A 144179-nucleotide genomic window follows, 5' to 3' on the forward strand; every position below is an offset into this window, starting at 1 on the left:
GAAAGGATGTGGTGAGGAAAGGAGACCCAGGATAGAGTCCTAGGGGACGTTCATTTTAAGATGATGGATATGCCTTTCCTGATTTCCCCCCATTAATGCTTTCCTCCTTATCATCAAATCATGTGATCTAGAAAAGGAGACTGCCAAGCAGTGAGGAGGGTAGGAGGAGAACCAGGAGAGAGCAGTGCTCCAGAAACCAAATAAGGAAAGAATATCTGGGAGAATGCTCTAAATTATAGATCCTTTCAGCTGTGATAGCTGAGGTTCTAAGTGTAGGAGCTACTAAAAATGTACTTCAGCTTCAAAGACAAGTCAGAGAAGAGAAGGGTTAGGAAGACAAAGCTGAAAAAGAGATGTGACATGATGCCTCATCTTTCTCTTTAATTTGATCATTAGTTATCTAGTTAGTGTTATCGTTTTCTAGCTTCTTAGTACTGCATAGCGCAATGGAACATCTTGTGGTTTAGATGGCACAAGTTCTGGGTTCAAAGTACAATTCTGTTGTTAACTTTTCCGAGGCCTTCTTTCCAAAAGCCAGTTTAGTCTACGCAAGTATCCTGAGGTTTCTTATGGTTCATGTTGTTTTATATTTGTTTCCATTTTGCGGGAGCCTGATGACCACTAGATGTCAATGTGATTGAATTTGGGCTTCAGGCTTTAAGGCCATCTGTCCTGTGGTGTCATTTGCCAAAATTTCTGTTTGTGGGAAGAAATAAGCAAAGGTAGTTAGAATGATAAACAGATTCCACAGCAGTCCTTTACATTGGGAGATTCAGAGAAATCTGTTAAGGAATAACATAAAGCAGCAGCTGCACTACCATTTTCACAATTTATTTGTTATATTTTATTTATTTAGGGTTGAGGACCTTTGTCTCTTATAGCAACAGCAACCATTCCTTTAGCACTTGCAAATGATAAGATTTAAAGGCCTGCCTTTAAAATTAGGAACCTTATTCAAAAAGTGGCAGAAAGCCCATCCTTTATATACATTTCCTCTTTTGACCCTCATTGTTAACATCCCCATTTTATAGGTTAAGACATATAAGGTTTAGAATTGTTAAGTAACTTTGGTCACATGGTTAGAAACTCCCAGAGAGAGGATTTCAACCCAGGTTTTCCTTCCTCTGGATATAATGCCAGGCTGTGCCAGAAGAGTGAGTCAGGTAGCCTTGTTTCTATTCCTGATTCTGCCACTAACTTGTTGTATTATCCTGAAAAAAGTCACTTCACTTGGCCCAGGCCGTAAATATAAGTCCTATATCATCATAAACAGCCAGTCTACTCTCTAGTACCTTTTCTGATCTTCCCTCTCCTCCCTTGCCTCCTGATTTCCCTTGTTCCAATCTAATGGGAGGAGAGGAAAGGAAGTGTTAAATTGGGGGGAAGGAAGAGATATGAAATAAGCAACGTCCCCTCTCTGAAAACCTTTTCTAAATGTTCCTGCCCTCCATTTCTGTTTCACAAAGAAACAGAAAAATTGTTGCATAGAGACATGAGTACTGGATTAGAATCAGAAGACCTAGGTTCAACTGATTAGCTATGATGACTTTGGGCATGTTGTTTAGCCTCTGTGTAGTGATTGGAAAATCTCTTCATTCACGTGAAAGCCCCAAAGAGCTGCATTAGGTTTGAAATATTGTATGAGTTATTCATGTGAAACCACTGCTCATAAGCCATCACCAATGTGTTTGCTAGCCAGCATGAAGACAAAAGTAGTCTAAAGCAAAGACATTTCTAAATTAGCTTAGTAAGAAAAATAGCAATAGACCATTTCTCTGCTTACTACCACATCCACCCTCATCCTTCCCCAAATCCTCACCCTCATAAATATATATACCATCAAAAAGAAAAATAAATTCACATAGAAATCACACATGGAGATTACACATAGGTAACATTTGTCTAGGCCACATGTATAAAGGGACTAGACGTGTCTAGGGCACACAGGTGGAAGAATGATTCTCTCTAATGTTGTAGGGCCACTAATGTCTTCTGGTAATGTCTTTATATTGCTGTCTCTGCATAAGTAGTTGCATCTATCAGCAAAGGCTAGCCTATCCTCCAAAGGCCAAACTCTTTTGGAGCACACTATAGCCAGCCAGCTACTTAGAGTCAGAAAGCTGTTTTTTTTTTTAACTCATTTCATCTTCCTTGCAGGATCAACCTCTCTGCTGATCCCAGTTCTGTATCCGACTTAAGGTTAGAAAGTCCCCTTTAGCTCCCATAAGTTCCTGATTGCCAAACTGCATTCCCTTTCAAATATTTTAGGAGCTACCTTCCAGCAATCTGAAAAGAACTGTCTGGGTTTGAAGCACTATAGTTTTTCTCACTGCCACCATACCTTCCCCAAATCCTTTGGGTCTTGCCATGCAAATAAATATGAGCTAGCATGAAAGCTAAGCTGAGAGGGCAAAATTATTATCTTCTTCCCAGCCGACATTCTTGCCTTTATTATTTATCTGTGTCCAGCAACAAGCCTCCAAGGCTTTGAGACACAATACAAATCAGACCCTCATTTCCTCATGTATTAATGTTGCAGGGAAAATGTTCTGTAAATCCTTGAGCTCTAAAGAAATCTGTCTTGTTATTTTCATAATAGAGTTTTAAGCATTCTGTCTTCCTCCAGCTGATAGGAAGTTGTGCTAGTTAGGATGGCTAAGACTCTTAAAAACCAAGCTTCCTTTTCAGACCCTGGGGCGTTTTTCCTAACACTGAGCTCTCTAGTTCCTAGGTCTCTGTGCATGGCTCTGAGCCCAATAGCTCTGTTCTCAGGTTTTCAAAGACCTTTAAATCCAGAAACCCTCGGGGATTGGGGTGGGGAGAGAGCCTCAAAACAGATTGAACAGGCCCTTCCAGATCTAGGCAATTTTCAAGAATGCTTAAACAGAACATAACGAGGTTTATAGAGACTATTTGTATGACCAGGCACTAATTTCTTTGTTCTATCAAGAAAACCAGAGTAGGGTTTCCACTTCAGATAGGTTTGGACCAGATGCTCTCTGAGATCTCTTCCAAGTCTGACACTCTGTGATTCAGAGGCAGCAAAAGGGAAATTGACCATCACATTTGTCTCTTAGACCCTCATAGGAAAGAAAATGTTTCAATGATGCATTTTTTTAACATAAAAAAACAACAATTTAACATCCTGTATGTTTGTAGGAAACTTGATTCCAAGAATCCTTTTAGGTCACATTCACCTTCAAAGAGATTGTTTAACTACTGTACTATCCCTTTGGTTAAAATTTATCCTAACCAGTAGAAGAGTAATATTCTCTATTTTCATATTATTAACTTCCAGGTTTGTATCCAAACTCTGGGAAATGACTCTCTAAAATTAAACTTGTTATTTTCTTCTCTGCTATCAAACAAGATTCATTCAACAAAATTATTAAACACCTACTGTATACAGAGCAGTAGGCTCAGCCAGGGGGCAATAAAAATTTAGGTAAGAGTTGGTTTCTGCCCTGATGGAACATATAGTATAGTAGAGAGATAATGTACAAACACAGAGAGTTATTACATGTGTAAAAATCAGCAGGACCATGGAACAATAAGGGGACCTAGTTCTGATCTCATTCAGCTAGGTAGCACAGTAGATGCTGGGCCTGGAGATAGGAAGACCTGAGTTCAAATACAGCCTCAGACACTTATTATTTGTGTGTCCCTAGGCAAGTCACTTAACTTCTGTCTGCCTCAGTTTCCTCAACAGTAAAGTGGAGTAGTGATCACACCTACCTCCCAGGGTTGTTGTGAGCATAAAATGAGTTACTATTTATAAATCACTTAGCACAGGATCTGGCACAGAGTCAGCATTATATAACTGTCTGTATCCTTCCTTCATGATGACTAGGCTCAATCCTGCCTGTGTGGTTGCTCAGTCACGTCTGACTTTTTTTGGCCCCATTTAGGGTTTTCTTAGCAAAGCAATGGTTTGTCATTTCCTTCTCTGCTCATTTACAGATGAGGAACTAAGGCAAACAGGGTTAAGGGACTTGCCTAGGGTCACACAGCTAGTAAGTATCTGAGACCAGATTTGAACTCATGAAGATGAATCTACCTGACTCCAGGCTTATCCACTGTAAGCTTCAATCCTAGGAGGAAGCCTGGTGTTTTTTGTGCTCTGTGTTTCATTATACCCTCACCCTATATACCAAGAGAAGTATTAGTAATGTTTTAAAAGTATCAATAAAGCTTTTTTTAAAAAATAAAGAAAAAAGTCATTATGGTAGGATTTGGTAATGGGCTTTTGCCACAGACAATAATAATAGTGATGAATCAAAAAATACCCTCAGCCCTGGATAATGGAGCTGCTCTCCATGTGGTGTGCCAGCTGGGTCACCCTACCTGTCTGACTACTCCTCGTTCTCCTTTGCTGGCTCATCATCCTTCTTTTCTCCCTCTATACTAATTCTCCCTTGGTAACTTTATCCGTTCCCATGGCTTTAACTATGGGGATGACTTCCAGGTCGATGTACCCAGTTCCAGTCTCTTCTCTGAACTTCTCCTGAAAACTACCTATTGGATATTTCACACTGGATGGCCTGGAGACATCTTAAACTCAACCTATCCAAAATCTAATTCATTATCTTTTCTCCTAAACCCTCTTTTCTTCCAAACTTCCTTATTTGTGGAAATAAATAATCTTTCCCATTTCCCAGGTTCATAACTGAAGCATTATCCTTGACTCCTCACTCTTCCTCACCCCATATATCCAACCAATTGCTAAATCTTTCCATTTTTACTTTCAAAACATCTCCTGCATCTGACTCCTTCTCTCTTTTCACACAGCTATCACCTTAGTTCAGGCCTTCATGACCTCTCACTCAGATTACTGCAAAGGCTTCCTAAACCTCCCTTCTTCTGGGCTAACTCTACTCTAATCCATCCTCCAAGGTACTGCCAGTATGATTTCCCTGAATCATGTGACTCCCCTACTCAATCAACTCCAGGAGCTTCCAATGACCCAAGGAGCAAAAAAAAGTCTTCTGTTTAGCTTTTAAAGCCTGTATAACCTGGCCCCACCTATCTTTCTAGTCATACTGGATAGCTCTTTCAAGCTGTGCAATCATAGGATCTTCACACCCAACATTTACTTCATCTTTCATCTCCCTGCCTTTGCATTTCCTTCCTTACCCCACCCCCCAGAATCCTTCTCTTCCTTTAAGTAGAGTTCAAGCATCATCTTCTGCATGAAAACTTTTCTGACTTCCCCAGCCTCTAGGACTCTCCTCCCAACTATCTTGTATTTAATTACTTTGTACATATTTATATTAACTCACATTATGTTTGTGCTATATATGAGTATGTGTGTGTGTCTATAAATTTATAGTCTGTTATTGTTTTGTAATTTTAGTCATGTCCAACTCTTCATAACCCCATTTGGTATTTTCTTGGCTAAGGTACTAGAGAGATTTGCTGTTTTCTTCTCCAGCTCATTTTACAGATGAGGAAACTGAGGCAAACGGGGTTAAGTGATTTGCCCAAAGTCACACAACTAGTAAGTGTCTTAACTCAGATCTTTCTGACTCCAGGTCTGGTGCTCTATCCACTGTGCCACCTTGCTGCCCTAAAAATATACAATATGCACCACTTATTAGAAATAGGATCCTTATTAGCAGGAATTATTTCTTTATTTGTACTTGCCTCTTCCACATCTAGCCCCATAGTTGGCATTTAATACATGCTTATTGATTGATTGATTGATTGATGCATGGTCAGTTCAGATTTTCATTGTTGTCAGGAGTGGTGCCCAGGGTCATGGCCTGATGGATTATGAGGGTCCTCAGATTGGTGGTCACAATAGTTAAAAGCCATTGCCATTCCCCTTCTTTTTCTGATGTGCAGAGACACAGAATTGAGCCTGTTAAGCACATAGAGGGTAGAACTAGTCTCGTGGAAATTCCTTCTCTTTCACTAAGAATAGGAGAGATAGGCAGCTGTCTTAGCTTTGCTCAGACGTGCTGAGCAGGCCTAGCTGATCTCTTGTGGTTTTTCTAAGATCCAGTTTTGTTTACTTTTATTGAAAATCATTCTTTAAAACATTCTTGACTGCTTAATACACTGTCAGACTGCTGTCCTGACTGAGGCTGAAACCTCATAGTACATTAGAGTCCCACATATCCTGTGGGTACAACAGAACAAAAGAGAACAGTTGAGATTAACATGAGATCAGAGTGAGAAAAGGGATTTGTTTCTTTCTGAAATGCATTTAGGATTCACTCCTCAGAAAGCTCTGTGGCTTCCAGACAGAGAAAAGGCCAGTGTCAAAATTGGCTTTTTTGTAGCAACGAGGTTTTCTGTGTGCTTATTTCTAAGATGATGTAGTAATTGCCTTGGGGGAAGGGATTCTCAGAACTAGAGTTTTTCTTAAAGACCATTAGAGATGAAGGGGCTACTTTTTAACTTGACAAAGAGGATCTTTGTCAGCTACTGAGTAAGCTGCCAAAGCCAAGGGACACCTTTCTGCTCATCAACTGAGAAACCAGGGAAGGCCTCTGAGATTGCTTTTCCTTCCAGGGAAGGAGGTGGCCATTCCCTGGCAGCAGATTATAAAGCCACTGGAAGTGGTCTTTCTTCATCTGTTCTTTTATATCACTTACTATTCATCACGTTCACCTGTCATATCTTTTAATTTGTATCATATTTAAATGTTTATGTTTTATCTAGGAGGCATCAAGGTGGTTCAGTGGATAGAGTGCTGGAACTGAAGTCAGGAAGACTTGAGTTCAAATCCAGCCTCAAGACACTTAGTAGCTATGTGACCCTGGACAAGTCACTTCACCTCTGTTTGCCTTACTCCACTGGAAAAGGAAATGACAAACCACTCTGGTATCTTTGCCAAGAAAACCCCATTGACAGTATTGGCTTGATATGATCCCCAGAGTCAAAAAGGGTTGGACATGCCTGAACAATTGAATAACAACATGTTTTATCTGGTCAAGCAGGGCAAAGTGGATAGAGTGTGGGCCTAAACAATCAGGAAGACTCATTTTCTTGAGTTCACATCTGGCCTCAGATACTTACTAGCTGTGTGACCCTGGGCAAGTCACTTAACCATTTGCCTTGGTTCCTTATCTGGAAAATGAACTAGAGAGGAAATGGCAAACCTCTCCACTATCTTTGCCAAGAAAACCCCAAATGGGGTCGCAAAGTCAGACATGACTCAACAACGATAACAACGATTTTATCTCCCTACTAGACTAGAAGCTCCATGAAAGCAGAGATTTGTCTTGGTTATATTTATATTTCTTCCAGTGCTCTGACATAGTGCTCTACATCCTACAAACACTAAAAGTCTATAGGACATTTAATAAATGTTTATTAAATGTTGAACACTGAGGCTCAGATGATTCCCACCTTTCCAGTCCTCACTAGGTCTTGTTTTCTCCAGGGTAAAAATACACAATTCCTTCAAATGACCCTCATATAATATAATCTGAAGATCCTTTGCCGTCATGTTTGCCTAATCTAGGACAATCTCTGGATTATCGATGTCCCTCATGATATAGAATACCTAGACCATAACACAGTATCCCTGAATAAAATAACCATAGGATTGTCGCCTCCCTCATTCTGGACACTGACTCCTTCCATAAAACCTTAGAGCACCCTAGTTGTTTGGCACCATATCATACTGTTGACTCATCTTGAGTTTCCATGTCAAAGAACTCTGAACCTGTTCTTTCTGATCATAATCTTGCATAGTGCCATCTCTACCTATACCTTACTACTACTAAACATATTCTTCATCCTCACTATGACCTCCAAACCCTCCACCCTTCAGTTCCTTTCCAGGTCATCACCCTTGCTCTCACTAAACTCTCCTCCCTTTCCAACCTTGACTCCTTAGTGAAACAGTTCAGCTCTACGCCATCTTCCATTTTTGAATCCTGTTGCCATTTATTCCTTGCCAAACATTGAAGATTGGAGAAGGGATTTCATGATAAGGCATATAAGATTGTTTTTTGTCCTGGAAAGAGCACAAGACAGGGAGGCAGAAAACTTGGGTTCAAATCTTGTCTCTGGCAATTACTGTGTTTGTTTCTGGCATTTACTTTGTAGCCTTGGAAAAGGAAGTAGTTAAACTGCCTTCTGGGTTAATGATTGCCTAGGGTAAAGCTTTTTGGCTTTGAAGCAACCCATCTGTAAACAAGGATGTAAGTCATTCAACTATCACCCTTCCCAACATTCAAGTTTATAGTTAACAGATATCCAGGCTACTGCTTATACAATACACAGTATTGCATTAAGGAACACAGAGAGAGGAGATGGGGATTTGGCTCCAGAAATGATTTCTGAGTTTTATATCTATGTACATTTGGAAACTTTTATGCATTGTGGTAGAAAGAACCTCTTTGAATGGAAGGTCTTTAGTTTAGTTTCTTAGTCTAAGGGAGGGATTCCAATACATACATAAGGCAATATCTAGTTACACAAATATATTGAGCCACTTATTGATTTTCCAGTTTAGTTAGGTGGAATAGAGAGAGCTACGGTTCTGGAAATAGAGAGCTGGGTTCTAATCCCACCTCTGATCTTTACTACCTATATGTCCTTGAGCAATTTGCTTAACTTCCCCAGCTCTTGATTTCTTCATCAATAAAATGTGGGAGTTAGAAAAGGTTTCTGAGGTCCAATGAGCTCCAATTCTTGATTTCATAAAATGACCAGCCCCTAAATCAAGTCACCAATTGAAAGAATGCCCAGTTCAATCAGTGTTGCCAACTTGAGGGGTACCAGCCAGTTACAATGAACTTTGATTGTTCATAGAATAACACAGAGTTGGAAGGGTTTCCAGGGGACATTTCATCCAACCTATTTGGGGATAGGAATCCCCTCTATAGTAGCCTTCAGAAGTAGTCATCCATTCTTGACTTGACAGTTCACTACCTATGAATTGCTAAGCTCTAATCACCAGTGTCTTAGTGTATAGATAAGTCCTTTAGCAAGTGTAGCAGAGATGAGTGCCAAACCAACTACTTTTTGAGCTGAACCTCTGTCTAGCCACGAAGTTTGTTTTCAGTATTTATCCAAGTACTGGAGATCATACGTCCCACAGCTGATATCCCTCCTCAGATAATATGAACAGAGCCTTCTGTTGAACACAGATGTAGTCATCTGTAGCTTTACTCAGGAGTCATATTCCATGATCGATGGTTTCAATTACATCCCATCTTCCTCTTGGTTAGCCACCATGACTAGTATGTACCATTTTTATTGCCGGCCCCCAAATAAAAAAATAAATTCATGAAATAACAGAAAGAAGAAACTGAAAGTAACCAGGCATCGCCCTCACATCTGTCAGTTTCACCTGAGACTATTTTCAATTCAATTCATCAAAATTTGTTGAGCAACAAGTCTTTGAAGACTTGTTGTTTTTATGGCTTTTTTTTTTTGCTTAATTACTTATGAACATAAACTTTGCAAAATCTAATTCTTTCCCCTTTGACCCAGCTATCACAGTACTGACCTTGTGCAACAAAGTCAGAGACAGAAAGAAAAGGTCCATATACAACAAAGTATTCATAGCAGTATTATTTGTGCTGGTACACACACACATACATACACACACACACACACACACACACACACACACACACAAAATGGGAACAAAATGAATATATGTTTTCTTTTAAAAGTCTGTTTGTTGGCTGGGCCAGAGCCGCGGCATAGGCTGTGGGGATGGCAAGGCCAATCCAAGGTTGGCTTGGGGCAAGGGGAGAGCCCCATAAAGTGGAGTGGAACTGGTCCTGGGAGGATACAACCTCCTCCCACCCCCTTTCACCCTCATCCCAAGGATTCCAGTGGTCCCTTTAAACAATATGAAGAGGAGAAAGTAGACTTTTAAGGAAACTGGCCTCCATAAAGAATGGCCTTCTTGGATAACCCAATGATCATTCTGGCTCATATCTGACAATCCCATATGACCAGTGATGACACAGGGATGTGTGAGATGGTCCTGACTGATCATGTTATAGATCTGGAAAAGTTTCAGCGAGCTTTGGTGCCTGGAGACAATGGCTCAGAAATGCCAAGAAACAATGTTGAAACTCAGGGCTATGTCTATGTCCAATCTGTTGACATTACCTCAAGTCAGGACTTTGGCACCAGAAGACACTCAAACACAGCTCAAAGATTAGAGTGACTTTGAAAAGAGAGACAAAACCAGATGGAATGCAAGAATGTCCCATGGAAAGAAAGAAATGCTTCTCATTCAGAGGAGCTCAGCTCATTGTTTGAAAAAAAGAACTTCAAAGTCAAGTCTTCAAATGTGGAGAGGCCAGTTGTTCCTCCCCTTGTGCCTAGAGCAGTGCCTGCTCCAGCTGAATAATCCTTTTAATGAGTATTCCAAATTTGATGGGAAGGGTCATACCACAGCAACCAAAAAAAATTGGTATCTACTTCCCACTGTACACAAGCCAAGACAGACTGCTACCAACGACAGTTGTGACCATAGCACATGCCAAGGTGCATGACCTAATCAGCCTAATCTGCTGGCAGTATACAAGTGAAAGACGAGAACCCAATCTCAATGACAACGTTAGTGCTTATTGTCGCCATATTGCTTAGGACGTTGGTGAGGTTGACGCAGACTTCCCTCCCTGGATTCCAATGAGCCTATTCATAAATTTGGCTTTACCACTTTGGCCTTGGTTGAGAAATATTCATCTCCTGGTCTGGCAGCCAAACAGTTACTCTTTGTTCTTAAATAAATGCTGCTCATGGATTCTCCCTTATTCAGGTGGACAGTATGAAGATCATCATGAAGGACATCTTACAGAAGGCACTGAAGGGGAGGAAGGGCTCTCACGGGGGTCAGGTCCTCAGTATCGTCTGAAGAAACAGGGTGGAGCCCAACTCCACCAGCCCCCTGGACTTAGAATGCACCCTTTAGTGCTAAGATGTAGCATTTAAAGAGCACCTAAAGAGCCAGAGCACTTCGAAGTTCTGCCTTGTGCAAAAGAACAGTTCCGGGGAGAAGGGTTTTCAGAGGAGGATCCTCAGACTGACATAGCCACAGTCCAAGACATGTTGTACAGTCACCAAATCTTTCAAAGTCATCATGATTCAATGATGATTCAACTCAGATTCATGATGAATGTACAGCTAGATATCTCTGGAGACAAAGTCACTAAAAGGCCAGCACAAAGTTCTGGATTAAGCAGAAACCCACTTCAACTGATTCTGACCTGCTATGTGCCTGCCACGTTGCTGAAGAAAAAAGCCCAAGTCACGCGATGTTTAAACTTGCCTATCTAACCATCTCTATCTACAAACATCTCTACTTTGAGTCAGATGCTGCTACTATCAATGAGACTGTGCTGAAGGTGAACTATATCCTGAAATCCTGAGCAAGCACTGCCTGGGCTGATTACTTTGCTCAAAAACAATGGAAACTGAGGATGAGAACAAGCTTTAGTTTCCAGAAGGAGAAGAAGTCAGAACAGCAGTTATGGCTTTAACAAAAACACTGATGTGCCACCCTTCACAGCAACAGCTCCCCACAGTCTTGGTGGGCACCAGCAAGGGAAGGCCCTAAGTTCTGGACAGTTTCTCATGGTTGAAAGATCCTGACCACCATGTTGGGGATAGAATGGAACCCAGAATTTGGTGGGCTGCCCTATGCCCTTTGACTGGAGCCTCTTCAGCTAGAGCTAAGACTCAAATGAAGATGGCAAATATTTGGATTAGAAGCCAGAAAAGATCACATGCTGGGTGAACTCCATTATGTGGCATATACAATCACAAAAAAAGAATGACTTCTACTTTTTTTTCACTGCCTGATTACAAAAGAAAGAGGTCACTTAGATCAAATGTCTTCAAGTGAATACCAAACAAAATGTATACTTTTTTTCCTTGTAATAAACTGGAATAATCTTTATCAAGGCAAAAAAAAAGTTTATTTGTTTTAATCAGTCAACAAAAAGTCTATTTGTTTTAATCAGTCAACAAGCACTTATAGAACAAGAAAAATGTTTTAGGCACTGAAACAGTACCTTAGCACTGGGGATACAAAAAAAGGGAAGGAAAAAAAAAGCAGTCCCTGCTCTCAAGGACTCACAGTACAATGAGGGATACAACGTGCCAAAAAAAATGGTATAAACAAGATAAATACAGGACAAATTGAAAATAATAAACAGGGAGAAGGCATTAGCATTAAAGGAGATGGAGAAAGGCTTCTTGCAGAAAGTGTGATTTAACTGGGACTTGAGGGAAGCTAGGAGGTAAAGATGAGGAGGGAGAACATTCCAGGCATGGAACACAGCCAGTATAAATTTCTAGAGTGAGGAGATAGAATGTCTTGCACAAGGAACAGATGAAGGAGGCCAGTGTCACTGAAGTGCAGAGTACATGGCTGGAGTGAGATATAGTTAAGACTGGTCTAGTAGGAGAGGACCAAGTTAGGAAGAGCTTTCAAAGCCAAACAGAGGGTTTTAAATTTGATCCTGAAGGTAAGGGAGTCACTGGAGTTGATTGAATAGGAAGGTGACATGGTCAAACTTGTACTTTAGGAAGATAGATGAACAGCTGAGTGGGGAATGGACTAGAGTAGGGAGAGATTTGAGGCAGGAAAACTAACCAACAGGCTATTGCAAGTTATCCAAGTGTGAGGAGATGAGGGTTTGTGCTAGGGTGGTGGCAGTGTCAGAGGACATAAGGGAATGTAAACAAGAACTTTTATGAAGGTAAAATTGACAGCTTTTAGCAATAGGTAGGATAGGGGGATAAGAAAGTAAGGAGTTGAGGATATGATAGAGCGTGAGTCTGGGTTACTAAGAGGAGGCCGGTATCCTCAATAGTAATAGGGAAGTTAGGAAGAGGAAACAGTTTGGGGTGAAAGGCTCTCCTCCAACAGGGTATCTCCCATCCACATATCAACATTAATCAGGATTCCTTGAACGATATAATGGCATATAACTTTGTTGCTCTAGTCACTAAAATTAGATGAGGAATAAAACAGGGTGATGTGTGCTTGTCAAAGATGTGTGCTACTGTCATGAAGAAGACCCAGGGCAGAGTCCATGTTGAAAAGAAATTCTGTATAGACTCTGGGATCTTCCAGAGACTCCTATTTGTGAAGGATATTGTTTAGGTTGCATAAAGCACTGGAAGATAGCAGTGCCTTCAAAATGAAATTCATAAACACTCCAAAGAATCTGACAATCATTCATAAGTGGACAAAAACATCTCTTGTCCAGATTATGACATCCCATTGGTTGGACAACCTATAGAGCTTATTCATAAATGTATATATAGACATACATATGCACATATATGGATATGTGTGTACATATTCATATATTCATACATATATTCATATATACCTATACCTATCTCTAAAGATACATATATACATACACATACATACATACATACATACATACATACATACATACATACATAAAATAGACACTGCCAATGGACAAGTTCAAACTAGAACTGAACAGATGGAGAAGAGAATGAATTGCTTTTGGAAATTGCAAAGTTCCTTTAGTAGTATATCAATGTAATAGAATAGAATAGAATGTCATTATAATATGAGAAAGGGTAAGCTTGAGGAAATCTGAGAAACATTCATATGAACTGATGGAACAGTGACCTTGGTGAGAAAACTACCTCTAGTAATGCTGTTCAGCATCTTTTCTGAAACTTATAAAGAGTTGCCTAGAGCACTGAGAGATTTTCCTAGGGTCCACAGCTAGTCTGTGTCAGAGTCAGGACATGAACCGAGATATTCCTGGCTCCAAGTCCAACTTCATCCACTTTTCAACATCGCCTCTCATCAACTGATACAGAGCTGAAATAAGAAACAATCAAGAGAATATAAAAAATTACTACAGCGATGTTATGGAAAACAACACTGAAAAGCAGCTCAAATTAAATTCAATGACTGATTTTGGTTCCAAAGACAATTGATGAAATATCTCCTCTTTGGATGATGTAGATGTATGCATTTTGCACACTCTGATAGACTCATTTGATGTGTTGGTGAGTTGGGATTTGGCAGAGGAGGGGGTATTACAAGAGAACATAGTATGAGTAGGGAAATAATTGGTATAGAAACAAAATGTATCAAAAAGACTTAAAAAATCTGATGCTCTGCACATCATAGAAATGAGATTTTTATTCCTATGTGTCATACAATGCTATAACAAGGTTGAGTCAGTTAATCAATAAGCATTTATTAAAGCACTTACTTTGGCCAAGCACTATGCTAAGTGCCAGAGTTACAAAAATGAGCAAAAAACAGTACCTGCACTCAAGGAGCGCACATTCTAATGCAGACCAGCACAACTTGGCAGTAGGTAGGGGCCAAAATTAAAATAGGATAAACTTCTTTGGGCTGCAGATGTTTTTAGCACCTCACTTTTCAAGTAAAGGTATAATTAATGATTAAACTATTTTGCAAAAGAAAAAAACATATTAAAAAGGGAAATTTCAACTAATATCAATTAATTATGCTTATTACTTAAGATTTTTATTTATCATGAAATCGTATGAATGTTAAAAAATTATTTTGCTAAGTGGTATGTTTTAATACATTTTCAGGTTTTCTTACTGTTTACATTTACTTAATGGGACATATTACACTTCTTGTCAGCAATTAGTATATCACACTCTGGAATCATGTTTGAAATTAATTTCTTTAGAAATGTGATTTAGTAGCCACCTCATTTTTTGAGTTTACTTTCTTGAAAAATCATTGTTCCTCACTGAGATTTTTCAACAATTTGGATGCTTTTAATTTGCTTTTCGTTGGTGTCCAATTTGCTTAAGCCAGGATGTTTTGATTCGAAATGTTGACAAAGATTATATTCCTTCTGAATGGCTATTATTTCTTGGCAAACAAGGCACAATATTTTGTCTCTCGTGTAAGTAAACAAGTATCTATTTGTCCACTCTGGATTAAACACTCTATGTTCTTATATGACCTTCCATTTTTTTATCACCCATTTTACAGTCACCCCCAAAACTTTAATGTTAGAACCAAAAAATCTCCACAGCAACTGCTCACATACAAAGAAATACTGAAGTGAGTGTCAGACCTTGGACAGAGCACTGGACACTCTCGTAACTCGGAGGGCGGCCGGCAGCAAGGCTGGGGGGTTGTAGCTGCTCATCTCTTAGTGGGCGTCAGCTGTGTTGGCGTGTGGCTACACTCTGTCTCTGTTCAACGCCAGTAAGGACTGAAAACATAGCAAAAAGATATGACTCTCACTCCTCACGGACTAGAGACAGACCGACGATTATGGTTGGTTGCCACAGGTCACGTGACAATCAGGAGCGCGTGCGCCATGGCAACCCACCTGTCAAGTTACATGAGGCAGGTTAAGCAGGGCACGGACAAAGAACTCATTACATCTTTACTTTTTTTTATATTCTCTACATTTTTTTGCAGGCTGCCCAAAATCCTTTGGTGGACCACAGGCGGCCAGCGGGCCATATGTTGTGGAGGAGTCCCTAATGGTTAGCCATGAATCTAGATGTGTCTGACAGGTGGTACACCTGCTCATGCCATGGTTCACCAGAGCAGGGGCAAGGCAGTCAAATGGAAGAAGCACTGGATTTGGAATTAGAGGACTTGGACTCATACCCAACTCTGCTCTTTACTATCGATGTGATCTTCAGGCAAGTCAATTAATCTTTATGGGCCTCAGTGTCCTCTTCTTCAAATGGGGCCATAGACATCCAAGGCAAAAAAGTATGGCCACACCATATTTCATCCACTTAATAGTTGTTTTTTACTGTGAACAAATGGATAACTTCTACTGTTAAAATTTCTTCCACTTAATGTCTTCCATAGCATTCAGATTTATTGTTTTTCTCCCTCTCCCTCCATTTTCAGTTTAAAGCTCTCTTGATTAGTTAGATTGGTAAATATCAAACCAAGCATGTCATTTCTGATCCTCATGAGATGCCAAGATCTCATCAATTTTATATCAAGCTGTAGCCTAAAAAGGCTGAATCCTGTTTTTCCCATCCTACACCATAGACAAGAATTCACTTCCCAAATCTTCCCATCTCTTCTAAAGTCTGACCTTTCGGCTGGAAGAAGTGATTTTTTTATTTTTTTTCCATTGTCTCTACTTTTCTTTTTTTTTTTAATATAAATTTATTTATTTATAGCTTTCAACATTTACTTCTACAAGATTTTGAATTCCAAATTTTCACTCCATCTTGCCCCTCACCCCACCCCAAGATGGCATGCATTCTGAATACCCCTTCCCCTAGTCTGCCCTCCCTTCTATCTCTCCCCCCACTTCTCTTATCCCCTTCCCCTTCTATTTTCCTGTAGGGCAGGATAGATTTCTGTACCTCATTTCCTGTATTTCTTATTTCCCAGTTGCATGTGGAAACATTTTTTTTAAACATGTGTTTTTAAAACTTTGGGTTCCAAATTTTCTCCCTTCCTCCCACCCCAACCACACTCATTGAAAAGGCAAGCAAGTCAATACAGGCCATACCTGTGCAGTTATGCGAAACACTTCCATAGTAGACAGGTTGTGAAAAACTAACTCTATTTCCCTTAATCCTATCCTGCCCCCCCCATTTATTCTATTATTTTTGACCCTGTCCCTCCTCAGAAGTACTTCCTTCTGATTACCCCTTCCCAATCTGCCCTTCTCTCTATCATCCCCCTGCTCTCTTGTCCCCTTCCTCCCCTATTTTCCTGTAGGGTAAGACAGATTTCCATACCCATTTGAGTGTGTATGTTATTCCCTCCTTAAGCCAAATCCTATGAGAATAAGATTCCCTCATTTCCTTTCACCTTCCCTGTTTCCCATCCACTGTAAGAACCTTTTTTTGTCTGTTTTGTGCGAGATAATGTACCCCATTCTACGTCTTCCTTTCTCCTTCTCCTAGTATAATCCTCTCTCACCCCTTAATTTTATTCTCTAGATATCACCCCTTCATCTTCAACTCACCCTGTGCCCTCTATCTATCTATCTATCTATCTATCTATCTATCTATCTATCTATCTATACATAGATACATATAATTTTTTCCCCTTCTACTACCCTAATACTGACAAAGGTCTCATGAGTTATAAATACCATCTTTCCATGCAGGAATGCAAACAGTTCAACATTAATAAGTCTCTTATGATTTCTCTTTCCTGTTTATCTCTTCATGTTCCACTTGAGCCTTGTATTTGAAAGTCAAATTTTCTATTCAGCTCTGGTCTTTTCATCAAGAATGCTTGAAAAGTCCTCTATTTCACTGAATGACCATTTTTTCCCCTGAAGGATTATACTCAGTTTTGCTGGGTAGGTGATTCTTGGTTGTAATCCTATGTCCTTTGCCCTCCGGAATATATCTTCCATGCCCTGCGGTCCCTTAATGTAGAAGCTACTAAATCTTGTGTTATCCTGATTGTGTTTCCACAGTACTTGAATTGTTTCTTTCTGGCTGCTTGTAATATTTTCTCCTTGACCTGGGAACTCTGGAATTTGGCTACAATATTCCTAGGAGTTTTCCTTTGGGGATCTCTTTCAGGGGGAGATCGGTGGATTCTTTCAATTTCTATTTTGCCCTCTGGTTCTACTATATCAGGGCAGTTTTCCTTGATAATTTCTTGAAAGATGATATCTAGGCTCTTCTTTTGATCATGGCTTTCAGATAGTCCAATAATTTTTAAATTCTCTCTTCTGGATCTATTTTCCAGGTCAGTTGTTTTTCCAGTGAGATATTTCACATTGTTTTCTAAGTTTTCATTCTTTTGGATTTGTTCTACTGTGTCGTGATTTCTCATAAAGTCACTATCTTCCAATTGCTCTATTCCTAACTTCCCTATTACTGTTAAGGGTACTACTATCTTCCCAGAAACCCAGGCCTGCAACCTCAGTGTCATCCTAGACTCCTCACTCTCTCTCACCCCCATATCCAACGTCTGTCAATTTTTCCTTTGTAACTCCTCTTGCATATATGTATTCCCTTCTGTCCTCTGGCACTGCTGCTACCCACTGTCACCTCACACCTGGAGCCATTTGGTTGATCTCCCTGATACAAGTCACTCTTCAGTCTATCCTTTACTCATCTGCTAAAGTGATCCCTTTTTTTTTAAGCTAGGCAGTGGAGTTAAGTGACTTGCCCATGGTCACATAGGTAGTGAGTGTTATGTGTCTGAGGCTGGATTTGAACTCAGGTCCTCCTGAATCTGGGGCTGGTGCTCTATCCACTGTGCCACCTAGCTACTCCTAAAGTGATCCTTTAAAAGTGAAGGTCGAACCTTCACTTTCCAAACTCCAGTGGTTCCCTATTGCCTCCAGGATCAAATATAAAATCTTCTGTTTGGTGTTCAAAGCCCTTCCTAACTTGTCCCTCCACCTTTCCAACTTTCTGATACCTTATACCCCTCTATATACTCCAAGATCATTAATGCTGAACTTCTTACTGTTTCTTATACAAGACACTCTGACAACCAGCTCAGAGCATTTTTACTGAATATCATCCATGTTTGGGATGGTCTTCTTCCTCATCTCTGCCTCCTGCCTTTCTTGGCTTCCTTCAAGCTCTGTTGAAATACCATGTTCTATGGAAAGCCTTTCCCAATTGCCATAAATTCTCATACTTTCCACTCTTCCAACTATCTCCAATTTATCCTGTATATAGATTGTTTGTATACAGTTGCTTGCATGTTATCTCCCCGTTAGATTAACTTCCATGAGATCACGGCCTTTCTTTGTATCCCCAGGGGTTAGTATCATGCCTGGCACATAGTAGATACTCCATAAACATTTATTGAATAACTTTCTTTGTAGACAAGATGAAGAAATGTAGGATAGATAACTGTATCTTTAGAGCAATTCAGAACTGGTTAAATTACTGGACTTCAAAAATTAATGACTTTACTTCAGCTCAGAAGAAGCCCTCTATTGATATGATCTGTTCTTGGTATTTATGCTGCTTAACATTTTTCTCAATTGCTCAGATAAAGATATTGTTCAATCATAACCAACTTTTCTGACCCCATGGTTGCATAGCAGGCCCTTCTATCCTCCACTACTCCAGAAGTCTGTCCAAGCTAATGTTGTATGCTTCTATGACACCATCTATCCATCTCATCCTCTACCATCCCTTTCTCCTTTTGTTTTCAATCTTTCCCAACATCAGGGTCTTTTCCAATGAATCCTGTCTTCTCATTATGTGGCTAAAGTATTTAAGCTTCATAGGTCTTACATTTCAGGTTCAGATAAAAGTATTGATAGCATGTTCATGAAATGTGCAGATGACACAAAGCTGAGAGAGATGTCTAACATTGGATAACAGAGTCAAGATCCAAAAATATCTCAGTGGGCTAGAAGATTAGGCCAACTAAAATGAGATGAAATTTAATAATCATTAATTGTCTTATGAAATGAAATTTTAAGAAAGATAATATAAAGTTCTCCACTTGTGTAGTAGGAGCTCTAGTAGGCTCCTGAGGCTATTGCTGCTATTAAGGGCACAGCATCTTTTGCTCATCTATACCTGGTGCTTTGCCAGCCTAATGGTTTGAATAATAGAAAGACTGGCCTAGGCACAAAGAAGGCTGTCAGAAATATTTTCCTCAACTGGAAATGCCCTTGAGCACTTCTTTCAGTTCCTGACTAGAAGCAGGGAGCAGTATTTTGTGTCTTTTTAATTCCTATATCTTTATACTTTGTATTTTTTCAGTTTTAATTGATATTTATCATTTATTTATTTTTAACATTCTTTTCTTTTGAAATTTTGAGTTCCAGATTCTCTCCCTCCCAATCCTTCCCCACCCACTGAGAAGGCAAACACTATGATATCAATTATACATGTGAAATCATGCAAAATATATTTCTTTTTTAGCCATATTGCAAAAGACAGGGGAAAAGGAAGGAAAGAAATAAAGAAAAAAAGAAGAAAGAAAGAAAGAAAGAAAGAAAGAAAGAAAGAGAGAGAGAGAGAGAGAGAGAAAGAAAGAAAGAAAGAAAGAAAGAAAGAAAGAAAGAAAGAAAGAAAGAAAGAAAGAAAGAAAGAAAGAAAGAAAGAGGGAAGGAAGGAAGAAAGAAAGAAAGAAAGAAAGAGGGAAGGAAGGAAGGAAGGAAAGGAGGAAGAGAATGAAGGAAGGGAAAAAGGGGAAAAAAAGGAAAATATTTGTACTCAGAGTTCATCTGTTCTCTCTCTGGAAGTAGATATTTTTTCATCATGAGTTCTTTGGAATTGTCTTGGTTCACTGTACTAATCAGAGTAGCCAAGTCTACATTTTTTTATTGTTAAACTTCAATTAATAAAGTAATTTAAATTAGACTTTATGTTTCATAAGTGCCTATTGCATAGCCAAAAGAAACAAGAATCCCTAAACCTCTTGAACCTGTTAGTTTAAGCCAAACTCAGGCTTAGGCTACAAAAACTTGGATTCAAAAATCAACTTCATTAAATATGAGATTGGGGGGAAAATCTAGGAATTTTCATGTATAATATAAATGAACAGTGTAATATGGCAGCCAAAAAATTCTAACTTAAGTTGTATTGAGAAGCATACTGTCCAGAGTGAAGGAGATCGTCGTACCATTGCACTATGACTTGATTAGACCACAGCTGACAGTACTGTGCTCTTTTCTGGGTGCCATGCTTCAGGAAGGACATTGGAAAAGCTGGGAATATTGTAGAGGATTCTCATTCAAATATGGGATGGACAGAATGGTCTCTGAGGTCCCCTTCATCTGTGTATCTTTGAGTTTATGAATTTATGGTTGTTCTAGGCTAGCCTGAATCTTCTCCTGCCTTAGTCTGGCAGACCCAGTGTCTGTGATTTCTGCTGTGAGTTCACACTGGTGTGCTTATTTTTAGAAGCCCAGTTTCAGACTGGACAGAATGGTGCATACTTTTACCAAGGCATGTTAAGCTGCCTGACAAATGTGTCAGAAGTGTCCAAGCAGGTCAGGGAGGGCAGATGATGGAAGATAATAGAAATTATTGACTGAGTAATTTACTGGTCAGACTGACTTTTTCCCAGCCTAACTTGCTCCTGATTTACCAGCCCTAAGAGATAAGGGTATTGTATAAGTCATGCAAATAAGCCAATTTCCTGATTCCAGAATCAACTTGGTCACTGCTCTGTGTTTTGGCACAGTCAGAAGTGGGGTAAAAGTCTGAAATATCGTTTGTCCTCAAAACATTTAGCGTTCTCAGTGTAGCACCCCCTCAGGGCTGCTTTCCCCAACTCGCACATTAGCATGTTGGATACTCAGAGAACAACTGACTACTCCTCTCCTTATGGTTCTAGGAGTAACCCTGAGGGCTTGGGATTGATTTCTAAGACTATTGCTCACAAGAACAGCCCCTGATTTCATATCTATGCCCCCTATACCAATTAGGGATGGTTCTCATTCTTAAAATTTTTGAATCAGTTTCTTACACATAACATGGCCTTACAGGAATAGTAGTGTTTATTTGATTACTTTTCCCAGAGCTAGAAGTGGAAAGTCAGAAGTGGTAGGGAGGAAATATGTGTTCAGTGGCATGGCACAAAGATGTCCAGGAAGCAGGTTTGGCGGTGTGAGTCAGGCTAGATATGGTGAACTTTACCTTTGAGAAGCCCAAGGCCTCAGAGCAGGAATCAGAGTGGAGGTGAAGGCTGGAGTGCAGGAGAGTGGCAAAAAGACTGAGGAACAGTGTGGGCTTTTTGAAGAAAGAAACACTTAAGCTAAGCCTTGAAGAGGAAGAGAGAATTTCAACAGAATACAAGTGAAGAGAGAGAGCATTCCAGCCATGGCGGATTGCTTTGCAAAGTCATGGAGTAAGGCAATGGTATGAAATGAATGAGACATAGCAAGCAGACCAGTTTGGTGTGTGAAAAGTATGAGTCACAATCATCTGAATCATTTACTCTGGCCCCAGAGAACCTCACCAGCCTGGTTCAGTTATTCTCCAGGACCTTCTCAACCATGGAGCTCTGATCTTGAGTCAGCCAGTGCTACTCAGGGTCCCTTATTAGATAAGGTATATACTGACCATGTAACACATATATAGTATGTCTAAACATATGGACAAGTGATATCAAGAGATATCTCTGGAAGCCTCTCCCCCTGGAAAATATTGTTCTTGCCTTGAGGGGAAGAAAAGAGACCACTAGCCTGGCCCTCTGTTCTCCTTTGAGAAATAGGATTCAATATTTCTGGACTTGGAGCACAACTTTTAAGTTCAAATGTCACTTATTCCTCTGGTCACTATCCCTTAAAAGGGAAGAGTAAAACAGACTTATACTCACTAGTCTGGCTCTTTCCATCAAATGCTACTTACACATAACAGCATTGCAGATAGTAAATAGTAAGTAAACTTATTTACCCAAGCAATGGTGAACAGAAATCAGAGAAGTTCCGTAGACTAGAATATACCAGAAAATATACAAGAGTGAATGAACTCTTTATATGGGAGTGAAATGAAATCTTGGTTTAATCAAGAGAGAGGCCTCAATTTTAACCAAAGAGAAGTTCATCAAAGTTTATAGGGAAGCAAGCTGGAAATTAGGGACATGTTAAAAAGCCAACTTTGCCTATGTATCTACAAAAATGTGTCTCTCTCTTTCTCTCTCCTCTTGTCTCACATCAGTCCCCAAGAAAATCTGAAACACTCATCTCCTCTCTCAAAGCAGCCATGAAGAATGTCTCTCCTCTCCAAAAATACTGCACCAGCTCCACCCCTTACACAGTCACAGGGCTGCGTTCCCATGTTCTCCACCAATCCAAAATCATGTTCTACAGGCAGTTTGCAACACAGAGTTTTCTCTCCCCCACTCAACTTCATTGAGAGATAAGATAAGAACATTAGTTCATGTTCTTAAAACCCAGACCTGAACAAGTTCCTAGCCTTCCTGAACATTTTGCTTCTATTTCAAAGACTCCATATCCTCTACCAACTATAATAATTCCCCTTTCTATGGGACTTTACAGTGCTTCCTTGCAAAAAAAAAAGGGGGGGGGCTTTGAAGTAGATAATACAAGGATTAACTTCCTTTTACAAATGAAGAAAAAGAAACTGAGAGATTAAGCTACTTGCTCATGGTCACCCAGCTAGTAAATGTTGGTGTCACAATTTAAACTCAGATCTTTCCTGACTCATAACCAGAACTTTTTTAAAAAAATTTTTCCATATGCTTTTGAGTTGAAAATTTTTCTCCCTTTTCCTCCCCCCCACCCTCCCCAAGACAGTGCACAATCTGATATAGGCTTTACAATTACATACCCATTAAACATATTTTCACATCAGTGAAGTTGTAAGTACAAATTAAAACCAATAGGAGGAACCATCAGAAAGATGAAACAAAATTCAACAGAAGGTAAAAATAAGTGATAGTGATTCGACTTCCATAGTTCTTTCTTTGGATGTGAACAGCATTTTCCATCCTGAGGCCTCTGGAGATGTCTTAGATCCTCGTAATGCTGAGAAGGGTTCAGTTTAACAATCTTAGTCATTGCATAATATGGCTGTTATTGTGTACAAAGTCCTCTTGAATCTGCTCACTTCACTCAGCATCAGACCATATAAGTCTTTCCAGGTTTTTCTGAAGTCAGCCTGTTCATCATTTCTTAAACCAGAACTCTTTATAACATGATGTGGAGCCTTTGAAGGCAATTTTCCTTGCCTATATTTTTTCTACCATCCCCTCTTTGATCCTGTAAACCAGCTAATAAATGCCCCTTGAAGAAGGTAGCATGAGACAGTGGGAAGTGAAAAGATCTAGCTCTGAGTCATGGCTCCATTACTTCCAGCCTATGTGATTTAGGCAAGCCATTTAATTCTCTGGGCCCCAGTTTCCTCATCTACAAAATTAAGGTGTGGGACTATACAATCTCAAAAGTCCCTTTTATGATTTGCATCTCACTCCCACTTTAAAAAGTTCATTTCTTCACAGTTTTATCAGCCATTTAATAATACAACCAAACCATTCTGTTTAATTATTAACATTACTACCCTCTATGATCTGGAAGGCAGAAGTCCAAAGTCTTTAACAGTGCTAGGAAAGAGCATTGGTGCATCTCCATGGGTTCCAATACATCACCAGAGAAGTTCTACACATGACATACCCTCCTTTATAGGTCAGATCTTTGTAGAACTCAGTCTCAGGGCCTTGTGATATTTGAAGAGTAAGTTGCTGTCCCCAAAAAGGTTTTCTAAATTTGCCAAAGGCTCAGATAATTGGCAGATATCCCTCTGATCCTTTGTTCTTGTTTCCTGGTGAGCAACTTCTATTAAAATACACTTAGGGCTCTGTGATTGTGCTTATCCCTACCTTATATCTCTTATATCACAAACACTTCAAGTCCTTGCTCTGAGACGTCAGGAGCTATATTCAACCTTTTAAAAAAAAATTTTGAAAAGGTAAAATCTGGATTTTGTCTCCTACCAAATTGGTTCTCAATTTACCCAAATAAACAAATTGGTTCCTGCTCAGAAAAGGGCTTACTTACCTATGTTGACCAAGAGTCTGTTCTTATAAGAGTTTGCCTACTTCCCTCAGATCTTTGCCTACTTTTAAAGATTCACTAGTCCCTGGGGCCATACTCACAGCAACCTCGGTCCAAGCCCAAGTGCCCTATATTCCAGGTCTCTCTTCTTTATTTTTTTTAAGAATTCCTTTTTTTATTAATTTATTTTGATTTATCAACAATCACCTCCATAAGCTTTTGAGTTTTAAATTTTTCTCCCCCTCCCTCCCCACTTCCCTCCCCAAGGCAGCTCGCAATCTGATATAGGCTATATATATATATACATTCCTATTAAACATATTTTCACATTAGTGATGTTGTAAGGAAGAATTAGAACCAATAGGAGGAACCACAAAAAAGAGAAAACAAAACAAAACAGAAGAAAAAAATAGCAAGTAGTATGCTTCCATCTGCATTCAAACTCCATAGTTCTTTCTTTGGATGTGAATAGCATTTTCCATCCTGAGACCTTTGGAGATGTCTTAGATCCTTGCATTGCTGAGAAGGGCTAAGTCTATCAATGTTAGTTATCACACAATGTGGCTGTTACTGTGTACAATGTTCTCCTGGTTCTGCTCACTTCACTAAGCATCAGTCCATACAAGTCCTTCCAGGTTCTTCTGAAGTCTGCCTGCTCATTTCTTATAGCACAATAGTATTCCATTACATTCATATACCACAGCTTGTTCAGCCATTCCCCAGTTAATGAGCATCCTCTCAATTTCCAATTCTTTGCCACCATAAAAAGAGCTGCCATAAATATTTTTGTACATGTGGGTCCTTATCCCATTTGTATGATCTCTTTGGGATACAGCCCTAGAAGTGCTATTGCTGGGTCAAAGGCTATGCACATTTTTATAGCCCTTTGGGCATAGTTCCAAATTGCTCTCCAAAATGGTTGAATCATTTCACAACTCCACCAACAATTCACCAGTGTTCCAATTTTCCCACATCTTCTCCAACATGTATCATTTTCCTGTTTTGTCATGTTGGCCAATCTGATAGGTGTGATGGAGTATGTCAGAGTTGTTTTCATTTGCATTTCTCTAATCAAGTGATTTAGAGCTTTTTTCATAGGACTATAGATGACTTTAGTTTCTTCATATGAAAACTGCCTACTCATATCCTTTGACCATTTATCAATTGGGGAATGACTTGTATTCTTATAAATTTGACTTAATTCTCTCTATATTTTAGAAATGAGGCCCTTATCAGAGACCCTGTTGTAAAAATTCCCATTTTTCTACTTTCCTTCTAATCTTGGTTGCATTGGCTTTGTTTGTGCCAAAACTTTTCAATGTAATCAAAATTATCCATTTTGCATGTCATAGTTCTCTATATCCTGTTTAGTCATGAATTCTTCTATTCTCCATAAATCTATAGGTAAACTATTCTTTGCTCTTCCAGTTTGCTTATAGTATCAGCCTTTATATCCAAATCATGAACCCATTTTGACTTTATTTTCAGTATATGGTGTGAAATTTTGGTCTATGCCTAGTTTCTGTCATACTCTTTTCCAGTTTTCCCAGCAGTTTTTGTCAAATAGTGAGTTGTTATCCCAGAAGCTGGGATCTTTGGGTTTATTATAGGTCTCTCTTCTAAATGATCATCTAACCACTAGTTCCTTATGTGCCCCTAAGTCTTCTTAGGCATTGTGGAAGGAATCACTACTAATAGAATTGTTCTAAAATGAGTTGTATAACTTAGAAACTCAAATTCTAAGACTTTTTGGCCTCTAGAACTGAGGAGGACTTTAGGAGTCATCTTACGTAACCATATCATTGTACAGATGAGTAAAATGAGACACCCCTGTGGGAAAGGGACTTACCCAAAGTCACACAGTGGCAGAGATTGGCCTCTCAATGAGTGGAGAACAGCAGTGAAGAAGGAGATTTACTGTACTGTTTTTCTTCTTTAAAAAAAAAATAAAGCTATACAAAATTGTCTGTCAAAACCCTGAAGCAATGACTTGGAACCCAAAAATAACCAAAAGGACTATCTCAGATACTTGGGCAATAAGGACAGTGTAACTGGAGGTCAAGCTTGCTTCCTTCAATTTAGTTTCTTACCTGTGCCTGGGCAATTTCTTCTCTTGAATATGCATGTTCCAGTATGCTAGCGTATTAAATAAGTACTGTGATGATAGTGGTGGTGATGACATTAACTGGCATTTGTACAGTGTTTTATACGTGTTATCTCATTGATCTTCATAACTCTGTTCTGTGAGGGCCACAAGTACCATAATCTCCATTTTACAGAAGAACCAGGCTAAATGAAGTTAAGTGAACTTATCCAGGGTTATACATTTTATTAAGTGACTTTGGAGAGGGAGGCTAACTTAGACCTTCTTGATTCTAGGTCTATGGCTATAGCCAGTAAACTATAGGGGCTTTACATTTTAGCTGCCCACATATCCAATCTATCCATTTTAATTGGTCTCCCTGTCTCAACTCTCTCTCCATTCTAATCTATCCTCCATTTAGCTGCCAAGGTGATTTTTCTAAAATGTAAGTCTAATCATATCACACCTGTCTTCAACGAGTTCCTATAGCTCCTCATTATTTCTACAAAGAAAAATTTCTCTGTTTAGCATTTCAAACTCTTCATAATCTGGCCCCTTTCTACTTTTCCAGTTTCTCTTTAAAAAAAATATATTATAAATATATAGATACACGCATATGCAATTAATAAGCTTTATTTTTTTCTCCCTCCCACCTTCTCTCTTGGATAAACAGGAGGAAATCCCTTTTAACAAATATCCAGAAATAAGCAAAATAAGTGCCACTTTGGCAATATCCAAAAATGTATGTCACATTATGCATGTTGAGTCCATCCCTTCTGTGCCAGGAGTTGGGTGGCATGTTTCATCATAAGTCCTCTAGAATCATGGTTGATCATTGCATTGATCAGAGTTCTTATATCTTTCAAAATTCGTACTCCCCTTCATAGTCTTGCAGGTCATCAAACACAGTACTTCATCTCTGTCTTGATGCCTTTGCACTGGCTTTCCTCCATGCTAAGAATGCTCTACCCTCACACCTTACCTCTTTTTTTTTTTCTGGTGAGGCAATTGGGGTTAAGTGACTTGCCCAGAGTCACACAGCTGGTAATGTGTCTGAGGCCGTATCTGAACGCAGGTCCTCCTTACTCCAGGGCCTGGGCTCTATCCACTGCCCCACCTAGCTGCCCCAATGCCTTACTTCTTATCTCTCAGTTCCTCTAGATTCCTTCAAGATTCCATTCAAATCCCACCTTCTGCAAAGGGCCTTTTCCTCAGTCCAACCAGCTGCCAGCACTTTCTTCGTCTACTCTGTACGTATCCTGCATGTATCTAGTCATTTTCATGTTATCTCTCCCATTACCACATAAGCTCCTGGAAGTCAGGTACTGTTTTTGCCTTTCTCTGTATTCCCGGTGCTTAGTACAATGCCTGGCACATAACAGATGCTTAATAAATGCTTGGTAGCTAGGCCTCAGTTTCCTCAACTGTAAATTGGGGATAATAATAGCACCTACCCCCCAGGGTTGTTGTGAGGATCCAGTGAAATATTTAACAAAACTCTTAACACAGTGCCTGAACAAAATAGGTACTTAGTTTCCTTCCCTTCCTTTCTTCTAAAAAAAAAAAGTAATGCCTGAATGCCTAGCACTGAGGATAAACATCTCCTACACACTACTGTGCACAAAAGACGGTGATGGGAAGAGGGAGAGAGAGAAGATGGTGGGAAGAGGAAAAGGAAAGAAATGTGGTTCCCAAATGTGTGTGGCTAGGTATGTACCTACACACACTCTTTGGGGATCTCAAAGCACTATAATTTCCTTATATTCTGTGTTTTAAGGGTCTGTGATCTTGTCATCGTTGGTATTCCCTCAAAGATGCAGATCACAATACCTTTGAACTTAGCTGATGTGGCATTTGCAGCAGCAGAGAAATGTGCCACTGTAGAGCCAATCTGACAAGAAGCTTCTACATGTTTGGGGCTGGTCCTCAGAAAGCAGACACACAATCCCTCACTGACATACTCCACAGAACCTTCCATCTCCACAGAACCTTCTGAGCACATGCTCTGCTGGTATGACTTTCAAGAACTCAGGGTCAAGTCCACACCACAATGGGGCATGGGAGGGGGACTTTATTAGAGGATCATCCCTTTAATATCAGAATTTCATTAATTTCATCTTTTAACTTATTTCACAAAACATCCATGAGGCAAGAAGCTAGATTAACTCCCTCTGCTTTACAAAAAAGAGATTGGGTGCAGGCAGAATAAGTGCTTTGCCCAAAGCCACACAGCACATCTGTCACTGAAGGAAACAAAACAGAATCCTCTGAGGCCTTGGTTTGTGCATTTCATGCTCTTTCCCCCATCTACCTAAGGGATTTTGGTTTTTGTTTCTGTTGTTTTTTATTTAAATTTTTTTTCCAATTAATTTGCAGCAAGTTCCTCTAAGAATATGTTGCTGATCAGGCCTCCTGACCAGCCTTCCAGACACATCTTCTGAGCACAGACACAGGGGCTGACTGATCAAGTCTGACAGCCCACAATGGATTCTATGTGACTACATGCATGACATAGCCAGAAGCCTAGAATGCCAGAGTGGAAAGAACACTAGTGGGGCATATCATATAACCCCCATCAGAAGTAGGAATTAGTCCTTTTCTTCAATGGCCTCCCTGAGAAGGGGTCACCCGGGTCTTGAGGTAGATAGCAAGTTAATCATTCAGGAAATGTTTATCAAGCCCCTACTATGTGATAGGCACTGTGGCAAGCAGTGGGAATACAAAGAAAAACAAAAGACAGTCTCTGACTTCAAAGAGCTTATAATCTAATGGGGAAGTGGTAGGAAGAAACCCTTGAGCCAGGTGGGAGATTATGGGATGCAAGCCCTGAACCCATTCCTTAAATGATGGATCTGGGAGGGGCTCTCTGATGCCTGTTCTCTACTCTCTCCAATCAGGTAGGCAGGGATGTGCTGATAAATGCTTAACAATCTGCTCTCTGAGAAAAAAAATAATAAAGGACATGTTTAAATTTAATTTGCATTATTACCATTTCCATTGCTTTCTTAAGTTTAAACAACCAAGAAAACAATAAATCAAGCCTGATTTGTAGCATTGGCCAATTTCTGAGGCATAACTTCACACTGGAAAAAAAAATTTTAGAGGTTTATTAAATGTTAAATATATTACATTGTATATTGACACTTTTATACAAATACACCATCTTCATGACTTCAGGATATTCACAAAATACTCTGCAAAATACCAGATGTGACTAGAGTCTGAGTTCTTCCCCTCAGTTAAGATGATTTACTTCATTTTTTTAAATTTATGGAATAAAATAACCATTTCCTGCTCACTCTCAAGCTGGTTGTTAAATCCCCAGTGAAAAGAAATTCACACTGGAAATTTAACAATCAGCCAGTAGGAGCCATCTCCTATATAGGAAATCTTGGATCATTACTGTAAGCACTCTTGCTTCCCTGGTTATGGAGAGGTGATGAGGAACAAGACCGAGAAACAACATAGGGAATCTCCCTTCAAGAAGAAATTCACTCTTTTAAGGAGGGAATCTTTGCAAAGAAACTGAGAAAGGATTGACCCATCCTCTCTGCATCTTCCTCCAAATCCTATCAGTCCCATATCTTTACCTTCCTCTTAACCACAGCATGAGAATTTGAAGGAATCTTCAAGTCCAGCCTCATCATTTTACAGATGAAGAAATTCATGTGAGGTTAGATGACTCGTCTAACATTGCACAAGTAATAAATGGCAAAGCTAAGGTTCAAGCCCAGGTACTCCAACTCTCAATTAAGGGCTCTTTCTACTATGCCACATTCCTTCGCATTCTCCTCTTTCTCCCACCACCCCCTTTCCATTCCTCTATTCATCATCCTCTTCTTCCTCTTTTCCCTTTCTCATCTTCTCTCGGTGCCATAATCATCCTCCTCATCACTATCTCTAAACCTACTCTTCATTCTCCTTTTCCTCTTTGTCCTCTCTCTCTCTCTCTCTCTCTCTCTTCTCTCTCTCTCTCTCTTCTCTCTCTCTCTCTCACTATCTCTCTGTCTCTCTCTCTCTCTTTCTCTCTCTCATCCTTCCTCTCGCCATCTCTGCACCATCTTTATGTTAGCATAATTCCCTCCTCATTCTCTTTTTTCCTCCTCCCCTCCTCTTTCTTGCCACCTGGTGCCACCTTCCCCCAATAAAGTCCACTTTCCCAACCACATTCACAAAGACAAACAGCCAGCTAGTGTAGAAGTCAGTTTAATAGGAAGCCAAAAGCTTTACTTCCATAAGACAATTTCTAGGAGCGTCTTATAACCTTCTGAACAAAGGTCAGCTTTTATGGGTCATCTTAAAGCTTTGGGCAGAGGGTTGATGCGGAAAATTTTATTGACAACATAATCAAAGACTGAAACAGGAAAATAGGAAAATAAGCAGATCCACAGGTAGGAAAATATCCCTGCTGTGTACAAGGCAGATGGGTTCTTGCACAGGATGCCATGCAGTACATCTGTGAATAAGGGGGAGAAATCTGGGGGAGACTTGCTGAAGTTCTGGAGTAACCCCCAAGTCGAAGACCGGAGGTAGTCTTGGCCATAATCGTCTAGCACATCAGGAGACGTATTCTCCAAGACATCCTTCTCTTGCTTCACCCACATTTCATTTGTGCCTCCTATGTCTGTGGCAACAGAAAAGAGAGATGTTAGGACTAGGGACAGGAATAATGAATGGGTTGGCAGCTGGAAAAACGCTGAGTAAATGTGTCAGTCCAGGTCCCTGTGTGATTCTATTGGAAAGGCTAGTAAAATCTCCAAGAAAGATTAGATCCCTACTGTGATATCCTGACAACCTCTTAAAAACGCAGAGATGTAATTTGCTCATTGGATCATAGATTTAGAACTGGAAGAGACTTTATAAGATAACTGGTCCTACCCCCTCATTTTGTATATAAGGAAATTGAGGCCCAGAGAGGTTAAGTGACTTTCCGAAGTCATGTAACTAATAAGTAGCAGAGCAGGGATTTGAAACTTCAAATCCAAATCTAGCCTTTTTTTCTTTTTTAATTTCTTTTTCTAATTCAATTTTATTTTCAGTTTTAAATTTTTTCCCTCTCACTTCCCCCTCCCCCACCTATTGAGAAAGCAAAAAACCCAAAACTCGTTACAAATATGTAGTCAACCAAAACAAATGAGTTATGTCTCCTCACCATGTGTATGTATATATGTGTGTGTGTGTGTGTGTGTGTGTGTGTGTGTGCGTGCATCCATACATAAGGATCCCTGTAGACGGCATACTGACTTAGTTTTAAAATGTAATGTTATCTATGTTTTGTTGCATTTTTATTTATTTTATTAAATATTTCCCAATTATATTTTAATCTGGTTTGGGCCATACTCAGGAGTATTGTGGGCTGCATGTTTGACTCTCTGATATAAACATTCTCCTGGTTCTGTTCATTTCACTTTGCATTAGTTCATACAGATCTTCCTGGGTTTTTCTAAAACCATTTTTTTCATCATTTTTAATAGAATAACAACCTTCTATCACATACCATAACTTGTTCAGTTATTCACCAACTGATGAGTCCTCCTTCAGTTTCCAATTCTTTGCCACCATAAAAAGAGCTGCTATAAATATTTTTGTGCATATAGGTCCTTTTCCTCTTTCTTTAATCTAATTGGGATATAGACCCAGTAGCAGTGATGTTGGGTCAAAGGGCATGCAAAATGTAATAGCTCTAAGTTACTTTATAGAATGCCTGGAGTTTACAGCTTTACCAGTGCATTTATTTAGTGCATTAGTGAAAGTGCTTTCTCATAGCCCCTCCAGCATTCATCATTTTCCTTTTTTGTCCTCTTTGCCAATGTCTATGAGGTGGTACTTCAGAGTTGTTTTAATTTGCATTTCTCTAATTATTGGCAATTTAAAACCTTTTTTTCATAGTGATTGATAGCTTAGGTTTCTTTCTCTGAAAACTACCTATACATATCATTTAACTACTTATTAATTGGGGAGTGGCTCTTACAAATTTGAATCAGTTTGTCATATATCTTAGAAAGAAGACATTTATCAAATAAACTTGTTGCAAAGATTTTTTCTCAATTTTCTGGATTTTTTCCCTAATTTTTAGCTTTGTGCAAAAACTTTTTATTTTTGTATAATCAAAATTATCTCTTTTACCTCTTATAAACATCTCTTTCTCTTCTTTGGTCATGAACTCTTCATCTATCGATAGCTCTAACAAGTAATTTCTTCATTGTTCCTCTAATTTGTTTATGATGTTCCTTTATCTAAATCATGTATAGATTTGGAGCTTGCCATAGTATACAGTGGGAGATGTTGGTCTATACCTCATTTCTGTAAAACTGCTTTCAAGTTTTTCCAACAGTTTTTGTCAGATAGTGAGTTCTTGTCCCAATAGCTGGGATCTTTGGGTTTATCAAACACCAGGCTACTGTTTTAGTTTGCTTCTATATATTGTGTATAGAATCTGTTCCATTGATTAGCCTCTTTATTTCTTACCCAGTTGTTATAATTTAGTCATTTTCAATTGCATCCAACTCTTCATGACCCTTTTTTGGGTTTTCTTGGCAAAGGTACCAGAGTGGGGGTGAGGGTGGATCAAGATGGCAGAGAAAAAGCAGGGTCTCATCTGAGCTCTCCCCAAAACTCCTCTGAACATCTTTAAGTAATGCCTCAAAACAAATTCTGGAGCAGTAGAATACAGAAAAGTATGGGGTGAAACAATTTTCCAGCCAAAGACAACTTAGAAGGTCAAGAAGAAAGGCCTGTCTCACCAGGGTGAGAGTGCAGCATAGTCCAACCCAGGCCATAGCAGCACAGATCAGGCCCCAACAAACCAGGAGTAGACCTTGGCAGTGACTGAATCAACAGCCACAGCAGCTGCTTCCAGAACTCTCAGCCCACAGATGTAAGGGGGTAAAACAAATGGTCAGAAGAAGATTACAGGAGGCTTTTTGGTGGCAATGGAGAGAGCACTCTGTAGCTTTGCCCATACTTGAATCTGGGTCTTAGTCCTAGGTGGCAGTCCCGGGGTGAGGAGGAGCTTATGGCCATAGTGAAGCATGAATCCTCCTGACAGTTCCAGGGCAGAAAAGAGTTCTTGTGGTCACTCACAGATCAGAGCACAGGTCAGGAGAGAAGTAAACATATCTCCTTAGATCATACCACCTTGGAAGAACTGAAAACTTATAGGTCCCTAGAAGTACCTCTGAAAATAATTGCACAAAACCTGTGAAACTTGGGACAGTGTGCCCTCCATGCTGGAAGCAGAGCCCCATTTTAGCAAAGAGGTAAAAGTCAAGAAATAGGCTGGGAAAATGAGCAAACAAAAGAAAAAAATCTGACTACAGGAAGTTCCTATGATGACAAGGAAAAGCAAAACACATTCAGAAGAAAACATAGTCAAAACTCCTACATCAAAGAAAAATATGAATTCAGCACATGGAAGAGACCAAAAAGGATTTTAAAAATCAAGTAAGAAAGGAAAAATTGGGAAGAGAAATAAGAGTAATGCAAAAAAAATCATAAAAAATGTAATCGACAGCTTGGTAAAAGAAGCACAAAAAATACTGAATAAAATAACACCTTAAAAACTGAATAGGGCAAATGGTAAAAGAAGTACAAAAATCCAATGAAGATAGGAATGCCTCAAAATGCAGAATTGGCCAAATGGAAAAGGGGTACAAAAGCTCACTGAAGAAAATAATTTCTTAAAAATTAGAATTGAGCAAGTGGAAGCTAATGACTTTATGAGACATCAAGAAACAATGAAACAAAACCAAAAGAATGAAAAATAGAAGACAATGTGAAATATCTCATTAGAAAAACAACTGACCTGAAAAAAAGATCCAGGAGAGATAATTTTAAAGTTATTGGACTGCCTGAAAGCCATGGTCAAAAAAAGAGCCTAGATATCATCTTTCAAGAAATTATCAAGGAAAATTGTCCTGATATTCTGGAACCAGACAGTTAAATAGAAATGGAAAGAATCCACCAATCACCTCCTGAAAGAGATCCCAAAATGAAAACTCCCAAGAATGTTATAGCAAAATTCCAGAACACCCAGTCAAGGAGAAAATATTGCAAGCAGCCAGAAAGAAACAATTCAAGTATTGTGGAGTCACAGTGAGCATAATATAAGATTTAGCAGCTTCTACATTAGAGGATTGGAAGACTTTGAATATGATATTATGGAGGGCAAAGGAGCATTACAATGAAGAATCACCTATCTAGCAAAACTGAGTATGATCCCTTCAGGAGAAAAAGCAGAAATTCAATAAAATAGAGGACATTAGAGCATTCCTGATGAAAAGACCAGAGTTGAATAGAAAATTTGACTTTCAAGTACAAGACTCAAGAGAAGCATAAAAAGGTAAACAGGAAAGGAAAATCATAAGGGACTTAATAAGGTTAAACTCTTTTCAAGACTCAAGAGAAGTATGCAAAGGTAAACAGAAAAGAGATATGATAAGGGACTTATTAAAGTTGAACTGCTTACACTCGTATATGGAAAGATGATATTTGTAACTCATGAGACCTTTGCAAGTATTAGGGTAGTTGCAGGGGAAAATATATGGATGGACAGATAGATAGATAGATAGATAGATAGATAGATAGATAGATAGATAGAGATAGATGGATGGATGGATGACACAGGGTGAGTTGAAGATGAAGGTGTGATATCTAAAAAATAAAATTAAGGGATGAGAGAGGATTATATTGAGAGGAGAAAGGGAGAGGTAAATCATCTGATATAAAACAGACAAGAAAAAGCTTTTACAATGGAGGGGAAGTGGGGGAAGGTGAGAGGTAATGAGTGAATTTTATTCTCATCAGATTTGGCTTAAGGAGGAAATAACATACACACTCAATTAGGTACAGAAATCTATCTTACCCTACAGGAAAACAGGGGAGGAAGGGGACAAGAGAGCAGGGGGATGATAGAGAGAAGGGCAGATTGGGAAAGAGTGTAATCACAAGTAAATACTTCTGAGGAGGAACAGGGTCAAAAGAAAGAATAGAATAAATGGGAGGGCAGAATAGGATTAAGGGAAATAGAGATAGTTTTTCACAACATGACTACTATGGAGTTGTTTTGCATGACTACACATGTATAACCTGTATTGATTTGCTTGCCATCTCAATGAGGGTGGGTGGGGAGGGAGGAAGGGAGAGAATTTGGAAACAAAAGCTTTAAAAACAAATGTTTAAAATTGTTTTCATATGCAACTGGGGAATAAGATATATAGGCAATGGGGTACAGAAATCTATGTTGCCCTACAGGAAAAGAGAATGGGAAGGGGGTAAGAGAAGGTGGGGGTTATAGAAGGGAAGGGATTATGGGAAGGGGTTTTCAGAATGCACACCATCTTGGGATGAAGGGGGGGACAAGATGGGGGAAAAATTCAGAACTCAAAATCTTGTGGAAATGAATGTTGAAAACTCAAAATTAGTTAATTAATTAATTAATTTTTAAAAAGAAAATTTTATGCCCTGATGGCAGTTTTTGTGAAGGTTTACAAAGCACAGTTCAAAAATAGGCACACTCCTTTCTGTTCCCATTAAATATTCACCAGAGGTGTCTCATATCTAAATTTTCTAAAATTCTTTTCAGCTTTTTTTTGTTAAATTTATCTAGGTTTGATAGGGGTAAATTGAGGTCACTCACTGTTATAAATTTACTACCCATTTCTCCTTATGACACATTTAATTTTTCCTTGAAGAAGTCAGATGAAAAAAAAAAAGAAGTCAGACGCTATGTGATTTGGTTCCTATATGTTTAGTGTTGCTGTTAATTCATTGTCTACAGTTTCTTTTGCCAAATATAGTTCCTGTTTGTCTCTTTTAATTAGGTCTATTTTTGCTGTCCCTTTGTTTGAGATCATGAATGCCACCCCTCTCTTTTTTACTTTAGTTGAAGTATAATACATACTGCTCCATGCATTTATTCCAATTCTGTGTGTATTTTTCTTTTTCAAGTGTGTTTCTTGTAAACAACATAATGTTGGATTCTGGTTTCTAATCCATTCCATAATCTTTTTTTCCATTTTATAAGTGAATTCATTCCATTCACATTCACAGTTGTGATTGCTAACCATATTTTCCTCCATCCTATTATCTTATACTTTTCCTTCTCTATTTTCCCACTACTTCTTTAAGAGAGTATTTTGTTTTGATTAATCTTTTACTGACCATAATACAATAAAAATTATGTTCAATAAAGGGTCTTCGAAACAAATTAAAATGAAGTGGAAACTAATTTAATTCTAAAGAATGGGTAGAGTAAAGGACAAATAATAGAAAATATCATTAATTTCATCAAAAAATAATGACAACCAGGAAGCATACCAAAACTTGTGGGATGCATAATTAAGGGAAATTTCTATCTAAACAATTTCATCAATAAAAAAGAGAAGTATATAAATGAATTGGCCTTGCAATTAACAAAACTAAAAAATCAACAAGTTAAAAACCCTCAATTAAAAGCAAACTGGAAATCTTGAACATCAAAAGAGAGAATAACAATTTTTTTTAAAAACTACCACTGAATTAGTAAATAAAACTATGAGTTTTTTTAAATAGATATTAGCTAACAATTTTTAAAAATGAAGAAAACCACATTAACAGTTTCAAAAATGAAAAAGATGAATTCACAACTAATGATGAAGTAAAACAATTTTATTAAGAGGTATTTAATCCAACTATATGTCAATAAAATTGACAATCTAAATGAGATAGAGGAATATTTATAAAAACACAAATTGCCCAGATTAGCAGAAGAGGAAATAGGAAAAGAATTTGGACAAACTATAAATGAGCTCCCTAAAAAACTAATCCCTAGGACCAGATGGATTTACAAAATATTGTACCAAATATTTAAATAACAATTTCAATACTACATAAATTGTTTTTAAAAATAGGAAAATAAAATGTCCTACCAAATTCCTCATATGATACAAATATGATCTTGATACTTAAACTAGGGAGAGTCAAAATAAAGCTATAAACCAATACCCATAATGAATATTGATGCAAAATTTTTAAAGAAAATATTAGCAAGAAGACTTCAGCAATATATCACAAAGATAATACACTATCAGCAGGTGGGATTTATACCAGTAATGTGATTCTGATTTGATATTAGGAAAATTATAAATGTAATAGAACATATTAATAGCAAAAACCACACAAATATATGATTATATCAATAGATGCAGAAAAAACCCATTCCTGTTTAAAAAAAAAACATTAGAAAGCATAGGAATGAATGAAGTGTTCCTTAAAATGATAAATTACATATAAAACAAAGAACAAGCATCAGCTGTAAGAGGGAGAAGCTAGAAGGAGCCTTTCCAGTAAGATCAAGAGTGAAGCAGAGATGTCCATTATCACTATTACTCTTCAATATAGTGCTGTAAATGCTAGCTATAGTAATAAGACAAGAAAAAAGAAATTGAAGGCAAAAGTATAGGCAAAGAGAAAACAAAATATTACTCTTTGTAGATGATATGATTTACTTACAGGACCCTAAAGAGTCAACTAAAAACTAATTAGAACAATTAGCAACTTTAGTAAAGTTATAGGATATCAATCTGTCTATCAATAAACATTTATTAAATACCTGTTATGTACCAGGCACTGTGCTAAGACGCTGGGGATAAAAATTAATGTCCATTCCATTTATGTGAGATAATTTTCCTTATTCTTCATCTCTCTTGTCCTCACCCTCTACTCCAGTATATCCCTCTTCCCCACCTTTTCCATTCTTTTTTAAAGATCATCAAAATATAACCAAGTCACTCAGAGGCCCTCTGTCAAACTGAACTCCCTCTATGATTCCTCTTGATGATAGAGCTCAGAGGAGTTACATGTATCATAACTCTCCATATAAGAATGTAAATGGCCAAACGTTATTTAGTCCTTTATGATTACTTGCTCATGTTTACCTTTGTATGCTTCTCTTAATTCCTGTTTGTATATCAAATTTTCTACTCAACTCTGGTATTTCATCATGAATGTTTAGAAGTTCTCTATTTCATTAAAGCTCCTCTTTCCCCAGTAGGATTACACTCGGGTTTTCTGGATAAGTTATGCTTGATTGTAGGTCTATAATTTTTGTCTTTTGTAAGCTCTCTGATTCTTTACTGTGGTGACTGTCAAATCTTATGTGATCCTGACTGTGGCGACTTATTTGAATTCTTTCTTTCTGTCTGACTGAAGTATTTTTTAATTTGACCTGGAAGCCCTGGATTTTGCCTATAATATTCCTAGGAACTTTCATTTTGGGGTTTCTATCAGGAGGTAACTGGTGGATTCTTTCTCTTTCTACTTTACTCGTAATAAGAGATGTGGGTAGTTTTATAATTTCTTGAAACATGATGACTAGGTTCTTTTTCTTTTGGCTTTCATGTAGTCCAATGATTCTCAAATTATTTCTCCTCAATCTGTTTCCCATTATTTTAAATTGTGAGATACTTCATATTTTCTTCTATTTTTTTAGACTTTTGACTTTGTTTCATTATTTTTTATGCCTCATGGAGTTATTAGCTTCTACTTGCTCAATTCTAATTTTCATAGAATTATTTTCTTGGGTAAGGTTTTATACTTCTCGTTCCAAGCTGTTAATTTTACTTTCATATCTTTCTTCCATATCTTCTCATTTTATTTTAAAAATAACTTTGGCTCTTTTTTAACTGTTGCTTTAAGTTTTTCAGGAATTCTGTTTGGACTTTGTCAGAGTTCCATTTTTCTTTAAGGTATTGCTTGCAGACATTTTCAAGTCATTCTCTTCTTCTGGGTTTACATCTTGTTTCCCTGTTGCCATAAAGGTTCTTTATGTGGGATTCTTTTGCATGTGTGTGCTCATTCTTGCAACCTGTTTCTTGACTTTGGACTTTATGTTAGTTCTGGCCTTTGTGTACTTCTGGGGGGAGTGTCTGACCTGTGCTTCTCTACTCTTATGTCCTTCTGCTGCTTCCATGATGCTGGACTGGAGTCTGTAAGCTTTCAATGCTCCCAAAGTGATGGGATCCTGAATAAAGTCTGTTCACTGCCCTAAGATAAGAGCTCTGCAAGTTCCTGACCCAAGTTTGGGTCTGTTGTGTTATCCTTGGTTGGAAATTTAAGTATAATATTGCTGAACCTGAATCCATCACTGTTAGTCTGTTGGGAGGTTCTGCAGTTCTGAATGACTAAACTGTAGGCTCCCCTTTGGTCTGGGACTTCTATTCTGGCTATTCCATTCCAGGCTTTCACCCTGGGCTATAGGCTGGAAATGAGTTCTTGCTCTGTTTCAGTGATCAGAGCCAAATAGCTATTGTTTGCTTCAGATGTTTTTCTTTGCTCAATTACACAGTTAGGGCCTCAGTAGCTACTGATCCTCTGAGACTATTCCTCTTTGTACTAAATCTGTGACCTAGAACTTGGCAGTAAGCAACAAACTGCCTTGTAGTACCTGATCCTGTACCCTCCCCCTGTACAGGAATCTCCTAAGATCACTTCCTTTCCCAGTGCCCAGTCTCAGGTCAATTTCAGTCCATGGCACTGGAATGTCCCATATGGGTACGCCTCTGACCAGACTGATCCCTAGTATCTGCAAGCCTTTCTGTCTCACTAAGCCTCTCTGGGCTAGAAAAATGACTCACTTCTTCTTAGATTCCCCAATTAGAATTTAGTCTGGTGCACTTTCTAGATCTTTGTGGAAGAAGCTTGGTAGATGAACTAAACCATACCTCTTCCTCTTATTCCATTATCTCAAATTTACCTTGGCCCAGACATTTCATTTTTCTACAAAACCAATTTTTCCATTATACTGATTTTCTCCATTATTCTGCTTCTGCCTACTGTGTGTGTTATATGTTTATATATACACACACACATAAATACACACAAAACATATATGTATATATATGCACGTAAATACACATATATACATATATGTACATATACTTCTGCTATACCACATTACCTCAGTTCAAAACTGGTCTTGAAAAGAGGCAGACACTTCCATGTGTCAAAGCTGTCCTAGAGCATACTATTAAGAAAATAAGATAGTGGCCTCTAAATTCAGGCTAACAAGTTTATAAAAAGAAAAAAAAAGGTGACCCAACAGAATTAGGAATAGTGAGAAAGGCATAAGGACAATCAATAGGAGACTTGAACTCTCTCTTTCAAATGGTCTTTTTTCAGCTCTTTTCTGGAAAGTGGAACAACAGCCAGCTGTTGCTCTTCCCCTTTCTCTGCTTTCTGGGAAGGTGAATCAGTCACTCCCTGAAATTCCAAATCAGTGTTGGTCACATTCTCCATTCTCCCATGCTTAAAAACTTTGAGTTATAGGATCATAGATTTAACTGAAAGGATACTTAGAGATTATCTAATCCAACCCCTTCATTTTACAAGTCAGTAACTGAGGTCCAGAGCAGTGCAGTGATTTGTCCAAGGTCACAAAGGTAGTAATTGGCCAAACCAGAACTGAAATCCAGGTCCTTGGACCCCAATCCAGCACATCAATACCTCACTTTGACTCTCTTATTTAGTAAACTCCAATAGCTCACTATTATTTTTATGGTCAAATGAAAACTTCTCTGTTTACCGTAACAACAACAGCAGTAGCTAACATTTATATAGGGCTTGTAGGTTTGCAGAGCACTTTACAAATGATATTTCATTTGACCCTCAGAACAACGTTGATCCTCTATCCACTGGGCCTCATAGCTACCTCAAGGCCACATAAGGCCATTTACACCCTAGCCACCTTTCCAGCCTTATTAAGCTACTCCCCTTAACATAATTTATAATTCAATCAAACTGACCTTTTTATTGTTCTAAATTTATCATATCCTAATTCCCATCTCCATGTTTCTGCACTCAACTCAAACACTACCTTTTACATGATACTCAAGCTGAGTTCTGAAGGAAATTAAGGATTCTAAGAGATGGAAAATAAAGAAGGAGGGAATTCCTTCCTGACATGGAGGATGGCCAGTACAAAAGGAGAAAGGAAATGGAGCACTGTTTCTCATATAAACAGTGAGATGTCCAATTTGACTGAAGCATAAAAGTACATAAGAGGAAATAATATGTGAAAAGGACTGAAAAGGTAAGTTGTGGTCAGTTTATGAAGGACTTTAAATGAGAAACAAAGAAGTTTATATTTACTGACTATTGGAAGTTCATGGTCAATCAGTTTGGCAGCTTAGTGGAGGATAGACTGAACAGGGGACAGACTTAAGATAGGGAAACCAGTTCATAGATTATGGCAATAGTAATTCCAGCAAGATGTGATTAGAGTTTGAACTAGGGCAGTGGCTATGTGGATAGAGAGAAGGGGGCAGATGTGAGAGGTATGGTGGAGATGGAAATAAGATTTAGCAACCAAATAGATGTGATACGAGGGAGAGGGAAGCTAGGAAAGACATTGAGGTTGCTAAGCTGAAATATTTGAATGGAGGTAGTGCCCTTGACAGAAATAGAGATGTTTGGAAGAGGTTTGAAACTGGTGGAAAATATATAGATAATTAGTTCTGTTTTAGATATGTAGAGTTTGAGGTGCCTATGAGACATCCAGTTTAGAATGTCCAAGGGGCAGGTGTTGATATGAGACTGGAATTCAGGAGAGACTAGACCTGAATGCATCTAGATATATAGGTGCAGGAGCCATTGGCCCAGTGTTGATGATTAAACCTATGGGATCTGATCGGTTCATCAAATGAGAGATTGTAAGGAGATAAATAAAGGAGCCCAGGACACAGCCTTGAGGCATCCATACAGTGGGTAGGATATGGAGGTAAATTCATGGTAGAGAAAGAACATATTCTCCATGTTGTCAATTTGGTTTTTTTTTTAACTGATCTAATAAACATGACCCTTGGTAACTGGTAAAATCTCAAATCAAAATTTAGGAAATAACTGTTGCAGCTGTCTTGGACTAATCAAAATTGTGTCTTGTGCTCCCATTCCACAGACCACTCAATGCCAAAAGACAATAAGTTGCCATGGAAATGATAATGGCCTGTAAGGAAGGTGACCTTTCTTGGCCACTAACTAGTTGTGTGGCAGCATGAAGTCTCTTTTTCTCTCTGAGCTTTACTTGTGCATCCTATAAAATGAGGCAATTGTACAAGAGGACTTCTTTACTTTAATATATTAGGATTCTAATAGAGATGGAGACTTTGATTTCGTTGATTATAGGGAATTCTTGAATGAAGAAAATGCCTTTACAAGACAGATTGCCACCCTTCTTGCAAACCTATGTTCTTAGAGTTATCTAGAGCACTGTGAAAGGTTTGATGACTTGCTTGCCTAGGGTTAAACAGCTACTCTGTGTCACAAGCAGGACTTGAACCCACATCTTCCTAACTCTAAGGCCAGTTCTTTATCCATTAAATCATCCTTACCCACCATATGTCAAAAACCTACTTGTTTTGAATGCTGCAGGATGAATTAATGCCACTTTAATGCCCCATTTTTTAAGTTCCAGTCTCATGACTCCAGAAAACATGGTCAGAGCTGCCTTGGATGAGGAATATGCAACAAACTGTTTCAAGGGAATGATTCCTGTAAAGAAACAAGAGAAAGAGATCATAGGATTTGGGACATAGTGAGGACCATAGATATTATCTAATCCAATAGTTATCCAATAATCATTATCTAACCCAATCCCCTCATTTTATAGATGAGGAAACTAACCGAAGCCCAGAACAGTAATATGACTTACACAACATCACACAAGTAGTAAGTCACAAATCCTGGATTTGAACCCAAATCTGATTTCCACATCTAGTACTTTTTCTATTTCTCTATTTTGTAGAAGTTAAGAAATGGAAGTAGAATATGTGGTAAATGTTTAACAACCAGTAATCTGGTGGGGAGACTTGTAGGCATGACACACTTTTTAAACAGATAATTACACTTTATTTTAACATTCATTTTTAAAAATTTTAAGTTCCCAATTCTCTTCCTTCTCCAACCCCTCCCTCACCCATTCAGAAAATAAATAATACAGTATAAATCATGCATATTAAGCCATGCAAAACATATTTCGATATTAGCCACATTGCAAAAAATTAAATGGAAAAAATATGCTTCAATATGAATTCAGAATTCTTCAGTTCTTTCTCTGAAGGTAGATAACATTTTTCATTATGAGTGCTTTAGAATTATCTTGGATTATTGTAGTGATTACAGTAGCTAAGTCCTTTACTGTTGATCATCATTATACTACACTGTCCTGGTTCTGCTCATTTTACTTTGTATCAGTTCATATAATCTTTCTAGGTTTTTCTGAAACTATTTCCCTCATCATTTCTTACAGCACAATAGCATTCCATCACAATCATACAACTTGTTCAGCAATTCCCCAGTTGATGGGCATCTCCTCAGTTTCCAATTCTTTGCCACCACTAAAAGAGCTGCTAGAAATATTTTTGTACATATAGGTCCTTTTCCTTTTTGTTTGATCTCTTTGGGATATAGATCTAGTTGTGGTATTGTTGTGTCAAAGGATATGCACAATTTCATAGCCCTTTGGGCATAGTTCCAAATTGTTCTCCGGAATGATTGGACCAATTCACAACCAATTCACAATTCCACCAATAGTGCATTAGTGTATCTATTTTCTCACATTCCTTCCAGCATTTGTCATTTCCTTTTGCTGTTATGTTAGCCTTTCTGATAGGTGTGAGGTAATACCTCAGAGCTGTTTTAATTTTCATTTCTCTAATCAATAATTTAGAGCATTTTCATATGACTATTGATAGCTTTGATTTCTTCCTCTGAAAACTGCCTAGTCATATCCTTTGACCATTTATCAACTGAGGAATTGCTCTCATTTTTATAAATTTGGCTCCATTCCCTATATATTTGAGAAATGAAGCCTATGTTACAGAAATTGCCTCTAAATTTTCCCCTAGTTTTCTGTTTTTCTTCTAATTTTGGCTTCATTGGTTTTATCTGTGCAATTTTTTTTTAAATTTCATGAAATTAAAATTATCCATTTTATTTCCTGTGATTCTCTCTGTCTCTTGTTTGGTCATAAACTTTTCCCTTATCCATAGATCTGACAGGTACATTTTTCCATGCTCCCCTAATTTGCTTATGATATCATCCTTTATGTCTAAATCATGTACCTGTTTTGACCTTATCTTAGTTTATCATGTGAGATCTTGGTCACAAGTTTATGCCAAACTACTTTCCAGTGTTCCCAGAAAATTATGTCAAATATTGAGTTCCTGCCCCAAAATCTTGCCCCTTTGGGTTTATCAAACACTAGAATACTATGATCATTTACTAGTGTATATTGTGTACCTACCTTATTCTACTGTTCCACCACTCTATTTCTTAGCCCATACTAGATTGTCTTGATGACAACCATTTTTAAATACAGTCTGAAGTATGGTACTGCTAGGCTTCCTTCCTTCACATTTATTTTTCCTTGATTTCCTTGATATGACCTTTTGTCCTTCCAGATGAATTTTGTTGTTATTTTTTCCAGCTCTACAATTCTTTGATCATTTTATTGGTATGGCACAGAACAAGTAAATTAATTTAGATGGAATTGTCATTTATATTATATTGTTTTGCCCTACTCATGAGCAATTAATATTTCTCCAATTGTTTAGCTCCATCTTTATTTGTCTGAAGAATGTGTTGTAGTTATGTTCATATAGTTCCTGGGTTTGTCTTGGCAGATAAACTCCTAAGTATTTTATATTGCCTCAAGTTATTTTAAATGGAATTTCTCTTTCTATCCCTTTCTGCTAGGTTTTGTGGTAACATATTGAAATGCTCATGATTTATATGAGTCTATATTATATTCTACAACTTTGCTTAATTGTTTCAACTAGAGTTCTCTAGAGTTCTATAAGTATACCATCGTATCATCTGCAAAGAGTGATAGAATTATTTCCTTATTGCTCATTCTTATTCTTTCAATTTCTTTTTCTTGTCTCACTACTATAGCTAGCATTTCTAGTGCAATGTTGAATAATAATGATAATAGGCATCCTTGCTTCACCCCTGATCTTACTGGGAAGACTTCAAGTTTATCTCCATTACAGATCATGTTTGCTGATTATCTTAGATACTATTTACCATTTTAAGGAGGGCTCGACTTATTCCTGTGCTCTAGGAATGGGTGTTATATTTTGGCAAAAGCTTTTTCTGCATCTTTTGAGATAATCTTATGATTTCTGTTGGTTTTGTTATTAACATGCTCAATTATGCTGATAGTTTTCCTAATATTGAACCAGCCCTGCATTCCTAGTATAAATCCCACCTTGTCATATTGTATGATCTTTGTGATATGTTGCTATAATCTATATTAGTATTAGATAGTATTTTATTTAAATTTTTTGCATCAATATTCATTAGGGAAGTTAGACTACAGTTTTCTTTTTCAATTTTTGCTCTCCTTGGGTTCAGGTATCTTTTCTTCTTTACTTCATATTTTAAATTTTCTTTTTACTATGAACTTATCACCAAATACAAACATTTCAATATATAAAGAACAAAATATTTTCACACAAATTGTTGTCTAGCCACATTTCTTCCATATTGATTAATCTTATTAACTTTAACTCCAAATGTTGGATTTTGACATTTATCCCTATTAAACTTCATTATTATCATCCACTACAAATGTTGTGGCATAACAGCTAGGTGGCACAGTGGATAAAGCACCAGGCCTAGAGTCAGGAAGATTTGAATTCGAGTCTAGCCTTAGACACTTACTAGCTGTGTTTCCATGGGCAAGTCACTCAATCTGTTTGCCTCAATTTCCTCATCCGTAAAACAGCAACAGTACCTATGTCCCAAAATTGTTGTGAGGATAAATGAGATAATCTTTGTAAAAGTGCCTAGAATATTGACATCAAAAAAAGATAGGCCTTTGTCTCCAGGATCATATGAGATAATATTTGTAAAATGGTTAGCACACAGTGGGTGCAAATGCTAGTTATAATAATAATAATTGTTATTGTTGTTGACAGAATCCTAGGCTTAGAGTCAGAAAGAACTGGGATCAACTTCCACCTCTGATGCTTGCCAGCTAAGTGATCACTTAGCAAGTCACTCAATTTCTGTGTCCTTCAGGCAATTCTCTAGGTCTTAGCTACTACGTCTTTGAGGGTTATAACCTACAATAGTGGAAGGAGTTCTCCTAGGACAAGATCCTTGTATTGAAGCAATCATAGATCCTTCACATAGTTATATAAACTGTATCTTATTAACATCAAATGATTGTTTTGTTGTCCAATGTGTTGGCTATCCTAGATCTGTGTTATTTGCACACTTAATAAGCATACTATCTATGCCCTCATCCAAGTCACTGATAAAAATGAGGAGTAACACTGAAACCTAAAACTCCAAGACATTCTGCTAAAGACCTCTTCTAGGCTGAAAATGATTAATGATTACTTTATGTGCCTGGTCATTCAACCATTTATGAATCCATCTGACTATCATCTAACTCACATTTATCTATCTTGTTCTCAAGAGGCTCAACTGCCTTTCTGAAACCCAGATATACTGTCAATGGTATATCAGGTCTAGAAACCCTGCCATTAAAGGAAATGAGGCTAGCATGATTAGTTGCTGGTGAATCCATGATTGATGAATCAATGATTACTACTTCCATCTTTGAATGTTCGTGAATTATCCCCTTCATTGGAGTCAAGATCACCAGCCAACAGTTTGAATTCCATTTTCCAATTTCTAGTCACATTTCACCTTTCCATTCTCTATATATTTCAGAGATTGCCTTCAAGATCTAGACAATCACATCCATCAGTTCTTTGTTTTCCTCCTTGTACCTCATCCTTTCCGTTACTGTATCAAAAAAAAATAGAGTGAGTAAAACAAAAACTAAAGTTTAGGGGTCAAATTAGTTCTTTTGTTTTGAATCATATATTCTGTTAGACTTGAAACCCATAGCCTTGATCCCTAGAGTATTAGCATTTAAGACCTTGGGGTCAATGGTTCTGACAACCTTAAGGCTGACAGTGATAATTGTGGGGCCAGGATGTTTGGTAGCAACTTTGGGATCAGTGCATTTGGTGATGGTCTTGAGTCTGGTACATCATGGTACAGTTTTGGGGTCTGTGATTTTGATGATTTTGTTTCTAAGGGTCTAAGTTCTGGGAAACTTTGTGCTGAGGGCTTTGATGGCCTCTTCCTGGCTGCTGATGGCTTTGGTGTTATTGGCCAGCATTTTCTTCAGAACTTTACTGGCATTCTTAGCACAGCTTGTGTCTTCCTCAGAAATTGGGTCTAATTTATTTCAGAGACTCCTATTTCTGTGACTGGGTTTCTTGATGCCATTTATGTGTCATTTGCAGGACTAGCTGGAGGTGGTGTGGCTCTTAGACTCAACCATTACACAGCCATCTCTACCACCAGTGGACGACTAGGCAGCTTAATGGACATAGTGCCACACCTGGAGTCGGGAAAACTCATCTTCTTTAGTTCAAATCTGGCCTCAGACACTTTATTAGCTGTGAGCTAGCAAACCCTGTTTGCCTCAGTTTCTTCATCTGTAAAATGATCTGGAGAAGGAAATGGTGAACCACTCCAATATCTCTGCCAAGAAAACCCCAAATGGGATTACAAAGAGTCAGATACAATTGAAAAACAATTGAACAACAAGTATGCCACCAGAGATCGCAAGGCCTAGAAAAGATCCATAAGCTCTTTCAATAGTCTGAAATATAGTTCATTTGAGCCTGCTAAAATGAAATCGTGAAAGGTATCTTATCTTCTTGAGCCAACCATCTTTTCACTTATCATATAATTCAGTTTCCTGGTAGCCATTCTTGTTCTGTTCTTCCCTACATTATCTGAGAAAACCAGGAACTCTTGAGGAATTGAGGTTGCCCCTCTAAGCAGGTCCATCCTAGAATCACCTACGATGGACATATGCTTTAAACTAGCATGTGCTCCATAGTTTACAATTTCTGCTGGAGGAGAGGAAAGGGCAGTCTTTCCCCCATCCTTCTTCCCCTTCCCCAGTTGCATGATGATACTCAGAAGGTCAAAGGAAGACAGCTGATTTAGGCATCACCACCATATTTGTGTCATAGAATTTGTTAGGACATCTTCTTTACCTATTTTTAAAAATAGTTTGTATGGTATTGGAATAAAATTTTTCTTTAAATGTTTGGTAGAATTCGCTTGCAAATCCATCTGGTCTTGAGGATTTTTTCTTAGGGACTTCATTTATGGCTTGTTAATTTCTTTTTCTGAGATAGGATTATTTAAGTATTCTATTTCCTCTTCTGTCAATCTAGACAGTTTATATTTTTGTAAATATTCATCCATTTCACTTAGATTTTCAGTTTATGGATATGTAATTGAGCAAAATAGCCCCAAATAGTTGTTTTGATTTCATCTTCTTTGGTGGTACATTCATGGTTTTCATTTTTGATACTGGTAATTTGGTTTTCTTCTTCTTTTTTGTAATCAAAATAACCAATAGTTTAACTATGTTATTTTTTTCTTTCACAAAACCAGATCCTAGTTTTATTAGTTCAATGGGTTTTTAATTTCAATTTTATTAATCTCTCCTTTGATTTTCAGGATTTCTATTTTGGCATTTAATTAGGGATTTTTTAATTTTTATTTTTCTAGTTTTTTTTAGTTGCATAACCAATTCATTGATCTGTGATTTCTCTTTTTCTTTTATGTAAACACTCAGAGATACAAATTTTCCCCTAATATTCCTTTGATTTAAAAAAATTTTTTTAAAATTTTATTAATTTATTTTGATTTATCAACAATCACTTCCATATGCTTTTTTTTTTCTTTTTGGGCTAGGCAGTGGGGTAAAGTGACTTGCCCAGGTCACACAGCTAGTAAGTGTTACGTGTCTGAGGCTGGATTTGAACTCAGGTCCTCCTGAATCCAGGGCCAGTGCTCTATCCACTGTGCCACCTAGCTGCCCCTTCCATATGCTTTTGAGTTGAAAATTTTTCTCCCCCTTCCTCCCCCCCACCCTCCCCAAGACGGCACACAATCTGATATAGGCTTTACATTTACATTCCTGTTAAACATATTTTCACATTAGTGAAATTGTAAGTAAAAATTAAAACCAATAGGAGGAACCATCAGAAAGATGAAACAAAACTCAACAGAAGGTAAAAATAAGTGATAGCAATTTGACTTCCATAGTTCTTTCTTTGGATGTGGATAACATTTTCCATCCCGAGGCCTCTGGAGATGTCTTAGATCTTTGTAATGCTGAGAAGGGTTCAGTTTAACAATATTAGTCATCACATAATGTGGCTGTTATTGTGTACAAAGTCCTGTTGGTTCTGCTCACTTCACTCAGCATCAGACCATACAAGTCTTTCCAGGTTTTTCTGAAGTCAGCCTGTTCATCATTTCTTATAGCACAATAGTATTTCATTACATTCATATACCACAACTTGCTCAGCCATTCCCCAATTGATGGGCATCCTCTCAATTTCCAATTCTTTGCCACCACAAAAAGAGCTGCTATGAATATTTTTGTTCATGTGGGTCCTTTTCCCATTTGTTTGATCTCTTTGGGACATTTTTGTAGCCCTTTGGGCATAGTTCCAAATTGTTCTCCAAAATGGTTGGATCATTCTAACTGATTTTTAATCTATGCTTAGACAACACTTTATTGCATAGAACTTTATTGCACTATGGTACAAAAAGGATGTATTTAATATTTCTTCTTTTCTGTAGTTATTTGTGAAGCTTTTATGGTTGAATATATGGTCAGTTTTTGTGAAGGCGACATGTACATAGAAAAAGGTATACTTCTTTTCCCATTCAATTTTCTCCAGAGGTCTAGTATAGCTAACTTTATGAAAATTGTATTCATCTCCTTAACTTCTTTCTTATTTATTTTATGGTTAGATTTTTCTAGCTCTGAGATGGGAAAGTTGAGGTCCCCCACTAGTATAATTTTACTGTTTATTTTCTTCTATAATTCATTTAACTTTTTCTTTAAGAATTTGGATGCTATGCCACTTGATGCATGTGTGTTTAGTATTGATATTTCTTCATTGTCTACGGTCTTTTAGCAAGACATAGTTTCTCCAATTATCTCTTTTAATTAGGTCTATTTTTGCTTTTGCTTTGTCTGAGATCATGATTGCTGCTCTTGCCTTTTTTACTTCAGTTAAAACACAACATATTCTGCTCCAAGCCTTCATTTTAATTCTGTGTGTCTTTTTGTTTCAGGTGTGTTTCTTGTAAACAACATATTGCTGGATTGTTTTCTAATCTATCCCACTATCTGCTTGCATTTTATAGATGAGTCCATCCCATTTTCATTCATAGCTATGAATACTAACTGTGTATTTCCCTCCATCCTATTTTCTTCTATTTCTCTTTTTACTCTGTCCCTCCTCAAAAGTCTATTTTGCTTTTGACCACTACCTCCCTTAACCTTCCTTCCTTCTTATTGCTGTTCACTTTTCTCTTATCCCTTCCCTCATCCTGCTTCCCTATTGGGTAGGATAGATTTCTATACCCAATTGAGTGTGTATATATGTTCTTATTTTTTTGAACCAGTTCAGATGAGAATGAGGCTCAAATGTTGCCCACTGTAAAAGTTCTTCCTTTTCTGACTCTTTTATATGAGATAATTTCTCCCATTCTTTTTGTCCTTTCCCCCTTATCCCCATGCATCCCTCTTTCTCACCTCTCCATTTTTTTAGATCATTCCAACATAATTGACTTGTACCTGTGCCCTCCTTCCAACATCCTAATAATGATAAAGTTCTTAGTAGTTACATGTATCATCTTCCCATGCAGAAATTCAAACAGTTTAATTTATTTAGTCCCTTATAATTTCTCTCTAATGTTTGTCTTTTTGTGCTTCTCTTGAGTCTTGTATTTGAATGTGGAATTTTCTATTCAGCTCTGGCCTTTTCATCAAGAATGCTTAAAACTGGGCAGCTAGGTGGCATAGTAGATAAAGCACTGGCCCTGGAGTCAGGAGGACCTGAGTTCAAATCTGGCCTCAGACACATGATACTTACTAGCTGTATGACCCCAGGCAAGTCACTTAACCCCGATTGCCTCACTGGAAAGAGAGAGACAGAGACAGAGAGACAGAGACAGAGACAGAGAGAATGCTTAAAAGTCCTCTATTTCATTAAATATCCACCTGTCCCCCTCAAAAAAAATTGTACTCAGTTTTATTGAATAGGTTAGTCTTGGATGTATTCCTATCTCCTTTGCCTTCTGGAATATCATATTCCAAGCCCTCTGCTTCTTTAATGTGGTAGCTGCTAAATCTTGTGTGATCCTTACTGTGGTACCATTTTATCTGAATCATTGTTTTCTGGCTGCTTTCTTTCCCTGATTTGGGAGCTCTGTAATTTGGCTATAACATTCCTTGGAGTTTTCATTTTGTTTGTTTGTTTGTTTGGTTTGGTTTGGTTTTTGCTAGGCAATGGGGTTAAGTGACTTGCCCGGGGTCACACAGCTGGTAAGTGTCAAGTGTTGAGGTTGGATTTGAACTCAGGTCCATCCTGACTCCAGAGCCACTGCTTTATCCACGACACCACCTAACTGCACCTGGAATTTTCATTTTGGAATCTCTTTAAGGAAATGATCAGCAGGAAGGGGGTGGGAGGTATGTGAAAAGGATAGGTGTGAACTTTACTGTCATCAGATTTGGCTTAAGAAGGGAATAACATACATACCCAATTGGGTATGGAAATATATCTTACCCTATAGGAAAGTAAGGGGGAAGAGGATGAGAGGTAGGAGTGATAGAAGGGAGGGGGAGGTAATTAGGGGAAGGTGTAATCAGAAGCAAACACTTTTGAGGAGAAACAGGGACAAAGGAGAAAATAGAATAAATGGGGGGTGGGATAGGATGGAGGGAAATATAGTTAGTCTTTCACAACATGACTATTATGGAAATGTTTTGCATGACTGCACATGTATAGCCTATGTCGAATTGCTTGCCTTGTCAATGAGGGTGGGTGGGGAGGGAACAGGGAGAGAATTTGGGACTCAAAGTTTTAGAAACAAATGTTAGAAATTGTTTCTGCATGCAACTGGGAAATAAGATACACAGGCAAAGCAGTATAGAAATCTATCTATAGAAGGGGAAGGGGATAAGAGAAGAGGGGGTAATAGAAGGGAGAACAAATTGGGTGAAGGGAGAATCAGAATGCAGGCCATCATTGATGGGGGGGGAAGGGGAGGGATAGGGAAAAAATTTTGAACTCAAAATCTTGTGGAAGTAAATGTTGGAAACTAAAAATAAAGAAATAAATTGGAAGAAAGGAAGTGATCAGCAGATTACTTTAATGTCTATGTTACTCTCTGGTTCTAAGATATTGGAGCAGTTTTCCTTTATAATTCTTAAAATATGATGTGTAAGCTCTTTTTTATCATGGCTGTCAAGTAGTCCAATAATTCTTAAATTATCTCTTCTCAATCTATTTTCCAGTTCAGTTGTTTTTCCAGTGAGATAGTTCACATTTTCTTGTATTTTTTCATTCTTTTAACTTTGTTTTATTGTTTCTTGATTTCTCAAGAAGTCATTATTTTCCCCTTTCCCAGTTATAATTTTTAAGGAATTATTTTATTCAGTGAACTTTTATGCCTCTTTTTCTATTTGACCAATTTTGCTTTAAAAGGAGTTATTTTTATCAGTGAAGTTTTGTACCTCTTTTACCAAGGAGTTCTTTCCTTCAGTAAGGTTTTGTGCCTCCCTTACCATTTAGGTATCATTTTCTTCAGTATTTTTGAGCTTCTTTTGCCAAGCTATTATTATTACACTTTCTTGTGGCACTCTCATTTCTTTTCCCAATTTTTCCTCTACCACTGTTATTTGATTTTTCAAATTGCTTTGTTGCTCTTTCTTTAGCTCATCCGGGAATTCTTTTTGGCCCTCTGTCCAGTTTGCATTTTTCTTTGAGGCCTTGTTTTTAGCTGTTTTCAGGTCATTGTCTTCTGAGTTTGTGTCTTGATCTTCCCTGTCACCATAGTAGATTTGTATGGTTAGGTTCTTTTTTGTTTGTTCATTTTTCTTGCTTATTTCTTGACTTTGAACTTTATGTTAAATTTGGGTTCTGCTCACCTGTGAGTTGGGGGGGGAAGGGGCGGGCACTGTCTCAAACTTCAGACTTTTTGGCATCATTTTTTTCACAGCTAGTTCTAGGGGTTTGTAATTTTCAGTGTTTCCAATGTGGTGCGATCTGAGGAAGGGTGTGGTCACTGCACTCCTGATATGAGCTCTAGTCCTTACCTAGGAAGGGCCACTATTCCCTCATGACTACAACTGCTATTGCTCTTCAGGGTTGCTGCTCCTTTGCAGCTACAAGCACTATTGTTTCACAGGACCCCTACTCCCTTGTGACCAAAACTATTCCTCTCTGCCCTGGAACTGCTACTCAGAAGTAAGTGTGGGCAATGGGGTTGCCAAATAGTGCCTGGTCCTGTGCCCGGTTCTAGCACGAGAGTCCCCTGTAATCCCTTTCTGATCAGGTGTCCTATCCTTTTAACACTGCTAGGCTGAGAGTTCCCAAAGCTGCTGCTGTACTCTGGGCCAGCTCCACCCCCTGTGTCACAGACCACTCCTGCTGACTTCCCAGGTTATCCTGGACTGGAGAAATATCTCACCCAAATCTTGTATTGGCTCTGCCACTCTAGAATTCAGTTTGGTGCTTAATTTTAAAGTGGTCTGGAGGGAAATAATGGGAAAGCTGGGCTGAGTGCTTCCTCTGCCAACTTGGCTCTGCCTCCCAGATGTTTCAAATGACACACTTTGAAATTTAATCTACATTATTAACATTTTCTCCATCACTTTTTTAAGTCTAGACAACCAACCAAACAATAAATCAAGCCCTGATTTGTAATGTTTGCTGATTTCCAAAGTGTAAATGCTTACACTAAAAATGTAACAAAAATTCCCACTTGTATGAGCCAGTTCTAGAACACCACTGGATGGAAGTGACCTTAGGAAAGACAGGATCATAGCTCTGTAAGGCACTTCAGAGACCACTGTAGCCCAACCCACTTATTTTACAGATGAGGAAACTGAAACTTTCAGAGGTTGGGTGATTTGCCCAAAGTCACACAGGAAGCAAACATCAGAGGTAAGATTTGAACCTAGAGCCTCTGACTCCAGACAGTCTACTACTCTTCCATTTTACCATGCTGCCTCCCAATAATCTGATCCTCTCATTTTATAAATGGGGAAACTGAGGCCTCTTCACTAATTATTCCTATAACTTTGAGCCAGTCATTTAACTTGTTCACTAATAAATTATCAGAAGTGGGATTAGAAGTCATCTTGACTATGAGTCCAGCAATTTACAAACCTTGAAGTGCTACATAAAAGTTACCTAGATTAGCTAAACACAGCTAGTTTATACAAAAAAAAATAGACTGGCAAATTTTTTTAAATTGAATTATGAGATTATAATCATACAATTAAAGAAGTCTAGAGTTGAAAAAAACCTCAAAGGTCATATAGTCCAACCTGTTCCAGAGTAGAACTCCCCCTTACAGGAGCCATGGTACATAGCCATCATCCTTCACTTGAACCAAGTCACAGACAGGGCTTTAAGGGAGTCTAGTCCTGTTGGACAGTTCTAATACTTAGGTAGCTCTTCCTTAGATTGGTCCAAATCTGCATCCCTGTAACTTCTGCCCATTACCTCTATCTCTTTAAGGACCAAACAGAACAAATCTAATACCTCTTCTACCTTAAAAGTCCTTTAAATTCTTAGACAGCTGTCACTCCCCAACCACCCTAACCTCTCCCACCCACCAAACCTCCTTTTTCTAGGATAAACTCCCCCAGGCACTTCAACCTCCTATTAACTGGGTTTCTTTTTGTTTGTTTGTTTGTTTTACTGTTTATTCCATTTTGTGCTGAGGGAGTTCATTTTTTTTAAAAACTGATGGTTAAAATTTCAGCTTTATTAAATTTTGTCCATAATGCATTGAACCTCAGATGTCAATGCCAGAGCCAACTACAAATATTGTATCAAAGCAATCAAACCATGATCTGGAGGAAATTCATGGCTTTATCTCAAGCATTTGTTTGTCTGGAGACATTATTCCTGACAGTTGATACAAATAAGTACATTTATCATGCTACTAAGTTTGGGAAAGACTTTTAGGGTCTCTTAGGGCTCCAAAGCCCATGATTTAATCAGTGCCTTGTGTCTGCTACCTGTAGAGATCAATTATTCCAAAAGGGCTAATCCGTAGATCCTGCTTCTTAGGATCAGGCAGAAAAGCAAAGTAGTCAGTTAACATCTGCCCTAAGACCTGAAAGTGTAAAGGGTGGATTAGCTGTCAAGGACAACCAAGTTTATTGATAAACAACAGGGGTTTCTCCTCAGATGACTGCAACTATTGTTTCCTGGTATAATGTAACTAGACCAGCAGGATGTAAGGAGCAAACTCCAATCCATCCTCTACATGAATGTTAAACTGATATTCTTAAATCACATAGATGACCATGTTATTTGGATACTCAAGCAGCTTCAGTGACTTCTTATTGCCTCTAGAATAAGATATCAACTTTTCTGTCTGGCATTTAAAGTCCTTCTCAGTCTATCTATAAGATATCTGAGCTATCTATAAGTGGAATGGACTGCTACCTTAATAGTGAGTTGCCCATTTCCAGAGGTTTCCAAGTGGACAATGAATGAATACTTGTTGGGGATGCTACAGAGATGATGTCTGTTCAGGTGGAAATTAGACTGGGCATCCTCTAAGATCCCCTCCATCTGTGAGCTTCTATCATTCTACAATTTTGAGATTTTGAAACCATGATTATATGATTATGAGATTCTATGATTATTATCCTGAGATTCTGAGATTATGTTTGTGATTCCAAGATTCTGAGTTCTGGTGCTGGCTGCCTTGATGTTTGTCATCACCTGTTTTCGTGGAGACCCCCTTATTGGGGAGTAGCAGGACAAAAGGGTATTGTTGCCCACCCCCAAAGCTTGACCTTGGCTATAGCCAGTCTCCCTCCCTGAGTTCCCATGCTACTCACTTTTTCTAATCTCCTATGCTATAGGGCTTTTTCATATGTTTAGTGCTAGCCCTAATCATCCCCACATATTTGACTGACAGACCTGTTTCCTATTACTCCTATCTACTCAGGCAGCCCTATGTGTCTTCTGAAATAAGTGTGAGCAACACTTGCCCTTTTTTGAGGGGAGTATAGATGTGGGATTTAAATTGTAATTAATTGGGATACCTTCTGGTTTAGCCCAAAATACATTTTATTGTTCAGTCATTTCCAACTCTTCATGAACTTATTTGGAGTTTTCTTAGCAAATATACTGGAGCAGATTGTCATTTCCTTCTCTATCTCATTTTACAGATGAGGAAACTGAGGCAAACAGAATTAAGTGACTTCCCCAGAGCCACACAGCTAGTAACTGTCTGAGGCCAGTTTTGAACTCAGATATTCCTGACTCTAGGCCCAGGACTCTATCCACTACACCACCTAGCTTCCCCTTAAATCCATTATTCAAGTGTTTATTAAGAATTTATACTATGTTCCAGGCACTCTACTAGGTGCTGGGGATAAAAATACAAAATATAGTACCTGTACTCAAGGAGCACACATTCTACAAAGGGAAAAATAGATGCAAGAAGCTCACAGATAAGTAAATATAGAATATGTCAAAAGCACAAAGTGATTGGGAGAGAAGGCACTAACAACTGGGAAATTAAGAAAGGGTCCTCTTGAAGGAGCACATGAGCTGAATGAGGGGTACAGGAAGCACATATGAGGAAGAAGAGCATTTCAGCCTTGGGGGACACGGCCAATGCAAAGGCCCAGTGATGGGAGGTAGCATATTGTGAATGGGGAGCAACGATCAAGACAGCTTGGCTACAGGACAGTGCAGGAGGAGAAATGTGTCATTCTTTCCAAGATAAACTTTTCCAAGACAATTCAAAAGGACCCATAATGATAAATACTTTTTGCCTCCCAAAAGAGAACTGATGAACTCTGAGTGCAAAGTAAGCATCCTATTTTTTACTATCTTCTACTTTACTTTTATATTTCTTGGGTTTTGTTGTGTGTGTTTCCTTTTGCGATATAGCTAACGTGGAAATGTTTTGCATGATTTTACATGTATAATCAAAATGGTGATGATTGCCTCTCAAGGGAGGGGCAGGGAGGAGAAAAGGTATTTGGAATTCAAATTTTTTTTAAATGAATGTTAAAAATGTTTACATGTAATTGGGAAACATTTAATGAAATAAAGCAGAATGTATTATGAAAAAGTAAGAGATAAGCTTTTGGGTCTTCCTTGAACTGAACACAATACTCCAGATACAATCTGATTAGAATTATCTCTTTTAACTGCCAGATTATTATTAACAGTTGACTCAAGATGGATTTGCAATGCACTAAAATGCTCAGATCTTTTTATTTTTGACACTCTTTAAATGAAAAAATTTATGATCTTGATCTCTCCTTCTTGCCTTTGTACAAAGCCAGAAGAGAAACATTAGCTACTTTTAGAACTTTGAAGGGGACTCCAGGACTGTCACCAACAGCATGGCCCTTCCGACCAAAGCCAGCCTCTAACACTTCATCATTTTCCTCAATAAAGTTCAAGCAGCCATCATCTGGAACAAAGGCTTTGATTTTCTTGCCATTCTTGATCAGGTGGACTCTCACACACTTCGTGATGGCACAATTAGGCTGCTTGGCTTCCACACCCACTTTCTCCAGAACAATGCCCTTGGTGTATGAAGCTCAGGTTGGCCTTGAGTGCCATGCCCAGGCGGGCCTTCTTGTACTGCTTATCGTGCCACTTCTGGTTCCAATAGTGGCTGCACAGCTTCCGGGCAAGTGGAGTCCAAAGCACTTGCCCATCTCGCCTCTGCCCAGATCTTCTTTTAGACTAACTTCTGTCTACCTGTATCTTCTCCATCTGTGACTTAGGAAATTGATTTGAAATAATAATAATAATAATAATAATAATACTTTACCTGAACCAGGGCTCAGACAGGTTTGGGGGTAAAGAACAGTCCAAGGTCAATGAAATACTAGGCCATTTGTCACATCCCCTTATTTTTTTATTTTTGTTTTTGTTTTTTTGTTGTTTTGTTTTGTTTTGTTTTTTGTGAGGCAATTGGGATTAAGTGACTTGCCCAGGGTCACACAACTAGTAAGTGTCTAAGGCCAGAATTGAACACAGGAAGATGAGTCTTCCTGACTCCAGGCCCAGCACTCTATTCACTGTACTACCTAGCTGCCCCCAAGTTAGTCCTTAATAATGGTTGGTTGTTGTCCTTCATGCTCTAAGAGGACCAAAATGACATCACTGTCAAGGTCAAGGTATAGTGGGTCTGATAACAGCTGATCAGGCCAATATGAGTTCAGAAGGCTCTATCGCAGGGCCACTATAAATAGTCCACATGAACATTTGGAGTGCAGATGTCTCTAAATTTGCATATCTCATGTTTCTTTTAAGTTACTGCAATTTTGCTATGCCTATAGAGCACAGCACCTTCTTTGATGTGGCCCTGTGCCAGTGTCTACCATGTCTCACAATCAATTCCAAAGCTCTTCAGAGACACCTTGAGAGTTTCCTTGTATCACTTCTTCTGGCCTCTGTGCAAGCACTTGCCTTGTGTGAGTTCTTGATAAAATATCTTTTAGGCAAATATACTTTTGGCATTCAAACACTGTGGTCAGCCTGGTGGAGTTATGCTTACTGCAGTAGTTTCAATGCTTGGCAGTTCAGCTTAAGAAAGGATCTCAGTGTCTGGTACCTTATCTTGCCAGGTGACCTTCAGGATCTTCCTAAGACAACTTAGATGGAAGCCATTCATTTTCCTGGCATGGTATACTGTCCTGGAATATTGTCCAGGGTTCACGGGCATACAACAATGAGGTCAGCATAATGGCTCTGTAGACCTGATAGATAGACTTCTCTCCCACACTTTCCTTCTGACCCTCCCAAACACTGAACTAGTTCTGCCAATGCATGCATCAACCTCATCATCTAGTGTACCTTCCTGGAAAGTATACTGCCAAGGTAAGAGAATTTATCCACAGCATGCAAAATCTCTCTATTTGCTGTAATTGATGGTTCCATGTATGGATGGTGTGATGCTGACTGGTGGAGAACCTCTGTTTTCTTGGTGTTATCAAGCCAAAATTAGCACAAGTGGCAGAGAACTGATCCATTCTTCATTGCATCTCTGCTTCAGAGCCTACATTGAGTGCATAATCATCTACAAACCAAACATCACGCACCAACTCTCCCTCCATTTTAGTCTTAGCTTGCAGCCTTTTCAAGTTAAATAATTTACTGTCAGCACAGCGTCTGCCTTAATGCCATTTTTGTCCTCATAAAAGGCATCCAACAATATCACTGAAAACATCATGCCAAAAATCACAGCAGCAAGCACACAGCCCTGGCTACTCCATTGGTGACTGAGAAATCCACGTACCATCCATTACCCAGAACCCGAGTAAGCATGCCAATTGTGGAAATAAGAGTGTAATACTGATGAACTTCTCCAGGCAATCAGATTTGCCATGATCTTCCAGAAGCCTTCATGACTGACAGTATCAAAGGCCTTGGTCAATGAACATTGTGTACAGACCTCTGTCCTATGCCTGGTATTTCTCTTGGGGTTTTGAGGCAACAGACACCATATTGACTGTTCCTCAGCCCTTTTTGAAGCCACATCGGCTCTCAGACAGATGACCATCTTCCAGGTAAAGGATCAGCCTGTTAAGGAGGACCCTGGCAAGAAATTTGCTGGCACTGACTAAGAGAGAGACACACACCCCCCATTGTCACAACCTGATTGATTGATGAGGGATAAAGCAGACAGCAAGGAGCAACTAGACTTTTGTTCTTGGGGCATTCTAAACCACCTCTGATCCAGCTCAGGAGTTAAGGAATTCTGAGCCATCCGGACCCTGCTCCATCACCTCCCAATACCATCTGGAAATTCTCCTGCACTGAAGATTACAAAACTGTCATAAAAGATCCAAACTCCCCCACATACTCAACCGACAAACCTTTTTTCCCATTACTCCACTCTCCTCACATTGCCCCATGTGTCTCCTGAATAAGCAGAAACACCACCTGCCTCTTATGGAAGGGGCAGAGGAGAGTGGGCTCTAAATGATAATTAACTGAGATACCTCTGGTTTAACCCAACTCACACCATGCCTCTCTGGGCAGATTGGTGCTTGACTTGGAATCAGAAAAGACTTGGGTTCAAATCCTAACACTAGCCCTATGGCCATGAACAAATCACTTTACGTCTGAGCCTCAGTTTCCTCTTCCTTATGGTGGGGTTAATATTAGCTGCACAACCTATCTTACTGATTTATTTTTATAAGGAAAGCATTTATTCAAATTCAAGCCCTATAAAACTGTGAATCATTATTATTAGCTCCATAAGTGCAAGGGTCACATCTTATTCTTCCTACTTACTACTATAGAGCTTTGCAAAAGTTAGGCACTGACGAAATACTGATTGATGTATATGAGGCATCTGGAAGACTAATAAAACTTTACATTTCAATAGTGTTTCAAGACAGTAGTCTCCACAAGGGGGGCCAGAGGTCCCTAGTCTGACATCAAGAGATAGGATTAATAATGAGGAAAACCAGTTTTGGAGGGTTTTTTATGCCAATATCTCTCTGTGAATCCATTCATTTCCTCAGGCCCTACTTTTTCAAGGACAGGCAGTTTCTGAATGGGGTAACAATAAGGTAATCATTTTCAGTCCCCAAGGCATCTGCTCCTTATTTAGTTGGGTTAAGGGAGTACTTCAGTTTACCCCTTTAACAGAAGCCAGTTTGAGGTAAGGCCCTCCCCAGGAGATGACTCATGTGTACTTGCTTTTCCTTTACCAAAGTTTGGGGTGACCTAGTCTACAGATGAGAGACCAAGCCAGTGAAAACTTGATTGAGCTGGAGGCAGCTGTCTCTCATGAATCAATTGGCATTCCTTGAGTGTCAGAGAGTGGAGTGATCAGCTACACCTGAAAGCTAACCCATCTACCAATAAGGGTTGCCTTATGGTTGCCAGGGGAGGTACGGATGATGTATAGTCAGGTCAATCAGAAGGAAGACACACCTGGATTCAGAGGGCCCTATGACTCTTAGATGGGGTCTTTAGTAACCAAGAGACCAATGACTTCAATTTATTGGTTATTGCTAGCCTAACCATAAATTGATTAAATCATGCTTGGAACTTTGTCTCCAGGAATTCTATTCCACCCAGTAAAAATAATAGCATTTCTATAGTGCCTCCTGTGTGCCAGGCACAACAACCCAATTGCACAAGCATTTTTGAGGCAGCTAAGTGGTACAGTGGATATATCGATCATTGAACCTGGCTGGAGTCCAGCCTGAGACACTAACTAGCCGTGTGATCCTGGACAAGTCTCAACCTCTATCTACTTCAGTTTCCTCATCTGTAAAATGGATTTAATAATAGCACCTTCCTCCCAGGGTTGTCATGAGGATCAAATCAGATAATAATTGTAAAGCACTTAGCACAGTGCTTGGCACATAGTAAGCATTATATAAATGTTAGCTATTGTTATTATATGAGGAAACTGAGACCCAGAGAGAAGTGACTTGCCTCAGATCACACAGCAAATGATGGGCAACATTGGGATTTACATCCAGTTCTCCTAATTCTCAGTCTATGCCCTTTATCCACTGTACCACATTCCTCCATGAATGAAAGGAAATGGAAAAAATCAAATGAATACAGAAAGTGCCTCAAAAAAGACATATAAAGCTAAGCAGTGCTGGAAATCAGAAGCATACAGAAGGGCATGGTCATTTTTCCACACAATTAACAGAAAAACCCAGCTCTAAGTTGAGTTTACAGAAGGTGGAATCTGTAGACAATTAGAAGGAAGTATCTTTCAGCCTTAAGAATTACTGGTCTTCCTGCAAGGCTGGCAGTTGGAGAAAGGGCATTTGGCACTAGCCTGGGCCAAGCACAAAAGATCAGGCATGGCGTAACTTGAGTGACACTAGAGGAAAGCAAACAGATGCTTGGCAAAATAACAAGGCCAAAGGAGGTGATTGGCAATACCCCAGAGTACAAGTGGGTTCCACCCTTTTCTCCCCTTTGCTCCTAATTTCCTTTACAAACATGTGAGAACCCACCTTCTCTGAGGGGAATTTTCCAGATAAATGTTCTTGATCAACTACCAGTAAGTCACAGATCAAAGCTTCCTAATTGTTATCTCCCACCTCCTTATCCAAGATCAAAGTCTCTGTCAGAGCCAGTAATATGAGAGGCCTGCCACAGTCAATGATTTGGGCGATTAACAGATGCAGAGGGTCAGGAATGAGGAAGGTAACAATTCTTTCACCCTCTGCCCTGCTCAGTCCCTGTCTGGGGTGCTGAATTCTGGCTACACAGCGCTTGGTATGGTTCCTGGCCCAGAGTAGGAGCTTAATAAATGTTTATTGATTGATTGATTACTGCATTCAAAAAGAGAACACTAATAAGATTGAGGACAGCCGGGATGGTGAAGAGATTGGTGACTATACCACCGAACAATCAACTGAAAGAACCAGGATTGCTTAATAGAAAGTCGAGAAAGCTAAAGGTCCTCTAAAGTCACCTTGTACAAACACTCCCAAAGCAGAAACTGTCTTCCACAGCATCCCCTTAGTGATCTAGCTTCAGCTCAGAATCCAGTCTATCCCACTGAATAGCTTTAAATGCTGAACAGCCTTTCCTTACACCAAGCTGAAATCTACTTCTCTGATACTTGGGCTCAGTGCTGATAATTCTGCCCTCTGGGCCCTCCACAAAGTAACTCAATTTCTCTTCTGTATGACAGCCCTTCAAATATTCAAGGGCACATCCCATGGGTCCCCTGAATCTTCTTTCCTTTGAACTAAAAAGCCATATCTTCGTACGGCACTGTCACCTTCAAGATCTTTGACCATTCTTATTCTCCTCCTGCAGATACATCCTAACTTGGCACTGTCCTTCATTTGATGTGGTCTATAAAACTGAACATGGTACTCCTGAAGCAATATGCCCTGGGCAGAGGACTTTCCCTCCCTCATTCTAGACACTATGCCACTCTATTTTTCTATTATTTCTTTTTTTTAATTTATGGAATAAAATAAGCATTTCTGTAACATAGTACAATAAAAAGATGATTGTACATGAAACTGCAAATCTACTATGCATAACTTGCTATTCCTTTCAAATATACAACAAAATTATCATGTAAATTTCTTTTTATTTCTTTTTTTCTTCCCTCCCCTTCCCTTCACCCTAGAGATGGCTACCATTGGATACAAATAGGTAAACATATGTAAAATTATTCTGCATATACTTCTATTTATCAGTTCTTTCTCTGCATGCAGATAGTGTCTTTTTTCATATATCCATTGTAGTTAATTTGGATATTCATAATAGTCAAAATGACTTATTCACTCAAAGTTGCTCTTAAAACAATATTGCTATTACTATTGTATTACTATATTTCTGTATACAGTGTTCTCTTGGTTCTGCTTATTTCACTCTTCATTATTTTGTGCAAGTTTTTCCATGTTTTTCTAAAATCATTATACTCATCATTTCTTATAGCACAATAGTATTCCATCACAATCATATACCACAATTTGTTCAGCCATTCCCCAATCAATGGGCATCCTCTCAGTTTCCAGTTCTTTGCCACCACAAAAAGAGCTTCTATAAACATTCTAGAACATATATAGATTCTAACACTGCTTCTGATCACTCCAGCCTTGTCACATGCTGCATTGACACATATTAAGATTGCAGTCCACTAAAAGTCCCAGATCTTTATAATGATGATGACAGCCAGCATTTATATAAAATTTTAAGGTTTGCAAAGCATTTTACATGTGTTATCCCATTTGAGTTGCGCAACAGTCCTATGCTGTTATTATCCCCATTTTATAGATGAGGAAGCTGAGGCTGAGAGAAGTCAAATGACTCATTCAGGGTCATACAGATACAAGGCAGGACTTAAACTCAGTTCCTCTTGACTCTAATTAGGAACTATTTTCTAAACATACTTCATCCAGTACATGCATAGCTGATTTTTTTTTCTTTTTAACACAAGTGTAGGATATTCCATTTACTGGCAGCTAGTTGGTGAAGTGGGTAGAACACTGGCCCAGGAGTTGGAACAAATTGAGGTCAAATGCAGCCTCAGACCCTTACTACTTCTGTGACCCTGAACAAGTTATTTTACCTCTGTTTTCCTTAGTTTCTTCATCTATAAAATGTGGATAACAACAGCACCTGCCTCCCAGGGTTGTTGTGAAAATCAAATGAAATCATAATTGGAAAGCGCAGAGGTGGCTAGGTGGCATGATGCATAGAGCACTGGCCCTGGAGTCAGGAGGACCTGAGTTAGAATCTGGCCTCAGACACTTCACACATACTAGCTGTGTGACCCTGGTCAAGTCATTTAACCCCAACTGCCTCACCCCCCCCAAAAAAAATAATAATAATTGTAAAGCATGTAGCACACTGTCAGGCACACAGTAAGCCCTATGTAGATGTCAGCTATTATTAAGCATTATTATGTTACTAAATATCATCTTATTAGATTCAGTCCATCATTGTAGGCTGTCAGGGTATTTTTGAATACTAATTCTGCTGTCCAGTGCATTAGCCATGTCTCACAGATTTATTTTATTTGAAAATCTGATGAGTATGTCAGCTAACCTTCACCAAAGCAATTGATAAAAATGTTGAACACCTTCTTTGCCAGGCTTTGACCATGACTCAACCACCTTCTCTCTGTAGCTCTCTAGCTCCTGTCTCCCATCAGTGAGTTCTTCCAGCAGCTTTCATTTTGAGGAAGAGCCCCAGAGCCAGGGGTGGAGAACCTTCGGCCTTGAGGCCACATATGGCCCTCTAGGTCCTCAAGTATGGCCTGTGATCAAATCCAAACTTCACAGAAGAAAGCCTTTTAATAAAAGGATTTGTTCTGTGCAACTTGGACTCATTCAAAAGGCCGCACCCAAGGACCTAGGAGGCCACAGATTCCCCACCCCTGGACCATGAATCTTTTATTCTCCTGAGTTCACCACCATGTCCCCTGCATAGGTACCTTCTCCTCCCCCTTCCCTTTTTCAGTTCCTTTTTATGTTTTGTCTTCCTTCATTATAATGTAAGCTCCTTGTGGGTAGGAACTCGCTTTCTTTTTTTCCTTTAATTTGTATCTGCATTTGCTCTTAATACAGTGCCAGACATATAGTAAGTGCTTGTTGACTTGACCTGACAAAACCAAGGATAGGTCTCTTGCATATTCCTCCAAGTTTAAATTGAACTATTAATGATTTGATTCATTAATTCCAAATCCACCTATTAGTAGTGTCATCTAGCCCATGTCTATCATGTCCATAAAGGTAGAATGGCAAATTTTTGTCAAATTTGTTGCTGATATCCAGGTATTGTATATGCACAGCATTCTCCTGCTCATCCTGTCATGAAAAGAGGAGAGGGGAAAGTGAAGTTAGCCTGGCACTACCTGTTCAAATGTACTTGGAGAAATGACCTTCTTCCTTTATTCAGAATTATGGTTGCCTCTCTGCAACTATACCTACTGCGCCTGTATCTGCTGCCTCTCAAATCATCTAATTTTAGACCAAATAGTGAATATTTTGTAATTATCCACTGTTTAGAATTATCTGTATTACCTTCCCCCTCTATCAACATGGCCATTTTCCTCCAAGTGTAATATCTTTAATTGTAATGACATAAAATCTGAAAATAGGCTTAAATCATTTTAAAAAGTAGACATGAGTTGTAATATTATACCTGTAGAGTGATGAATTCCATTCATTGTCATTAGAAAATAGTCATTGCCAACACTCAGCATTCACTTATTTTTTTTTAGGTTATACATGTTACTATCATGTTAAATATATTTCCACATTAGTCATATTGTGAAAGAAGAATCATAAGAAAAGGGAAAGATGAAAAGAAAGAAAACAAAAAACAAATAAGTGAAAAGAGTATGCATTCAGACTCCATAGCTCTTTCTCTGGATGTGTCTAGCATTTTCCATCATGAATCTTTTGGAATTGTCTGGGATCATTGTATTGCTGAGAAGAACTAAGTCTATCACAGGTAATCATCGAATGATGTTATTGTTACCATGTACAATGTTCTCCTGGTTCTGCTGTCTTCACTCAGCATCAGTTCATGGATATCTTTCCAGCTTTTTCTGAAATCTGTCTGCTCGGCATTTCTTATAGCACAATAATATTCCATTACATTCACATACCACAACTTATTCAGCCATTCCCCAGTTGATGGGCATCCCCTCAATTTCCAATTCTTTGCCACCACAAAAAGAGCTGCCATGAATATTTTTGTACATGTGGGTCCTTTTCCATTTTTTATGGTCTCTTTGTGATACAAACCTGGTAGGGATATTGCTGGATCAAAGGGTATGTATGCACAGTTTGGTTGTCCTTTAGGCATAGTTCCAAATTGCTCTCCAGAATGGCTGAATCAGTTCACCACTCCACCAACAATCAGCATTCACTTATAAGAACAATCTCACTGGTGCCCAAAGGATAGGACATGATAATGGCATTTCCTGTCTGTCCTGCTCACTATGCCTGGCACACCCAGAGCTGAACGGCTCTAATCAAATATTCCTGGGACTAGAAGTCTAAAGACTAGAACTATATCTTAAGCTCTACTCATAAGAAAAATGTCCATCCTTAAGGAACTCTCCAGGCAAATTGGTATGTTTGCTTAGTTTAAAGAAGGGGAAAGTTAGAAGGAATATGATAGCTGTCTCCAAGTATTTGGAGGACTATCATGAAAAAGACTTGTTCTCCTTGACCCTAAAGGGGACTTGCAGAGAGGCAGATTCCAGCTTAATGTGAAGACAAATTTCCAAATAATTACAAGTCTTCTAAGAAGCTATTTGAAGAAGTAGTAGAAAGCTCCCTATCAGTGGAAACATTAAAGTGAAGACTAGATGAGGAGCTGTAGAAAGGATGCAGGAGCTCAGGTATGGATTGTACTAGAGGTCCCTTCTATGGGCAGCTAAGTGGTACAGTGGATAGAGTGATGGGCTTGGAGTCATGGAAGACTCATCTTCCTGAGATCAAATCTGGCTTCAGATACTGGTTGTGTGATCTTGGGCAAGTCACTTAACTCTGTTTCAGTTTTCTCATCTGTAAAATGAGCTGGAGAAGGAAATGGCAAACTACTCCAGTATCTTGCCAAGAAAATCTCAAAATGGGGTCACAACAAGTTGGAAACAATTGATATGACTGAACAACAACAAGAAAAGAAATCCCTTCTAGCCCTAGTGCTCTAGGACTTCCTGCCTCCCTCCCTATGGCTATCTAAATGGTTCCCCAGTTAAAGTGTTCTTTCTCACTCTGGGCTGCACTACCCAACCACATTAAAATCATCCTGGACTTTTCAATTGGAGGAATACAGTGTGGGTATAGTGGGAAGATTATTTATTAGATCTGGTTTGAAATATTGACTTTGGAACTTACTTTTTGTGTGACCTTGAGTAAGTAACTTGCCAAGTCATTTGCCTCTTTAGGTCTCCATTTCCTCATCTATAAAATGAAGGGGTTAGATTCGATGAAGTCTAAACCTCTTTCAGATCTAAATTTATGATCCACAGAATCCCAGAACATCAAGATAGAAAGAAGCAGAGCAATTATCTAGTACATGGTAACGCAAATAAAGTGAATGAAACAATCCCTACTCACAAGAAGCTCCCATCATAATTAAATGTCACATATGGACATCTAGGTGGTACTGTTTAACTTTTTATTGACTAGTTATATTTTTGAATAGATAGATTTTTCCACAAGTTATCAAGAAAATACAACTTGTCAATTGCATAAGAGTTCAGAAAAAAAATTGCCACTCTCCTTGATCTTCACTGGTTGTTGATAAAAGAATTAAAATATTTTTATAATAATGTGATATAATAAATTCCTATTATCTGTTTTTTAAAATTATCTAGTATAACTCCCATTTTGCAGATGTGGAAACTCAGGTAAGCCTATGACAGTAGTCTGATCCCTTTCTCCTTACCTGAGGCAATGTGGAAAAGCTGATCAAGTGCTGGACTTGGAATAAGAATGACCTGCTCAAAGCCCAATGCTAATACTTACTACCAGGGACAAGTCATTTAACAGCTCTAAGCCTCAGTTTCCTATCATAAAATGGGGTGATACTTGAATTAGCTTCTTCAAAGGGTTGTAAAGGTTAGCATCATTATTTCTAGGGAAGGACCATCCATTGCTGGGTTGATGTCACATGATTGTTTGTATGATAGAGATATGTATGTGTTAAGAGGAGGAGATGCCCCTGGGAGGTCCCATGCACTCATATTCCACCCTATAGCACATTGCTGATGGGAGGTGGTGTGAGACCATTCCATCCCAAATGGCTGGCACTTTTTTATAAGATGTTTCTGGGAGTAATTGGTTCTCTGGGTCCTGGGTTTGACCTTGATTTGAGAAGTAGCCTGAAATCATCTAAGGATTGGCATAAGAGGAATTTGGCCCAAGGACACTCAGAAAACTGATCCTTGATGCTCTTTTCTGCTCAGGTTAAGCAGAAAAGGAGAGGCCAGGTCAGGTTCACAGCTGGATCCCCAAACTCCAGGTACCAGGGCCTAAGCTTCTAAAAATAGCTGCAAATATGAGGATCACATTGAGAGGAAGGGATAGTTCTAAGGGAGGTTGAGTGGGCAGGAGGCAGTCAGTCAGTCAACAAATATTAAGTGCTTACTACGGGCGAGACACTACACTAAGCTGGTGATACAAAGAAAGGCAAAAAAGTTCCCTCCCCCAAGGACCTTACATTCTGATGTTGGGGAGCAACATGAAAACAATTATGCACATAAGAAGCAAGAGAACATTGTACACAATAACAGCCATGTTGTGCGATGACTAATATTGATAAACTTAACCCTTCCCAGCAATACAAGGATCTAAGACATCTCCAGAGGCCTTGGGATGGAAAATGCTATCCACATCCAAAGAAAGAACTACGGAAGTTGAATTGCTATTTTTTTTTCTCTTCTGTTGAGTTTTGTTTCCTCTTTCTGATGGTTCCTCCTATTGGTTTTAATTCTTACTTACAACATCACTAATGTGAAAAATTGTTTAATAAGGAATGTAAATATATAGCCTATATCAGATTGTGTGCCATCTTGGGGAGGGTGGTGGGGAGGAAGGGAAGAAAAATTTTAAACTCAAAAGCATATAGAAGTGATTATTGATAAATCAAAACAAATTAATAAAATTCAAAAAAAAAAGAAAAAAATTATGCACATAGACACAATGTAAATGGAAGTTGATCTCAGGAAGAAAAAGTGATTGTCGATAGGGGAGACCAGGAAAGGTGTACTGTAGAAAGCAGGTTTGAGCTGAATTTGAAGGAAATCAGGCAAGCCATGAGGTAGAGGAAAAGAGAGAGAGAGAGTATTCCAGGCATGAGGTCAGCCAGTAGTGATTGACCCTCTCAAAGGTACCCCTTCAAGGTACTACCAAAGGTAATTCTGAGTTCATTAGCCTGGAAATGATTACATGATGGGATCAGCTTTGTGTGTCATGTATCCCCAGCACCTGGAATAATGCTTGGCACATAGTAGGCACTTAAAATTACTTGCTGATTGTTGATTCTTTAGGACTAACATTCTGCTGCTCATTTAATCTCTATTAATGAGTATCGAGAGGGTACCCTAACCCCAGCCCAGTACTCAGGCACACTGCTGGCAAGTCAGAGAAGGTGATTGATTACTCAACCTCAGTCTTCAAGAAGCTTACATTAGAGCTGGAAAGACAGATACAGAAGTAGAGGAGACAAGGTAAGGAGGTGGCCTAGGGTGCCTGGCATGAAGGGCACTTAAAATTTTTTCTTGTCATAAATGCACATTATTGCAAGTGCTGAAGAATCTGACTTTCTAGGGTCATATTAGGTAGGTTTCTGTAAAGGCTTTTGCCAATAACACAGAGTACAGGATTGTCAAATCTTATGCAAATTACATATACCCCGTGGACATGTGCAAAGATAAATATTGACACATAGGCAGAACACACTCAGCTAACAAAAGTTAGGTAGAGTCCCTCCAGACTGAGGTTAAGACTTTTCTTCTTAACCAGGTGCCATTGACCATGCCTATACCCTTCCAAGTTAGATTGATCTCACACATCAGAGTTCTCTGTGGTCTGCACCTGCCACAGAAGTTCAAGGGCCCTATATTCCAGGGTTATAATTGGCTATGAGGCTCCAGAAAAGCTCTTGGTTCTGACACTTCCCTAGAAGTGATTTGGTTTATGTTATACACTCATATACATACACTTAAACTACAGCTGCTTGGTCTCCTAGACCAAATTGACCATAGTAAATCATTTCTAGACTTATTTCTGCTCTCTCTACATCCACTTCTAATCTATGAAAAAGGCCTTCAGAGAGGGTATGGTTTGGTCCCAAGGCAAAAAGTGGAAGAGGAGGTCTCTGGAAGCAATGGGTGCATTCCCACTGGATGCCTTCAAGCAAATGAATGGATGGCTACTTGTCTTGAGTTAGGAGAGGACGTTCCCATTCAAACACAGCTTGTCCTAGATAGCATTCTATAATTTTGTGAATTACATAGCATTCTATAATTTAGGGAAATTTTTATTCTAGTAAAACTGGAGCCTTTTAAGAGCAGGATAGTCCTTCCACTCAACCATACTTTTTGTACTTCCCAGAATGTGTCTCCCTGGTTAAAAGAAAGCTTTTAACAGAAAAGACGGACTATATGTCAATCACCCTTCTGAAAAAAGATACTGGCTATTGCTTCCCAGCTTGGCAGCCCCAGGCTTGCCACTTCACTCCTAACTTGGTCTGTACCATCATACCAACTCTATTCTTCACCTGTATTGCTACCTGCCCAGTCCAGGTAGTTTGCTTACTCCATTGAGGAATTCCCGTCTTCTTTCCTACAGGAATGTTTGCCATACATTCTCTTCAGTTCTCATCTATACGTTCTAGTTATCATCCCTCTCACCCACCAGGTGTGACTTCAACAACTGTGTTCCAGACCCAGCTTCATTCCCACAGATCTATTCACAACATGGCCCAACCTAGACCAACCTGGCCCAGCTCTGCCCGAGCTGAAAGAGCTCCCAGAAAACATACTGGTTAATCCTGACCATACCTGCCCATCCACACCAAGGGACAAAGACTCAGACATGAAAAAAAAAAGACTGTGCTCTATTTGATCTAAATAGGGTAAGAGGAAATTCATAAAATACCCAGTCTGCCCTTAAGCCCATGAAATTGAGATGACTAAACCTTGGTAAAGATTGCATGTCAAAGTCCCTGCCAATGAAAAATGAGGCCCCAAATTGTGCAAATAAAAGCGAGAACAACATCAGATTATTCTACTGAATAACTAGATTACCTAACAGACTGTGGGGCTGGGACTTCTTGTTCCTGGACTTAGTCTGGTAGGGTAGGAAGCTAAATTTCTAGTCAGAAGATCCGGGTACAAATTTTGGCTCCATCATTTACCACTTGCGTAAATATAGGCACATTATTTGACCTTTCTAGTCCTAAATTACTCCATCTATAAAAGGGGGACAATCATGCCTGTGCTCTCCTCTCACACAAAAATAAAACAAAAACACTGGGAAATAAACCCCAAGTATAAGTAAAGAATAAGTTTTGAGTAGGTCAGCCCTCATAGGGCTGATGTGAAAAACAGTGATTGTAAATTTCTTCAGATTATATCAATATGAGCTGTTATTTTGTATTTGCTGTGATTTCATAACATAGATATTCTAAGGGAGGAAAGTCCTTCTACTGAAGCAAATTGGTATCTATTGTGCTATTCCTGGGCTTAGAGAGTTTCCTGAGCATACGTTGGCAGCCAGAGCCTGGGAATGTGACCTGGAGTCTCACAGTTAAGGTAAACTACATTGACTAGATATAAACAGCAAAAGAAGCTCCAACGTATCTCATGGGAACACTTGCACATGACTGTAGGCCATCCCTGGCATTTTGCTATCTTTGTCCTGTTTCTATATAATTTCTCAGCTGAACGGGGCTTAGTGCAGGTATCCATCACACTATTCTGTCCTCCTGTCGCCAAGGACTGGGTCTCATGAATAAACTCCCTCAATTAACCCAACAAGCCCTAAGAAATCTACACTTATGCAATCAGGCTGGCGTGAGACCCTCTTTCTTCGGTATCTCAGTATTGTCTATGAGGGTTTGTGTCCCTACAATTGGCATATCAAGGCAGAAGACAGCAGCCTCTTTACATTTGGCCTTACAATTGGAAGAGCTGGCAGAATTGTCTGCCTCGCTACAAATATTGTATCCTTACACTGAAACACTGAGAAGTGAGTTGACCCAAGTCTTCCTGCCTCCAAGATCAGCTTCCTATCCATAACATATAGTAGACATAGTAGGAGAGCTGCCTCTCCAGATTATTATTATTATTATTATTATTATTATTATTATTATTATTATTACCCAATATCATAAATGTGGGGAAAGGTTATCACATTAATGTCAGTGGGATTTAATTGATGACTGTTGAATTTTGCAATTCCTGAAAGGTTCTGGGTAGAGTCCATTTCTGGCTATTACCCAGACAAGAAAGAATGAATTCCTGAATTAGAGATCATGTGGCCTTGTGGGTAGGAAAGCAAAGGGTGCAAATTCAACTTACCTGCCATACTGCTCATATTGATAAATCTTCCCCTTGATTTCCGGAGGAGGGGTAAAAAGGCTTTAGTCACCTCCACAGCTCCAAAGAAGTTCACATCCATGCACTGTCTGTAGATATTCATGGGTAGAAGCTCACCATCTCCTATGGTGCCCAAGACCCCAGCATTGTTGATAACAGCCCACAATCCTGAGATAAAAAAGGGAATTTGGGAAAATATGAAACAGAATTTCTGGCATGTCCAAGATAAAAGAAATGAATGCTAGATTCAAAACCAGAAGACCAAGCTTTGAAACTTATGTACTGAGTCATAGCATCCATAGAAAGGAATTTAGAGGCCATATAGTACAACCTTCTCATTTTACAGATTAGGAAATTTAGGCCAAGAGGGACTGAGCTGGTTAAGCTAAGGTCACACAGATAATTAGTGGCTACCATTTACATGGGACTTAAAGGTTTGCAAAGCACTTTACATGTTAATAATAAGTGACATGTGCTAGACACTAGGGATACAAAAGAAAAAGCAATAACAAAAAAAAAATTCTTTTTCTCAAGAAGGTTACATTCCAATGAGGGAGACAACCTAATACATAAATAGGGATATAGAAGATAAATACAGAGGAGATAGAGGAATGGCAAGTAAACCTGTATAACTAGACTCTATAGTGCTTCGAGGGGAGCAATGTGTTAAAAGATTAGAAAGATAAGAAGGGGCCAACTTGTGAAGAACTTTAAATGTGAAACATAGGAGTTTTTATTTGGTCCTAGAAGTAATAAGGAGCCAAGAGATTTTACTGAGTATAAATTTGTCCATGGTGTGGTGGGTAGACTGAGGCAGAGAGAGACTTAAGGGAGACAGACTAATTAGAAGGCTATTACTGATGTCCAGGTGAAATGATGAGGGCCTGACTTGGAGAGGTGGCTGTGTGAATATTTAAAAAAAAACAAAAATAAGTGAGGTAAACTGAAGAGAAAGAAATTACAAGATTTAAAAAGTGTTTTGGATTTGTGGAGTAAACAAAACAGAAAAGATGAAGATTATAGTAAGATCTTGAAACTGGGAAAGTAGGAGGATGGTGTCACCCTAAACAAGTAATAGAAAAGTTCAGAAGAGAAATAGGTCTGGATGGGGAGGAACATAATGAGTTTTATTTTGAACACACTGAGTTTCAGAAGCCTGTGACACATCCATTTTGAAATGCTTAATAGGTAGCTGGTAACATGAGAATGGAGTTCAGAACAGAGACTAGAAGGGGTAGCTAAGTGGCCCAGTGGATAAAGCACCGGCCCTGGATTCAGGAGGACTTGAGTTCAAATGTGGCCTCAGACACATAACACTTACTAGCTGTGTGACCCTGGGCAAGTCACTTAACCCCATTGCCTCACCAAAAAACAAAACAAAACAAACAGAATAGAGACTAAGCCTAGATAAACAGACCTTCTACTCAGTACCAGTCAAAATAACAGGGCTCATAAAAAGGGGGGGAAATGATAGCAATGAGTAATGTGAGTATATTGAGGAGGGGTTAATTTCAGCAAGACATTTACAAAGGCCTTCATGATAACTTTGTGGACAAGCTCAAGAACTGTGGACTGTCTGAGAGTACTGGGAAGATTCACACTTGGTTGAATGAGCATACCACACTCCTCCTTCACTCCCCCAAAAGGGTTGATTAATGGTTTGATGTTGACCTGGAGGGTGGTCTCTAGTAGTATGCTAAAGGTACATTCTCTGTCGTCTTATTCCATGTTGTTGTTTTTACCAATAGCTTGAATGAACACATATAGATGACAGCTTCTCAGTCTTAGGAGACTTTTAGAGGATATAAAATGAAAATAATGACTGATAAAGATGGATGATAGAAAAAATATTCCAACAGACTGAAAGAATAGGCATCAATGAGTAAGATGAAATTTGATAATAAAAAATATTAAGCTCTACACTTAGTTTCAAAAAAGTAAAATACAAAAGTATAGAATTAGGGACATAGGGACATAAAAGCATTTTGATTTGGAAAAAGTAGTTTTGACTGTAAGCTCAAAATGAGTAATATGAATGAACAGTATATTATCTACTAAAAAAGAGAAGGCAATATTAGTTTTCAATAATGTCAGTATAGTGTACAGAACCAGAGGAAGTCACATATACTATGTTGGATACCATCAATCCTGAGTGGAGAATTTACAGAAAGACATGGATGAGATCACACAGATTGAGACAACACAGACAAGTTACAACCTGTACCACTGGATGAAGTAACCTTACTGATGAGATCATGGATTCGTATGAAGAATAATGGAAGCCTACATCTAGGCTTCCTAGTAGGCAGGGTTCTCAGAGGCCAACTAGGCCAAACACTTCATTTTATTGATGGAAAAAAAAATGGAAGAGGCCTAGGGAAACGAAGTAATGTGCCAAGATCACAAAAATATCAGTGACAAGATTTGAACCCAGGTCTTCTGGACCCAGAGACAGTGCTCTTTATACAGTATATGAACTTAATGAGGAAAGTGATAATCCTATCTCTTGGTCAGACAATATCACAAACATTGCTTTCAATTCCAGGCAACACATATTAAGAAGGACATTTCTAAATAGTAAATTGTGTGTGTGTATGTGTGTATATAATACATATACATATATATATATATATATATATATATGTATGTACATTTTATCTCTCCCAATAGAATGTGAGCTGTTTGAGGGACTTTTCATTCTTGTCATTGTATCCCCAAAATGTAGTATGGTGCTTGGAATACATTAAGTACTTAATATATGCTTGTTGAAAGATTTATTTGTGTATGTATCATCTTCTCTCTCCACTACAGGTCCTCCCCTAATGCCTCATTGTGGCATGGAGGTGAAGCTGGGTCCTCAAAGGCTATGACAATGAAGTCCAAGTCCCAACAAGCCCTAGCAAGCTGAGAAGATCCCACAAAAGTGCTTATCACCAAAAGTTTGATCACAGCTGATTTTTTTTAGCCAATTTCAACGCAATATTTTTTAGCCAAGTCAACTCATCTAAGTCACTGATCAGAACACCTGAAGAGCTGAAATCAAGGGTCTGAGTCATTGCCCTCAATTTTAAGTCCATTCTCTAAAAAAAGAAATTGTGTCTTATTTCTCTTTGTGTCTCCATTGGTGATAGCATAGTAGACATTTAGTAAATTTTTTTTATTTTGAGAGAAACTGGACTGTACCCAGCAGAGAATCACCAGGAAAGTAGAGGGTCTAGAAATTATGTTATGTAAGGAATATTTGAAAGAATCAGGAGTATTTATTCTGTTTAGAGAAGAGAAAACCTAGAGGAGACCTTGTAGCTATTTAAAAATCATTAAGGTACTGTTACTTAAAAGGATTAGAAGTCGTTTTGTATCACTCAGGAGGGTAGATCTATGACCTGGAAGTTATACCCGCTGTGGAAGGAGAGAGGTTTCTACTCAATATAAGAGGAAAATATGGAATGAGACATGATTTCATTGATATAAGGTAGTCCCAATAAAGAAATTACCTCTTCTAATGTAGCTCAGTCCCTGCTCTGGGTTTTATAATTTGAGAGAGCAGCCTGGGTCATTTAGAGGTGACCTAACTTGTTTGGGGTCACAGAGTAGGTGCCAGATCAGATCAGTACCATGCTTCCTATCAAGAAAGGGATATAATCCTAACATTTACATTTGTCTGACGATATAATGGGCTACCTTGGTGAATACTGCTTCACAAGGAGGTGCTGAAGCAGAGACTTCATGACCACTTAATAGAAATATTGTGGAGAGGAGTATTGTATTAAGTGGAAGATTGAACTGGGTGACCTCTGACATCTCTTCCAATGATGCTAATCGACAATAATAATTCTAATGTTCTGTAATTAATTGTATATTTACTTCCTGTTATCAACAAAAGGGACCTCCCCACCCAAACTTCAAAGTGTTAAACAGTTTAAGTGACACAAATTATTAAGCTGATGACTCAGTTTCTCTCCAAACTGCTCCCCATTTATGGCCTATCAAATACTTAGGTCACTTATGATCAGAAGGAGGACATGCCCCTTCTCTAGAACAATAGTAGGGTCCCAATACCTGTGTGTTGCACCTTTTCTGCAATTCGAGCTTGAACTTCTTTGATCTGGGCTGGGTTGGTAACATCCATTTGGAAAACTGAGGTTCTCTTGGAACAGCTCTTTTTCAATGCCTCTGCTCCAGGTCCTTTCTCATTCAGAACACCAACAAATACAGTGAATCCCAACTCATCCAGGTACTTTGACAGGGCATGGCCAATCCCAGAATCCCCACCTGAAAGCAACCAAGCAATTCAACAGGTGAGGACCACACCAAAACAAGCCAAAGAAAGAGCCTATCCTCTCCAGCAGTAGCCCCTGGGGAAGAAAGGGGTATCTTAGCAAACTTTGGGGGACAATGATTCAGCATTGGATTGAATTATTATTGTTTTGGGTGATGGTTCAAAGAGACGATCTTTCAGGTCCCTTCTAGCTCTAAATTCTGTGATCTTATTGTTGTCTCCTTTCTCCCCTCTCCCTTTGGTAGGGGAGGGGACAGTGTGTTATCCAACAAATACATAGAAAGGTGTTATTGTACTATTAAAAATTCCACCAAGACTAGGACATTTGGTGACTGGCTCAAGGAATCCAGGATTGAAGCATAGAGGAATGAATTATATGCACAGCACACGGCTGACCAATCCTAAATTCACAAGGGATTTTCCTGAAAGAGGTCATTTTCATTTGGGGATCATTAAGGGAAGAGTTCATGACTAAACAAGTGATAGGATCACACAAGACTAAAATGGACAATTGTCAAGATATAAAATTTAAAAGCTTTTTGGACAAATATAATGTAGTAAAAATTAAAGGGAAAGAAAATTGAGGGGGTAAAAATCTTTGCAACAGGTCTCTGATAAATGTCTTGGTTCCAAGATACATAAGAACTGATTCAAATTTATAAAACAAAGAGCCATTCTCTAGTATGTATAAATGATTAAAGGATATGAACAGGCAGTTTTCAGAGGAAGAAATCCAACCTATCAACAATCATATTGGAAAAAAGCTCTAACCTACTAATAATTAAAGAAATGCAAATTAGAGCAACTGTGATGTTCCGCCTCCCACCTATCAGCCTGGCAAAGATGAAAGCAGAAAATGACAAATGTTGGAGGGACTGTGGAAAAACAGATACAGTGGGACACTGTTGGTGGAGCAATAAATTGGTCCAGGTATTCTAGAAAGCAATTTGGAACAATGCCCAGAAAGTTACCAAACTATGTATATTCTTGGACCCAGCTATGCCACTACTAGACCTCTATCAGTCTGACTATTCCTTCCCATTCTCCTGTGCTGGATCTTCATCCAGGTAATGTCTATTAATCCCAGACATCTCCCAAGGCTCCTTCCTTGGCCCTCTTCTCTTCTCCTTCTGTACTATTTTGCTTGGTGATCTCATCAGCTCTCATAGATTCAATTACCATCTCTATGCTGATGATTCTCAAATCTATGTATTAAACAATAACTACTCTTCTAAACTTCATTCGCACATTTCCAATTGCCTTTTGGACATCTTGAATTGGAGGTCCTTCAGACATCTTAAACTCAACATGTCCAAAGCTGAACTCATTATCTTTCCCCCAAAGTTCTCCCTTCTTCTGAATTTTCCTATTACTGTCCATGGAACTACCCTCCCAGTCAGCCAGGCTCACAACCTAGGTGTCACCCTCAACTCCCTACTCTTATCCCCCACATCTAATTAATTTCCACGTCCTGTGGATTGATTCTACATATTTATTCACTAAGTTACTTCAACTAATTTCTCTTGTATACTTCCTCTTCTCTCCTCTGATACTGCCACCACCCCAGCACAGGGCCTACTCCCCTCACAACTGGACTACAGGCCTGATGGTTGATCTGCCTGTTTCAAGTCTCTCCCCACTCCAATTCATCCTCCACTCAGCTATCAAAGTGATCTTCCTACAGTCTGATCACATCACCTCCCTATTCAATTCCCTATTATCTCCCATATCAATTATAAAACCATCTATCTGTTTGACCTTTAAAGTCATCCATAACCTATCCCTCTCCTACCTGTCCAATTTTCTTACACCTTATGTACTCTACAATGCAGTGACATTGACCTCCTTGCAATTCCTTGGACTACCATCTTCAAACTCCAGACATATCCATTGGCAGCTCCCCATGTCTGAAATACTTTCCCTCCTGGATTCCCTCACTTCCTTCAAATCCACTAGTTCCTTCCTTCTGTTATCTCCAATTTACCCTTTATATATCTTCTGTGTATAAAATGATTTACATATTATTACAACCAGACTCTGAACTCTTTGAGAGCAGGATCTGCTTTTGTATTGCCCAAGTTGTTCCACTGGTCAAGCCTCAGGGCATCTCTAGAGTTCCACGTGGTCTTTTTTTGTACTCAGATGATCAAGAAGCCTACCTGTAATGGGAAGAGTACTGCCTCTAAAGTCTGAGGAGTTCGATTAAAATTTTGCCTCTGGAACTTTGTGTGTGGGCTATTGGGTGAATCATTTAGCTTACACCCACCTCACTTTCCTTATCTCTACAGTGAAAGGTTTAGGCTTTATGGTTATTGGGGTCTCTTCTAGCTCTAAATCATTATACAATTCATAGTCCTAGATTTTGAGCTGGAAGGGAACTTGGAGGTTCATGTAGTCCAATTCCTTCACTTTACCTTCACTTTACCCCTTCCTCACAAAGATTGCCCCCTTCACTCCAAAGGTGCTGAAAGTCTGATAGTACCATTATAGATAAAGAAATATCTAACAGCCTCACCCTGGGCTGGGCTATTCTTTCCTTTAAAAGGTACTGAAACTGTCATTGAGATTTGATTGGCTTAGAGAACTAAGGCTCTGGTTGTTCATATGTTTTCCTGGTCACCTGAGGGGGTGGGGGGGAAATATGAGGGACTCTACAACAGTCCTGAAGCTTGACTAGTGAACTACCATAGGTAACACATAAATAGAGAACTTGTGTTCAATTGAATCAGCACCATATCCCCAGTCAAATAGCCTCTCTTCACTTTGAATGCCTTCCCTTGCTATGATTGGGTAAGCCTCCTTTTTATTAATTGTTAGATGGAGTACCAGGATCTCATTCTGTTCCAATCTCTAATCTGAGATACCAGCCTGATGTTGTGGTCCCTGGTCTGTTATACTGGCTATCCTTGGGTGGCCAATGCCTTCCAGGCTTAATGTGGGTGGTAGGGAGAGGGTGTCCATGAGAGGGAATAAAGTCCTGACACAGACCAGGGAGTCAATGGGAAGTCCAATGAAGCTGAGATTCTGAGTCATCCCTAAAAGTGGGGCAGTCTCCCATCTGGCAAGGAAAGGACTCCCACAGCAACTCCAGTTACACTTCCCTCACTCCTATTTTTGTAACCCTCTCCTTTCCACCTCATAAGGGTTGATTGAGGATTAAGTCTCATTTTGTTTGCTGGACGTCACTTTACCTCATCTAATAGCATATCTAAGCACTCAGCACTTTTCACCCTCACTGATTCTTAAACAGAGGCCAAAATGCAGGGGACAGTTGATCCCTTTGACTCAGCTCCAAGAATGCCCATGGAAGCAATGAACAATGATGCACTGAGAATCAGGCTCCCCCATCCTGACTCAGAGATCTTTCAACACCACCTGGGATGTCCTAATTAGGAAGCTCAGCCTTTGCCTTAAAAGCCAGTCCTGTAGAACCAAACTGAACTTGAACTTTGCTCAGCCGTCAGTAGAAGTTCAAAGTACTAAAGGGAAAAAGGGAATAAGCCTTTATTAAGTGCATATTATGTGCCAGGCACTAGGCTAAGTGCTTCTACAAATATTACTTCATATAATTCTGACAGCAACCATCTAAGGATAGGTGCTATTAGGATCCCTATTTTACAGTTGAAGAAACTGAGGCAGACAGAGGTTAAATGATTTTCCCGAAGTCACACAGCTAGTAAGTGTCTGAGGCCAGATCTGAACTTAGGTCTTTCTGAATCCAGATCCAGTGTTTTATCCACTGCACCATCTGCCCTAAGATGAGGCAGAAGGAATTGCAGGGGGATAGGCCAAAGTATAAAATATATTAATATTTATAAAATGATTTGAAAACCTTAAAGTCCTGTGTAAATGCTCATTGTTGTTGTTATTGCTGTCATTGTTGTAATAGAGAAGAATGGATAGTGTTGGAGTTGGAGTCAGGAAGACCTGAGTTCAAATCCTGCCTCAGATGCTTGCTTGTTATGTGATTCTGGACAAGTCACTCAACCTTAGCCTCAGTTTCCTTATTTATAATGTGGGGGTGATAATATCACCTAACTTGCAGGGTTGTTGTGAGGATCAAATGAGATAACGCACGTAAAACACTTTGAAAACCTTGAAGTGCTATATAAGTGCTAGCTATTCTTAATGAAGAAGACACTAGAGTCCAAATCCATTCTCTAGAGACAAAAGACTTTTACCATAATTCATCAACAACCCAGCAAGTTGAGCCAGAGCATGAGATCAGCATCTCTCTGGGAAGAAATTGGAATCATTTGAGTTTGTTCACAAAAGGTGGTGGTCAGCACCCTCCCCTCCCCCCCCAACCCCCTATCCTGTCTATACTGGAAGAAAGACTCCTACCTAGCCTTAGTAACAAGCAATATCTGGGTAGATGTTAAAAAGTACACTCATTCAGTTACAAGGGGTAGCTAAGTGGGTAGGTGGCACAGTGGATAGAGCCCTGGAGGTAAATTCAAATCCAGCCTCAGATTCAGACATTTACTAGCTGTGTGACCCTAGGCAAGTCACTTAACCCTAAAAGATTCAGTTATAAGTTTTTGTTCATGATGGTCATGCCCCCTTTTGACTTATTCAAATCCTAATCATCTCTTGGAGCCCAGATGAAGTTCTCCCTCTACCCTGAAGCCTTCTCTTGTTCTAACACACTCTGACTTCTCCCTCCTTTAGTTGTTACTGTATTTCAGTCACATTCAATTCTTTGTGACCCTATTTGGGGTTTTCTTGGCAGAGATACTGGAGTGGTTTGCCATTTCCTTCTCCAGCTCTTTTTACAGATGAGGAAACTGAGGCAAATAGGGTGAAATGACTTGCCCAGGATAAGTGTCTGAGGCCAGATTTGAACTCAGGAAGATGTGTCTTCCTGACTCTGAGCTCTGTACTCTATCCACTGCACCATCTAGCTGCCCAAATATATAAGTTGGAACCTCCTTAACTCCAGAATCACATCACTGCTGGGATTCAACATGACGGTTTATATTTGGCACAAATTCCCATCTGCTGCATTCTCTATGAGCAGATCAGGTAGGGATAATAAATCAAGTAACAAATCATTTCCTTAGAAAAGAAGCAAAGAAAATCACAAAGAAAATCCAATCACAGAATGATTCCTAAGTCTTCTCCCCCCACCACTACCCAAATGAATGCAATCTCCCACAGATTCCTGCGCTGGAACTCTAGGAAGCACCATGAGATAAGGAAGTGTGTCATATGATGACCATAATGCTTCCTGGAACTGAGTCGTCATGGCTCCATAATCCAGAAACCAGTCGTATCTACTGCTTCTCTGCTTTCCTTTTCTTGGCCTCTGGGGATCAATCAGTCTGGGAGTTTGTCCACTACTACCCCTTGACCACTTCCTCAGCTATCATCCCCTGACACTGTTCCCTCTCTATTCTGAATCCAGAGTCAGCATTTACTGTTTCTCCTTTGAACTGCTTCTGTTACCTGCTGCAGCGGTCATCCTTTCGTGTGTTTCCTGCACAGACCCTCATCACCCTTCTGAACTGTCTCCCTGCCTCAAGTCCCCACTCCATCCCACTCCATCCTCCACTCAGCTATCAAAGGGAAGTGCAGGTCTGACTATGTCTCTCCCTAATTCAAATACTCCAATGGCTCTTTATAATCTCCAGGATCAAATATAAAATCCTCTGTTTGTTGGTGTGGTTTTTTCAAGTCTTTCATAACCCAGCCCTCTCCTACTTCTCTGGTCTTATTACACCTTACTCCCACCAAGTACTTTGCAATCTGGTGACACTGACCTAGCTGTTACCAGCACAAGAAACTCTAACTTCAAACTGTGCATTTTCACTGACTGTCCTCCATGACTGCAATTCTCTCCCTCTCCCTCTCTGTCTTCTGGCTTACCAAGTCCCAGCTAAACTCCCACTTTCTTCAAGAAGCCTTTCCCAGTCCCCCTTAATGCTAATTCCTTCCCTTTATGATTATCTTCCATTTATCCTGTGTATATCTTGTGTCAGCTCTGTAGTTAGGCCTTCCCAGTTCTTAGCACAGTGCCTGGCACAGAGTAAGCCTTAATAAATACTTGTTGATTGACAAAAAGAGCCACTCAGGCAGCTCAAAGAGGCACTCAAGTATCAATTTTCCTCTTTCACTAAAGATTCTCTAGCCCTCCCTGGTAGCTGGATTAGAAAGAATGAATTCCTTTCCTTCCTTTCCTGCCCCAAGGTTCAGGCTGTATCCCTCCATTTCCACCCCTCCTGTGGGGCCCACACCTTCCACTGAACTTTTCTGAGGCTGGGGATGAACATACAGAGACCCTTTTTCATTTGCTCTTTCCACTCCTGTCATGGCCCAGCAACTAGTATCAAGTCCAAAGCAATTGAACTTGAAGATTGGACAAACCTTAAGGAGGCATTTAACTAGTCTAGGTAGATGTGGAAGAACCAGTGACCTTTGCCCTGCATTGTGGCTTCCATAGCAGAGGCTATCCTTGACCCTATACTTTAAAAAAAAGACTGGAGAGCAAGGCACTTCCTTAACTCAATCCAAAAACTCTTTGATTACCGCTCAGGATGGGGTGTATGGGGTGATCAAGGAGGACTAGTACCTCTGGTGTAAGGGCTTGCAGAGCTCTTTTCAGGCTATTGTTTTCATAGGCTTCAATTAAGCAGTTGATTTTTATTAATCATACGATAAGCATCAAGAGCTGGAAGGGACCTTCGAGGTCAGCTGGGGCCTCAGCCTATAGTTTAAGAAGTGCTGAAGGGTCTGGAAGTGGAAAAAGTTTAAGAAGCCCTGAGCTAGATCAAACTGCTCATTACACATATCAGAAAATTGAGGCCAGAGCAATAAAATAACTTACCTAAGATCACACAAGTAGCCAGCAGCAGAGCTGGGGCTGGAACACAGGTCCTCCCACTTTAACCCTAATAATCTGTACTTTCTGCCATAGTTAATGTCCTGGTTGTAGGTCATGCATGTTGTATAGTCAGACAGATATTTTCTCCATTATATGATCGACACATTATGTAATCAATTCCATGATTAAACTGTCCTCAGGAAAACACATTCCAGAGAGTAGAATTTTTTCTCTCCACTATACCAGCTGGTTCTTATCAGTAACTCCATTTCCTTACCTGTAAAATAATATCGTAGTGACAGTATCTGCCAACTCTACACATCTCAAAGGGAGATCGGAAGAATGAATTAGGCAATTCATCCTCCTGAACTGTTAAACTCTGTCCTCTTCAACAGTTTTATTAATGACTTTGATAAAGGAATAGACAGTATCTTTATCAAAATTGCAGATGACACAAAGCTAGGAGGGATAGCTAACATGGTGAATAACAGAGTAAGGATCCAAAAAGATCTTGACAGGCTAAAAAATTGGGTTGAACCTAATAAGATGAAATTAAACAGAGACAAATGTCACTTGGGTTCAACAACTGACTCCATAGGCATAATAAGTCCACAAGCATTTATTAAGTGACTACTTCATGATAGACAGAAATGGATCTGTGTGGCCACATGTTGACTTAGAAAACCACAAACTAACATTATCTGTGTCATATCATATTTTATTTATTGTGTTAAACACTTTCCAATTACATTTTAATTTGGTTCCAGCCTCACTTTGGAGTTTTCCAGTCTGGACCCTCTGGCATGAGTTTGACACTTTTGTCAGAGGGATTTTCACCTTGATATGAGTCAACAACATAATATGATAGTCAAAACAATCCCATATGATCTTGGACTGTATTGAGATAGAAATAGCATCCAGGAATGAAGAGATGATAATCCTGCTTTATTCTGTCCTGTCTGTCTTTATTCTGTAATTAGACCATATTTGGAGCACTGTTCACTTCTGGGTAGCACATTTTTACTATGGACATTGACAAGCTGAAGAACAACTAGAAGAGGTCAGACAGAATGGTAAAGAGCCTTGAGTCCATGGCCTATGAGAATCTCTGAGAGGAAATGGGAACATATGGCCCAGAGAAGAGGAGATTGAGGGGAGGAAGAGCTAGTGATTGGGGTCTTCAAATACTTGAAAGTATTCCAAGGGCTGTCACACCAAAGATAGATTAGACTTGTTCTGCTTGGCCCCAGAGAGCAGAACCAGGAAAAACGGATAGAAGTTGCAAAAAGGCATATTTAGGCTTAATATTAAGGAAAATTATCTAACAATTAGAGCTGGCCAAGAGCAGAATGGGCTGCCTCAAGGGGTAGTGTGTCACTCCTTACTCGAGATCTCCAAGCAAAAGCTGCATGATAATTTGTCAGCTATGTTCTAATGGGTATTCTTTCCATATATAAATTGGACCATATTCATTCATTAAATAAGACTGTGATTTTGTGAATTTCCACAAGGCTCCAAGGAAAGGAAGTTATGATCAAAATACAGATTTTCTATTGTCACTATGTCTCTATTACTTACATTAAGTTTCAGTTCAGTTGTTCAGTCATTTTTTAGTTGTGTCCAACTCTGTGACTCCATTTGGGGTTTTCTTGGCAAAGATCCTAGAGTGGTTTGCCATTTCCTTCTCCAGCTCATTTTACAGATGAAGAAACAGAGGCAAACAGGTTTTAAATGACTTGTCCTGTGTCAACCTGGTCTTAATTACTGTATATGGTTAGTTGGAGCAACAACTACACTATCATGCCCTATAGTGAGGATTCAGACATCCCAAATTGTTCTCAGCACATGGTAAATCCCTACAGATATGCAACTTTAGGCTATAATAGAGAATCACATCAATCTGGCCACAGAAGTGGCCTCCAACAGATGTAGTACTCTTGGGTTTCCTTCTGTGACTGCTCCATCAGACCCACAAGCTTATCTCCATTCATCCATCCCTTGACTATTTCTGCCTGAAGGGATCTCAGAAGGCTCCACCCTTCTACTAAGTTTATCAGATAGAATATCAGATCAGTCAATGTTATCCTGAATCTGTTCCCAGGAATCTTCCAAGCCTTGATCTTATCCAGAAGAAGATAATCAGAAGGTGAGGGAAGTGGAGACCCAACCCTATGAACACCAATTGAAGCAACAGACAGTGACATACTTTGGGGTGACACGACCACTGCCTTCAAGTACATGAAGGATTGGATTGTTGTAGAGGGATCATGTGATCTGCTTGGCTCCAGAGCAAAACGTGGAGCAATGGGTTAAAATCACAGAGAATCAAATGTAGGATCAATGCAAAAGGAACTTCCTGACATTCATGTTACCCAAAAAGTGGATTGGGATGCCTCACGAAATAATGTGTTTTGCATCAATGGAGATCTTCCATAAAATCTGTATAACTTAATTATAGAAGGCATTCCTACTCAAGGACAGAGTTCATGGCATCACAGATTCAGAGCTGGAAGGGACCCTTAGTGGTTACCCCACTTAACCAACCTCCTCATTTTACAGTTGTTAAAACTGAGACACAGAAAGGATTAATAGCAACCTGAAGTCACACAGTTAAATTAGGGCCAAAGCCCTGGTTCTCATGCTCCAAATTCAACATTCTTTCCACTGAATCATGTTCAGGCTCTGAGGTTCCTTCCAACTCCGAGTCACTACGACTTTTTTTTCTGACACATTTTTGCATTTTTCTTTAACACACAAACACCTTGGCACCTGGAAGGTGACTGCTAGCATGTGATCTTCCTGATAGGAGCATTGTCTTTTGGCAAAATCGCCAGGAGTTCTGGGAAAGCATCACAATACAATCTCCTGACTCATTCCTGAAGCTGAGCTGACACTATCTACATTTTCCCATCCCTTTGACTGTAGATGCATAGTCTTGATTATTTTTGTTATCTTATGAATCACCCACAAACTCCCTATCTCACCTGAACTGCTTTGTAAACCTTAAAGTATGATCTAATCATGAGTTGTTATTATTGTTATTCTTATATATAACAGCTTACATCCTCTGTCCTATGCCCCAGACCTAGTAATAGCAGGGGCTGCCTGACCAAATTGGTGCAAATAGATAGCAACAAGTAGTAAGTTAGGCTGGACTACTTCCCCATTCCTAGAGCAATTGCTTACTCTTGAAAAGTGCCCTCCCATCACTGCTTCTAAAAAGCTGTTTGATCCTTATCAGATTACTTAACCTCTTTATGACTTGCCCTTCTGCAGTTGTTAAAAGGGATATGATGCCTTTCCAGCATAAAAAAAAAAAATCTTATTGAACACCTTCAATTTACCAGGAAGTTGTTAGTTTAGGTGCTGGTTTTAAAGTTAATACTGCCCTTCCTGTAAATGTAAAGCATTGTCACTGAGCATAAAACTGCTTTAGTAGTGTCCTTCTGAGCAGGGGATTTTTCTAGGATTCCATCCATCCAAGTCTGGTCATTTCACAATCACATGGATTCAGGGGTGGGAATACTTACAACCTCTGGATTACTTGCCCCAATTCCAATACTTCTTAAATTATTAGGTGCAGACCTCTTTGCTACTTGCCAAAGACGTAACTAAAGAGAGGTATCTGGAGCTTTCCTCAAGGACACCAAGATGGGAGGGAAGCCCTATCATATTTATTCTGGGTATATTCGTATATGTATGTACTTTTTTTCCCTATTAAATGTAAGCTCCTTCAGAGACACACTTATTTCATTCTGTGTTTGTATCCTCAGATCCTATCACAGTGCCTGACATACAAAAGGCACCTAATAAATGCTTTAGGATGGATTCATTGGTCCAGAGACTGCCATGTGTACTTTTCACCTCAATTTGAGGAAGAGTGAAAGGGGAGCAGGTCCTGCAAGAGAGCACAGGAGTAGGTTCACTGACCTTGGGGGAGGGAATAGGTCATCCTTTCTTCTAGAGTAATTGCACCTGTGTTTGGAAATGTCCCCTGTGCTGTTGTCTCCCTGCCCAGAGTATCCTTTGTACCCCCTGCCTCCCCCCCCCCACCCCAGTCACTAAAACCCTGGGTGAAAAAACTCCTAGCTGTGCTTCTGCTGCTATGACTACAATGGTTAAAATGACTATTGCTATTATTATTATTATTATCTTTCTGAAACTATTAACAAAATTTTCCTCTTCTAGTTTTCTTTCTATAACCTCTTTTTACTAAGATGGTATGTATAAACATTGACTCTTTCTATTATCATTTATCTTCACTAAGTAACTCAGTGCCAGAGGTGTAATTATTCAAGGACCTTTAGTCTGCTTTCCTGGCTGCTATTGAGTGAGCCTCCAAAATCTTCCCTGAACATATTGATTTTCCATTTCTCTGTTCTTCCACCCAGTCTGGCATCTCTCCCCCAGTTCACTGGCCCATTACTCTGCTGTGGGATAATCAGGAGCCCCATTATTCTTACTTCTGCAGCTTGCTCCACAGCCAAATTCTGCCCAGTCCAGCCCTGGCCTAGCTGAGGTGATGGAGGAGTATCCCCCCAAATCACCCTGTAATTTGAAACCACATACTTCTAAGTACTAGTTCTTTGGAAAACTGGGATAGGGATGTGGAGTCCAAGATTTGGCAGCCTTATTTAATTTTTAAAGGCACAAAATACTGTAATGACTGACTAGTATAATGGGGGAAATATGGGCTTCCAATTGCAAAATTCAGCAAGTTATTTTCCCTTCCTGGGTCTTACTTGCTTCATCTGTAAGAGCAAGGGGCGATGGACCACATGGTCATCTATTTAGAGCTAAAAGGGACCTTAAGGTTAGCTGACCCTCTAGTACTAGTAATATCTCTAGTATTTTACAGAATAAATGGGGGGGGGGGCAGAGCCAAGCTGGTGGAGCAAAAGCAGTGACTTGCTTGAGCTCTTTCCCAAACCCCTCCAAATACCTATAAAAAATGGCTCTAAACAAATTCTTAAGCAGCAGAACCCACAAAAAGACAGAGTGAAACAAATTTACAGCCCAAGACAACCTGGATGGTTGATCAGAAAGGTATATCCTGCTGGGTGAGGAGAGGAGGGCAGTTCAGCATGGGCACACTGGCCTCAGCAAACCTGGAGCAGGCCTCAGAGGACTGAATCATGGACAGCTGCGGTGGTTTCCAGACTTCTCAACTCAGTAACGCAAAGACAACTTAGAAGGTCAGTGGGAAAAGTCTGTGTCTGTGCTGAGAGAGAGAGGCTAGGTCCCAGACCTAGTCCTGGAGCTCAGCCTGGGGCTACAGCTGCTTCCAGAGCTTCTGTCCCACAGACTGAGGGGGAATGGAGTAGTTGATAAGAGGGAGAGTGCAGGGATCTCTCTGCTGGTACAGGATTCTCTTGCTTTGCCCATGCTTGGATCTGGGTGGTGGTATTGGGGCAAGGAGGAGCTCTGGCATGGTGGAGCTTGTAGTGGAGGTAAAGAGAAAATCCTCCTCATAGTTCCAAGACAGAAAAGAGTGCTTGTGGTCACTCATAGACCAAAGCACAGGCCAGGAAAGGAGTAAACACCTCATCCTTTGATCATAGCACCTTGGAAGAACTGAAAATTTGCAGGTCCCTAGAAGTATCTCTGAAAACAGTTACACAAAACTCCTGAAGCTTGGGACAGTACATTCTCCACATTGGAAGCAGACCCCTGCCTTAATAAGAAGTTTATAACTCAAGTAATTTGCGGAGATCATGAACAAGCAGCACAAAGAGTCAGACCACAGAATCTTACTTTGGTGACAAAGAAGATCAAAATATACAACCAGAAGAAGACAACAAAGTCAAAGCTCCTACATCCAAAGCCTCCAAGAAAAACATGAATTGGTCCCAGCCTATGGAAGAGCTCAAAAAGGATTTTGAGAAGCAAGTAAGAGAAGTAGAAGAAAAACTGAGAGTGATGCAAGAAAATCATGAAAAACAAGTCAACAGCCCTGCTGAAAAAGACCCAAAAAAATACTGAAGAAAATACCACCTTAAAAAATAGCCTAAACCAAAGGGCAAAAGAGTTCCAAAAAGCCAATGAGGAGAAGAATGCCCTAAAAAGCAAAATTGGCCAAATGGAAAAGGAAGTCCAAAAGATTACTGAAGAAAAATACTTCCTTAAAATTTAGAATGGAGCAATTGGAAGCTAGTGACTTTATGAAAAATCAAGATACTGTAAAATAAATCCAAAAGAATGAAAAAAAAGAAGAGAATGTGAAACATCTCATTGGAAAAACAACTGACCTGGAAAATAGATACAAGAGAGAGAATTTAAAAATTATTGGACTATCTAAAAGCCGTGATCAAAAAAAGAGCCTAGATATCATCTTTCAAGAAATTATCAAGGAAAACTGACCTGATATTTTAGAACCAGAGGGCAAAATAGAAATGGAAAGAATCCACTGATCACCTCCTGAAAGAGATCCCCAAAGGAAAATTCCTAGGAATATTGTAGCCAAATTCTAGAGCTCCCAGGTTGAGAAAATATTGCAAGCAGCCAGAAAGAAACAATTCAAGTACTGTGGAAACACAATCAGGATAACAAAAGATTTAGCGGCTTCTACATTAAGGGATTGTAGGGCATGGAATATGATATTCTGGACGGCAAAGGAGATAGGATTATAACCAAGAATCACCTACCCAGCAAAACTGAGTATAATCCTTTAGAGGAAAAAAAAAATGGTCATTCAGTGAAATAGGGGACTTTCAAGCATTCTTGATGAAAAGACCAGAGCTGAATAGAAAATTTGACTTTCAAATACAAGACTCAAGTGAAACATGAAGAGGTAAACAAGAAAGAGAAATCATAAGAGACTTATTAAGATTGAATTGTTTACATTCCTGCATGGAAAGATGATGTTTGTAACTCCTAAGACCTTTGTCAGTATTAGGGTAGTTGGAGAGTAAAATTATATATGTGTGTGTGTGTGTGTGTGTGTGTGTCTATGAATAGATAGATAGATAGAGGGCACAGGGTGAGTTGAATATGAAGGGGTGATATCTGGAGAATAAAATTAAGGGGTGAGAGTGGATTATACTAGGAGAAGGAAAAAGGGAGAGGTAGATTATCTCACATAAAATGGACAAGAAAGGGCTTTTACAGTGGAGGGGAAACGGGGAAAGGTGAGAGGGAATGAGTGAATCTTATTCTCATTGGATTTGGCTTAAGCCTCGAATAACACACACTCAATTTAGTATGGAAATCTATCTAACTCTACAGGAAAATGTTGGAAAGGGGACAAGAGAGCAGAGTGATGATAGAGGGGAGGGAGGATTGGGAAAGGGGGTAATCAAAAGCAAACACTTCTGAGGAGGGACAGAGTCAAAAGAGAGAATAGAATAAATGGGAGACAGGATAGGATGAAGTGAAATATACTTAGTTTTTCATATGACTACTATAGAAGTGTTTTGCATGACTATACATGTATAACCTGTATTGAGTTGCTTGCCTTTTCAATGAGGGTGGGTGGGGAGGGAGGAAGGGGGAAAATTTGGAACTCAAAGTTTTAAAAACACATGTTTAAAAAATTGTTTTCACATGCAACTGGGAAATAAGAAATTCAGGTATAGAAATCTATACTGCCCTACAAGAAAATAGAAGGGGAAGGGGATAAGAGAAGGGGGGATGAGATAAAACGGAGGACAGATTAGGGGAAGGGGTATATAGAATGCATGCCATCTTGGGATGAGGGGAGGGATGAGATGGGGAGAAAATTTGGAACTCAAAATCTTGTGGAAGTGAATGTTGAAAACGAAAAACGAACAAACAAACAAACAAATAAGTAAATAAATAAAAGAATAAATGGAGGGGGTAAAGTGATTTGCCCAAGACCACATAACAAGTAAGGGATAGAGCAAAGCTTTGAACACAGGCTCTCTGACCATAAATCTATATTACATTATACTATAATTTCCCATCAAAGCTCTAAAGTCCCTTCCAGCCCTAACATTCTGTCTCTATAAGTGTCTGGGTCACTCCGTCTGGTACTATCCAGAGACAGAACAGGCTTCAATCCCCCTGGAAGAGTTTCACTTCAAGAACTAACATTTTCAGTATCTTAAATGTTCTAACAGCAGGTTGATTGACTCAAAATAACCTTCTATTGTCCTGGTAGCTGCTTGTTACCTGCATTCAATGATCATGTTTGATCTTACAGCCTAGTCACCTGTCAGGTACATTGTGGAACCAGAGACAACGATCTAGATGAGTTAACCCCTTCCAACTTTAGAGTTCCCTCCCTCTCTTCTTCTTTCCTTTCCTACCCCATTTCAGGTGAGCACTTTGTGTTATATGCTGTGGATACCCCCACCATACTTCACCATACAACCCAGCCACCTTCTCATCAACGGCCCTGTACTTCCACTCCCCGTTCTCTTTCTTTCCAGTTCTAGAACCATAATCAAATCATTACTGCCCTTGCCACCAGAAAGGTATGTCCATCACCTTTCCTATGGCTCCATTCACCATCCCCATAACTTCCCAAACCAAAATCCCTTCCTTGGCCACCACTTTCCTACATGTGTTGCCTTCCTCTAATAGCAGGGACTGCCTTCACTTTTGTGTTTTAATCTCCAACACTCTGCATATAATAAGAGCTTAATAAATATTGTGGTGCTTTTAAAAATTCATTTTTCTTCAGGATACTGGGAACTTGACAGGAGAATGCCCTCAGTATCTACAATTCTTCTCTCCCCTGGTATAGCAAAACTCCTGCCTTCATGCTCTGAGTCAAAGTATATAGCCCTTTGGTTTTTCCTGCCCTAAAGGACAAGGCTCCAAGGGAACCACATGGTAACAGTAGAAAGAATGAGGGCTGTGGAGTCAAAAGACCTGGGTTCAAATCTTGCCTCTAATGTTTACTATTTGTATGGACATATGGACCTTAGACATAGTTATGTTATAATAGAATTTACGTCACAATAGAAGGACTAGAATTTAAGAATACCTTAAATACCTTAAAGCAATTGAAGAATTGCTTTTTTTCTATCCACAAGGCAAAGAAAATAAAGATAAGAAGATGAAAATGTTCTTTCAAAGTAAAATTATAATTTGTGCCTCAATTGATATACCTGGTCCTTCCAGTGTGAACTTCCCCAGGCCTTAGTTTCCTGTAAAAGGCAAGGATGGGAATGGATGGTTTCAGATGCTCCTTAATCCAATCGATCTCATCTTTATAATCATAATAACGTATACAGTGCTTTACAGTTTACAAAGTGCTTTACATACATATTCATCTGAGCTTCAAGTCAGTCTTGTGAATTATTGGTTATCTGGTTATTATTATTTATATTATAGATGAGGAAAAAAATATGAGCTCCATGAGGGCAGGAACTATTTTATTTTTGCGTTGGTATCCCTAGGACAGAGCCTGGCATATGACAGGTATTAATAAGGTATTTGTTGGATATCCTTTTCTGCATACTCCAATAATGCCATGATTTTATCCATACAGATAATCCTCCAGTAATGCGAATTGCAGTCCATCTTGTGTAATCATTGTCTATGTCCTTCTGTAAAGTTTGTAGGGAGGTCTTCTGAATGTCCTGGAGGATTTCCTAAAGTTCCCTTGACACTGTACAGACAACACTGAAGTACACCTGACTGTCTATAAGTTATTCCTGGTTCTCACTCCTGAACTAGCCCATCTTTCCCTTCCCACCCAACCCTTACCCATCAACCTCCATATGACAATGTCCTTTATATCATGTAGTTTATATAATTCCCCATCTGTAATCTATTACAGCCTGATCAAAGTAGACAGAGCATGGAGCCTGGAATCAAGAAGATTTGATTTCAAATCTAGATTCAGATAAGTACTAGCTGTCTGACCCTGGGGAAGTCACTTAACCTCTAGAGGTCTGCCTCAGTTTCCTCAACTGTAATATGGAGATGATAATAATACCTATCTCACAGAGTTGTTGCATAGATCAAATGAGATAATATTTGAAAAGGGCTTAACACAGTGCTTGACATATAGTAAGCACTTGATAAATTAGTAGGCACTTACTCCCTTAACCTTCCCTTCTTTGGCTAGTCCCCGTTTTCCTTTTCTTAATTTCAGTTTTTTGAAGACTAGAATTTTCTATGCTTTATAACTATAAGAAAATGCCTAAAGAATATTGGTGTTAAAAAAATGGGACTTGGTTTCTGGGAGAAACTTGGAGTTTTTAAAAAGAATTATGGGTTTTCTTTTTTTTTTTAAGGCAATTGGGGTTAAGTGACTTGCCCAGGGTCACATAGCTAGTAAATGTCAAGTGGTTGGTCTGAGGCCAAATTTGAACTCAGGTCCTCCTGACTTCAGGGCCGATCCTCTACCCACTGCGCCACCTAGCTGCTCCGAATTATGCATTTTCTCAAAGACAATCCAGTCCATTCTCTTCTTCCTGTTCATTCCTGGGCACAATTCATTGTCCATGTTACATGTCCATCTAAGCCATGTGTTGCAATCAACAAGCTCTATCCATCCACTTTCACTATTTGAACAGTAGGTACTCTTGATCCACTGGTTTTCCTTCATGAATAGTTTAGCTGCTCTCTTTTGAGTGATTGCGTATTTGCAGGGAAGGGTCTCAGCAACACAGACAGACATACGAAAACATGTATAGCACTATCACGCAAATCCTCAGATCATAGGTTTCTGAGCTAGAAGGGACCTCAGAGATGCCTTACATGCCTGCTGGCCAATCCCGCCATTTTACAGAGGAGGCAGAGAGGGGAGTGATTTGCCCAAGATCACACAGCAGTAAGTAGCAAAGGTGAAATTCAGGTCCTTTGAAACCAAATGCACGATTGGTATACTTCCTGATTTCTGTAGTATCCATGGATACTACCTTACCATTAGGCTAAGCATGGTGGCTCTTCATCTTTGCTTCATGTTGACTTGCCCAAGGTCAAACAGCTCAGAAGTAGGATTCTAATTCAGGTCTTCCTGACTCCAAGTCTAGGATTCTATCCAATTCACCACCTAGCTCCCTCTTGTGGAATGGTTAGACAGGACATAGTATTTGGTTGTGTCTCATCCTTTTGCTTTTGTATCCCTACGACGGTGTAATGAAGGGACTGGTCAATGAGGGCCCAATCTTGGAAGCATGCACAAATATTCCCAGTCTGGTTCCAGTCCAATCAACCACATGGAAATATGGTAGAGGGGTTGGAGGGAATGAATCACTTTTGGACATGTGTGGCTAAGGTGCTTGTACTATTAAAAAGTCTTTGACAGACCACTCTGTATTCAATTAATACAGTGCATTTTTCTACCCATAAGACAAGTAAATAGTGGTAGAAGGATGAACATTTTTATTTCAAAGCAAAATGATAATATTTTGTGTCAACTGACATGCCTTGTCCTTGTTGTGTTAACTTCCTTGGGCCTCAATTTTCTTGTCTATAATGGGGGAAACAGAGGAACTATTTGGTCTCAGAGGTTCCTTCCGGTTCTACATCTATGACCTATGGGCACCATCATCCTACCAGTTCCCTAGGCTTGCAACCTAGATGTCATCCTTGACTCTTCATTCTCTTTCTCTCTCTCTCATTGCCCATATCTAATCTGTTGCCAAGCCTGTCGTTTTTACATTCATAACTTGCTCATATACACTCTCTTCTCTCCTCTGACACTGCCTCTACCCTGGTAGAGCACTTCAGGCATGGATTATTGCAATAGCCTTTGTCAACCTTCCATAAGTCCCTCCCTACTCCAGTCTATCCTACACTTAGCTGTCAAAGTAATCATCCTAAAGTACAAGTCTGAACATGACACCTTTCTACTCAATAGACTCCATATAGAAAATCTTGTTTGTTGTTCAAAGCCCTTTTTAACTTGGTCCTACACTACCTTTCCAGGCTTTTTACCTTCTGCCCTTCCACATACTCTGCCACCCAGTGACACTGGTTTACTTGCCATTTCTCAAAGAAGTAACTCCATTTCCAGATTCCAGGCATTTTCACTGACTGTCCCCCATGCTTGGGATGTTCTCCCTTCTCATCTCTGCCTCTTGCCTTCCCTAGCTTAAATCCTCTTAACTATAGGAAGCTTTTCTTGATCCCTCTTAAATCTAATGCCTTCCATCTGTTGGTTATTTCCAATGTATCTTGTATATAGCTTATTGGTACATAGTTATTTGCATATTGTTTTCCCCATTAAACTGTAAACTCCTTGAGAACAGGTACCTGTCTTTTTCCTTTCTTTGTATCCCCAGCACTTAACACAGTGCCATAGTAAACACTTAATAAATGTCTTTTGGCTGACTAATTGGCAGCAGAGCCAGAAGAATTAATGACTTGGGAGTTGCCAAGTGGGAACCAATTTCTTGTACTTACAAAAGGTGTGAGCTACTCATCTCTCATTCTCTTTTCTGGGAACTTCAAGGAGGCAGAACAGATGGAGGTAAGAGCAGGTCCCCTATATCCTACCTAGCCATAGTATGCCCATAAGCACACACACCTCTCTTTCTTTTGTGCTTTTTTTCCCTTGGTTTTATGTGAGTATTTAGAAATAGGAATAGCCAAGTGACTTTGTCAGTTTCAGACATTCAGAAGCCCCATCAGAGTTCTGACTGACACCAAGAACTGAAATGGCATCAGTTGCAGGGTCTGTAGTGGTCAAGAGATACCACAGTATCACCCTCAAGGTGGACATATACGAGAAGCAACCATGTGATCTTGAGAGATCTAGAGGCTCCATCACAAGTCCCATTGGCAACCGGTGGCAGTGGCAATGGCACTGGAACAGTGATACTTGAGAGCAGCAAAAGCATCTACAGATGGATGCAAAAAGAAAGTACCCTGAAGATGGGAGAGCTTCTAGGATCATGACCCTGATGAAAGAGTACGAGGACCTTCATGAAGACTCTATGATGGAGAAAAGGACTTCGAAGGTCAGAAATGGGGAGACACCCCTTTGACTACATATGTTCTCTTCATGTGTGCCTCACTACCATTGTACTTCAAGTCTGAGTTACTCTGCTCAGGAAACTATTGGTATTCAAGGGGAGGGTATACCTCCAATCTGATGTTTGTGTACTATTGTTCTTGCTATACATTCTCATTAAATCCCTTTTCTAAAAGACAATGGAGTTCAATTGGTTGACTGATAATGGGGAGCACACAGCAAGGGGCTCATGATAGGCCCTTAGGGCTACCTGAAAAAAACAACTACACTGAGAGGAGTAACAGTCAGCCATGCTCTAGGAGAGAACTAGCCTACCAATCTTAGTGGGAGTTGGGAAGTAGCCCCAGATGGAGTGTTCACTAGCACTGGTAACTTATGAATCTCACTACACACTGCCTGCCTTTTGGACTGCTTCCTGGAAGCAGGTTGGGGAATGCTCAGTAACTGCTGAGAACTGCTGAGGATAAAAGAAAATCCCAACTGGCAAAAGATTTTGTTTTAACCTTAAATGGTCCATTTGTACTCTGTAACATATGGTATTGATCTCAATGACTTCAAGAGCCGGGGAGAGACAATCTCTTCCAGTCCCAACTTTCAATGACCAGCTAAAAATAGTAGTTCACATATAGAGAGAGCTTTGAGATTTGTGAAGTACTTTATACACATTATCTTATTTGATTCTCCAAATAACCCTGTACGATGTTGTTATTATCTTCATTTTACAAGTGAGAAAACTAGATTCCGAGAGATTAGATCAGGAGTGGGGAACCTGCAGCCTCAAGGACACATGTGGCCCTCTAAGGGCCTCAAGTGTGGCCCTTTGACTGAATCCAAACTTCACTGAACAAAGCCCCTTAATAAAAGGATTTGTTCTGTAAATCTTGGACTCAGTTAAAAGGCCACACCCAAGGATCTAGACAGCCACAGGTGGCCTTGAGGCCACAGGTTCCCCACCCCCTTAGATAACCTAGCCAGAGCACCTGGGAGAGCACCTGAGGTGGGATGCAGAGCCAAGTCTTTCTGACTCCAGGTCTGGCACTCTCCCTTATGTCACGCTGCCCCTAAGTTCACTTCCTCCTTCACAAAACCTTCTTCTGCCTCTTCTTTTCCCCTCTCATTCATTTCTTCATTCTCTTTCTCTTCCTCCATCTTTTCCTCCTACTCTTGCTTGCCTCTTATCTCCCTACTTCTTCTTCTCTGGAAAGGTGCACTGCATCCCTCCTGTATCACCCTTCTATCACACCTATGCTCAGTCTTCCCAATGATGCTTCCAAGCAAGGTGTCTATTAGAAGTTCAGCTCTCAGCTTTTTCAGGAATTCTGCCAGCAGGCTCCTTATATTTTACCTTCCTCTCTCCTTTCATCTCCTCAGGAGAAATTTACAAGCCCAGACCTAAGAAGGCTCTAGCTGGCTCCAACAGAAGAGAGGCTGTAGTGAATAACTATTTCTTATTAAGGGGAAAGTATGGAGAGAGGTACTGAAGGCTGCAGACACTTGGTGCCATGGACAGAGCACTGATTTTAGAGTCAGAGGACCTGGGTTCAAATCCTGGTTCTTACTCCCTTGACTTGCCTTGAGTAAGTCAATTCCCTTTTCTGGGAATCAGTACCCTGTTCTGTAAAATGAGATAGTGGGGACTCAGTGATTCTATTTTTCTTTTTTCTTTTTTTTTTTTGCTTTTTGGTAAGATAATCAGGGTTAAGTGACTTGCCCAGGGTCACACAGCTAGTAAGTGTCAAGTGTCTGAGGCCAGATTTGAACTCAGGTCTTCCTGACTTCAAGGCTCTATCCACTGCACTACCTAGCTGCCCACTGGACTCAGTGATTCTAAAATTACCTTCCAGATCTAAACTGATGTTTTTGTGAGTCTGGCTGACTATGAAATTGCAAAAAGGATGTCTTCTCCTCCATCATAGTTTAGTTCAGTTCAACAAACATTAATTAAATGCCTACCATAAGGGTATGTATAAGATGATCATACAAAACAGGGTAACAAAGATGGCCATAAGAGGTCAAATATTTGATTGTTAGGAGAGATTCGAGAGCCATCTGTAAGCATCAGAAGGTCCATTATTCAGAAGAATTAAATTTCTGTTTGATCTCAGAAGGCATAAATAAGAGTGAAGAATAGAAGAGGCAGAGGAGAACATCTTAGCTGAATGTTAGGGTAAACTTCCTAACAGAGCATTCAAATGGGGAATGGGCTGCCTCTGGAGGAAATAGCCTCCTCATCAGCAGAAATTTTCAAGCAAAAGCTGAATGGCCATTTGTGGTGGGTGGTAGAAAAGAGGATTCTTATTCAGGTGCAGGTCAGAAGAGGTGAGATGTCTTCCAACTCCCAGTAGTCTGTGATTCTCTACAGAGCACTATGTTAGTCACTGAGGATAGAAAGAAAAGTAGTCCTCGCCCTCACAGAGCTTAAATTCTATGAGGGAGATACATGTATAAGGATAAATAAATACAAGTTTATTTAAGAAGAAAGACACAAAAACTGGGGAAATAAGAGGAAGTGGGGATAGAAGAAGGCTTAATGGAGGAGGTTACAAGCCTTCAGGTATAAAAAAAAATGATTTGGAAAGGCAGAGATGGAGAGACAATGCATTCCAGATATAAAGGAAGCCTGCGCAAAGATATGGAGAGAGGACAGCTAGTGGGCCCATTTCACTGAAGTACATGGGTTGTAAGAGGAGTAACACAAAAGGGAGGCTAAAACCAGATTGCAGAGAGTTAAGAAGTTAGCATTTTATTCTAGAGATCAAACTGTGGTTTGTTGGTTTGTTTGTTTAACAGAGGAATAATATGGTCAGACTTCCCTATGACTTAGGAAGATCATTTTGGCAGTCTGGATTGGCTTAGATCAAAGAGGTGAGAGACTGGAAGCAGGGAGACAAATACTAGTGAGAAGTGATAAGGGCCTGGATGAGCATGGCTGCTACTCCCATAAAGTTGATGGTACTTGCCAACTTATTGGATATGGGCATAAGGAGACTGAGGAAGAGTCAAGGATGACTTGGGAGGATGTCCCTACAGAAATAGGGAAGTTTTGACAGGGTGGGACTTGAAGAAAGAAAGAGAAGATAGTAAGTTCTATCTTGGACCTGTTACATTTAAGATATCAATAAGACATCCAGGTGAAGCTGTAGATTGGCATTTAGCAAAATGGGATTGGAATTCAGATGGAAGGATAGAGCTAGATAAATAGACTTGGGAATCAGATGCAGGAATCATTGATTCCATGGGTACAGATAAAGTCACCAAGAGCAAGTGTGTTAAGAGAAAAGAGGGTCCAGACCAGAGTCTTAGAGGATACCTATGCTTAAGAGATGGCGGATGGATGACAGACCAGGAAAGGAAACTAACAAGCAGAGAGGTAGGAGGAGAATCAGGAGCAGCATCATAGAAACCAAAGGAGTAAAGATGATCTGGGCAAGGCAGAGAAGACAATGTCAAAGGCTACAGTGATCAAGGATGTTTAGGACTGAGAAAAGGCTGTGTTTTCCATTAAGATCATTTCTTTGTTGGGGCAGCTAGGTGGCACAGCGGAGAGCACCAGCCCTGGAGTCAGGAGGATCTGAGTTCAAATGCGGCCTCCGGCCCATGATGCTCACTAGCTGTGTGACTGCGGGCAAGTCACTTAACCTTGATTTCCTCACCAAAAGAAAAAGAAAGATCATTTCTTTGTTTCAGTAGAGTTTCAGTAGAATAGTGGAACCAAAAGCTATTTTCAAGGGTTTGGGAAATAAATGGGTAGTATGAAAGTGGGAACAGAAAATTTCCATTATTCTTTCTAGGATTATGGGATATTTGGCAGGAAGGCAATTGCCTGAATGTATGAGAGGGTCAAGTAAAAAGTTTTTTGTTTTAAGAACTGGTTTAACTGGGCATATTTGTGGGCAGCAGTGAAGGGGCCAGTAGATAGGAAGAAATCCATGACGGGGAAAAAGGGAATGATTAGTGGAACAAGCTCCTGAAAGTAACAGAATTAAGCAAATAGATGGGTTCACCTTGACTTAGGAAAAGAATCAACTCTTCCTCTGAGACTGGAGTAAGCTTTCAATCTAGAAAATTCCATGCCCTGTGCTCTAATTAAGTGGATGATTAAATATGTAAAGTGGCTTTTGAGGTATGGTCAAAGCCAAAACCAGACATTTTTATGCCTAAAGAAAAATAGAGTATTGACTACAGGTGAGAGGAAGAATCAGGATGCTATGAAGTTTCTACAATGCTAAAGGAGAAGTAATTACATTAGAGTGTAACCATTACTGCTGCTACCACAGTGGAAGGGACAGGAAGGAGAGGAATTTGGACCTATATTGATCCTGTTAGCCCCTTCTAAACTATCCACCCAAGTTCTACTCTAGTTATAGCTCCAAGTGAAAAGTAGAGATGAGGAAGCTCCCTAAAAATGGCCTCAATTTTCTCAGTATTTAAGAGAGGTCATCTGCTGATAGGCAAGGAGGGAGACACTAAGAGGCTAGAGGAGAAGGTTTGCAATAGCCCCTGAAAGAAGCAAGATATAGAGTCAATCAGGGAAGAATTAGAGGATTGTGATGCAGCAAAGTGGGCTCAATTAAGATTTAAATGAATTTGTCTTGGACCTAATTAATTGTGAGGAGAAATCAATCCAATTACACACACACACACACACACACACACACACACACCCTCTCCTTTCCTCACCCAGGAAAAAAGTTAAATATCATTATGTGCTTGCAGGGCCAAGTCAAACAGACTCCAGGTGGGACCCTGCCATGATGCAAGGCAATTCTTGGTCTTACCTGAGGGAAGGAGGAGATGCCAAAAGAAGGGCCCAACTTAGGCTGAGCTCTTATCAACGAAATGATGAAGCGTCTAAATAATTGTACCAGAATAAGTGGAAGTTTTAACTAACTGCTCCTCGTTAACAGGGATAACTGAGGCAAATATCAATATGTCTAATCTTTCTTCACATAAATAAGAACTTAAACATATGTCTGCACATGCACTCACTAGGTTGGTCGCCTGTTCTACAGAGCCTAGAAGGGAGAAAATAATATGCAATGTCGAATATATATCTCTATCTATCTATCTCTCTATCTCTCTATCTATCTATCTAAAATCTCCAATTATGCACCTTGTAAAAATAGAGAAATAACATTTCATTTTATTTATCTGTCATGGGAATATTTGTGTTGGATAAACATGTAAAAGTCTCTTCTGCAAAAAGGACAGAAATATCTTTTTCTCTCCTTTTCTTCCTTTCTTAACCTCTTTGTCTTTCTTTCCTCCTTGCTTCAATCCTTCTTTCTTCCTTTTTTCTTATATTGTTTATTCTTTCCTTATTTATTTTTTACTTCTTTCTTTCCTTTTTTTAAAATAGGAAAAGTATAGGTCTTAGGAAAAGCATTATCAGGTTGTTGCTGATTTTTGTTGTGTGTGTTTGGTTTTTGGTTTTGGTTTTGGTTTTGGTTTTTGCTACAGAAAGACAGTAATCTCTTTCTCAACCAAAGACCTGGAGAGGAGATTGTCCCCATCCACTGCATTTGGAGAGTTTAGGAGGTTTTCATAGAAAAGGCAGACTAACTGGGAGTGCTAAAAATAATAAGCCTTTACTAAAAGCACATTTTAACTCACACAAGGGAAGTTTCCAGGTCTAACCTGAGACACAAAAAGAACAGTAGTTCAAGGCAAAGGATATATCTGGATCTCAATAGCCAGAGAGATAAAGATAAAACCTGAATCCCAGTCATCAAGGGAGCATGACAGGCTTTGGAGAAAATCAACATTAGGTCACAGCAGCAGGAGTAAAGGAGGCAATAATGTGAAAAGCTACCCTCTGAACCTGACCCTCTTAAATGATATTATATTCTTGTCATCCTTTCCAGTTCAGTAAGGGTGTAAGGGCAGGGTAATCATTCCTTAGATTAGTTCAGTGATTAGGAGGTAGCGATCAGGAATTTTATGAGGAATGAGGTTTCACTTGGATACATCTGACTACTTCTCCACTCATAATAGGATGGGCAGAGGGATGCCAGAGACCCACTAGTAGACCTGGTTAAATAGAGCATGAGGCATGGAATTTTCCAGATTATAAATTTCAAGAAAATTCGAGGAAAAGGAAAGGGCTGGGTACCAGGCTGGAGGAGGGTGCATAACTAGAGGAAGGACAGCCTGTCACATACAAGCCTCAATGAAGCCCAAATTACCAGAGAGACACAGAGAACCTGTTCCACAAAATGCATTCCATAAAACTATTGCTGAGATGCACAAGAATGTCTTTAGAATATATAGATAGATATAGATATAGATGGATCATCATGGAGAGTCTATCTTAACCTCCCTAGGACTTGATTTCATCATCTGCAAAATGAAAAGATTGGATCAGATGAGCTACAAAGTCCTATCCGGTTCCAAATAGGATGAACTCAGTATACAACCAGCTCCAAATTCTTTTTCTAACAGAAGTTCCAGGGGACAGTTTGTGGAATATGGCATAGCTTTTCTCCCTGATACTACCCTCAAAAATTTAAGAATGTCCCCAAAATAGATTCATGTCCTTATGTTACCATCATAGTTCTATTACCTCTAAACTTATCCACACTATTTTAAAATCTTTCTATTTTCAATCTCCTGATTATGGATTTAATAAGTTTTCTACTTGCTGTGGGAAGGCTGACTCCCTTGTATTTATTTTAAGCTTTGCTCTCTCTAGGGGAGCCCCCTTCCTTCTAGCACTCCAAGAGTCCATCAGTAAGTCCTTGCTCATTTTATTGGGACTGCATGGATATCTCTCCATTGCCATCTTTCCGTATTGACAAAACATCTTTTTTTTTGGCTTCTTCTCACGTGAATTCTCCCTGGCTATTCCAATAATTTTTCTCTGGATTTTTTTTAACACTTTAAAATATCTAAGATTTCATTACTACGGAAGTTTTCCACTGCTACAGATTATAAACCCTCTAAATCTCAGTATGTTGACAATTTCATAAATTTCTGTGGTCCAAAATAATGAATATAAAATCATTACCTGGAAGTCAACGTTGCAGACCTTCCCTAGTGATGTGGTGCTTGGGTGCTTGTACTTGGACCCCAATTTCCCCCTAGCCTCAGAAACACTGTGCCTGACAGTTTCTCCCCAGCCCTAGGCCTGTGCCTAGCAATTACTCATGAGTTGGCCCCAGCAAGACCCTTATCTCTCTCCCTGGTGCGGTTCCAAATGGCACCTGAAGGATTTATTAGTTTAAACTGGCTTTGCACTGGGTCATAAAGGCATTCTTTTTTTTTTTTTTGGTGAGGCACTTGGGGTTAAGTGACTTGCCCAGGGTCACACAGCTAGTCTCAAGTCTCTGAGGCTGGATTTGAACTCAGATCCTCCTGACTCCAAGGCTGGAGCTCTATCCACTTCACCACCTAGCTGCCCCCCATAAAGACATTCTTACCCACTACTATACTATCCTACCGCCTACCTCATTATCTACATCCTGGGCTCCTCATTAACTGTATTCTAGACTTATGACATATGTATACTCCCTACATCTATTTTGTCAAACAAGACATTGATTGGTGGCAGACTGGACAACTCTCAATTACCCTGAACTCTAGTTGACTTAGTGACGTAGCAGGCCTAAAACCACACCTCCATGTGGTCCCCCTTGTGGGCTTTTCCTAATGAACTCTGGGTAAAATGCCAGCTCAGTAGGTAGAAGAGGTGGACGTACTTTTAAGAACTGACCACTCCTTAACCACTCCCTAATCCCACCCTGAATCCCCTAGTTAGCATATTCAACACATGTTTTATTGTATTTTATCCTATATAAACTTTAACTGCACCTCTCTAAGGTTGCAGGATCCTTTAAGAATCCTTGCCCCCTGAAAAGCGTAACAATAAACTTTGCCACCTTGGCTTAAAGAATAATTGAGTCTGTGAATTCATTCCAGATGACCCATGTACTTCAGTCTTCGAGGGGTCACAACCTCTCAACCTCTCATACCGCAACACCTAGTTCTACATATGTTCCTCCTCAGGGGCAGTGACGAGATCTGCCCTCAGGATTCCTTAAACAGACACATGATCAGATAAGGAACAGAGGTTTCCCATTTGGTTTTCTATCCTTTCCTGATGCTGCCTGAAATTTTAAAGAACCTTGTTGGTCAAAGCAATATTAGCAGATTTTGAATGTTTTTGTAAAATATAAATTTATAAATTTTAAATAAAATATTAGCAAGGAAATTACAGGAATATATCACAAAGATCATACACTTTGACCAGGCTGGATTTATACCAGAAATGCAAGGCTAGTTTAATATTAGAGAAAACATAAGCAAAATTTGCCATATTAATAACAAAATAACAAAAGTTATATATCATTAGATGCAGAAAAAACTTTAAAAAAAAATAAAACACCATTCCTATTAGAACCACTAAAAAGTATAAGAATAAATGGAGCTTTTCTCAAAATAATAAGTAGTATCTAAAACCAAGAGCAAGCATTATCAATATTGTATTAAAAATGCTAACTATAGAAGAAAAAAATTAAAAGAATGAGAATAGACGAGGTAGACGAGGAACAAAACTATCACTCTTTGCAGATGATATGATGATAAACTTAGAGAACCCTAGAAAAACAACCAAAAAACAAACTAGAAGAAACAATTTTAGCAAGAAAGAGATAGAAAGAGAAATTCCATTTAAAACAATTGCAGATACTATAAAATACTTGAGAGTCTGCTTGCCAAGACACACACAGGAACTATATGAACACAACTACAAAACACTCTTCATAAAAAATAAAAAGATCTAAATAATTGAAGAAATATTAATTGTACTGAAACTGTGAAAAAAATTTTAAAGCCAGTTTTTCTGATGAAGGCTTCATGTCTTAAATATATAGAGAAATGAGTCAAATTTATAAAAATATAAATTATAAAAATAACAGCCCTTCCTCAATTGACAAATGATCAAAAACTATGAACAGTCGATTTTCAGATGAAGTAATCAAAGCTATCTATGGCCATATGAAAAAATTCTCTAAATCATTACTGATTAGAGAAATGCAAATTAAAGCAGTTCTGAGGTACTAACTCACACCTATTAGCTATTCTCAGCAATACAATGATCCAAGACATTGGATCTGAAGGATTTATGATGAAAAATGCTATCCATCCTGAGAAAGAACTGATGGTGTCTGAATGCAGATTGAAATATACTTTGTTGCTTTCTTCATTTTTCTTGGGTTTTTATTTTGGCCTATGTTTTCTTTTATAACATGACTAACATGGAAATATGTTTTGCATGACCACACATGAATAACCTATCCCAAATTGCTTGCCTTCTCAATGGGGGGAGGAGGGAGGGAAGGAGAGAATTTGGAACTCAGTTTTAAAAGCAAATGTTGAAAATTGTTTTTGCATGTAATTGGGGAAAAATAAAATACTAAATTTAAAATAAATAAATAAATCGATGAAATGTCCCCTACATTTAGGGAGAGAAGATTTCTAAGGATGAAAAGAAAGGATAAGTAGGATATCACGTTCTAAAATTCTACAGAGGAAGTCAGCAAGGAAGGGTGGGACATTTTTAAGAGTGAAATTCTAAAGATGCAGACAGACATGGTTGCAATGGCATAGAAAATGCAAGAGTCTAGAGACCAGTGTGGAAACACAGTGAACTAATAATCCAATGCTTCCTGATGACTCTTTGCCATGTTGCCTACTCTCCTACTTATACCTCCAACAGAAACCTGGACAACCTGACACTCTGGGTTCTGATTGGTGAGCATTTGCCTTATCTTAACCACTTTAAGGTCCACTGTACCATTTCTCAACCATCTCCAAGCCATGCTGCCTCACATATACTCTGATTTCCAACTCTAGTTCTGAGAATAGTCATCAAATCAATACCACCATTCCTGAAAAGGGCATGTCATTTGCCCTGTGGCTTCAATCACCATTCCCCTTTGACTTGCTTATACAAAACACTTCTCCTAACATACTATTACTTTATGTGTATATTATTGCACTTGTTCAAATGAAAACTCCTTGAGGGCAGGGTCTATCTTGTTTCCCATATCCCCTAGCACTTGATCTAGTGGCAGGCACATAGCAAGCACTTAATAAATGCTTTTTTATTCATTTATTCAACTTGAATTCTTGCAAATGCATAGATAGGAGATATATGTAAGGGCAGTCAGTGGAGAATAAGTAAAAAAAAAAAGTAACACAGTCCAGCAAAAATAGTGTCAGCTACATGGAAACTCTAACAGATTTGTGATACATCATCAATTTAAAGCTGGGTTACAGATCATCTAGCCCAACTCCCCTCATTTTGAAGATAACTAACCAAAGCCCAGAGAAGTTAAGTGACTTTCTCTAGGCCACACAGTCAGGAATAGCAGAGCAGAAATTTGACCCTAGGTCCTCTGACCATTCCATTTACCAGTGCACCATAGGGCTTGGTAAGCTCTGGGTAAAATCAAAGAAGGGAATAGGACCCCTTCTCTTGGTAAATGGCAAAATAATAGCAGGTGACTGAAAGACAAAAGATCTGCTCAATCATTTCCTTGTTTCTATTTGCTTTGCTATGGAGAATAATCCTTAAATTGGAATCAATTGAATTTAAATGGTTTTAAAACACCCATCTTGAAACCCAAGATTGAAAAAAAGAGATGATTAGGACACCTTGATGCCCACAATGCATTCAAGTAAAGAAGCCTGGATGAGTGCCTTATACCCAAGGCCACTGAAAGACTGGGCAACTGAAAATGATTGTTGAGACAATGTCAGTACTTGCTAAAAGATCACAAAGAATGAGAAAGGTGCCAATAGATTGGAAAAGGTCAAATTCCCCAATGTTCATAAAAAGGACAATAATCTGAAGTAAATAAACCAATGGACTTGATTTCTGTTTCTAGCAAAATCCTAGAAAGAGTAGTCTATGAGCATTCAGAAAGGAAAACTATGAACCATCATGGTTTCACCAAGAATAGGTCAGGCCAGATTCACCTTACCTCCTTTTTTTTTTGTGAGGCAATTGGGGTTAAATGACTTGCCCAGGGTCACACAGCTAGTGAGCGTTATGTGTCTGAGGCTGGATTTGAACTCAGGTCCTTCTGATTCCAGGGCCAGTGCTCTATCCACTACACCACCTAGCTGCCCTCTTATCTCTTTTTTTTGATAGAGTTACAAGAGACTGCTAAGATCAGGGGAATACTATCATATTGCCATTGTACCTAGATTTTTAGCAAATAGACTTGTGGACAAAAAATATGAGGAACAGATGATAGTTCAGTCATATAGATTCAGAACTGGTTGAATTATCAGACCCAAAGAATGGGGCCATGTCAACTTGGAGGTAGGCCTTTAGTGCAATTAGAAATCTGTCCTTGGCCCTATGCTAGTCAATATTTTTATCAATGATTTTGATGAGGTAATAAATGATGTATTTGGCAAACCTGAATGACATGAAGTAGGGAAAAACAGCTAACACAGCAGATGATAGAGTTAGGAACCAAAAAGATGACAAAAAACTAGAAAATAGGCCAGATCTAAAAAGATAAAATTTAATATGAAGCCCTATACTTGAGTTCCAAAAATGACCTTATCAAGTACAAGTTGGAGGAGGGCATGGTTAGACAACAATTAGTGTGAAAAAGATGTGGGTTTGTTGTCACAACCTAGGGTCAGTATGATTTGACAATATGACTTAATAACCAAAAAAACACCCCTAATGTCATTTAGATGGTGTTTAGAGAGGCATGCTGCTCCAAACAAGAGAGGTGATTGTTCCACTGTTTTGTCCAGTTAGACCATGTCAGGAGCACCGTATTCTATTCTGACTGCCACATTTAAGGAAAGACATTGACAAATAGAAAAGAATGTAAGATTGAAGGTCATTTGATACAAGAATCAGTTGGGAGTGTTCAGGATGTTTAGCTTAAAGAAAAGAGGACTTGGAGATGTGAGGTGGAGGACCATGATAGCTGTATATATTCAAGTAGTAGAAAAATAACTACAATAGATTTGTTCTGCTTGAACTGAGAGGATAAAACTAGGCACAATGGGGAGAAGTTGAAAAGAGATGTATTTAGGCCTGAAAAAGGAAAACTTCTTAACAATTAATAGTTGTATAAAAATAGAATGAGCTATGGGAGGTAGTGGGTTCCCTTGGGGAATTCAGGCAGAAGCTGGATGTCTTAGGGGTATCTTAGAGTGAAGTTCTGTTCAAACACTGTTGGAACGATGTTTTCTAAGGTTTCCTTCAGCTCTGAGATTCTGTGATTTGATGAACCCAGAGTGTCAGCAGGGTATCCACTAAGTGATCATAAAAAGATATATGATATTCATTATTTGGTTAAAATTGTTGAGAAAACTGGAGAGCAGTCTGGCAGAAATCAGGCATACACCAATATTTTACACCATTTATAAAAATAAGATCAAAATGGATACATGACCTAGATGTAAAGAGAGATATTGCAGGAAAATTTGAAGAACATGAAATATATTGCCTATCAGACATGCGCGGGTGAGCAATTTGTGAATGAACAAGAGATAGAGAGCAGCGTGAAGTGTAAAATGGATAATTTTTATTACATTAAATGTAAAAGTTTTTGTACAAATAAAACAAATGTAGCCAAGATCAAAAGGAAAGCAGAAAATTAGGGGGGAGGGAATTTATAGACAGATTCTCAGATAAAGGTCTTATATCTCAAATACATAAAGAACATTGTCAAATCTATAAAAATATGAGTCATTCCCTGATTAATAAATGGTCAAAGAATATGAACAGGCAGCTTTCCAATGAAGAAATGAAAAAATTTGTAGTCATATTAAAAAATGCTCTGAATCATTATTGATTAGAGAAATGCCAATCAAATCAACGTTCAGATATCATTTTATATATATCAAATTGGCTAAAATGATTGAAGTGGAAAGTGACAAATGTTGGAGGGGATGTGGAAAAATTGGGACATTAATTCATTGTTGGTGAAACTGTGAACTGATCCAACCATTTTGGAGAGCAATCTAGAATTATGCCGAAAGAGTTATTAAACTTCCTATATCCTTTGACCCATATTATGCATGTTTCCCAAGATGATTAGGGAAAAAAGAAAATAAACTATATTTTATAAAATATTTATAGGAGCTATCTTTGTGGTGGCCAAGAACTGGAAATTACAGGGATGTCTGTCAATTAGGGAATGGCTAAACAAGTTGTGGCATATGATTGTGCTGGAATACTACTGTGCTATAAGAAATGATGAGCCCTATGATTGTGGGAAAACATGGATAGACTTGCATGAAATAATGATGCGTGAAATGAGCAGAACCAAGAGAACACTATATACAGTAACAACAATTGTTTTAAGAACAACTCTGAGTGACTAAGTCATTTTGACTATTATGAATACCCAAATTAACTACAAAGGACATATGAAGGAAGACACTATCTGTATCCAGATTTCTGACAAATAGAAGTATGTATAGAATGGTTTTACATAGTTCTGTGCAGTTTCTATTCTATGAAGTTTCATGTACAATCACCTTTTTTCTATTCTATGTTATGAAAATGCTTGTTTTATTTCTTAATTCAAATAATTCAAAAAATTCAAAAATTCCAAATAAATAAAAATTTAAAAACAAATAAAAAAAATGTATAAGAACCAGGAAAAGGAATGAAGCTTTAGACCACATCCCTGGCCCAAGTGGGCACTGAAAGGGAGGACATTAGTTCTCTAAAACATACAAGTTCTAAGTTATTTCACTGTTGGCTTGAATGATAAAAGAGTTGAATTATAGCATCCCTATGGGCTCTAATATTCTACTATAGCCTATTTTGTGGGAAGCTTATTGTATTTTAAGTCAGAGGACCTGGGTTCAAATCCCAGTTTTATCACTTACTCTTTGTGTAACATTGAGCAAGTCATACCCTCTGTCCCTCAATTTTCTCATTTGAAAAATGAGATGATTGGATTAGATAACCTCTATGGTCCTGTCTAGCTCTATACCTACAACTCTATGATTTGATTTAAAATTAATTTCCTGTAATATCTAATAGCTAAATTCACAACTATGCTACTGATTAATACTGGCATTTGTTAAGTTCAAAATACAGTCTCTAGGAACTGATTTGCCAGCATGTCACAGACCTAATTGCATTTGTTCTTCTCCAATACCTCTCTATTACTTTTAAGCATCTGGGGGAAGAACTGAAAGGTGTAGAACTAAAGTTGAACTGTTGTACTTGGGGGGATAGTTTTAACCCTATTTCCCACTGAAGACTGAGCCTTTGAGATCATTGTCCCCATTCTGCTCGATAGATAAGTACACTGAGCATGTGCAATCCACAAGTATCCAGATGAAAAGTGGAAAAATACTCAAGGACCATTTGTTTCATAGGAAGTAAAACATTCATGGAGATTTTTTTTTAAAATCAGCTGAATTTTCCTCTTTGAGGGGAACATTGAGTTTGATGCCAACTTCATTCAAGTTCATTTTTGATGGCTCCTGCTAAGGCTAATGTGGTTTTACTTATTTTAATGGCAAGGATTTCGTAATTGGATTAAAATAAAAGTAACTCCAGTATAAACTAGTTAATTGTCAAAGAGCCCTAAACTTCCTCTATCCTAATCCCATTCTTCCCTTATTTAGCCTATTGATGACCTATAAGAAGAGAAACCTAAGCTATTACTGATGTGGTTACTTCTCAGGTCTTACTTAGTCTTTTGCTAAATACAGTGATCCTAAGTAGTGGTAATCCTAATTAAGGTACTATCCAGGCTCAAATTTACAACCAAACCAACCAGTTTTACAACTCAAAGGAATTTAATCTGGCCCCAGAATTGCAGCTGAAAAACACAGAAGAATGAAAAAGCTGGTAACCCCACTCTAGCTTTAACAAGCAATGTATACAATTCTCATTCAAGTTCAAGGATGAAGTAAAATAGAAAATCCTGAGAAAGGGCAAGGAGTTAATTCATTGGAAATGATCAAATTTAAAAACTTCCAGTGGAAGTAGGTATCTTCAAATAGTTTTAAGACATAGCCCAGTATGCAAGTGAGTAAATAAACATATGGAAATATTCAGAAACTGCTCATGTCTCAAACATGATGAATAATCAGTCCCAACTTGCTGATATACATCACTAAAGTATTAATCATATCTGTACCCAGAGGGACATCTGTACCTTTTGTGGGTAGAATAAAGATGGTAAAGGATTACAAACATCATCACATATTCACAAAAGATAGTCAATGGATTCATATCACACACACACACACACACACACACACACACACACACACACACACACACACAATTTACCAAAAATAGCAAGGGACAGCTCCACAAGGAAAAACATTCTAAACAGAGTTTGAATTTGATTTATGTCAAGATTGTTCTTCTTTTTATAAGAAAAATCACTTAACTTCTGTGCTTCAGTTTCTCCATCTGTTAAATGAAGAGTTAAGACTAGATAGCTTCTAAGATCTCTTCTCAATTTCAGTCTCAATCTATGATCTATGATTTATAGTTGAGGCCATATCTGGTTTTGCCCTTAGCCAGAACTACATTGGTCTTCCCCCACTTACCTGTGATCAACACAGCTCTCCCATCCACAGGTAACATTTCTTGACTGGTTGAGTAAGCCAAAGAGATGCAACATGCCAAGGAGAAGAGAGTCCAACCCCAAAAGACTGATAAACTGGAAAAGCAATAGGCTCCCCATAAGCAAAGCAAAGCCAAGTGACAGAGCACTGCTGCGGAGCTCACGGTTCTGCTCTGGCTCTTCTTAAATTTGTACAAGGCTGTTCCTCCTAACACCATAGTAACACCCAAAGGGAGCAGCCCAGCTTCCCAAGAGAAAAGAGTCATCCTCAAAGCCTGGAGGTCATACGTGTCTGTGTGTGTACAGAAGCTTCACGTACCTAAAGCAGCTTGGGCAATGTGAACAGAGGTGAAGGCAGAGCAAAAAAAAAAAAAAAGCACACCTTGAATGGGCATGGCCTAAGCCAAATCACAAAGGGGCATGTTTCAAATGGGTTATCTAAGCTCCTGTCTACTGGGATACAAAGGCCAGAGTACTTCCTTTTCACTTGCTCTGCTCCTTCCAGCTCCACCTCTGGAGGGATAACCCTAGCTGGATAATGATTGACAGAGTCAGCCCTAAACAGTAACAAGCCCTAACCCAGGAATAAATAAGGCTATTACACTTTCCATCACAGGCTCATAGGTCTATGGGACCTCAGTCAGTAACGAACCTTGGCAAACCTCTATTCCAACCTCTCTCATTTTACAAACAATGAAACTGAGGCTTAGAGAGGAGAAGGCAGTTACCCAAGGTGATATAGGTCAAAAGTGGCAGAACCGGGATTCGTGTCTCACCACAAATAGGGAACAAAAATAACAATCATACTAATTAACATTTAGGCAGTACTTCAAAGTCTATAAAGTCCTTTACATAATGTTATTTCATTTAAGCCTCCTAACAACCCTGTGAAGTGAACACTGCATATCCCTTTTACAAGTAAGGAAAATGATTGCTAAAGGTGACTTGCTCATGGTCATGTAGGTATTAAAGGTAAAATTTGAATCTAAGTGTTCTTGACTCAAATTCCAATATTCTTTCTACTACACTATGGGTTTAGCAAGATCCATGTTTGATGAGACCATTTCACCATATAACAAAGGTTCCCTCCTTAGCAATGCTCCACTTTTGGACAATTAGTAGACAAACAAATATAAATCCCAATAATAATAATAATAATAGCAACTTCTTTCACTTGTAAATCATTTTAAAGTTTTTGAGTTGCTTTCACAGATATGATTTTACTTGATTCTCACAACAAGTATGTGAAGCAGGTAACAAAAGCATTATTTCCCCCATTTTACAGATGAGGAAACTAAGGTTCAGGGTGAAGAAGCAATTTGCCTGCAATAATACCTTTGGCAAGTGGCTGAGCAAGAACTAGAATCCACATATTCTGGTTTAAGTTTTATTCTACTACCCCAAATTGCCTGTCTTTCAAAGCTATGTACTCCTCTAACGACATCTGACACACAGGATGGAGGAAATCCTTTCTCAAGATTCTAGTAAAGCAGGACCTCAAGTACCTTAGATACCACATCTTCCTATTTTTTTTTTTTACACACAGGATCATTTTATGTAGGTTTAAGAAGAAGAGTCAGAAGAAGTCATCCATAGCCCTTTCCTGGCCTAAACAAAATGGAATTGAGCTCTTTTTTTTTTATTATTTAATAGCTCTACCTTTCATTAACCAAAAAGAATTATGATGAAACTCTACAGGTATAGCTCAATCATTGATTCTTCTATATCCCATTAAAAAAGAGCTTTCCAGGAAAAGAAGGGTCTGCCTAAATAGGAAACAAGAAACCGGTTTGGACTAGCATGGATTGCTAAATGCTATTATTTCTTTCGTCTTCCAGTTTTTATAACACACAAAAGTGAACTGGGTTTGGAGTTGGAGGACCTAGTTCTGCCACTTTATGGACTGTGTGATATTAAGCCAGCAACAACGTCACTAGGTCTCGGTTTTTTTCATCTATAAAAGGAGTGGGTTGGATTCCATAACCTCTAAGCTCCCATCCAACTCTAAATCTCTGATCCAATAATCATTCTTATCATTTCAAAAAAAAAAAAAGTAAGTCTCCTTCTGTGCATCAAAAAACAGCTCAGGTTCTTTAGTGACCATATCAGTTTAGAACCATGAGTGAATATATTCTTATGCCAACAGACCAAGAGTGATCAAATTTAAGTGTATGAAATATATTTGTCATTGTTTCCACATTCTTTTTTAGTGTTTTGTTGCCTGCCACTCCATGCCTAGCAACTTTCTTCACAGACATCCAGGTCCCCATGGATCCCACAGAGACCTGGAAGAAATCACCTCCTCTGCCCCCACCTGTCTCGTTCATCCATCCCTCTCTCTGGTATCTTCACAACCTTTACTTCCCACTCTTCCTTGAGAGTGAAGATGTGAAAAAGCAAGACTTCTTGTTAAATAATTATGACCATATTTCCAGGTGGAAAGACCCATGATGCAGTATTTCATGGAGAGGACTTTCAGCAGAGAATCATAAAATCATAGATCCCAAACCTGGCAGGACCATCAAACCCAGTCTTTTCATTTTATAGCTAAGGAAAATAAAGAAGATTAAGTGTCCGAAGTTGCACAGGCAATCAAAGAGCCAGATTTTTAAAATTATCTTATTTTTATTGATATATTTTATTTTATTTCACATTTGTTTCTGAATACATCCCTCCCCCCCTTCCTGCCTTGCAAGACATCCCTTGTAACAATTTTTAAAGCAGAAGAAAAAGCAGTCCAGCAAAACTAACCAACACACTGACCATGTCTGACAATTAATGCAATAGCCCATACTCCTATTCTTCTACCTCTTCTATGATGTGAGGGAAGGTGCATTTTCTCAACCTTTTTCTGGGACCAAGCTTAGTCACTGTACAGAAACTAGTTTCATAGGACAATTTTCATTCCTTTTACTTACATTTTTGTTATCATTGAGCATATTGCTTCTTCTATTCTTACTCCACTCTGTACCAATTCCTATAAGTTTTCCAAAACTTATCTGAATTCTTCATTTTTTTCATTTCTAATAACACAGTAACATTCCATTATGTTTGTGTGCCACTATTTGTTTAGCCATTTTCCAAATGATAGGCATCTATTTTGTTTCCAGTTTTTTGCTACTACAAAAATCAGTGTATATGGGATCAACTTTCTTAACTTTGCCTATTTTGTGGTATATGCCTAGCAGTGTGATTTCTAGGTCAAAAAGTATAAAAATCTTACTCTTTTTTATATTAATTCTAATTTACTTCCAGACGGGTTAAACCAAATTCACAGTTCCATAAACAGAACATTAGTGTTCCTGTCATCTTACAGTCCCTCTGACATTGACTATTTCCATCTTATATTACCTTTGCCAGTTTCCAAGAAATGAAGTGAAACCAGAGAGAGGATTTGAACTCAGGTCCTGTGACTTCAAATTCAGTACTTTTTTTCTCTGCTACATGTTTCTTCAAAAGTAGGATAATATAAGGGGCAGCTGGGTAGTGTGGTGGATAGAGCACTGGCCCTGAAGTGAGGAGGATCTGAGTTCAAATCTGTCCTCAGACCAAACACTTGACACTTACTAGCTGTGTGACCCTGGGCAAGTCACTTAACCCCACTTGCCTTTTTTTAAAAAGTAGGATAATATTGTGTCACAAAGAAGCACAAATTCAATTACAAGAACACACAGGGCATGAAAAAGTAGTTTCTATTTTTAACACAGATGTATTCTACAAATAGTCAGAACCGTGGACAGTGGTGGCTGTCAATCAATTCAAAAGCCTGCCCACTACTGTTATGTCACCCTCCCAGGTCCTTTCTTATTCATCTAATTAAATGATTCCTTCAGTCTCACAGCTCACATCTCCACCTCCTTGGCCATCTCCTTTTCTTCCCCTCCTAGCAAAGTTCTGCCAGTCAAAAGCCTCTTTCCAAAGGGTCATTGCTTCAGCAAGAAGTTTAACTGGATTAAGTAAACTAGCAATAAAATACAAATATCAGATACAGATGTTACAAAACCAGCAGCCATCTTAGTTCCCTTTTGCCACCAACCCAGAGAAGGTGGGGAGGGAGTGAGGGGCCACTGGAGGGTGTGCTTTAATAAGCAGGGTGAAAGAAAAAGTAATATTCGTCCTAAATGCAAACCTTATGATACCCACGGGGTGCAAAGAAGGAGGTGGTTTTAGTCAAACATTCAAGTCTGTTAACAAGTATAAGCTGGACTTCTTATTCATTGCTTGAATGGCTGTGAAAACTTACTCTTACCCCTATTGGCTTTCCATTCTTCATTGACTCAGCCAGATAGCAACTCCTTTGCCCTGCAGCAACCATTACTTCTCCTGACAGCTGGCTAATGCTGGAATAGAAAGCTTCCTCAGCTGCCACAGAGACAGGATAAAGCATAGAGAAAGAACTTTCCCATTGCCACCATGTCTCTAAGTCTCTCTCTCTGACCTTCATCATCAAAATCCACACAGAGCTTTGCGAAAACTCTTTGAGATAAGAAACTTTCATTTTTGTCTTTTCATCCCCAGGAGCTAACATCGTGCCTGAGACATAAACACTGGTCAGTTGGTTGAGGGATCATATTCACTCCATAAGTAGATCAATCCAATTGAATTTCATTCCAAGGGTGTGTCAATAGTTTCCTTTCTCTTGATGTCTCCCTCCAAGTAGGAAATGTAGCCACACCCCCTGTGCATACTCATTTTGCAAATACAGAAACATAGTCACTTTTAAAGTATAAAACCCAATGTTTGCCAAGTACTGGCAAATACCAAGTTAGGAAACCAACAATTTAACAACTAAACATATACTTCCGTGGAAAGTGGTTCATATATGCCTTACATATGCACATATATAACACATATGAAAATCTATGCAAAATTTTTGTTATTATTTATGAACTTAATGTTTTGCTCCTCAAAACAAAAAGCTTTCACTGTTCCCATTCTACTACAAATTTTAGTACTAAAGGATAGGAAAAAGGGGCTCTAGTTGCCTCTTCCAGGTAGAGGTAACTCTGAGGAAAGCATTCCTAAAGGTAGGAGGTCTAGCCTAATCCCTCAAAGACATTAGATTAGAAGGAGAAGCCAAGAGCAAAAAAAATCTATCAATTTTAACCACTTTCCTCCTGATTATTAGCCTTAAACAGGGACACATAAGCTATTCACAGAGCAAGACAAGACTTTAATAGTCTAGCTCACTTAAGGGTTGTTTGAATCATGGGTTCATACATGTAGAGCTGGAAGGGACTTTTGAAGTTATTGAATCTAACCCCATCATTTAACATATTAGGAAACTAGGCCCAGAAAGGTATAGTGACTTGCTCAAGGTCACACAGCTACTAAATGTCTGAGGTAAGATTTGAACCATGTATTCCTAAATCCACATTCAGCACTCTCTATCTGTGAACTTTTCAGAGTATCTTTTCAGATACTCTGGTTCCCAAATCACCTCAGAATGGGCCAGGCACATGCCTGAGAAACCTGAGAAACCTGTCAATTCACTTGGTTTCCAGGTCATCAGATGTAGGCTAGAAGAGTAGACCTATGGTTGGGACTGACTGTCTAAAACCTAGAGAAGTCCACACTGTCATCTGCTCGCTTACCTTGCTGACCATCATCTACTCACCTGTGGCTTGACAAATAAAGATCATTGGCTTAATTTTTCTTACCCTATCTTAATGTTTACTAAGCCTCAGAGAGTTAGCAGAGGCATAACGAGGTTAAATGACTTGCCTGATATGTCCGAAGTAGAAGCTGAACCCAAGTCTTCCTTTCTATCTACAACACCATGATCTCTAAGAATATAAGCTGCAGAATAGATGCCAGTCTGCATTGGTCAAGCAAGCTCTTCACTAGGAGCTCCTTATAGCAATGAAATCACAAGGCTGGTAAAATTAAAAAATGACTTCAATAATATTAATTTTGATGATAACTCATATACCGGTTTTATATTAACATCTGGGCCAAATAGTACTTCTAGTCCCTGTGAATAAGAAAATTTAAGCTAAATTACAACTAGCTGAGCTTAAAAACAATAGTGTAACAGAAAAAGCACTGGCCTTGAAGGCATAAGGTTTAGATTTCAGTTCCAGCTTCATCACAAACTTGCCATGAGACTTTGGGCAAGTCATTTCCTTCACTGAGCCTCAATCTTCTCTCCTACAAAATGATGAATTGGACTTGCCCTTTTCAGCTCACTGATTTTATAATTCTCTTCCAACTGTGAAGTTATGTGATCTACAAAGCACTTTTGTTCAAAAGTCAAGCAGTAATATATCTCTATTGGTGATATCTCTATGGGGAGCCATGTAAATAATTTGATGAGCTTTCAAAGTACACATATCCTGTCTAAAAGATACTTAATTAAAATAAACAAAGATTGGCAAAATTAATAATAATGTTACTTGTTAATCACAAGCAGCACTAGGTCATCTTCCTCTTGTATATGGTCCCACCATATGATACTCTAATTTAAAGGTACTTCATGTGTCCATATCTACTCAAAATCATAGTTCATGAGCCCCAAACAATGTGTTTGCTCTTACTGATCAGCCAGATGACACATTCAATTCAAAGCAAAATATCAGAACAAGAAAAACACCAGTAGAATACTTCCTCCATAAACCTAGGGCACACCACTCACTCTCCCACAAATAACCACATCACCAGTGGGAAGAGTAGACACACCTAGAGAATGCTCGTGACAAGGAAGATATGTAGGGAACTTGTCTGGAAGGACAAACACATACGTGATGAGAGTGCGTGCATGGCAGGAGGAAATTCTGCTTCTATTTCTGAGAGGACAATCTTCTAAAACCGTCTTCAAAAAAGTCAAGAGTCTCTGTGGTAGGTTGGGTGTGTTGTTCCTCAAGCGTATCCTGCATCCCACTTATACAATAAGACCATACCGATTCTCATGCTGAGTCTTTTTCAAATGATCCTTTCACTCTTCAAGCAGTGGAGAGTCACCAAAGGTGAACCTTTCTGGATACATTCTGGAGTTAAGAGATTCATACTCTTGTGATACTCTTTGATACCACTTGATTCTAGTTTCTTACAAGCTTCTACATGGGAGACATGAATGGATATACTACCTAGGTGTCAATTCTAGGTCTTTTCTCACAGCATTTAGCTGAAACCTTGTATAGGCTGGAGTTGGTCCCAATCATTGTTGATGCACCCAGATACACTCGTGGTGTTTGGACATACCACAGGCAAGGAGTCTACTTTCTCACTGTTGCTCATGACTTGTTTAGAAAACTTCAAATTTATACAAATTTAGCCTAGATATGGGTAGATGAACTCAATGCACAGAGACCTAGCCCCTTCATATGTCATTAACCAGCTTTTGAAAATATTTCACATGGAATGATTAGAATATAATGGCTAGGAGGGTAGCCCAACAACTGGGCTAAACATCTATCTAAGGTGGTGATCTTCTGTCCAACACAAGAGGACATTTTCTACATTCATTTCTCACAGACACTCTGCGTGAGGTCTAGGTGAAAAGGATTTATTAGCGGTTAGTGTTATGGTCGGGCTCAGTCTTATTATTTTCCAGAATGACCTCTGTCTGTAACTTCATCCTCATATCCCAAAGCTATTCTGTTCCCATTCATTTTCTGGCAAACCAATGCCTAACTGTCCTCTTGACTGCACCACATTATGTTAGTAGACATTTAATTTACATGTGTAGTTAAATGATATATGCATGTTTAGACCTTGTGGTGCAAAACAACATCAGTCATTTATGACATTCTTATACCATCTTTTTGTCATCATTTTTCCTTTGGCTACCAGAGTCTTAGATCATAAAATCAGATGCCTTCTCCTCTTCATGCTCATAGGTAACGAAAAATTAAATATGGGCTTGCTGAATAAACTTTGCCCTGCCAAAGTGAGCATCTATTCTCTTTGAGCATTCCCACCTGGTGACTTCAGGGTCCACTGATTTGGGGCCAAATATGAGACCAAATGTAGGTTCCTTAAGACTTTCTATCCTTCTATCCCATTCCTCCATAATTGTCTCTAGCTACTGCTGTACTTTGGTGAATTGTTCTATGCAGGACAGATTGTCATGGCTAACCCTACAAAAGCAGAAGCTGTTGGAATAGGAACAGCTAAATATGATGATTGAACTTCTGAACTTCCCATTGCAAGGAGCAATCTATCTCAAGCTGAAATCTACTTTACATCCCTCTGGGGAAAAGCCTTAGAGTCCTTAGCATAGAGACCAAAAGATTAAGTGTATCCTTTTTTTGGAGAAAAAAAGCCTTAACACCCCAGTAAGTAGCTTGTGAAAAAACCTTTAGCCGCTTTTTTTTATATATACGCATAAGGAAAATCTGTCTGTTTTCAGACCTTTGATAAGTGCTGATTTTCTTTCCCGAATAAGAAACTATGTCTAGAGGCCAACAGCCTAACTGAACAGCCAGCTAGTTACGTAGTGCTTAAAGACATTGTCTGGTCCTTTAACCTTCCTTTTCACTAAAGGCCAGGATTAGAAATGCCTGGTATTTCATATTTAATATGCAATTGCCAAACTGAATCTCTTCTGGATCATTTTAGGGGCTTCCTTTTCAGCAAATTGATAAGGACTGTTTTAGTCTGAGTCCTTCCCTTCACCCAGTTTTATCAACCCAGACATTCTTTTTTTATCTTTCATGTAAATGAATGGGAGAGAGACAGGAAAAAGAAACGAATTCACTAGGTGGAGTCACTTTGAGGAACTGCCTTCTTCCTCAGTTCTTTGCTCTCAGTTCTTGCCTTTATTATATACATGTAGCCAGCAAAAGATTTTGAAATGTCCTATACATGTGTAAATACCTACATACTTATTCCCTAAGCTACCATAAAATTTTAGAGTAGGAACAGACCTTCCTTTCTGAAGGTCATAGAGATCAGATATGAAGCCAGTCCTTAAATGCCTAAAAGTTGGTCATTTAAGTGGAAAGAGAGCAAAGGTAGAATTCTACTGAAATCACTGTTTAAAAAAATAACAACTTTGAATTTCTTCCTACAAAGAGTGGTTGGAAAATTTATTCAAATATTTACTCAGTACCTCCTGTGCACCCAGTCTTATGGTAGGCCATTACGATAAATACCGAGAGCATAGATCATAAACGTAGAGCTAGAAGGAAGAGTATAGTTTATCTAAAGCCAACCCCATCATTTTATAGATGAGGAAACTGAGGCCCAAAAAAGACAAAATAATTTTTAAATCAATCAACATTTATGAAGTGACTGCTCTGTGCCAGTCACTGTGCTAGCCACTGGAAAGACAAATGAAAGAGTGAGATAGTCCCTACTTGCAAAGAGCTTACATTCTACTCTGTGACTTTCCCAAGGTCACAAAGGTAACACAGCTAGCATTGGAATTCAGGTTGACTCTAAGTCCAATATATTTTTTTCTTTTTTCTTTTTCTTTTTTTTGCTTTTTGGTGAGACAATCAGGGTTAAGTGACTTGCCCAGAGGTTACATAGCTAGTAAGTGTCAAATGTCTGAGACCAGATTTGAACTCAAGTCTTCCTGACTCCATGGCTGGAGCTCTATCCACTGAGCCACCTAGCTGCCACCCAATATATTTTCCACTTCCACTATTCTGCCTTTCATAAAAGACAAACTCATAAAGCCATTTTTGCCTTTTATGAAAGCAAAGTGAAGATATTGAATTCATTCTCAAACATCTTGCTTCTGGACTTAATCTCCATTCCTCTTTCACCGTGAGATTCTAACTGGAAATAATATAAAACTATCCAATAATCAAAAAGTATAACAAAGGCTAGGTTTCTTTTGGGGAGGAGGGAGGCAGATAGATATAGAAGAAAAGTTATAAATTTATCACAACCTGAAATAGTCTGCTTACTATACTACCTTTTAGAAAAACAGGAAAACTTTGTCAATTGTTCAAAAATATTTCCCTATTTGGACAATCTTTCCATAGTTGCCCGAGTCAGCCTATAAGCAATAGGAAAAATAGATTTCCTCCTTGTGGTTGCATCTATTTTTTGATGTGATAGGAAAACACAAAGCAAAGTTCATTGGATTCTATTAAATTCAATAAGCTTGTATGAAGTATCTATTATGTGCCAGGCTCTGGGGTACAAAGCTAAAAATAAAACCAAACAAATTTAAAAAACTAAACAGTTCCAGATGAACGGTTTGGGACAGTCACCCCAGATAAACTCTGCAAGACCTGCTCCTATGGACTGACTCCTTTAAATGTGCCTTACATATATGGAGCTGGTTGCCTTTTTAAAGTCTACCAGGCAAAGGTTGATTGTTCAACCAACTAATAGCTAACCACACTATAATTCCATCATATTGATGTAGAAATTTTCCCCCCACATAACTGTAATATTTTCTTTCTTATAGTTATTACAGTTTAGTGTTCTTGATTTTTATAGGCCATTGAATTTTCTTCTGTTTTGTAGAAAGTGTGTACCTTCAGAATCATTTAAAAGTCCTTTCCCAGGAGTGTAATGAACATTATATTCTTCAATGAATCAGGCACAGTATTAAAATTCCTTTAGAAAATTAGCTAGTTGTATCAGTGGCCCAAACTCCAAAGAACTAATTTTTTTTAATTTTGTTTTTAATTTATGGAATAAAGCAAGCACTTCCATGACATAGTAAAATAAAAGAGATGATTGTACATGAAACTGCAAGTCTACTATGCACAACTTGTTATTCCTTTCAAATATACAGCAAAATTATCAAGTAAATTCTTTTTTTAAAATTTTTTTCTCCTCTCCTACTCTAGAGATGGCAACAAATAGACCCAAATAGGTATATATATGTAAAATTATTCTATACATACTTCTATTTATCAGTTCTTACTCTGGATGCAGATAGCATCTTTCTTTATATGTCCTTTACAGTTAATTTGGGTATTTATTATAGATAACTTTTTCACTCAAAGTCGTTCTTAAAACAATACTGTTGTTACTGTATACAATATGGGGGGGTTTTTTGCTCATTTCACTCTTCATTATCTTATGCAAGTCTTTCCATGTTTTTCTAGAATCATTGAGCTCATCATTTCTTTTTTCTTTTTTTTTTTTAAAGTAGAAAGGAATTTATTGCTTTCTCATGAGAAAGGGTACTGCTCCTAGACACCATTGCTGGCCAGAAGAGTACGAGTTCAGTACAGAAATCAAGGCTTATTTATACCCTAACTCGAGCTCCTCCTCCCTAACCCCCTTCCCCTTATCCCATTGGCTGGGCTTTCAGGGGGTGCAACCTATTCATGGAGACACAAGCTTGCCCAGAGACAAGAAAAGGCAAGAAGCTTTTCAAGGGTAAGCAATTGAGGTTGGGGGCAGGGCTATTCTTTCTGCTAAGTACTTAAAAACAGAGTCTGAGGGGAGGGTTTTGAAAGCAACAATAAAGAACTATTAACAAGAACCATTGACCCGTTAAGGAGGCTTCACTTCTGAGAGATCATCTCTCACAATTCCCCCTCTCATTTCTTACAATTTGAAGCCTCCTCACACCCACTAAATCTTAATAACCATCAGGGTGGTCTCAGACTGGCCCTGAACACTGACTCTTCAGAACCATCATCTTGATTTCTCCTTTCCCTTCTATCTTAACCAAGGGGGACAAGGAGTTTTGCATACAGGGGAGACACACCAGGAGTAGGATAATAATAATTTCCCTCAAATTTTACAATCTAAGAGTTTTTGAAATACAATACAATTTAGAAACAGTAATAACTTTTGTAACACAAACAATAAACTTCAGATAAACAATTGCAAAATACAGAGTACAATCAACATGTTGTTTCCACTTATGGTACCTTTAACACTTGGCACTCTTGGTACCTTTAACAATTACATTTTCCAAATTTAACATATGCATTCTTCTCTAACTATACTTCAGAAATTGGATCTTTTACATATGATAAATTCAAACACTGATTTTACTCTTAGGCTGTGAGATGACTACAAATTCGGATCAAAACAGCTAGATCTCACATACTTCTTTTACTGACCACTTGCTCTGATCACAGAAATCTACTGTAAAAGGAAAAGGCAGGGACATGTGACACGTCAAATATGACAAGATAGAACATCCTTAGCTCTGTTTGAATTCAGATAAGAGTAAAAGTTCTCCAGTCATGCAGTATCAATTCCATATCATAGCCAGACTCAGGAATAGTCACGTGGGAAGCATTCCTTCTCAAAGGAACACAATGGGGAAACTGAGCCAGGAGGATTCCCATCTTAGATTGAGGCTAAGATTGTCCTCATGGCTTTTCCCCAGATGCAGAACACTACAGGATCACATTCCCTCTGAGTGCTTGTGGCATGTATCTCAGATACTGATTTAATGCAGACAACTACACCCAAATTCAAACTCAAAACAAAATTAGTTATAGTCCCAAGAGCCTTTTACCTTAAACAGCAAATTTCGCTAATTACAGCTTAAAGCCAGATACAGTTAATTTTACTCCCATGGAGTTGCAATAATCAACAAAAATGTACCAGGACTCACTTCTCAATTTTAAGCTTGTCCCAGTGTAAAAGCCAGTCATTAGAAATTTGCAACTTCTCAGCAAGCCAAGTTCATTGTTTAAGAACTGCAAGTTCTTTCCTCAGGGCAGATGAACTCTGCTTTGTCTGTTCCTTCTTACTTTCCTCTACCCTGGCCACATACACTTTTTGAGCTGTTTCCAGCAACTCATCTAAAGGCCTGTTCTGCCAATTCTCCAATTTTTGCAGTTTTTTATTAATATCTGGCCAGGAGTTAGTTACAAAATATACTCTTAATAAACTTTGTGCAGTGGAATCCTCAGGTTCTAACCCTGAAAATTTCCTCATGTTCTCCTTCAGCCTGTCTAAAAAGGCAGAAGGAGTTTCCTCTTTTTCCTGTTTGATCCCCATCACTTTATTCATGTTCTGGCTTTTAGGGATGGCATTTCTAATTCCCTGTAATTTCCTCATGTATTTTCTATAGGCCAGGTTGTTATGGTCACAATTCGGGACTACAAGGGGGAAATTCTCCCCTCAGTTCCCCTTGTGCTATCAGGTAGCCAGCATCCCAGGCCTTCATCGCAGCCCTCCAAATCTGATCTTACTCTTCCTCTGTGAATAAGATATCTAATATCACTACCATTTTCTCCCCAAATATACAAATTAGCTCCTAAAAACTGATTGACCTGATCAGCGACCCCTGAGGTGTCCTCAATTATCTTCTTCATATCCTTCTTAAAATTCCTAATCTCCAAACTATTGAGAGGAACATTCACATATCCGATTCCTCCTTGAGTTAAAGGAAACTCTTTTAATGGGAACTCCCTGGTGGTTCTAGAAGCAGGTAGCAGAAAGTTCTCTTGGTCTTTGAGTAGCTGCTTTAGTTCTCGACAGAGAGGGGCGTGCGGTGCCACGGCTTCCCTCAGATCAATCAAGTCCTCCCAGGGAGGAGCTAATCTTAGTGTCCTTGGCTGTTGACCCCCATATTCCAAGGAGGACTGTTTTGAATGAGCAGTTACTCCTTTTCACACAGTAAACAATTAACAATTCTAGATTTTAACATCAACACAGTAACCTCAAATAACTTAGTTAACAATTTTAAACTTCATAAGTGAAAGCCAGATAATCCCAGCTAAAACTTCCCTTTAAACATAGACAAAACTTGGAAGTTTTCATTTCTTAAATTACAATACTTAAAAGGAAGTGTTACAAAACAGGACCATATAGAATGCCCCAAGAGCCCCAATTCATTCCTTTTTCTCTTTTCTCTGAAGGCACAATTAATTTAACAGCATTCTAGATTATAAAATAAATTGCCCTTCCAGCAACATAGCTAATACAATTGCTTACCAGATTACATCATATAAGAAAATTCAGAAATATGTAAGCAGTATATTAAAAACTTAAAACAGACCCAATAAAAATCTTTCTTTCTTTCTTTCTTTCTGAACTCTTTCACCAGATCCAGTCTCCTGGGGCCACTCCCACCCCTATCTATGCTAGCCTGGGGATCTGGATGGGAGGGGAAAAGGCCACAGGCCACAGGGAGGTAAGACAATGGAGGGGAGATCAGGTGTAGCCACAAGGAAAGGCCAGTTGATGGGATTATAGCCTGAGGTGAAATTTGGCCATGTGGGAAAGTCCAGGGTTTTTCCTTTCTGGGGCCCAGATCCTAACCCTATCTATCATTCCCCCCTCAAACAAATGGGACCCAAATTCTTTTGGAGTAAGGGGCAAAGGTCTCGGCAAACTATTTCAGCTATAACCCCTTCTTTAATTACAGGTAAAGGTGGAGATACCTGGTTTTCTAAATAGCAGTTATATAAAAAAAAAATTATAAGACAGGGTTAGCAGGGCTGACTGGTTTTACACAATTTTTCCACTGTCCTTTAGTTTCTTTTAGTTCACTTTAATAACATAACAATACAAAAGTTTACCAATTTGAAACAATATTAGAGGTTTAAAAGTTGAAACAGACACATTACCAATCAGGTGGCTCCAATTCTGTCGATTGTGTTTCCAATTGGTCACATCTAATTAAGGAACTAATAATAATAGTTAACATCTTTAGTGTCTGCCCTCTGTTAGGCATTATGTTAGGCACCCTTCCAATCATAACAAATTTCAGATCCATACATTTTCCCAATTTACCTTAGTGCCAAACAGTGTAACATCACATTTCATTTAAAATATTATCAGAATGAACTAAATTACCTTTGGGTTGTGTTCTGGTACACAAAAACTTTTCTCTTCTATGTGAGGCAGAAAAGATTAGGTGCTACTCAATCTGCCTTTCTTTTTCATCTGAGGGGGAAAAGGTTCCCCTTTTCTTTTTTCTTTCTTTCCCTCCACATTCAAAACTCATCATTTCTTATTGCACAGTAGTATTCCATCACAATCATATATCACAACTTGTTCAGCCATTCCCCAATTGATGGGCATCCCTGCAATGTCCAGTCCTTTGCCACCACAAAGAGAGCTGCTATAAACATTTTAGAACATATTAGGTTCTTTTCCTTTTTCCCTAATCATCTTTGGAAATAGACCAACTATTGCTGGGTCAAAGGGTATAGGCTGTTTAATAGTTCTTTGGGTATAATTCCAGATCGCTCTTCAAAATGGTTAGATCATTTTACAATTATTTTGTACATTTTACAAGTATGAATTAGTGTCCCAATTTTTCCACATCTCTTCAACATTTGTCACTTTCCCCTTCTATCATTTTAGCCAATCTGGTAGGTATGAAATGATACATAAAGGTTGTTTTAATCTGGATTTTTCTAATCAATAATAATTTAGAACATTTTATATGACTATAAATTATTTTTATTTCTTCATTTGAAACTGCCTGTTCATATCCTTTAACCATTTATTAATTAGGGAATGACTTATAGATTTGACAAAGTACACACACACACACCACACACACACACATACATATACATATTTCAGATAGGAGACCTTTATCTATAAACTATCTATGAAAAAATTTCCCCAATTTTCTGCTTTCTTTCTAATCTTGCCTATATTTCTTTTATTTGTACAAAAACTTTTTAATTTAATGTAATCAAAATTATTTATTTTTTACCTAACTTTGGTCTCTATCTCTCATTTATTCATAAAGAGTTCATCTATCCTTAAACCTGATAGGTAATATATTCCATGTTCTTCTAATATTCTTGTAAAAAACCAATATTTCTTGAAGGAAGTTACTCAACCAAAATCAATTCTCTTCTTTGATTTTAAACAACAATTTTTAAAAGGCAATGATCTTTATTCAAAACCATATAGTTCCTCTACTTTGCATGCATATACTATAGTTAAGAATACATTTTTATATGTATGTATACATGCATATATACTCATATATATATGTATATACACATATATACCCATACACACATGCACACATATGAACATACATAAATACATAGTTAATATTAATGTGTTATATATTTATTTATGTATAATGTGTTATGTATTAATGTATTAATGAGATATGTATTTTCAAATGTCTGAACTTGAAATTAAAAATTAAAACAGTAAAAATTGTCATTAGGTATGTATTTAGCAATATAAACAAACCGGTATGCAAGGTTTTGGTTTTAGTCCTTCATTATTACTTTTTAGAACCATAATTTTGAGGAAGGCTCATGTTTCCTCCAAATGTCTACAAATCTATTATTTACTCTCTAACATGAGACTGTAGGTATGTGATTGAGAAACTCTGTAAGAGAAGTATTTATGATGTTAAAATCTTATTTTTCAATGAAAAAAAGAATAAATTTTGAAGTTCATTCATATTATTTGTCTACAATGCAGTTACCATTTATTCATACTGACTTCTTTATAGAAAGCAACAGGGGATTGATATATTCAAATCCTCCACACCCTGGCTGGTCTATTCTTTTTATCATATTTCTGACATCTGAGGCTAGTTGCACAGGTCCACTGGTGAGCTGTGTACTGAAGTTATCCAGACCATAGTTATCCAATATCTGTGGGTGAAATGAAAAGAAAGCCTCTTTCTTCTCCAGCAGATTATGGAAGAACATGTGAGACTTGCTGCCTAAAAATATCCCATTTGTGGTTGACAACCAAGCCTCTCTTTGGGATCCTTGTTTAAAAATCTCTTTTACATAAAGAGGACTTAAACAGGGAGAAATTTAGTGATTCAAATTGACTTCCCAAGGATACCTTGGAATGAGAAATCTTTAGTGTTCATAACCAGATTGTCTGTAATTATATCAAATGGAGATTTTTCCTACCATCATCTCAAGCATCAGAAGTCCAAGGGCCCACAAATATGCACTAAAGCTGCATTCTTCTCCTTTTAGGATTGCTGATGTAATGTAATTTGATGTGCCACAGAAAGTGTGTGTCACAAGAGTCTAAACCTTTCCTGAACATACTGTAATCTCTTCTTTTGATATCACCTTTGGCAGCAAAGAATATATTACCTAGTTTTAAGTCCCAGTGGATAAGTCCTCATTTCATCATCATAAAACCTGATATGTTCTTCCAGAAGCTTTCTTTGCCTTTGCCTATGGAACATGAGATCCCCTTCATTCACTTGTCCTATGACAAGGAACAATGGACTGACTGGTTAGAAGCAGGAATATAAGCCAATGAGGAACAGGTTACTGGATCAAATACATGATTCAAATACATGTCTCTAATCTGTACACAATCTAAGTCTTCATCATTGTGGACCAATTTCTTTTTCATTATTTTCATGGCATGGTTATTCTTTTTTAATGTCACTAAGAGAAATTTAGTAAAACTTCCCCATCCAATAACTCTGCTTAGGTCAAAGCCCTGTAGCCTGAGTCTCTGAGATATTTTAATTTCCTCTACTTCATCAATAACTGATTTAGTGTCCTCAAAATCTTCTCAAATGCAGTTATGTTTCCAGGTTGAGGGAATATAAGTACATCAATCACTTTCTTCTGAGGAAGTTGACTTCATTATTTTATCATCTATTTGTGATTCATGGCTTTTTATCATCTATTTGAGGTTCAAATGTACATGCCTTTTTCAGGGAGTATGAGTAGATAACAATATTCATAGACCACACTTGTACACTTGTACCAGTAGTTACACTTGATAGATACACTTGTAGCCTTGTCTTCCAAGACGCCAAATCCTTTCATTTTAGTGTCCTTGATATGCTATTATGTTAAAGTGACTGGCTTAAAACAGATGTCCATTTACTTATTAGAGCTTCTCCCAGCTTCTGGCTCCTTGGTGATAACAGATTTGGCTTTCCTAGGTAGGATATTCTTGGCTTCTACAGAATTCTAGGAAAAACACAAATGATGTGTCCTTCACATCTATGCTCACAATACTGGCAAAAGCTTCTTTTATTTCTGTCTGAGAAGATATGGTACAAAAATCCACCTGAAGGTAAATGGTCACAAGGTTCATCATAGATGATTGATGAATCTGGTATAGCCCAGAACAGGATCAGATGTCAAAGACCTGACATTCTCAAAAGAGACTTTGATACTACCAAGAAGGGAAATACAAAGATCCCATTGGTGGGGCATCTATTTGTAGGGGTGGTGCCCTCCTACCCTGAACCTAAAAGGTATACCTGGGCCTATTGACAGTCCACATGGTATAACTTATTATTATAGTATTATTAATATTATACTATATTACACAGTATCACAATATTATACAGTCCTACACAGTACAATAAGGGTCAAACAATCCCTCTTTTTCCTAATAATAATACAGAGGAATTGTGAAATAGTGGATAGAGGATGAGGCCCAGAGTCAGGAAGAACTGAGTTTAGTCTGACATATACCGGTTCTACGACCCTGGACAAATCATTTAACCTCTTAGTGCCCCAGGAAACTACGACTATGTTTTGCAGAACATTGATAATCTATATTAGTAAGGGAAATTTCTTCACTAAGAATGCTATAAATAATGGTCTACAAAATTTTGATCATGTATCTCATCAGCAAAAGTTTTTTTTAACACAAAACCCCCTGTATATGTAATTTATGTAATTTATAAACTATGTGTATTCAGTACTTACTAGTGTAGTATAGAAATCATAACACATGTACAAGAATACAAATAAAGAGAATGAAATAAAAATAATTAATATTTTAAATGTTTTATTTATTAATGTGCAAAAAATTCTGCTTTCACTAAAATATTATAACACATTTAGTGAGAGTAATCATATGATACACTTCATTATTTTTGAGAATCTTAGTTTAACACTTTGTGATAGAATAACTTGGAAGTGTGGTTTGAAGCCTAGTTTATTTTGTTACTTGATGTAAGAAGAGGAGAGTTTTAGAGTTTTATAGGTAATACATGTCTTTGGCCATAAAAGTCTAGTTTTGAATGGTTTTACACTCACTAGCTCACATCTCAAGGAAAAACAAAAACTTATTGTGAGGTTCAATTGTTAATGAGAGTGAATACGGACCCATATTTCATATAATCTTAATAATCTCTCATGTTTTTGTCAGCTCTAATTAGATGTCATTGTTTTTGTCCCACAATGAGGCTGACAAAGGTCTCCTTTTCAAATCAGAAGTGTCAGCTCCACCATTGTTGTATTGTTCTCTCATGCTCACAGTATTAGCATTATCTTCAAACCATGTCTTATTTACCAGATTCTCTTTAAGCCATTTTGTTATGAGAGTTAGTTCAGTTGAAACTAGATAATATAATCCGTGGCCTGACTTAACTAGGCACACATAAATTGGAATACACTGTAATATACTAAAAGGAAACAAATGAATACGAGCACCACTGTCAATACGATCATGTTGCATCCTCAGGACTCCCCACATACTGATACCAAAGTAATGTGTGATCATTTGACCTATAAACTGCCTGAGAGTGCTAGTGTCAATCCATATACTAAATATTGGTTAAAAAAATAATTTCCTTTTATGAGATAAAAATACACAGAATTAGAAGTACTATTATTTTTCCTTCCATATTCAAGTGGATTATCAAGTGTAGTCCTTGAAATGCACACACTTCACTTTGGAGACCACAGCCTTACATGAAGGTCCTGACCAAACACACACACACACACACACACACACACATATACACACACAAATATATACATATATATACACAAATAAATATATACATATACATATATATGCTACATATTTGGATAATAGTTAAGTACTTAGATGAACAGGTACTTGGGCACTAGACAGCCCTAAAAAATCTCATGCATGTTGGTCTTTATCAGAAGTCCTAGGTTTAAGCTCAGCCATCAAACTTAGTAGCTGTGTAACCTTGGGCCAAGTGTTAAGGACTTGACTTCATGGTAAAATAGAGACAATAATAACTGCTCCCATGGATAGGGTTTTTTACGGTTTTCAAAATGCTTTCTTCACAATATCCCACGTGAGGTAGTTAGTGAATATACTATTACTCTCTTTTGAAAATGAAGAAACTGAGATTCTGACTCCTAAGTGAATTGCCTATGATCCCATACCTAGGAAATATCTGCATAGGTCTCCTGACTCCAAATGCATCACTTTATCCACTGTACCATGCTGACTCTTGGAAAAATATTTTGTTCAAAAGCAACCTGGAAGGTTTGAATCCTTAAGACCTACAGAAACATGAGTTATTATTAATGCCATTCAATAAGCATTTATTAAGTTCCTATAGTGCACAGAGCTCCCCACTAGGAGAGATACAGCAGTTAGCTAAGACAAAGTCATTGCTCTCATGAAAATTATAATCTAGTGAAGGGATTAGATACTGATACCCATCATCTGTTCATTCACCAACATTTATTAAGAATTTATTTTGTGTAGAGCAATGTGATAGGTAGTAGGAGAGAAATAAAGTTGGATAAGATGAGGTCCCTTTCCTCATGGAGTTCACAGGCCACTAGAGAGATTAAGGGACAAAAATATAATAAGACCCTGGGGACAATCAACCAGTATTTCTTAAAAGTCTATGATATGCTGGGGAGGGAAAACAAAAAGGTAAAAATTAAACTGTCTCTGCCCTCAAGAAGACCATATTCTATCTCTGGGAAGAATAATATGTACCCATATAAGAGTTCTCCCACTGCATCCAGGGCCATCTCCAGTCATCCTGACCTATGTCTTGCCACTGGACTCAAATGACTGGAGGGGAGGGTGAAGCTGATGACTTTGCACAGCCCTGCCTCACTTAAATCCAATTCACTTGCAAGTCAAGACACATCCTCCTGATGTCATTGTTCCTCCTTGAGAACAAAGAAGGAATAATAAATATGAACTGTATATCAAGTAAATACAAGGTCATTTCAGGGGTGGAAGGGATACTAGAAGCTGGGAGGTGGTAATCAGGAAAAGCTTCATGTAGGAGGTGGAATCTAAACTAGGCTTAAGGAAGAGAGAGCCTCTGGGAGATAGAAAGAAATAGGGAGTATATTCCAGGCATGGGGAACAGTCTGTACAAATTCATGGAAACTGGAAATAGACTATCATGGGTAAGGAATAGCAAATAAGCTAATTTGCCTGGGACATAGTGTGCATGAAAGGGAACAAAATACAATGTCTGGAAAAGCAAGCTGGTGCCAGATTGTGATGGTTTGTAAATTTCAAAGGAGTTTAAATTTGATCCTAGGAGTACTAGGGAGTCAGTGGGGCTTCTTGAGCAAGAGATAAATTTGTTCAAACCTGTGATGCTTGTTACCTTAGAAAGGTGTCACACAAGAGTGTTATAGGAGGTTGTTGAAGGACAATCACTTTGGCAGATGGGGCAAAAGTGGCATCTGAATTGGACTTTAAAGAATGGAAAGAAATATACTAGGTAAATATATAAATAATATTGACCCAGTAATAAAGCTCTGGGTTTACATGTATTAAGATCTTACAGCATCTCACAAATACTCTCTTTAGCTCATGCCCCTACTCAGGCTCCCTGGTAATATTAAAATTTAGGCCGTACCCAGGCCTCAAGAAAAAAGTTTCCTCGGTTCCCTTGAAAGCCCTTGAGCTAACAATATACCAGATTTAAGATTATTTCTTTCACCTTCATTTCACCTGAATGAAAACACAAAGCCTCACAGCAAAGGCCATAAACAATCAAAACAATTCCTCTGGTGGACCCCTGGTCCCCGACCACACTCCAGGACATTTCAATTTAGGGAATCACTCTCTGGCCCCAGTTTGCCTTCCAGACTTATCACACTTTGTTCTCTTAGGCACATTATGTCCCAGACAAACTGGTCTATTTGCTGTTCCCTACCCATGATATTCTAATTTCCATTTCCATGAATTTTGTACAGTATTCTCCCTATGCCTGGAATGTACCACTCCTTCCTTCTGACTCCTAAAGGGTCTCTTTTCCTGCAGAGCCTGGATGAGGTGAAGCTTTTCCTGATTACCACCTCCTAGTTTCTAGTATCCCTTCCACCCCTAAAATGATCTTGTATTTACTTGGAATACAGTTTGTATTTACTTACGTGGGTACATGTTGCTCCCAAAATGTACTCATATAAGTTCCCAATTCCAAGTGGAATTAAGTCTTTCTCCCTCCTTCCCCTATAAAAGAAAAGCACTCTGGGTAGAGAGGGTCAGCATCTTTTCCATTGGTCTAAAAGTCTACATAAAACATAGTACAGGTTAATGGGAAGAGATCAGATTTACCTCTCCTCCTTATGGCTTTTCCTTTATTGTTTCTTGGTTTTACCTCCTACTTGATCCAGGAGTTCCTGTGCTTTGTCAAGGAGGTTTGGTCAAGAAATATTTGTTACTCCGACCCTTCCCCTCCACTGCTGCTGGTCTATGTTCCTGTTGCTTCCAAAGTAGCCTAGGAACTCCTCACTACTTGACACTGCCTCCAGCAATACTAGAATTAGAGCCAAGAAAACCTGGTTTCAAATCCAACTCAAAACACTTGCTAGTTGGGTGACTCTACACAAATCACTTAACTTTCTGGGTGTCAGTTTCCTCAATAATGGCAGTCCCTTCCTGCTCTAAATCTGTGAGTCTTTGATGTTGTGGTCCATTGACTGCCGTCTCTGGGGCTATATGATTCCCTCTTCACTTGGGACCACATAGTTCCTTGATGCCTAAGGCTCCCTGGAGGAGCTGCAAAGCTGGGTAGGCTTCCCTACAGGAAACTTGAGCCTATGTGTATCCATCTCCAGATTCTTTCTTTCAATTGGAACTCTGGTTTTCCTGACCTGTTTCTCCAGCCTTTCTTTTTAGGACAAGTCTATGGCAATGAACTTATCCATGAAGCCATTATCCCTAGATGTAGTGATAAAGGGCAAATGATACACAGGGCAGGGTGAGATTACATCTTATAAAAGAAATCATCAGTGCCAACCGAGAAAAAGGGTTAAATTCAAGTCAATAAACATTTACTACACATACACAACTGATAAGTATCCTTGGCAGAATTTCAGCTCAGGACTTCCTGGCTCTAGGTCCAGCATTCTATCCTCTACCCCACCTAGTTAATTGTTTTGCAATCACCAATACCCCTTAGACTCCATGCTACCTTTATGTGACCTCACTTTTACTTGTTCCTTGCAGGACTATCCCTGAATGCATCCTGAGCTGATTTCACCTATATAAAGATGATTTGTTTGGGCCATGTTCCCTAGAAATAACCCTGCTTCTGGGCCTCCCCAAAACCCAACTAGGTTAGTCCAATTCTGCAGTCTAAATTTCATATCTATTCAAACCTCTAATGTTTGTAGCACTTGGGAAAACCTTATTTTTCCCACTCCAGTTATTTTACCTGAGCTAGTTCTCAAACCAAAAAAATGTGATCTAATGGGAGACATCCATGTTTCTCTTTCACTTTAAAGAAGCAACATCAACATGATGAAAGGTACTAAATATAATCCCTTTGTCTTCCTAGGCCTCAGTTTCCTCATTTAACAACCAGCCTAGCAAAATCAATTCATGATACACTTCTAGATTTAACCTGTATAAATAACACTTTCTTAAGTCTAGAGACGGTCAATGAAACAATAGACGAAGCCCAGATTTTGTAGCATTTGCCATTTTGGAGGTATAAGTGCTCACACTGAAATTTTAACAATCAGCTCTCAAGTCCAGAAAGATTTAACTCTAGCACATCCTTGCTTCCATCCCTAACATCCCATGATTTCAAAATTTTAGGTGAGTTTTCCCAGATATGAAAAGTGTATCTTTAATCCAAATAAATACAACAAGCAGAGCTAAGAAGACAAGTCGTTTGGCTAATTTCTGGGTAAGGCCAACAGGTTGTGACCAAGGCCTGTCATTGAGGCTCACATGGGTTCCTGGCAGATGCATGGTAGCTAATTGCACCTAGGCAGAACAACAGCTTACAGATCTATAGCCCCCATGACTTGGTGGTTATGTAATATTTAATTTTTATCCCTAATCCTTTACTAAGCGTTTTAAGAAAGCTTCTGTCAGGTCCTATTTGTTACTCTCTTCTGGGACAGCAACAAGTGATGAGAGGAGGTATTCAAGGTTATGTTGCCATGTGTACAAATGACTGTCCTCAGAGCCAAGAATTCCTGGGTTCAAGTCTCACCTATGAGATATACTGGTTAAATGACCCAGGTCAAGTTACTTTACCTCTTAGTGCCCCTAAGTTGCCCTCAGGGACTCCAAGTTGTAGAGCAAGTGACAATCTATTTTGGTAGAGGCCATTTACTGACCAGGAACTACCTATACAAAATAAGATCACAGATCCAGACCCTTCATCCCCCTTCCCAAAAAAATGACATTTTAGACTCTAGAGCTAGATGAGACCTCAGAGGTCATGTAGTTCAGCTTCTTCGTTTCCCAGATGAAGAATCTGAAGCCCAGAAAGAAATAAGTTTTCACAAACAGGATTCCAGTTTCTTTTCTCAGTGGTTCCTACACCCACTTAGAAGTAGGAAGGGCAAAAGGTTTATCCTTTTCTTAAGGGCATGGTGAGAAGATACTGAATAATTTGGAAAACAGTTGGGATTTTTTTAGGGGGGTTTTAGGGAGGTGCAGGCAGAAGGGAGAAGAAAAGGAGCTGCCTGGCAGGCACAGATCAAAACTGAGCAGCCAAAGTCAAACCAGACTTTGACCTTGACAAGGGGATAAACTCAGTATTATCAATCAGTGTAATCAGTGGAAACCACAGAGGCTGTCAGAATGAGGAAGAATCCAATCAATTTGTCAAGGACAAGTGGTTGAGAACAATAGCAATAATATTTAATTAGGAAGGCAGTGTCCTGCCCCTGGTGAGCTGGTGTGCTGGTGTGCTGGTGTGCTGGAAGCCAGGGAACAGACTTCCCAACTATTGTGGACTATCATTCAGGGTAGAATTTCTGAAGGTTTTCCCTTTTTGGACCTTTTTTTTCCTTCAGGTTATTTTCCCCATACATATGCTTTCTACCACAGTCAACACACATTTATTTATGCAACAAATACATTTATTCATGAAACAAACATTTATTAAGTGCCTACTATGTGAGAAAGTCCTCTGCTACGTGATGCTGAAATGCCATATATGCAGATCAGTCTGACACAAGGTAGGGTAAGAGCAGGTCAAATAGGAGATCCAGGCACAATCCTGTAAGACAGGAATTCTTAACCTTTTTTGCGTCATAGGCCCTTCTGGCACAGTTTGATCCTAGCACAGACTTTGGTAATGCCTATGTACACCTTCTCAGAATAATTTTTTTAATGTAGAATAATATTATTCTCACAATAATATTTTAAATGTATAAATAAAATATATAGGATAACAAAGGAAACCAATTACATTTAAATAGTTAAAAATATTTCTTAAAGCAAGTTCACAGACCCATGGTTAAGAACTCCTGCTCTAGGAAAACATGAGGATGAAAGTATCACTTTCAACTGAGGAGAGGAGAAAGCTTTCTGGAGGGCAACTCTGTCCCCTGAACACACACTGTTGTCTCCCACTCCCGTGAGAAATTCCAACCCATCCTTCAAAACCCAATTTAAATGCCACAGTCTCCATAAAGTCCTCCTTGATGCCCCCTTTCCCCTTTGTAAAGATTTTGCCCCTTAGATCTCTTAAAGCATGGACTCTTACACTACAGATGAGGAAGGAAGCAATCCCTGAACAAATCATAGCTTACAGTGAATGCATTATAGCTAGAATGTATCTTGTGATTTTATCTCCCAGCAATCCCAATGCTTCCTCGCTTTTCCTCAATAATAATGATAATAACAACTGATATTTAATGTGCTTAATACATACTTGGCACTGTGCTAAGTGCTTTACAGTTATCTCACTTGATCCTCACTCCAATTCTGGGAGGTTGGTGCTATTATGATCCTCATTTTACCGATGAGGAAATTGAGGTAAACAGAGGTTAAGTGACTTGAACAGTCACAGAGCTAGTAAGTATCTGAGGCCATATTTGAACTCAGGTCTTCCTGACTCTAGGCCCAGAGTTCTATACATTGCACCACCTACCTACCCATAACTCCTTTGACATGGTCCCAAAGCTCCCCTTGCTCCTGCTGCCTCACCCTATCTTCTCAGCTATCATCACCCATTGAAGCTTCATCCTCTCCGACTGCCCTCTACCTCCGAAGTTGTTATCTATCCCTTCTCCAATGAGCTGCTTCTGCTCTCTGCTGGAGACATTGTCTGCTACTTAATCTTTTTCATCTGGGAAAAGTGTTATTGCTCTTTTGTGAGGATGGCTTAGGCAGAGCTAACTAACACATTGTCGGTCAGTTCTATTGTTTGAAAGACCTCACCAGACCAGGCTGATATACAACAGACTTACTCTGGCAACTATCAAGGCTTTTCTTTTCTCTTGACTTTACCAAGACCTTTTCTTTTTTTTCTTTTTTTATTCCATTGTGTTCTTGTTAGCTTATCCCGGACCATTCAAATTACTTTGAAATATCAATAGGCCTAAAGTAAGCATTCAGCAACACTGAGGGGAGAGAAAGCTGAACCTGGTGACCTTTGCCATACATTCCAGCTCTTGACTCTACTATATCCATCATGTAACAGCTCTATCAATCAATGAAGCACTTGATTAAAAAAAAATATTAACCACCTACTATGTGTCTAGCACTCAGGATACAAATCCAAATCAAAACAGCTCTTACCCTAACATGGCTTACATTCTAATGGGAGAAGCAACATACCCATCTATAGTTACATACAAAGCAGATATAAGGTAACAGGAAGGCACGAGTAGCTGGGGAAACCAGGAAAGGCCTTATGCAGAAAGCAGTCCCTCAGCTGAGTGTTAAAGGAAATTGGGGGATCCAAATTGAGGAAGTAGAAAATGAATATATTCCATGCATGGGGGACAAAGGCATGAAAATGAGAGATGATGTATCATGTGTGAGGAACAAAAGGGCCAGTTTTTCTAACTCTAAAGTGCATAAAGGGGCAATAATGCATAATAAAACTAAAAAATTAGATGCTAAGCTTTGAAAAGTTTTAAACACCAAACAGAGGTCTTTATGTAGTTGATCCTAAGGGTAACAGGGAATCATCACTGGAGTGTGATGAAAAGAGGTTAGGATGACATGGTCAGAAAAAGTCTTGAAGTATATGGCTTTTTCCCCCACAAGTCATGCAGTTTATTACACATGTAGCTCCCCACCCCTACAGTGCTCAGGGCAAGTATAAACATTGGCTTCAGCCTTATGGTAGAATGCATACAGAATTAAGACCCCAGATTTCTGGGTCTCTGCCCTTATATCTGATTGTGGATGCTGGGCAAACTCATATGGACTGAGTGGGAGGGCAACCTTAGGGGCAGTCAATTGGCCAGTGGTCTGGACTAATCAATCATTCTGATTAGAAAAGATGACTACACTTGCATACCTGGCTTAGATGAAGTTCTTTTCCCTCCCTTTTTATTTATTTTTAACATTCATTTTTTAATTTTCAGTGTCATATTCTCCACCCTTCTCCATTCTCTCTCCAACCCATTGAGAAAGTAAGCAATACAATATCAATTACATATGTGAAATCATGTGAAATATAAGGCATATTGCAAAAGAAAGAAAGAATGAAGAAAAGAAAGAAAAAAATGAAAAAAGTACGCCCCAATCTGCACTCAGAGTTCATCAGTTCTCTCTCTCTCTTTCTGAAGGTAGATAGCATTTTTCATCATGAGTCCTCAAGAACTGTCTTGGATCACTGTATTGATTCGAATAACTGTCTTTCACAGTTGATCATTGTTATGATATTTCTATTACTACGTACAATGATCTCCTGGTTCTGCTCAATTTACTCTGCATCAACTCATATAGGTCTTCCCATGTTTTTTCTGAAACTGTCCTCCTCATCATTTCTTATAGCACAATGTTACTCCATCATAATCATATGCCATAACTTGTTCAGCCATTTCCCAATTGATGGGCATCTCCCAAATTTTCAATTCTTTGCCACCACAAAAAGCACTGCTAGAAATATTTTTGTACATATAGAGCCTTTTCCTTTTTCTTTGATCTCTTTGGGATATAGACCTACTAGTGGTATTTCTGGGTTAAAGGGTATGCACAGTTTTATAGCACTTTAGGTATAGTTCCAAATGTTCTCTAGAATGGTTGGACCAATTCACAACTCTACCAACAGTACATTAGTGTACCTATTTTTCCACATCCCTTGCATCATTTGTCATTTTCTTTTTTTTGTCGTGTTAGCCAATCTTAGGGGTATAAGGTAGTAACTTGGAGTTGTTTTAATTTGCATTTCTTTAATCAATAGTGATTTAGAGCATTTTATGTGACAATTGATAACTTTGATTTCATCGTTTGAAAACTGCTTATTCCTATCCTTTGGTCATTTATCAATTGGGGTAATGGCTCTTACTTTTATAAATTTGGCTCAGAAGTAAGGCCTTTAGAAGATAAATTGGCTGCAAAAAAATATTCTCAGTTTCCTGCTTTCCTTCAAATTTTGGCTAGATTGGGGGGGTTTGCGCAAAAATTTTTTAAATTTCATAGAATCAAAATTATTCATTTTACTTCCCATGATCCTCTATGTCTCATTTGATAACAAATTCTTCCCTTATCTATAGATCTGATAGGCAAATTTTTCTACGCTCCTCTAATTTACTTACGTTATTATCCTTTATACCTAAATCATTTATTTATTTTGAACTTATCTTGGTAAAATGTGTAAGATGTTGGCCTGTGCCTAGTTTCTGCCAATCTGCTTTCTAGTTTTCCCAGTGATTTTTGTTGATTGGTGAGCTCTTGCCCCTGAATTTTGGGGCTTTGGTTTATCAAACACTAGGTTACTATGATCATTTACAACTATGTATTGTGTATCAAATCCATTCCATTGATCTATTCTATTTCTTATCCAGTACCAGATTGTTTTGATGATTACTGCTTTGTAATACAGTTTGAAATTTGGCACTACTAGGCTGCCTTCCTTCACATTTTTTTTTTCATTGATTCACTTGATAGTCTTGATCTTTTTTCCTTCAGATGAATTTTGGTGTTTTTAGCTCTACAAAATAATTCTTTGGTAATTTGATTGGTATGGTCCTGAATAAGTAAATTAATTTACGTAGAATTGTCATTTTTATCATATTGACTTGGCATACCCATGAACAATTAATATTTCTCTACTTGTTTAGATCTGTCTGTATTTATGTGAAAAAAAATGGTTTGCAATTTTGTTCATATAGTTCCTGAGTTTGTCTTGGCAGGTAGACTACCAATTATTTTATATTGTCTGCAGTTATTTTAAGTAGAATTTCTATCTCTTCCTGTTGGGTTTTGTTGGTGATATATAGAAATGCTAATGACTTATGAGGGTTTATTTTATATCCTACAACTTTGCTAAAGTTGTTAATTATATCAACTAGGTTTTTTAGTTGATTCTCTAGGATTCTCTCAATATGTCATCATATCGTCTACAAAGAGTGATATTTTGTTTCCTTGTTGTGTGTTCTTATTCCTTCAATTTCTTTTTCTTATCTTATTACTATAGCTAGCATTTCTAGTACAATATTGAATTATAGTAACAATAATGGACATTTCTGTTTCACTTCTAATCTTAATGGAAAGGTTTATTATATATTCCCATTAGATAGTCATCTAAAGGTTTCATTTATTTCTATGCTTTCTAATGTTTTTAATAGGAAAGGGTGTTATATTTCATCAAAGGCCTTTTTCTGCATCTATTGATTTATAATCATATGATCTTTATTGTTTTTGTTATTGATGTGATAGGTTATGCTGATAGTTTTCCTAATATTGAACCCACCCTGTATTCCTGGTATAAATCCCATCTGGTCATAGTGTATGATCTTTATGATATAGTGTTGTAATCTCCTTGTTAGTGTTTTACTTAAAATTTTTGCATAGATATTCATTAAGGAAATCTACCTATAATTTTCTTGCTGTTTTTGCTCTCCTTGGTTTAGGTATCAAAATCATATCTGAGTTATAGAAAAAAAAACTTGGTAGGACTCCTTTACGTATTTTTCCAAAAAGTTTATATGGTATTGGAATTAACTGTTCCTTAAACATTTAGTAGAATTCATTTGTAAATTGTCAGGTCCTAGGCATTCATCCTTAAGGACCTCATTTATGTTCAATTTCTTTTTCTAAGATTGAGTAATTTAAATATTCTATTTCTACTTCTGTTAATCTGGGCAATTTATAGTTTCATACATATTTATCCATTTCACTTAGATTGTCAGTTTTATTGGCATATAATTGGACAAAATGGCTCCTAGTAATTGTTTTGATTTTATCTTCATTGGCAGTACATTAACACATTTCATTTTTGATACTGGTAATTTGGCTTTTTTTCTTTCTTTTTCTTAATCGAATTGACCAATGGTTTATCTACTTTACTAGGATTTTTTTTCATTTTTATGATTTTCAGGATTTCCATTTGGTGTGTAATTGGGGATTTAAAATTTATTCTTTTTCTAGTTTTTAATTGTATCCTCAATTTATTGATCTGGTCTTTCTCTTTTTATTGATGTAAGCATTGAAAGATATAAATTTTCCCCTAAGTTTCCCTTTTGCCTGCATTCTACAAATTTTGGTGTGCTTTCTCATTGCTGTCATTCTGTTTAATAAAATTATTGATTGTTTCTATGATTTGTTCTTTGACCCACTCATTCTTTAGAGTTACATTATTTACTTTCAAATTAATTTTAATCTATGCTTCCATAACTCTTAATTGAATTTAATTTTATTTTTTAAAGAGTACATTTAATATTTCTGCTTTTCTACACTTGTTTGTGAATTTTTATGCCCTAACCTATAGTCAATTTTTGTACAGAGGGCATGTACAGCTGAGAAAAAGGTATACTGCTTTCTATTGTATTCAATTTTTCTCCAGACATTTATCACATGTAACTTTTCTAAAGTTGCATTCATCTCCTTAACTTCTAAACTTCAATTTTAAGCCTAGATTTATCTAGCTCTGAGAAGGCAAAGTTGATGTCCCTCACTAGTATAGCTTGTCTATTTCCCCCTGTAAATTCATTTTAACTTTTCCTTTAAGAATTTAGATGTTATCATTCCTCAAATGATAAATGGCCAAAGAATACGAACAGGCAGTTTAAAGACAAAGTAAGCAAAGCTATCTCAAGTCATATAAAAATGCTCTAAATCTCTATTGATTAGAGAAATGCAAATTAAAGCAGCTCTGAGCTACACCCCACATCTATCAGATTGGATAATATAACAGTAAAGGAAAATGACAAATGTTGGAGGGGATGTGGTTGTAAACTGACTCAAGAATTTAGATGTTATACTATTTGTTGCATATGTTTAATATTACCGTAACTTCATTGTAGTAACTGTGGTACATTTTAGGGGAAAAAATTAGCTCCTCTGATTGTCTCTTTTAATTCATTCTATTTTTGCTTTTCCTTTGTCTGAGACCATGATTGTTGTCCCTGCCTTTTTTACTTCAGCCAAAGCTTTCTACAGCTCCTTGTTTTAATTCTGTGTTGTGTTTTTCTGTTTCAAGTATGTTTCTTG

At 38.6% G+C, this 144179-nt stretch overlaps 1 protein-coding gene and 2 pseudogenes across 2 annotated transcripts; 1 reads left to right on the plus strand and 2 right to left on the minus strand.

Annotated features, from left to right (window-relative positions):
- The first annotated feature begins 9609 nt into the window (after positions 1-9609).
- Positions 9610-11551, plus strand: LOC110212685 (target of rapamycin complex 2 subunit MAPKAP1-like; annotated as a pseudogene).
- Positions 11552-30695: 19144 nt separating this feature from the next.
- Positions 30696-113222, minus strand: HSD17B2 (hydroxysteroid 17-beta dehydrogenase 2). Of its 2 annotated transcripts, none has more exons than XM_020992696.2 (5): positions 113083-113222; positions 77245-77457; positions 73168-73353; positions 42892-43029; positions 30696-31129 (listed from the first exon to the last, which is right to left on the minus strand). In XM_020992696.2, exons 1-5 carry the CDS (start codon positions 113156-113158, stop codon positions 30798-30800), a joined length of 945 nt encoding a protein of 314 aa, XP_020848355.1. In that variant the 5' UTR covers positions 113159-113222; the 3' UTR covers positions 30696-30797. The 2 variants fall into 2 exon arrangements, with proteins under 2 accessions (XP_020848355.1, XP_020848353.1); XM_020992694.2 differs by having other exon boundaries at positions 112747-113163.
- A 15842-nt stretch (positions 113223-129064) lies between these two features.
- Positions 129065-130199, minus strand: LOC110212673 (protein kinase C zeta type-like; annotated as a pseudogene).
- Between the last annotated feature and the right edge of the window lie 13980 nt (positions 130200-144179).

The sequence above is a fragment of the Phascolarctos cinereus genome, unplaced genomic scaffold (assembly GCF_003287225.1).
Source record: "Phascolarctos cinereus isolate Bilbo 61053 unplaced genomic scaffold, phaCin_HiC Scaffold_2;HRSCAF=192, whole genome shotgun sequence".
NCBI lineage: Eukaryota > Metazoa > Chordata > Mammalia > Diprotodontia > Phascolarctidae > Phascolarctos > Phascolarctos cinereus.

What these genes read in the sequence shown, in the direction of transcription:
- HSD17B2 (XM_020992694.2), bottom strand. Translation starts at nt 113,029, where the DNA reads ATGACTCTTTTCTCTTGGGAAGCTGGGCTGCTCCCTTTGGGTGTTACT. An exon ending in GAGAGCTGTGTTGATCACAG is followed by an intron (nt 77,458 to 112,746) that starts GTAAGTGGGGGA and finishes GGTTGCTTTCAG; the next exon opens with GTGGGGATTCTGGGATTGGC. An exon ending in AGAAAAGGTGCAACACACAG is followed by an intron (nt 73,354 to 77,244) that starts GTATTGGGACCC and finishes TTTTTATCTCAG; the next exon opens with GATTGTGGGCTGTTATCAAC.